Source organism: Trachurus japonicus, chromosome 3 (assembly GCF_045865225.1).
Source record: "Trachurus japonicus isolate A0001 chromosome 3, Traja_1.0".
NCBI classification, from domain to species: domain Eukaryota; kingdom Metazoa; phylum Chordata; class Actinopteri; order Carangiformes; family Carangidae; genus Trachurus; species Trachurus japonicus.
The window spans coordinates 22,723,229-22,846,622 of record NC_140909.1 but is presented as its reverse complement, the minus strand read 5'-3'; the positions used below and the strand labels follow the sequence as shown (position 1 = coordinate 22,846,622).

Here is a 123,394-nt window from a genome sequence, read left to right as displayed (position 1 = left end):
TCCTATTTCGGTGTATCAAAAGAGCAACTTCGGGTAGGTCTGATCGACCGCCCTCCTTGATCCAAATCAGTTGGACTTTAAGAGCAGCCACTCAACCGAAAAGGCTCTGCTGTCTGTGACAGAAGCCCTAAGGACAGCTCAAGGTGAAACTCAGCCCCTGGTTCTTATCCTTCAGGACCTATCAGCAGTTTTAAATACAGTGAACCACTGCATCCCACTGTATGTACACATGGGAAGGACAATAAATTTCTCAACCCACCCCCTCCTCACAGCAGTGCCCCATGGATTGGTACTGCACCCATTCTCTTTGCAATATATAGTTTATCACCTTCTTGGGTCTAATTATCCGCTTGCACAGATTTTTATATCATTGCTATGCCGGCAACAACAAACTCCACCCGACCCCTCCTTCTCACCAGATGACCACATGGTCTCTGCACAGATATCCACATGGTTCATCAACTAAACCTAAGACTGAACCCTCATGGCTCAGCATCACTATCGACAACTGTCATCTCTTACCCCAGACAAGATCATAATATGCCTGGGTATCATGTTTGAAAACCAGTTATCCTGCTCTGAACACATTGCATTGCACTTGCGCTGATTTTCACCAGACAACGTGTTAGAGCCATTTTGTATATTGTGGATAAGGTGATGAATAATATAGATTTTGTTGTATTTATGCTACCCAAAGCACCTAGATCTGATTGAAACTTTCTATGCACTTTTGGTAGACATTTACCTGATCTCCTTGCACTTCAATAAATGTACCGGTAATACTTTGTACTTACAGTACAGCACTGAGGCCTTGGTGTTGCCTCTATCAATTCAAAGAAAAGTGCCTTTCAAATGAAATCCAAATTTAAATGTGAACTGAATACACGAGATGAAGCCTTTTACTTCTGGTCTCCAGGCAGCACCACTGGAACAACCAGGACTGAGAGTAGAGTAACGTTGCATAACCTGCTCCAAAGCAGATCTTCTCAGCCTGTTAAGAAACCTGAACCTTTTGCTATACAGTCACAAGCTTTCTTCTCCTTCCTTCAGGCGAAGGCTAAATAAAACATCAATGGATCAATTATTATACAGGGCTGGTGTTTGGGTTGAAGGCGACTCACATGCTGTGCTTTGTTTGCCTGCTGAAAATTCTGGTATCAACGCTTTTTCATACAATGATACCCAATTTTTTAAATGATTTGATTAGGATTCACTGTTCTTGTGCACTATAAATTAGAACTCTCATTAATCCAGCTATTGTTTACATTTCATGTCTAATTGTTTATGAAATTACTGATCAATGAAGTTTAGGTTTGTTCTCAGATTTTATCCAACAGACAGACTTGTGACAGTCTGTCTGTTGGACGTCACATCAAATATTATTTTAGAAAGTTTGTCCAATAGTAGGCTACAATATAGGCAACTGCACAGGCTGGTTGCTTTACTATTGAGGCTACTGTATATGGAAATGCATTGCGTGTAGCCTATATGTGTTGGATTTTGCGTGTGAGACCTTTGACCAGTATATGCTGGGCTTGGCCTATGCCTGAACTTGTTGTCTGAGTCATCAGTTTATATAATCTATTTTTAAAAAACATTAAAGCATTCCCATCACACATAACACCATACTGACTCAAAGACCCACACATAATTACTTGCGCACCATAACACACAAAAACACGCATGCATGCTTACACATCTTACACACTCATTTCTAGGAGGAAACTTGACACACACACACACACACACACACACACACACACACTGGTGGGAGGAGCTAAAATCGCTGCTCCTATGAGTTTGTCAGTTTCCTAAACATAGCGGACGAGGCTCTGGCTGAGTGAGTCCAGCGGAGACACTTTGATAAACATATTTATCTAAATCCACATTTATCATCCGTATTGACAGAAGCTGGCGGAGGGCGGCGGGGTAAGTGGAGTAAACACGTGTGTGTGGTTATGTGAGGAAGTGTGTTTGCTGTCTGTCTTGTGCGCTGTAGAGGGAGGGGAGCCTCACTTCACATCACGTTAACACTGTTTTTTTTTCTTCGTTGGTTACTCGTCTATGTTTGTTTAACATCATAACATAATGACAGCAACCGCTCAGCTGAGTTTATGAATGTTGGCGATCTAGCAGTGTATGGGTAAGTTGTTGTTTTTGTGGTTTCATGACTGTAGGTGTCAGTGTGTGAGTACAGTAGGCTATGGTAGGCTACTGTAGCCTACATGTGATATACCGAAGTGCCCTGATGGAGGGCTTTATACAACTCTGCTTTAGCTACTCTGTAAATGTGCAGAAGCCTACAGCAGGCTACCCACTTCTACTTTACATAGCAGGTTTTTGAATGCAATGAAGGCTGTTGTGATAAATACAAACTCACTCTGTTAAGTAGTGAGGTCCCTGTACCCAAAGCTGACAGTGACTGAGGGAAAAGAGTGAATTAGTTACATTAACATCAATAGTCACTCAGCAGTCACTAAAAAGGTAACAAATGTTGATTTGAATTTTATTATAAACTCATCTCAAGTCTCAAAAATGCTACAATGTGAGACAGTGGAGGCAGTTTCTGGTGTTTGTTGAAAACACAGCCGTTGAAACCCACTAAATGAATGAGAACTAAAATGGAAAGTAACACTTAAAACATGAGACACTCTGTCACAAAACATTTTCCGTATCAAGAGCTAGGCTATGTTTTCAAGTGTAATGCAAATAAGGCAGAGACAAGAAACATCAAATGTTCTTTTTGGGGGAAAAAACCCCATAATAAACAAAACTTAAAAACAGATTGAAAGTGACAAGACTTTAAAAAAAATAAAACTAACACAGTTATGTCAGTTAAACAGAAACATTTTGCTTAACTTTAGCTAACAGCTAACATAAGGTAAATGGAATTAAAGTGTAGAGGTGCTAAACTAATGAAATAATTCTCGACTGCCCGTTTAATAAGGAAAGCAACACTAAAACCACAAATTTAACTCTCTATCATAAAATATTTTTCAATTTTTATAGGTAAGTCTTCAACAGACCAGTTTAATGCAAACAACCAAGTGGCTTACAGAAAATTACAAAAGTTTAGGCAGAGACAGGAAACATTGAACATTATCTTATAGTGGTATATTTATTATTTAATCTTACATAATACATAACAAGAAATGCATTTCTGCCATAGAAACAAAGAGTGAAGTAGAGACTTACTGCCTAGTTGACAAATAGCCTACCTGTTAGACAGAAATGCCTCGCTGTGAGGTAACCCTAGCTACTGGTCATATCAGATGGAGCTAGACTGTATGTTGAGTGTAAATATTCAGAAAGAGATGCTGACCACTGAAATAAGACTTTGCATTTAAATGAGGAGGTCAACATTTTAATGACTTGCCAATGCACTGAGAACAGCTAGCCTGCTGTTAACGTAAGGTGTGTCCAGAAGAAAATGTAGCAACCATATCAAAATAAATGGTTGAAAATTAGGATAATTCTGTGAAATTCATCAGCATTTTGAACAATTTCTACTTCAATTTTCAAGTTTTTTTTTTTTTTGTGTGTGTGTGTGTGTAGAATTTCGGCAAGGCGATTTTATGTGCATAGCCCATTTTTACAAACAGTTTGTCTCAAAGGCAAAATGGCATCATAACAACATCCTCTGCCCTTTGAAATTTCAATGACCTCAATGTCTTCACCGCAATTTCTCATTACTTTTCTAGTCATTTATATGAAACATTATCAATAGGGTATATCTTACATAACATACATGTATTTAGGTTATAGCAGCCTGTCTGATTTATTGGTCTAGCTCTTCCAAGATGGAGAAGAATGACAAAGTGTGGCTGACTGGGGAAAATATGTATTTTTTAGTTTTATTAACCGTCGCATAATATGTGTGTAGGCCTACAGGTGCAAACATGTCGTATCACTAACCACTGTGGTTAATTGTTTTAGACTGGCTGTGGTTGTTTTGTCAATACATGTTCTGACTTACACTAGTATGGCAATTGTTTGCTCATAAAGGAGATAGCTCATCCAGGCAACATTAAGATAAAGTGATAAACATTTAGGTGGGACCTTAACCAACTGATGATTGAGGGAGGAGAGGCTGCAATGCACTTTGTACCCCAAGGCAAATAGTGTTTTGTATTTCTGTACTGTATGTTGTCCTCCAGCACAACTCCATATCCCCGGGCTGCCACGGAAAATCTCCTTCTGTCAAAGAACTGCATTCAAAGGCAGCGGATGAGGATGGTCTGATGTTTTGAGATGTTTGTCTGGAGATTGTTTGCTATTTTGACTTAGCTAATAAGCCGAAATCCAGGTCCTGATAGAACATAACCTGATGGGAATATGGCCTGTCACTAAGTGAGTCCAAACTACAGATCATCAATTGGAGATCATAATTTTAAATGCTTGTTTGTATGAAAAAAGTTGCTGGTGAATAGACAGAAAATGTCCTGCTCTGTAGCTTCAGCATCTCTGATGCCCTGCTGTATTGTCCCTGCTCTTTGTTTTCATATTTCATTAGCTGGGTCAGCAGCATGTAACGTCACCTTCAATTATCCTCCCTGTCAGTGAACCGACAGTGCCTGTCTGCTGGCTTTAGTGATTACAGGCTTCAGGGGACAGGTAATCAGGTCATGGTTACACTGTCACCCTGTCAGACTGCTGAGACCACAGGGAGCATATGGGATGAAAGAACTCTCCCATCTCCAGTAAGTTATCTATTAGCAGGCCTACACATGCTGATATTGTCTAATGTGGAGTACAGCACTTTACATCACAGCACAGTGTAGTGTGTTGATATTTCTCTTCTGTTAGTGTCCAGTTGTGAGCAACACAGTCAACTTTATAGGCCAAAGGTAAATGTTAAATGATTTGGCTACAGTTGTTCATTCAATCATACAGTGCAAGATGTGCATTTCTCAGTCTGTGATGGTGGATGATATTGTTCATATACTGTAGACATTGAGCTCTAAGTATTACTGGGCTAGCCTTAATTAGCTGCAAGTGTGGCAAATTTACAATGGATCAAATGACTACTTGTATGTGAGAGATGTCCAATTAATAAAGCCACAAAGAATAATGTCCTAACTCTACAGTTCCCCTCAGCTGTCTGAGGCATTTTGTAACATTTCAGAGTTTCTGGACTGCAATTCTCTAAATTCTCTGCTAAATCCATACACCACACTGGTATCAAGCAACAGACACACTAAACGTAGAAGAGAGTTTAGTATCTAAACTGTCAGATGTTTCCCTCAAGAGATGTTAAAGACCTAAAACAGACACAGTGGAAGAGTGAATACTATACATTCATCGGATGGCCAGATATACAACTTCAAATATTGCTACAGTGGATTGTTTGGTCATGTCATTTTGAGAGGTTGATCATATTATTTTAATGTCGTGTTCATAGCTTTTCCCTCACAACATATTTTTCAGCTAAGGCCTTATAACTAGATTTTATTCCCCATGTGAAAACTTTTATTCAAGGTTGTGTCCTTTGGTGCAGGTTCCGCCAATTATCCAGATAACTTTATCGTCATCCAAGAGTAAAACCCAAAACCTCTTGTGTTGTAAAGTTTGAAAATGCATTTCATTTTAAATGTGGCCAAGTCGTGATCAAATTAGGAGTTTTTTTTTTTTGGAGGGACAGTGAATTCTTTATGGTACGTCACATACTGGATGATACTATGTCTTTCCAGTTGGTGCACGCACATCAGGTTCTGGTTAGTGTAAATCTGATTAAGATGTATGTTTCTTGTTTTTACATTGAACATGGAACATAACTTATACATTCATTGTTCGCTCAGCCTGTTCAAAGAAGCGGATGGGACTTTAAAGCACCCAACTGTCAGTCATCCTTGAACCAGTTAACAAATACAGGAATACATAGTGTTGGGTTTAAAAACAATTAACAGGATTTTAGCATGTACAGTGAGTGAAAATATTTCAAACCTGCAATATGTATTTCTGTCAGTATCTTGAGCTAAAACAGGACACTCCAAAAAGTGGTTATCGTACTCTTGGTTGGCTGGATGTCTGACATTGTTTTATGAGAATCAGAACTCCACTGTGTCCTAATGTAATCTGGCTAGAAACATTTCTGGGATCCTTTCCCATTTAATCAAATGCACTTAGTCTTTTAGCAAGCATTTGTTTCCGAGTGTTAGTGTGCGTGTGTCAGATTCGTTTTTTGACATTGTGGTTACTGATAGGGTTTAGTTTAACATATTACTGAGGTGATGGAGGTGATTATGTCAGTTGATGTCATGGTTGTCGGACAGTTTGGCTTTATTTGTTCCTGTCATTCAAAGTGAACAGAGTGAGGGAATTCAGAATCCAGCCTGTGCCTGTTATTTCAAAATAAAAGTCTCCTGCAAAGTTTAATTGTGAATCCATGACTTTTGCAGTTGTGGCAAAAAAAAACTACTGCAAGTAAACTAAAAATGGTAGAAAATTAATCAAATGTTGTTGAAAGGCAATAAGCAAGTCCAACCAAGTAACAGGTAACGGTGCCAGTCACTGACAAGACAAGTGTTCGAAAAAGTTAAACCAATGTCAAGACCATAATTTATTTTAGAAAAAACCCTTTGAAGAAAGAGTTAACTGCCTTCCATCAACTTCATCTTCAAGCTCTTTCATGTAGATTTTCAGCCATAGTTGCTCTGTTTGATTCAGCCATTAGTGTTTGCGCTTCAGTTTTACTTTTTTTTTTTTAAACTCTAATTCCAGGTATTTATAGCAGTAGTGCATCATATCAATTAAGGATGGAAAGTGGAAAGAGCAGAGATTTGGTTAATTATATCTCAGTGTGAAAGAATCACTTTTGTGATAGTTTAAAACACATGTATTGTGGAAATCAAAATTGTTCCCAGTAACATGACAGTCTACAACCACTTTAACCACAGCCCTGTCAGCTAGGTCCATTTGTGTGGCTGCACGGAGCCCGTGTGCTCCCCAGTGGTATTTCCTCTCCCTCCTAGTTTCCCTAATGATAGAATATTTGGTGCCTTGTGGTCAACAGAAATAGCAACACTTCTGAAGGACAGGCTTCTCTTTTTGCACCACACATTGCAGAAATAGAGGCTGCACTGTGTGTGTGTTTCATCGAGAGGCTATTTTAAGTCCTCCGTGACTGACTGACTGACTGACTTAGTTTTTTGTAGTCAATTACATGGCCTGCTCCAGCTAATGCAGGCTGTTTCTCCGTGGACTGATGCATTTCTTATCCTCTTTGATGAGCTGCAGCGATGAATGGCTAAACAAATCAGATGCTGTGTCACAGTGAGCAGAGAGGATGAGAGGTTTAGCTGACTTTTCCTGCTGTGTAGGCTTGTTACCTTACTGTGCTGATGATAACATCCAAACTGTGATATGATTATTGGACAGCCTTGACTCCTTTTAGTTCGGTCTGCTCCGCCTAAATCTTCAAGTTAAAGGTTTAATGACATGTGTATGATGTGATTCCATGTTGAATGTCTTTTGAAGAAAATATCTTGTTCTCTTGAGTATTTTCATCACAACTACTGCTATGACTCCAGTCATTTTGGAGGGTCCTTAACAGTGAACTTGTGTCAAATACGTGAGGGGAGAAGTGATTTGATTTAATCTTCAATTAATAAAATGCATCTTTTCCAACAAGAGTAAAACTGCTCTCCTCTCCTCTCCTCTCCTCTCCTCTCCTCTCCTCTCCTCTCCTCTTCTCTCCTCTCCTAATCTACTGGACCTGAGAACTCGTCCCCAGTAATCAAGCCTGAGCTGGTCCTTCCAAACCAGCCAAACCTCTGGCTGCCTGCCGTCTGACCGCTGGGCCACACACCCGCACGTTTGATGCTAAATTTGCCGCAGAGGAGCTCAGAAATTACACTCAATAAATACAGAAATCAAATATAACAATTTACAAATATTAGCCTTGCAATCTACTTCCCTGCAGTCACATAAAACTGCCTTTGTTGCTCCCAGTAAATAGGTTTCCTTTGGCTTTGCCAATTTAAACAGTAATGTTGGGTCAGTGCAGCGTGGCTTGGCTTAATTAAACTCAATGTTGATTTGCAGAGACAGTGTCCAGACCAGAAAGCGGTTTGGGTCTACTCAGAGTCCTGACACGGTTCTTAATGGTGCCAACACTTCGTTAATGCCAGCACATGAAGGCAGTCTCACTCTGAACTGAGGTGAGGACTCTGTTGTACCAGAAACTTCCACATACTCTAGTGTTGTGTGTTTAACCTAGAGGTCTTCTGACTATGAGCTAATAAAATGATAATTTATCACAAAGATATATGCCTCCTTTTTACCTTTAGAAACAAATATAATAGCTTAAAGTTATTTGTTGGATTATATTTCAACAAGTAAAAAATAAATGAAAGAAACAAGAAAGTTTCTGAATGGAAGCTTTAAATCCATCCTGGCTTATTTTGCTCAGCTTTGACATTAGGATAAGTTTGCACCGTTTTACATACCTCTAGTCTTGTGTTCTCCAGACTTTTTTTTTTTTTTTTGGGGGGGGGGGGGGGGGGGGTTGTGCATAATAATTCTGGCCTTATGTTTTCTTATCACCAATAGGGATTGTCCCTCATAAACTGTGGGTTGAGTTTTTGGTGATTGGTGATTTGGTGACCACAAACTGACGTCAGCTTGCCTTGCTCCAGCCAGCCCGTTCAGTCTGATCTTAATTTCCAATAGAAGCACCCTGTATGATCTCACACAGCACTTTGAGCAAATATACTCCCTAATCCCAGGTGACCCAGAGACTGGTCATGTGATTGCTGTAATTTCTTTCCCTCATCCCAGTAATTCAGTGAAAAAGACTTGAGGAAACCTATGGGTTCTCATTTTTAAACCTGTGGTCTGGATGAGCTGAAACAATGATGCAGACACCTCCACTATGGCCTCACCTGCTGACTGGGTCCTTTTAGGCATTTCTGCGTTATTTTATTGAGACAATAAAGACTCATCCTTGGCTCTCAAAATAAAGGAGACTGATAAGTGCCAAAGGGATTAGTGATGAATCATAATAGAGGTAAAAGTTTGAAATAAGTCTAAGTCATATCACCCAGCTGTGATTTGCCAAATGTACAAGCCCTTACAGTAGAAAGATGTCTTTACATATAATGAGAGAAAGGCTCCGTTCTGATTGAATTGTGTGTGTGCTGCATCTGATGCCTTTAGGACTGATCTCGTGAAAAAAGAACAGAGCCAGTGGTTATGTAAAAACATACAAACAAAAAAACGACTGATATGTATCTAGTCTTATATGAGTGTGCCAAGATTTAGGCTACACATTCAAAACAGCCCTGTATTTCTCTGTTGATCAAGAGAGATGGTTGTCACAAATTTAAAGCTGTAGTTTACGTCCCTAGATGCAGCTACCAGCCTCCATGAACAGTTTGAGTCCTTTCAAACAGGCCAAAGCTTTGAGCATGTATCACTCAAACTAAAATATACAGAAAACATCTGCTTAAAGAACTTTAGTGGCACATGTTCTTCGTGGGCTTCCTGTCTGAAGTGCCACTTAAGGAGGAGCAAGCTCCATGGCTTCTGTATTAGATTGATGCTGAATGAATGCATGTGGAAGCTCTTGTGTAATGGCTCCAACTGAACTCTACTTGTCCTGTACATACATACGTACACTTCCTTGAAAAAGAGCCCACTGTTTACCCAGTAATCTCAAAGAGAGAGCTGGTAGTGTTGGAAAACGTGTTTATGTGAGTGTGCGAGGGAGTCAGGGGTGGTGGTGGTGGTGGGGGGGGTAGGAGATTGCCTGGAGGACCTTCAGGAGAGAGGCCTCAGATCTACTTACCATCGCTTCACAACATTAAAAGGAAGATATTACTTTGCTGAAAGCACAGAATTTCAATGAGAGCAGGAACAAACAAAATGTTAAAGAATTCATTATAATATCATTTAGTAGATCAAAAGATTGGGCTGAGGCTAGAGATACTTCTCAGTGATGGAGTTATGTGGCTCTGCGCACTCATCAGCAGTGAATGTGGAGCAGGAAAGGGAGGAAAAGATTGGTTGTACAGTATTTACCATATGTGATGTTTTTAAGGTTGTGCTGTGTGATTGGTCTCTGTAGATAGTATATGACAGTCTTCAGCACCACCACCATGTCGCAGTTGACATCTACAGCAGAGAAGTGTTCCATAAATAATACAAAACTTTCCCACAATAAAATGTCTAAAGATGACTAGACCTATGTTTTATATTTTATTGTGCTGTATTCTTGCGTTATCCCAAATGTTTCCAGCAATTTTAAAACCTAGAGAGATCTGTGATTTTAATCACAGTAAGTGTGTTTCATTTGGGTTGCATGTCATGACATCATATCTCCTATGTGAAGGCGTCACTGTTGTGGTGGCCTGCCAGACGTGATCAAAATTGACTTTGTATCCTGTTTTAAGCCACATTTTATGTTACATTTTTACGTCTTGGTTGCTCTCAACTATATGTTTTAACCAGATGAAGGATTTTAATCATCGGATGTCTGGCTCCCAGCCCCTCCAAGATGTTCTCTGTCCTCTGGACAGTGCTGGTGATTCACCTTTTTTTTTCTTCTTTTTTTTCTCTTCTCTTTATGTGAAACTACATTATTCAGAGCTTCCACTGGATTTAATCAGATCAGCTGAAATTGCTTCTGGTCCATCTGTTATCAGGTGGAAGACACCTGCAGACAAATCTGCTTGAATATCTCTGGTGACAAGGAGCCTTGAGAGGCTCTTTCTTCCCTTGCTACAACCAGGATAGAGGGGTTGACAATACCCCTCAACAACCTGGCTGAGATCTGTCATCTCACCTGAATGCCTCAACAAATATCAAATGAGCCCTAATATTGAAATGGATCTGTTTTCACAGTGGCACAAAGGGAGCTATCTCGACCTCAGTGCTTCTAAAATCAAGGAGATGACTGTCAGAGCAAACCTGAAGCAGAGGTCAATAGTCAGAAGCCTGAAAGTTTGGAGGAATACAGTATAGCCACTGTGCATCACTGACCACAATCTCAAGATAAAACAGTGCAGTCATCTTTGTTAAATGTTAATGTTTCCTGAATAAAATGAAACATCAGTTCCAGGAAACATACAAGGCCACTGTGCGCATGACTTATATACAGTCTCCTCCCTCCAGGCCACAAATACAGGTGTCTGGTTCTCAAAAGCAGACAGCAACAGTGAGTTTCATCGTGGTTCATCGGGGAAATATCTACTGATTGGGACAATTCGCCATCCAAGGTGTAGAAGTTATCCACTGTCTATGAGAAAAATGTCTTTTACTGCCAGAGGCGCTTATGATTCAAAACTTGCAGCTTGGATTAAGTTTAATTTGCGTCATACTGTTATTTCTTTCTTTTTTTTGTGAACAACTGTTTTATTGGCATAATTTCACACAACAAGGTCAAATATTACCAACAGTACAAACATTGTCATACTGTTATTTCAAAGAAATAAGGTAACTTTTTGGTTGTTTTATGTTAATTTTCTCATTCACCTCTATTATTATTATTCTACTGACTTTTTAAAAGAAATGTTCTTTTATTCTTGGTATTCATAAGGTTGGTACTGTTTGCCACCAATGTCATTTCACTTCAGCCTTCAATCACCGCAACTCGGTGTCACTGCTTAGTTTTGGAACAAAATGTGACAAGAGCAGAAAGCATTGTGCCAGATTGAAAGTTAAGTTGAAGACCAACTTTTTTTTCTGAAAAGAGCAGAGTATGGAAGGGGAAGCATATTTTACAGGGCAGCTTGTGTTTCAATCTGTGTTGCAAGCATGACATCAGTGTCTCTGTGTTGAGACAGGAAAATCTTATCCCACTGTCATAAAAGCAACACAATAATGAAATGACATCACAGTGGGCCAGTAATTAAATGAGCAGACTGCAGTCTTGGAGTTTTTACTAGGCTGGGAGATTGTGAGTAACACTGCAGCATGCAGGAGAACAGGGTGTTGATGAATGTAAGCCTGAAGCTACGAGTTTGAGTGTGAAATTCACAAATTTATTATCACTGTGTTTTCTTAAGGAGCACTTATTATTTGCTTGTTAGTGTGCGCTGCATAAATGTATACACACACGCTCAAATGGGGTTTTTAATACTCTCATTTCCTTCTTATGGTGATCCATATGCCACAGTGTAGCTCAAGCTCTTATTTGACAACTGTTTGGGAGGGTCTCGTGGTATGGCAAATGACAGCTAATGCCATCTAATCTGCCTGGCCTTCAGCCTGGCATTAAATGGCTGGGCTGCTGGTGGGGCAAGATGACTTTAATTATTACATTTCAGGCAAAAACTCATTAGCTCAGTGACCTGCAAAGCAGCAGAGGCCAGTGTCGATACTCAGGCTGCATGATACTAGAGGCTAGCCTGTCTGACTGTGGGTGATGAATTAATCACAGAGCGTGCTCCTGCCGCGGCCGGCAGCTACAACATCAGCACTTGGTTTCCTTGCTCCTGTCTCACTATGAAAGACACTTTCCTGTCTCACTATGAAAGACACTTTCCTATCTCAATGATCCACAGAGACGGGTGAAATAGGACATTTCAGGTTTTGTCATTGGGCAGATTAACAAAGAGACTCATTTGCAGCTGTTGTTGCTGGTTGTGACGTGTGTATTAACTTCTGCTTATTCAAGGACTGTTCATTGTGCCAGAGCATCATTTGCATGAGAAAATGCTAATTCCATCGCTGGCGCTTTTAAGTTGCTGCAACTCTATTATGCCTTTACATAAATTGTCATTCGCCTTCGTTACATCAAAGAAAACTGGTATTCTCACAGCTGAGCATGTGGGGAGGGTCGTTCTGTAAACAGGGAAGTGTTAAACACTTCAGCCAGTAAACAAGCCTGATCTCACTCCATCTCCCTCAGGGAGCTGGTCCACCACATAGCCTGCCTGTTTACCATGAATAAGTTTCCCCAAGAACTTAAAAAAAAAAAAAAAAACTAAATTTATGAGAACTTCAAAGAATGTCCGGGCTTGCCGTGGGGGGTGGGGAGGGTAATCTTCTATCAGTCCGCCTTGTTATGCCTTGAGCATTTTCTTCCTGCTGATGGCTATGATGCAAATAAGCTTCTGGAGGGAGAGGGATGAGATGTAGCAAAAAAGGGAAGTATAGTACAGTATACCAAGGGGATGGTCCGAGCTGCTGGGAAGGTAAAGATAAGAACGAAGAATGTAATCTGTGTCATCAGTCCGTAACACTTTTGCAAACAGTGACGAAACAGAAACTTTCATCTTCCAACAAATGCATCTCACCATTGGCTGTCTGTGCATTGATAACCAGGACCAGCTTCATGATCTACTGAATCAAAATTGTGTTTACTCCTGCACAGATCGGAAAACAGTGGTTCCTTTATTCCACTCATGGTAGAAAATTGTGGGGGTTACCTAGTGGTGCATGCTGGGTACCATCAGCTTGAAGCCTCATTGATTCACTGTTGGAATGACTAGAGCAGAGGTCACGTTGGGGTCAGCACAATTAGAGATGAGCCCATGGTCTTTGATGAGGAGGAGGGATGAAAGGGTTGCCAATTACTCTGCGCTGTTTTTCACTGGAAACAGCCTGGTGCTGCTAAGACTCAGCATGATTAACCTTCACCGTTCTAATTTTGTTTTTTTCTTTAAATGAGGAAATGTTAAAAGGAAGGTTGTTAATTAGTGCTCATGATGTTAAAGCTGTCATTAGAACAAAGGTTTTTACACTTACAATGACCCCATTTATTGGGGTTTATTGAGGTCAACAGGCTGGTGTTAGAGGGGGCTTGGGGCCGGGTGATATGCACTTCACTGTGTGCGGAAGAGTTTATAAACCATTAGCTGAGGAATAATTGGTGAAATGATTGTCTGCATGTTATCAAGGTTAAAGGTAACATTTGGCTGTTTGTGAAGGTTGAAAAACTCTCAGCATGTGTTAAAGCATTGAAAAGCTAGGAGGCTTTAGTCACAGTGTCTGTGATGCTGTGAATGAAACCATGACAATTCCTAACCCAGTGATTTATGGTGGCCAATCCATCAGTTCTCCCTGTATCACATAGCCTAAGTGCACCAAGCTTTGTTGGGTTACTTGAAGGGAATGGTTTGATATTTTGTGAAAAATTACTTTTTCACTTTCATGCAGATTATATGTGTAACATGATCCTAGTCAGTGGTCAGCATGGTAAACATGAACCTACAACCCGTAGCTTAGCCAAAAACTTTAGGAGGTTGGGAATGGCTGGTTTGGCTTAAGTCCAACTATGAAGCTAAGTAGTTTTCGTTGTTTTGTTTTTTTGTTTTTGACATCTCCAAGCCCAACTAACTACAGTAGTTACTTACCTAAATAGTTGTTTGGCTTGCTTTTCCCACTTACTTCCCGTCTTCATGCTTTCATTTGGTTTGGCATTGATCCTTTGATCCACGGCAAACCGACTTGATGCCAGGCTGGTGAATTCATTTGTTTTGGCTTTAGTTTTTCATTCAAGGTGTGGATAAAACAGATCTACTAACCTAGTTAGTTAGTTAGGTAGTTAGTTAGTTAGTTAGTTAGTTAGTTAGTTAGTTAGTTAGTTAGTTAGTTAGTTAGTTAAAACCTAACTTAGCTGGCTGTTTGGCTTCCACTCTGTATGCCAAGCTTAGCAAAATGGTGTTAATTTAGCTTTAATGTGTGAGAATGGTATTGATCTTACTTTAGATAACAAAGTTAAGGTGTTAAACTAATCTATCAAATGCTGCAAAAACTGAAGCCACATACACAGAGGTAGAGGACAATGTTGTGGACAGTGCCTTAGTCTCCATTCCAGTCTCCACGTATACTATTTGTCTTTCCTCTTTCTTTCTTTTTGCAGTTAAACTAAAAAATTCTGTTTTGGTGGTGTTTTTTTCTTCTTTCATTAAGTTATTACTTCTAATAAAATGAGGGTCTATGGTTTGTTCAGGCTCAATTTGATTTTTGACTTCTTGTCTGGTTGCATGTTTATTATTCTACTGTTACACTGTCACTTGATTAAATTGTTGTTGATGGAGTAAGAAACTTGTTCTCAGCTGAATGAGAAATGCAGTGGTGGTGGTGGTGGTGGTGGTGGTGGTAGTGTGTGTGTGGGTGTTATCTGTGGTGGGAGGGTTATTTCCACTGCTCCCTGTTTGACAGATCATGTAGGTGGAGTAGTAGTCAGAGCTAACAGGAAGTTAGTGGAAGGGTTTTTCTGTGAGTTTTGCTGTGTCCAGTCCTGCTGTGACCACTCTCTGTTGTAATCGATACTATTGTCTTTCCTGTCGGAGCTATCGGAGAGCCTGAGACACACATTAGTTGATATCTGTGATAGCACTGTGATACTGGGTTTTTAAGTGATGTTGTCAGTTCTCTGAGGAGAAGACAGATGGTTTGACATTCAGTTATTCATGGACAGATGAACATCATGCAGCTCATCAGCAACACCCTGTTCTCTTTCAAACTCCCACTTTCTACACTTTCAGAACTGCCCAATACAGTCATAGGTCACGGTCCTCTGCTGTTACCACAGAGCATTTCTGGACTATTGCTTACTCATATGACAATCGATGATGGGTATAAGGTGACACTATCAGTCACAAGGCGCTGAACAAAACCTACAAGCACATCGGAATCTTAATTGTTTTTCATGTAAAGTCTGAAAACACAAGTTAGTGGTTTTACAGGAAGTTGTGTGCCAGGTTATTTGGCTGGGTGCAGCAATGGTGTTGAGTCTCAGCTCATTGCCTCTCAGTACCACAGTGATGACAAGATGGATTACTTTATGAACGCGCCAGACAAGATGTCCCCCCTGCTTCCAGATGTTATGCTAAGCTAAGACAGCTAAAAGAATGTGTATTTCCAAAAATGTGTTTATTTCATGTGAATAAACATGGGTAGACTTTTTCATAGGCTAGCTAGTATGGCAGTGAAACATATCAGCCATCACAGCAGACAGAGCAAGAACATGTATAATTTCCCCTCATGGTGCCATCATAAGGCATTCAGAAAAGTTCAATTTGCCTAAAACACAATAAGTGACATTCTCCTATTGTATAGGCATAAAAGCTATAAAATCCTGTGCAATCCAACCTTGGAAAAGTGTGTTTCACACCCTAACAAAGAATGGTCACGCTTCCAAAGATCCACAGGAATTGGATTTCATGGGTGAGATAAAGAGGAGTGCATTTGGCTGTGAGGTTCGCTCTGGGGGCTTAGCACTTCTTGTTAGGGATACATTCAGAGGCAGGGTGTATTTTGAAGTTAGAGACAGGCGTCGAGAAGGTCAGAGCAAGTATAGTAAGAAAACTGCAGAGCTGTTTCATTGTAGTTTGATTTTAATTTATTTAATTAATTCATTTAGTTCTTTTCAGGCCTTTAATATGATGCGATATAACTAAAAAAAGCACTATTCAATACTTGATCACAGAAATATCATACTGATTCATTTGTGACTCATTTTTAAGTTGTGTTGTTTTTCAGAGTTTATAATCAATGTTTTGATATACAATCTAAAGGCATTTAGCATATTACCGGAATTACTCAAAAACATTAAGAGACTCAACAGAATTTATTGTGTAAACAGACAATTTAGTAAGTAGCAAATGTCAGCCACTGAAAGGCCATACGTGGTTTTAAATCTATATACAATGCAACGGCATTATATTAGATTTAGAGTCACATTAGGTGTGACTTTTCTTTTGGCTGTAATGACATTATAATAAATGGTCCAGCCTTGCAGATGTCTGTGTGAGTGCTGGTTGCTGCAGACTGTTGGCTCGTCTCTCTGTGTTGTATTGATTTTCACACCAGCCAGATAGAGTTTCTGCCATAGTAACATATTACATCTTGGCTGATCAGGACAACTTGTCTGGGAAGCACATGCACAAGAAGATGTAGAACAGGCAGCGGTAATGCTCCACAGACTCTGCAGTCTGAGACATAGATTAATTGTCCAACATAGAGAGGGCTGTCTGCAAACAGCTGGTAAAGTTGTTCTATGTTGTATTCTGCATGTAAGCTTCCATTTCTCACTAACATCACAATAACAAAGCAGTCTCAGCCAGGGCAGCTTGATGTCAGTGTGCCAGTGAATCTTAACCTTTAACACACTGATCATCTGTTAGGTCAGCCCTGTCTCCTAGAAATGATATTAATTTTACTCATTTCATTTGTAAACATGTTTGGCACAAACTGTATTGCCTCTTGAGTTTCTTTGCAAAAACTAACCAGCCATGTACAGGGTATGAACCGTTTCTGGTGTCACTGTCGGATCCCTGATCACCAGCTGTAGACTCGAACATAATAATGATGATAAAAAAATTAAATAAAAACAAGCCATTATGTTTCTAATAATAGGAAACAAATTAGTAATATATGCAGGGTTGAAGTAGTTGATTAGGGGTCTGAATTTCTTCATAAGCAGCAGTTTGATGACTCTCAAGAGTCAAGAGTGATAATTGAGTTTACCTCTCAATTTAATTTTCGAAACCATTTTGAATTTTGGTAATGACTGAATGGAAGAAACTTTTGCAGTTGTGCTAAACTTTTTACTCTCTTGCAAACTGAAAATAGACATCAGAGTTATGTTTTCTGGTGTTTTAAAGTAAGGCACTGTATTGATGTTACAGTATTTATTACATAAAATAAATAAAACCACTCACTGAAGGCCCCAGACATCAAATCTGTCCTGAACAAAAACAAAGTAGCAGTAACAAATGTTAGATGTATGCAGCAGTAGCAGCAGTGTTAGTGTCAGTCCCTGTTTCAGCCTTTCGATCACAGCAGACAGGAGAGCAGTTCTGAGTCAGTTTGATTATTGTGATTAAGAGTGTTTGTTGCAAAAGCCGGAAGATTATGTCTGAAGTGCTAAAAAGTGGCTCCTGCTTTTCCAGGGCTTAACTCCTAACTAACCAGTGACTCTATCCCACTTCAAGGATTTAGCTCATTCAAAATAAGCAATATAACATAACTCATAACCAGACATGAAATGTCTCTCTTTTATTGTGGAAATGAAAACTCAGAAGAGTTGTGTTGTTCTTTCCTTTTCAAAATATTTGTGTCTTGCCATCAAATCATCCAGATTGTAAAACAGATAAATCCTTGTGACCTTTAAATCCCAAATATGCAAGGAGCCTTTGTTGCAGTGTGTATATCCTGAACTGACTTGGCAGGGTCAGCTGGGATCTGGGCTGGAGAACTGGAAGGGTTAGATGATAACGTGCAGCAAACCAATCACTATCACATACAACATCACATAAATGTTCAAGGATGAAAAAAATTAAATTAAATATGCGATAGAAGTACATTTTCAATAGGAAGCAATGAAACAATCAGTCAAATGGAACAACACCAGAGTACGCGAAGGATGACTTCAGGAAATTCGGCTTTAAATGTATTTTAAATCAACATGGCATTTTCTATTTAATTTTATTTGTTCTTCATTGATCTGCTGTATGGAGCATTTTGGTGACTGGCACTCAATTGTATGATCTTTTATCAAATAAAGAGGTCATTTAAATCAGTAAAAGTCACCAATAAATTTCCACTAGTGCATGACAAATGCATTTGTCCCATCTCCCAACCCTGAGAACTGGGTCTGCAGTGGGGGTTTTGGTGGCTCAGCTCTGGGCTCCACATGCTGCAGTAATCCAGAGAGGGTTAGGATAAAGCCTGGCTTCGCCTCACTCTCTGCCTCCTCCCAGATCAGATGAGATTAGGAAAGAGCTAAGGAGCTCTGGGGGAAGGCAAGGCTGAGAAACACTGAGGCTGAGGAGGGACACAGCAAGGCAGGTGGGCACTCCTGCAGGAGGAGGAAACTGGAGAGCAGAGGCGAGTTTACTCAAGACTGCAGGGTTGAATATGTTGATGCACATGAAGGAGTACTGCTGTGGAAGATAGTTTGGTGACAGACAAGACAAGGTGCGTAAAGAATTAGATGGTCTAGACTGAATTTAGAGTTTTTCTTGGTGTGTTTAGAAAAGATCCAATGTTTGCATGTGAAACTTAAAAACAAAAGACCAAAAGTACTTTGCGAGAGACTGCGTGGGATGAAGGGAAGACTTTACTATGGCATATATTTTTCAACAAAATACTGTTTGCATATGGGTGTGAATCCAGTGAGGGATCACTGTTGCTTGATTAGCAGCTCCTTGGTGTGACACTCATTGCTGTCAGGTGAAGATGCAGCTGTTCTGCTGAGGCATCTGTGTATGAGAATGTGCTGTAACAAACTGAGGAAAAAGGCAAATAAAGAATGGAAGCAAAAGCTGAAGACTCACTGCAATAATGATCCATCAGGAGCCTTCAGACTGACACAGATTATTGTCTGCAGCACTGTAATCTTTAGTTCATATTGTTGCCATTTGAAGATATGTGTAAAATCAAATTCCTGTGTTTAGCAAGCTGTGTAGGTTCAGTGCTGCTCCTATATGCACTATAAGATCTGTACAAATATTGACATTGTTAATGCTTCGGGTCTGAAAAACACTGGGATTAAACTAACTCCATCTCTGCCATGCTCTGTTTCAGCAAACCATGCCAAGCTGATACTGGAGTACCAGACTGACAGTGGGACTGGGACGTGCTGTATGTGAGGATCATTGGTGGAAGCCTTCACTACCTGGAGCCTACTGATATTCTTCTTCAGCTTTTATTGGAAGGTGTTTTGGCAATGGGGAGGAAGAAGATCCAGATCACCCGGATCGTAGATGAGAGGAACCGACAGGTCAGAGTCCCCTTCTTCTGTCTTCTGTTATAATAATACTGCACCAAAACCTCTGGGTAAAGACCTGCCGTGAACAACCGCTACTGCACTGACTGTACCAAACATCTCCTCTGTCTTCTTTGTCAGAACATGCAATGTGACAAAAACACACACTGTATTTCTGCCGGAAAAAAACAACATGTGGCTGCAGATTTTAATGTTTTGGTTGTTATATTTAGTTTTTCATGGTATCTGATGTGTTGATATGTGGCCTCTGAAGAGCCTCTAAAGTAAGAGGTTATTTTTGTATCCAAAAGGAATAACACAATAGCCCTTAGATGTTTTCATTAGAAAGATCAAACAATATCTGGATGTGATGTGTAAGTATTACAAGGTTTATATTAGAACCACTTTGTGACGGTATCCCTCAAGGAACCTTTTGTGGATCCCCTATAGTTTCAATGTAAAGACCTCCTAAAGACTCTTGTCAGCTGTTTTTACTTTTTTTGAGAGTGCAGTGGTCACAGCTGGTGGCGAGGGCAGTAATTTGGGGTTAGCTGGGTCCAAACGGCACCCTGTCATTAGCAGGGTGGGTCAGCGTTAGGGACACACAGTGGCCTTCTCTCCTCGCAGTCTCCTCGCTCAGCCACACTGCTGCCCACTGGAATCCCTCTCTGTCTGTCTCCTCTATATATATCACCTCCAGCAGCACAACAAATACCAGCCTGTCTGGAAGGAAGGCACAGGCTCTGGAAATAGGGATGTGGCTGGAAAGTAAATATCTGGGATGATGTTTATATTTGATGTTTGGTTGTCTTGGCCGGAGCATTTTTAGATAGACAGTGCAGTAGCTGTCGGGAGTGCACTATCACTGGAGCCTGCTGTATATTTAGGTTCCTGCACTCTATTTTAGGAAGTTCTTTTATCTGTCAAGTGCATCAAGTGTTTTCAGTAGTTTTTTCCTCTTTCCTCAAACTATCACACCATTACACACTGTGCAGATTATACGTTGGTGACATTACTTTAGCAGACAGACGCACCAGCGATACACCATCCACCAGCACACACACACATATTCTAAAAGAGGAACAAGGTAGTTCTTTGTTATCTCTTTTCGCAGACACATATTTGTAAGTCATGCTGAAGAAATAATGAATGTAATTACAAACTTTGTTAAAAAGGAAACTGATTTCTCCGCCAACAAATGCTAACCGCTCTTGGAACCACAGTGAGAACAGCAGCGTCCATTTTTACCACTATCATTACTGTAATGAGATGCAACATTAATTCAGTGAGAACTGCTGCTCCACAATGTTTCTGGCTTTAGTGCAGATGTTCAGCTTGGATGAACGTGAACTCGGTTCTTTGCTGTCTAACTGGAACATGTGATGTTAGACACTCCAACATCTTAGACCATTCAAAAACAAATTATACTGTCCTGGAGACACATGACATCATATCATCCCCATTGGGGAATGTTAAAATGTTTTAAGAAGACTATACTTTTATGACCGAAGAGGAGACTAAATCACTTGTTAACGATACTGTATGTCGTTCTCTCACAGCTTTCCTCTCTTAGAGAATATATAAAGCTATAGTGCTTCCTTAACGCTGCTCTCTATAGTTCCCTGGGTAAAAGCCTCCAAGTGGGAATGGAGAGTGGCTGTAAGATTTTGGGTCCCACACATTGAACCTAACAACTGACATGCTTTGGTTTTTAGTTAGACCGTGTCTATTTAGTCAGTTATCTGATAGTATTTTAACCTACATTGGCAAGGCAAATTTATTTGTTTAGCACATCATCTAGACGGAGATCATTCAGTGTGCTGAAGAAGCATCAAATAGAAGAAAAAAGCATAAGGGAAAGGGTAAGCATAAGAAAACAGTACATAAAGGTATTGAGGGAATTGCTCTCTTTTCTCCATGTTAGTTAAAGCCCCAGCTGCTGCAGCAGCATTGATAGAAGCATTTAATGTTCTTCGTTCATCTTCAAGGTCAATGCTCAGAAATTTTAGACTGAACTGAATTTTGTGTGTGACCAGTGAAAACCCAGTGATGGTGAGGAGGTGTCAGGAGAGCATATAAAATAGCTTGATTGTTCAATTCAGGAGCATATAGGAGCAAGAGGAGCAAAAAAACACTGGAGAGGAGTGGGTGTTCACTTCCAAGTTATGTTTATAGAATAATTCATTCTTCCCCTCAGTGAATTGCAACATTTGGCAAAGCAAAACCCCAAAACTCGGGTTGAAACGGAACCTGGAAAAAACTGCTTTTAGACAATCAAGTGTGGATGGATTATACCGTATATCGTGTTGCAAATCACTGAATCCTGCTTCCACATGTCCATGGTGTTGAAGAACTTGACAGTTTTTTTGGATGAAGTTATACTTCTCTGTTGGTATCAATATTTTCTCTTGTTAATGTTTTGAAGAATTAAGACTCCTAACCTTCCAACTGCTGTTAAGTTGCCTGAAAAAGACCTGAAAAAACTGCCCATGAGCTGCAGAGAACATGAAGTGGGCCGGCATGAAGCGCATGAAATACACCTGATACTGCTAGAACTCTTGGAGGTGTGAGACAATGTGAGAGTCAGAGGAAGTTTATAGATATGAGTCAGGATCCCAGAAGCTGTGATGGAGGGCAGATGCAAACAGCTGACTCACTGCAGGGAGTTAGCCACACACCAAAGAAGGAATGAAGGCATGACGGATGCGTGACCTGTGGGTTGTATGTGGACTTGATGTGGGCTGTAAGTTGTTCACTCTAAACAATGCAGTTTGGTCAAGGTGTGTGTCATGGCTAAGGGGAACATGGTTGATTGCTGCTTGTCACAGCACAATACAACACCATCTACATGGTTTTATGTCTTCAAGTAGGGTGTAGTGACATTATTTGGACTTTCTAGGAATATAATGACTATGAAGTAACACCTAAGGGTGGATGTCTTCATAGTAATCATTGAGGGAGGGGAAACATACGGAGTTGCTTTACCCACCCACATTTCCTTTCATTTCAATTCAGTGGGATTCCATTAGAGACAATTTTCCAGGTAATTGCCCCCCTCTTGGGGGAGGTCAGCCTCTTACACGAGGACCTCCCACCTTCACAGGTCGCCTCCTTATTCCTGTGCCTTCAAGTGTGACAGTGAAACATTCTCAATCTCTTTTCTGAGTCCTTATTATCAATTGTTCTGGATGAGAGCAATAAGAGCAGTAACAACAGCAACACACCCCTCAGATAAGAGGCTGCACTGGTACCTCCTCTATTGACATCAGCTATTTGAATTTCATCACCTAAAATATTATTATCATGATTATATATTTCCACACTCAATCATGGAAGATAAGAAATTGATGAGAATTACAATGTGATAGAACGTTTAATTCTGCTTCTCTTGATAATCATTGTGTAGCTTCTGGCAAGACATATTTTTAGTACAACTAATTGGGTGTCAGGAAATCAATCAAAAGATCATGCTTTGAGAGTAACGAAAAATAATTCAATCAATTATTTTCAGTTTTCCATGTGAACTCTTTGGACAGTTGAAGGGAACTTGACTGATCCTGAGCGTTTGTCTTTCCAGGTGACATTCATGAAGAGGAAGTTTGGTCTGATGAAGAAGGCCTACGAGCTGAGTGTTCTGTGTGACTGTGAAATCGCCCTCATCATCTTCAACAGCTCTAATAAGCTGTTTCAGTACGCCAGCACGGACATGGACAAAGTCCTGCTGAAATACACAGAGTACAACGAACCCCACGAGAGCAGGACCAACTCTGACATCGTCGAGGTGAGTGCTGGTCATGACCCCATGTCAGTGCTGGTGTTCTCAACGCAGAAGCTGACAAACATATTGCACAGAGCAGCAGGGTCCTGTATGTGTACCGTTTTGAGTTTGGTGAGAAAATGTGAGCGTTGTTTGTCCTCTTTGTGTGGGTGGCCTATTAAAGCCCACTGTATGCTTCAGACAGTAGAAGGATAAAAAGAAGCCTAAAAATACAAATAAAAACATTAATACAGAATAGACAACATTAAAAAATAATAAGAAAACAGACTGTAAAACATAATGTGTAATTAAAGTGCAACATTATTACATTACAGCAGTGGAGATGAGAGCAGTTTGTAGTGTTACTGTCATCACTCAAAGATCCCCATCTATGATTACACCAAGAGTCTTTGATGCTCCAGGCAGGCTATCCCAAATAGAACATTTTCAATCTTTATTTAGTTGGAGTGGAAGTTTCGCTGCATCTATCGCTTTTTTAAGGCACAGACACAAGGAGTCAGTGAGACTGAAACCATTAGGTGTAAATAGTGTTGTGAGTGTCAGTAATAGACAAGAGGTGAAGTGCAGTAAGTGAAGTAGAGGGGATGAAATAAAGAGCTAGAGAAACAAAATCACTGAGTCAAACATTATTGAGGCTTTACACTCAAACTCTTCACGATTGAAAATCCCTCAGTGTTTGTTTTTAAAGCTCCGATGCTGCTAGCATCCGTTTTGAGGATTAGGGAAGGAAATGACTGTAGTATGTGCTTTAGAAAGATGAATTTCCTAGAAAGCATAGTGACTCAGGATTCATCAGAACGGGTCCAGCTGTGTCTGCCTTCAGTGCTCGCTACATTAGGTGTTAACGCACTCCAGTTGTAGCTTACCCACTGTGAAGAACGTAGATGTTTCCAGTGATAAGATCCATCCATCCACCCGTTCTGCGTGCTCCTGCACAACCTCCGTCATCAGTGTGGTGACGCTGGCAGTGTTGCATCATGGTCCCTGAGCAGTGCTATCCTGTCCCTCACAGCACGTACTCATAGCAGCTGCCATTAAAAATGAATGGTCATCTTGACTCATGTTTTGGCTGTTTATGTAAGCTTCAAATGCGTGTCTTCCTTGCTGAGAGCCTGTATTTACTGCTCCCACCCATCCTCCTTTACACACACACACACACGGACACACACACAGCAGCAGCACTGTACCAAATGCAAACTGGGTGTAAAGGAAGCTTAACTTCCTAAATTAAGTGTTTGTTTTCAGAAATGCCTCTTCCCACTTCCTGGAAAGGAAAAAAAGCTTCAGTGTTTCAGGGGAACCAATAGCTTTCTTTCCTCACTGTGTAGATTCACACTTAAGTAAATCTATTATAGTCTGTATAGGACTGAAAGTGATGAACTGAAACTGAAAAGTTGATTTCATCCTCTAAAATAGTCATCCCCAACCTTTTTTTACAGATGATATCAAACTGATCTCCAAAACAGCTCAGATGAATGAGATAAGATTCAGTGAAGCACGAAAACACAGACATGATAACACCATCCATAAGATAAACATCCAAAAAAATCTGCTTTGGAATCAGAGGGGGAAAAAGAAGCTTCTTAGTAAGTAATTCAGGGATAGCAGTCACCACATCAAAAACAAACAGCCACTTGAAGTAGCTCACATTTTCCAAAATGCAAACAAACATGGGCTCAAGTAGCCTATATAGTATATGATGCAAACAAAGCTGGCAGTATAACTGAACTTACAGCTGACTAATAATTGTTTGGTGTTAGGAAGGGGTGGGTATGTTTGTGTATTTGCTTTACTGTATGTACATTTGGGATATATAAGTTTGGACTATTCATCTATAGTTTTTCTATAGACTATTCTCAGAACCAACCTACTCTAAAACAGGGTGAGCTACTGGTAGCCACCTGCTGGAAACCAATGTCGATATGCATCAATAATATTGCCTGTAAGGAATCCAAAGAAAATATTCCCATCTATTCTCCTGCTGTAAACCACACACAGACACCTGTGTCAGCCCTGTAGCCTCTAGCAGCATTTATTTGCCTACATCAGCTCTCATTTGTTTCTTCCCACAAATGTGACATAGAAACACAACCTGATCAAAACATACCCTGAAAAGTGGGATGTTGCTCTTTTACATATCGGTCAGTGCATCTGCAACATTAAAGCATGGAATTTGACTATGTGTAAAATAACACGCCGCTGGCTGCAGCAGGCAGCCTGCATGTCAGGAGGGGTCAGAAGCTTCTGTGGGTTCATTGTTGTTGTTGATGTAACATGATGTTTGCTGGTGATTATCTTTCCACAACACAAACACACACACACGCAGCTAACAGGTTCCTTTGTCTCACACACAGGCAGCCTCCGTGTGGTTGTTCAAGTATGTTTTACACAGTCAAATTGAAATTTGAGTTCCACTCACTTAATAATCCAGTAGCCATTGTTCTTTGTCATTTTCATAGAGGGGTGAATTCACTTTCAGCTGTTTTGATAACTCGGCTGTCAGGGTATTTTTCCTGTTTAATGCAAGACTTTGACAGTTAGAAAAATGTGTTAATTTGCCATCTTGCAAGTTGGATGAGAAGACTGAAACCACTGTTATGCCTGTAACAGCCAAGAAATAAATAAGTTGGTGAACTTTTGAGGTGCTGGTAGGTGGATTTTGTTACCTTTGAACAGAGCCAGTCCAGTGTTTCCAGTCTCAAGTTTACCATGCTAAGTTACAGATACAGTAAGGCTGGTATCAATTTTATCCATCTGACTCTTGGCATGAATGTGAATCTCAAACTATTCAAAGCTTTGACATCATTCAACCTTTGGAAAACCCCAGAATACCAAACTAAGCCATCTTGCTTACTCAGAGATAAAGGAAACTTTTTAGTCTATCTTGCCATTGTTGCATTGCATTGCATTTATTCCCATAGCCTATTTGTTACTTTATGTTTATGTTGTTTTAACACACCCTCTGCTCACAGTGTGTCAAACAAACATTATGGTGATGGCACATAGCCATACTGTCCAAACACAGCATTGAGTATTGATTTAAATCATTATTAGTATTATCATAATTACTTTGTTGAAATTCTTGAAACAAAACAGGTTTCCACAGATCTAGTTGGAATCAAGTCATGACCATAAGTGGTTTCTGAGCAAAAGTTCACTTTTTTCAGTTTGACTTTAAGCAGCAGGTTCTTTTGAAATGCGCTCCACAGATCAACCTCCATATGGTGGAGACAAACGTGTAACATCAACCTGACACAAAGACTGAAGCCAAGAATTACTGTGTGTGTGTGGTGTGTGTGCGTGTGTGTAATGATGATGATCTGCCAGCTATAACAACTACAAAGTCTCGACTGCTCAGCTAATGTCACAAAACAGATTACTTTTGTCATAATAATGAGACAGGTTTGTGTGCTGCAGAGTTAAGTTTCAACAATAACAGAGCAGCCGTCCAAGGTATGCAGTGCAGTCATCTCAACCTGCAGAGCACAGAGATGAATGAGAACCACTAGATCCACATTTCACTGAAACACAGACACTGTGGCATGCAGCATAGTGGTTGCTCTTGTTTAGGCCTATACGATAGCCTGCCTCAATCTGTGGAAACTGTGTGTGGACTGTATAAGTGTGCGAAAGTGTGCGAGCTGAGCTTATCTCAGCCATAGATGTGTCGAATCACATCTCAAACACTCCCTTGTCTGCCCTATTCTTAGCCTACGGGGCAGTCACCCGACTGGAAAAGACTCACTGCAGGGTAAGAGGGAGCCTTATTTTATCTTTGATGCAGTCCCAACAGCAACAAGGCATCGCCCTCATATGTTAAGATGCTTAATGTTGCAGCCCGTGCCTCATGGTGGCAATGATCCAGATGCCTTTAGTGATCCACTAAATCCGACTTTGACATTTGAGATGATAAGGAGACACACACTCAGATGCCCCAGCAGACACTTTAAGATAGTCTTAAGTTCCCAGACATGATGTAGTGGTTTAAACCAGCATCTGTGGAGCCACTTATAGCCCTTTGGGTCTCAAACCAAATCCCTTCAGACCTTTCGTTCTTGGGTCTACTCTGTGTCCCTTTCTGTCAACTGTCCACTGTCCTTTCTCTAAAGAAAACAAACAGCTTTTTTTTTTTTTTTACAGGGCTTGGAACTGTAAAGCTACCTGAGTATGTTGTGAAACATATAAGACACAGGAATGATCACATGATTGGTTACAGCTGTTCTCAAAAAACAACAAAACACTCCCTTTTCCCTTTTGCTTGTAAGGTCAAGATGAGTTCACACAGGAATCAGGGAACGGCTATACAGTAGATAGAACAACCAACCCCTGATGCTGAGTAATCGAAGACTTCCCAATATTGATAATAATTGCTGAGTCAGCTGCACCACTAGCACATACCTTCACCTGCAGGTCATGGTTTCAGATTGACAGTTTGATAGAAAATGTCCTGCATTTTTTTCTATTTATTTTCATGTTATTAATTTTCACATGACATGAATTTTAACTCTTGAAAGCAGAGTTAGGTATTTGGATGACACATAAGTGCCTCTTTGATACACATATTAGCAGATTATGATCCCAGGTTATATATCAGTACCTCCTTGAGATGAGATTGTAATTAAAATGTTACTTGATACTTTGGTGCTTTATTGTAGCAAGGGCAGTGCAGTGAAGAACTTGATGAATGGCAAATAGTACAATACTTTTTCCTGTGAACAAATGAATGAATTAACTTTATCATATAGCATCATTCATGCAGACAATGCAGCTCAAAGTGCTTCATGAAATCACCGATGGATAACTCATTCTCCACCTGTCATTTTGCCTGATAATTGCTAGCTCTGCGACACATAAGGTCACCCTCCTATAATTAGACCAAATGGCATAATTGTCAAACGTCAACTGCAAAAACAGGCAGGTTGACAGGTTTAGGGAAAGCTTGTCCTGTGCTGAACAAGCCAAACATTGCATTTTGCTATTGGAATTTTTAAAATGTCCGTTTACTGGAGCGCAGAAAACGAACAACCGTCCAACTGAACAGGAATTGAGCGTGTGACCTCTTAAGTGGTCACCAGTTGTTAAAGTAGAGTTTCAGGCCTTTGGTGAAAATAGACTTGCAAATGTGTGTTTAAAGCGTCTAATAACTACAAGTGTCTGGGAATGCAGAGGACATGTGGTGCACAGACAGTCAGCTGGCTGCCGTGTCGGCCTGTCAGTCCATCCTTTTCACGCCATCATCTGTGTAATCTAATGAGGAGCAGGGATGAGATGATGGATACCAGAGAAGTGATGTCATCATCCTGACATGACACTGGTATGATTTTTTTATTGTGAATCCTGGACCATACAAAGGTCCAGGGGGTGCTGCTGTGGACCAACATCCATCAGTTCAACCAGTCATGGTTGGACTGATGCGGGGCACATTTAAGTATTTAAAATCATAAAAGCTTCTTTTTCCGGCAATCCTTTGTTTTTGTAATTCATATTAATGTATTAACAATGGATCACACAAACCTTTATAATATGAAGCTTTGTCTCAGCTCTGTGGAGGTTTTCCTGTGTCCTTTAGCTCATTGTTCCAGTGTTACAGCCTATAACTGATCTGACTTTCATCAAGCTCATTTCCTGTCCTAGCAGGGAAAAAGAAACTCCAAAAACCCCACTGTGTAATAGGCAAAGTTTGTGACTAGCTGGTAAACAAAGTGGAGCATTTAGCAGCTCAAGAGGCATATATCTCCCCCAGCTAAGAGCAGAGTGAATATTGGATCAGTGGCCAAAGACATGACTCAATGATAGCTATTGTTGCCCCGTCTGCATGTCTGAGTGTTTGCTAAAAAGATCTCCTTATCAAATTAAGTTCATAGTGTGTTAAATGTTGTGTTTTTTGTTTGGGGTGGGGGGATGGAGGGGGGGGGGGGGGGGGCTCAAGATTTAGACACTGCATCAACTATATAATCTGTATCAGGGGAAATCTGTGACAAGAACAGCTCCTTGCCACATCTTGATAGACCATGGGTCCGAGTAATAAAATGATAGAAACCTTTTATCACCAGCCCATGAGCAGGATATTGATGTTAGGATGTGCAATGCTATGCTATGCTATGATATAAAGTGACAAGCTCCTTTATACAAAGAGGATGAGCAGCGTTTTACTAAAACGTAAACTCCTCATGTATTAAAAATGTTAATTATGTTAATGTTAATTAAAAATTCTAAACATCTACATGTCACAATTTTCAGTTTCATATTGTTTTCTTTCTGTGTATGGTTTGGCATTGCTGTTTATAACTGATTATATAGCACATACACACAATTATAAGTGACCTGATCTCAAGTTGTTCCCTCCTTAACGCAGCATTTTCTCTACCAATACTGCCTTTCTGTTGTGCTGTAGCTATTTGTGAAAGCAATAATAATATGATCCTCCATGGACAGGGGTGTTTGTGCTAATGAATCTCATTTGATGGCTATATCTCTGTGATTAACAGCCAACTCTTTGCCTTTTATTTCCCACCCTGCACCACTTTAAAGACCCAACCAAACCCAAAGTTGTTTCAGGGCCCCTATAAAAACTGTCTGCGTGCGCTGGTCTGCTGTGTTTAATAGGCTGATGTGAATGTAGATGAGTATGACTGGGATGTAGAGCTGCATCTTTCCAGAGGAAAACTCTAGATGTCTAATGTCTGGACCACTCTGCTTCAAAGCTCATAAAGTCAAACATACTGTCAGAGCAGAGTAGTATACAGTCTGTGTAGGCAGCTGTTACGCTACTGTACATGCAAACTCTGAATGGAAGAGGCAATTATTGTTGTGATTTATACAGTAGAGCACAGAAAATCACATTGCCCAGAGAATAATTAGAGGAGTGGTTCAGTGTCTCAGTTAAGAGCATATGACTGTTTGACCTTACTCAGACTCATACTAATTATATGTCACACCTCCTGTAGGTCGAACTATCCTTATTACTGTGTTGGCACAGTTAGATAGAAAGGGGGTTTGCTCTCAAAGCAAATTAGGTAAGAAGTATTAGTTTGTAGTGAAGAATAGGTTGTACTTAGATGTACATATACATTTAACTACCATTAACTGTCTTCATAGATAAAGGTCATTGCTAAAGTCAACATAACTAACATACAAATACTAATAATAATAACTTGGCACCAAATTTCATGGCAATCAATCCAATAGGTTGTGGAGACATTTTGCTCCAAATCGTAACATGTAAATGTTACCAGGTGGTGGTGAACAGTTTTAGCTGCTGGTGACACTGAATGAACAAAACAACAAAGGCCCTGAATGATGGTAACCAGCTCCACTGTAAAATAGGTAGGGGTGTTTCCACATGGACTACAGTATGATAGAAAGACTTGTGGTTGATAGAAAGACTTGTGGTTGAAAATTAAACAACTACAAGGGCACTCAGAGAGAACAGACTTATGCCATGTACTGTAGGTCAATGTCAAACACCATAAACCAGACCTCAGAGAAAACAAATCTGATTCTTCGTAAACAACACATATCTGCCCCAAAATGTTGGTCGATGCCCCATCTCTCCACCAAGTTCAGTGCAAATCAGTTCAGTTGTTTTTGTGTAATCCTGCTCACAAACAAAACAGACACCGGTTTTCACAGAGGTTATTACAGTGCTTTATTTTCTACATTACTGGCTCTATGTTTTCAGCCCATGAATGTTCTTAATGGATTCTCCAGAGATACACTCAGATAATTAAATGCTCGATAAACATGTGAAGTAAACCAGCAGTCGGTTGGTTCGCTTGCAAAGTTGCTGGAAACATTTTTTCAAATAAAACAGAAAATGTGTGATGAACCAAACAATGGCTATGCTTTTGTAAAGTTTTTTTTTTTTGTGCAAGTAAAGCCATTAAAGTTCTACGTTAAAGCCATTTAACTACAGAATAAAATCTTGTTTACACATCCACACTGATTTAAGAATGAACACACAAAGATTATCTGAACTGTATTTACACAGCTGCTGGAATGTAAATATGGCCTTGGCACCAGAGACGTATCCGTATTTCTGTAACCTCTTGAGAATCAGATCTGGTTTCTAGTCTCCTTAGTGGTTAGTTGTCCTTCCTGCTCTTTAACCACATATTGAATAGGGACCAACCAGAACCATACACATCCTGTCTGCAATACCTCAATTTTTGACAGGGACAAATGTTGTTATAGAGAAGTAATCAATTATTGCTGTATTACGTGTTCAAGCTGGTTTGTGTCAGCTGGGGTCATTTTACATTTGTAATAAAACAAATAAAAAAGTGAAAATAGACTACTCTGATATGAACTGCATGGTGGACAATGTCAGAATAAATGAGATTCCCATCAGAAGGAGTTTATTAAAAGATTCAAATATATTTGTAAATCATTTTAAACATAGAACGGCTGATGATTTATGAAGTGTGAAACTGCTTCTGATGGATCTCTGTTCTCAGTAGCCAGCTTACTGCTCTATGTGGCTTTATAATGAATACGGTTGTAATTCCCCCTTTTTCTTAAAAACATTTCTTCTCTAAACTCGCCTTCCCCCCTTGTGCTTATTTCACCCACAGGCCCTAAACAAGAAGGAACACCGAGGCTGTGACAGCCCAGATGGTGACGCCTCCTACATCCTCACCCCCAATACTGAAGAGAAATACAAGAAGATTAATGAGGAATTTGACAACATGATGAAGAGCCATAAAATTGTAAGCTGCATTTATGTTTCTTGTTCTTAACCTTTGTTTGCTCTTGCTGTTAAACTGACAGATCATATAGCCTTGCTCATTAATACCTTAAGGAATGTAACATTCAGTGATTGCACGCCCACACTTTCTCTGCAGGGACTTGAACTTTCCCATCCTATATATCCACTTAACTTTCTTTTTTTTTTGCATTTTACCCTGAGACTCTGATGTTTTTGGGGGATTTGTTAGAAGTTTCCTTCCATCTTTTTCTTTAACTAGGAATATGTTGGGCAAAAAGCCATTCGTGTCATTCAGTCATAAATCATGTATTTGACCCTTATGTTGTGAGCAGAGATGATGCACCCACCCACACAAACTAGTAGGATGAAGATAAAATGTCAAATGAACAAGATGTGTGTTCCTGATTAGCAGTTAAAGAATTAGTCGAGCTCATATTTACATGCCCTTCTCTGTCGCTGTCTCTCTAGAACACAAACCTTCCACAGCAGAACTTCATGCATGTGGTCCCAGGCAGCATGCCATACAGCCCTGTTGCAGGAGGAGGTGTGACTTCCCAGGCTCTCGCCTCAGCCACAGCAGCTCTGGCTGACAGCGGGATCCTCTCGTCACATCACTCACACCTCCACAGAAACTCTCCACAAAGACCTTCCAGCACTGGAAACACAGGTGTGTACATACAGTATGGTTGTGTGTCATGTTCCTAACAACAACCTATTTGCATTGCTGTTTGAAAACAAAACTCACCGTCAAACTGAGCTGATGACATTCAGGTATAGCACGTACAACATGTGTGTTCATTTAAAGGTTGCCTTTTTGTCTGGATGGAACTTGTAGTCATGGGAGCACCATCAAGCAGAGGAGGGGGAGAAAAACACATTCACACGTACAATGGACAGGAACAATATCCCCTATCAGGCCTAGAGCTACACTCAGAGTTCATTCCCATTTTCTAATTAGTGAGTGACACCAAATTGGACAAAAGTGTGCAGTTTGTCTGTATTTACTGAATATGAAAAGAATATAAAAATAATCATGATCAGGAAACAGAGGCTGGCAAAAAAAAAAAGTATGGGATACAAACTGAAGAAGAAATCAACGATCACTGACACTGTGTGTGTCTTAATCTCCAGGTGGTCTGCAGGGCAGTTCTGATCTGGCTCTGCAAAATGGATCTGGACCAGCTGGTATGTGTTGTACTTTTTGTGTGCTTCTCACAAACACACTCCAACATATAGAGGACACAAACACCAACAGATCGATGTTTGATTGTAACTGTGATAAGAGGATTTTGTCTGAGCTGACTCCACCAATATTACAATCACCAGTCACATCAGGTCCTCTCTCTTTAAAAGTTGAATGATATGGTGAATCAGAGGCCTCTCCTCTCCTCTCCTCTCCTCTCCTCTCCTCTCCTCTCCTCTCCTCTCCTCTCCTCTCCTCTCCTCTCCTCTCCTCTTCCTCAGGCTGATGCAGACAGTCAGGATGTAGGCTGACAGTCTCTTAAACATACTGTCAGCCTACATACATCACACCATTTCACTACAAACTCCACAATGCCCCAGTTCCCTGAACTACACACATGCTGCACCCAGCAGCTTCCCTGATAGGGCTTTACCTGCTGTAACCTCTCTCCCTCCCTGCCAGTCTGCAGTTATGCTCAGTGTCCAATAAATCAGTCCAGTTACTGTGAGGAAATCTGCTTTTCCATAACCATGTGTAACCAAGCACTGTGCCTGAGTACGGGTACATAAATGTTTCACATTCATATTATTATAGTCTTAGATTTCAAATTGCATTTTATTAAAATTGAGCTTTAAAGACATCCAGTGGTGGGATCTTTATGAACTCACTGAGAAGAAAATATTGTACCAAAACATTTATAAGCCTTTGATTGTACTCCAGCTACATCAAAAGAACTGGCACATTTATTACCACTACTACAAATAATGATGATATTAGAATTGTTCCCAAAGAAAATACATAGTACTTGTATGAGAGTGTTTTTTTATGAGAGAGTATACATCTCCTGAAAAAAATAAAAATAAACACAAATATTAGCGGAAAGTGGGAAAAAAAATGAACGTTTTTTTTTTGTTCCTGTTCCATCATTCATTTCATGACTGGGTTCTGTATTGACAATAGATATCTCATCTCAATGAGTCAAGGGCACTACTTTCCATCAGAGCATTTGAGCATGGTTCAGTTCAACGTCCAGTAAAGGCATCTGTGCTATTCACAGAATCTGGATGCACCTCGGTGTCATTTCTGCTGGTTTATCAACTGGTTTCTGTCTTTTGATGTTGGATCTTCAGCCCTCACTGCTGTCTGTCCTCCTTACAGAATATCCTCCCTGTCATCTCCGTCCCAAAACACTGTCTCATATGTGCACAGCCATTATGTAATGTCAAGAGCAAGAAAGATCAATTATTCATTGTTATCTTTTGTATAATATATAGCTGTACTTTCGTCATTCTCCACTCAGAGCCTGTTGGTGGACAATTATGTTTTTAAAACACTTTCCCAATCTTCATATATGTCTATACTTGGGGCATAAAAGAACAGACTAAAAGAGGGGCTGCAAATATCCCTTGCAAAAATATTTATTCACATGGAGCTACATTGCACAGATCAAACATATGACTCTTTCTCTGTCTGTGTAGATACTGTAAGAAATGAAATGGTCATCCTGTCGGTCAGTTCTCCTGTGATTTTCTTATCCTCAGTCTCAACATGTTGTTGTATGTTTCTATTTCTCTGCTTAGTGAATGGTTTTGTGGGCTCACCTGGTGGAAGCAGTTTGGGGAAGATCATACCACCCAAATCTCCTCCTCCTCCTCTTCCACCTTCTGGGAACAACCTGGTTCCAGCCGGCCGCAAGACGGACCTTCGAGTGGTGATTCCTCAGTCCAAAGGAATGATGCAAACACTTGTAAGTATGCATTTCCTTTGTATGTTTAGGGGCTCAACAAACATTCTCACAAATGCTTATAATGAAGAGAAATATTCTACAATTTTTTTTAAATACTTAAAGCTGCAGAAATGGATCTGTTGCCACTAATGACCAGAAAATTATCAAAACAAGCTGACATGTTCACAGCTTCTAAGTACAGTGGATTAAGTGTTGCACTTCTCAGCTGCTCATGGACACACACAGGCCTAAAGGCTTTTAGTGCCTGGGTCTGAGTTTTATTAAGAACCAGAACAGTACACAGTGTCCTCCAAGCCTGAGGGATCTTGGACGCAGACAAGAACAAGGTAAATAGATGATGCACACGATGACAGAGTTAGTCAGCAACTTTTCAGAACAATTGGTTTGACACCATCTGGACCAGATGGTTGCTGGATCTGAAAGTGAAATCATTGTTCTTTTAAAGAGAGAAGGATCTCTCTGTTCTGGACTGAAAAACAATCTGCAAAATGCCATAAACAGTAATCTTCTGCATGAGTTCTTGTTTATATTTAGAGTTTCTCATCCAAATGTACTGTGTGCATACTTAAAGGAGCTATCTGTAATGTTAATGCTACATGCTGCAACTCTTGTTAACATTAACAGAACATTATACAATAAACGTGGCCCTCACATCCCAGGTACGACCACTGAAGACCCTTTGCAGACCCTAGCAGACTGTTGTGTACTCACACTTGTAATGAATGCAACACTAGCTTAATGTAGCTATTTGCAAATTTTGAGCTCGGACTCTTGCAAGGATCTGTCTCCACTGGTGCAAAGGAACAATCTCCTTTTGCTTCACCTTTATTCTTCTATTGAAGTAAGCAAGCTAACAGACCAGCCAATATGGAAACTTCTCCTCACTTTTTAATCACAAACTGTTATTCTGTCAGGACCACTATGTCAAAATAATATTTATTTACTTGCACAGTTTAATTTGGCGGTATGGTACTGTTCTGGGACCCCCTGCTCTTCCACGCGCTTGCGTGGAAAGCCTGAGGCAGGAAGAGCACCTTCCTGCCCTTCACGAGCCATCATGAACGGCATAAGCAGGGAGCGCAGCAGCAAAGAAAACCCAGACAGAGCAGAGCAACCAACAAGATATAATGACAGGAGGAGCTGGGGCGGAGGTGGGTTGCAAAAAAGCCGGCAGAGGAAGCAGCAGCAGCAAGGGAGGTGACGTCGGGCTACAGCAGTTTAAACAGCGCGCCCTGAATGCAGTTCCCCAATAGGGGAGTCAGCTGAGCCATCAGCTGACCTGCACAGGTGAAGACAGTTACGCTGTGCTGATTAGAGCTTGACGTCATGGCCTGCCAGAACTAACGCTATACGCTTAATTTCTGTCAGGACCACTATGTCAAAATAATATTTATTTACTTGCACAGTTTAATTTGGCGGTATGGTACTGTTCTGGGACCCCCTGCTCTTCCACGCGCTTGCGTGGAAAGCCTGAGGCAGGAAGAGCACCTTCCTGCCCTTCACGAGCCATCATGAACGGCATAAGCAGGGAGCGCAGCAGCAAAGAAAACCCCCAAAACAACCACACCGCAAATCCTGGAACCTCTGCTAAGAGATGCCAGGAGGCTATCTAGAATGGAATTAATTTTTGCCTATAAAATTTAATAGGGAATAAGCCACACGCTACCTCTTAACAATAATAATTTTTACAATAATAATAACCATTATTAATAATAATAACAATAATAATATTAAATCAATTACTTACAATGAGAGGCTCATAGCTTTTTGTGCATCTAGAATGCTCTATTGACAGGCGCAGTAAGGCAAGGCAATTTTATTTGTATAGCCCGTTTTTACAAACAGTTTGTCTCAAAGGCTTACATGGCATCGTAACAACATCCTCTGTCCTTAGACCCTCACATCGACTGAGGAAAAACTCCATGGAAAACCCTTTTAACAGGGAAAAATCGGAGAAACCTCAGGGTGAGCAACAGAGGAGGGATCCCTCACCCAGGACGGACAGACGTGCAATAGATGTTGTTACAGACAAGAAAACAGGGAGCAAAGAAAACCCCCCACAACGACCACGCCGGCAAATCCCTGACCCTCTAGCAACAAGAGATGTCAGGAGGCTATTTAAGTTGGAAACAAATGTAGCCCATTTAAAAGGAAATAGACGAACCCCCCAAAACCCGCAAAAGGAGCTGCGTCAGTGAATAATTCAATGCCAAATATGATTCTGTATTATCGCTATGGAGGTTGAAACCCAGCGCAAATTAAGAATAAAGCAAACCGTTCCTTGTGTGACGCTCCGACCGCTTGGCAGCATCGCTGGCAAACAGAAACTCCACAGTCCCGGAATCAGCCGTCGCCGGTCAATGGAACAGCTGTGTGTGACGCCGCCCCCACCTGCCAGGTGAGAGCCCCGACGGAGAGAAGGAGCCCCCCTCCCCCGTCGTCGCAGACGGCGTCCTCCGTTCCAGAGCTTCGCTGAAGCCCCATGACACGACACCGCGCCAGCCGCCGCGGGTCCGCATCGTGGACGGGGGCGACGACATCGGGAGCAGCAGGGCGAGCACGAACACAACCAGCGATCCTTCCCTCATGCGGGAGCCCGTCTTGCAAAAAAGCCGGCAGAGGAAGCAGCAGCAGCAAGGGAGGTGACGTCGGGCTACAGCAGTTTAAACAGCGCGCCCTGAATGCAGTTCCCCAATAGGGGAGTCAGCTGAGCCATCAGCTGACCTGCACAGGTGAAGACAGTTACGCTGTGCTGATTAGAGCTTGACGTCATGGCCTGCCAGAACTAACGCTATACGCTTAATTTGTTATCTTGCAAAATCAGTGTTGGGTGGTGCTCTTGGCAAAACTGTTACCATAAACTAATAGCTGTGAATGCTATGTGGTGACAACAAACTCACAAACAGCTCATTCAGTGCTTAAGGTTTAGGCCTGCAGACAGCTCCTCTTTATAGCTAAGCCATTTTTTGCGTGTTATAAAATAACATTCACAGTTTTTTATCAAAACACATGAAATGTATAATTTCTTTTGTCCATCTATGATTCTATCCCTACTAAAAAGGCATTTTGTTCTATGTCTCTTGTGCCTTATAGGCACAAATTCAACATGAAACAGCATTTTTAATCATATAAATCAACATCATGATTGATGTGACTGACATTGGGCCTGACAGTCTCTAAAAATTAGAGTCTATCATAACACTGGCCGTGGCATGTAAATTGGGTGGATTATGAGACTAAAACAACAACGTGCCCAATAATAATACTATACAATACAATACATAATAATGTATATAGCACATTTAAAAATGCAACCCAAGTTGTCCAAAGTGTACAATAACACATAAGTAAAACAATAAAGCTTGGGATACAGGTAATGCACAGTAAAAACATGCAATAAAACAATAAAACAAAAGTGAAGACATACAGTATAAAACCTACTAAACAAAAATGCCAAGGAAAATAGAGGACTTTTTAATAGAGACAAGATCACAAGAGTGCTTTAAGTATTTCCACACAAACACCCCGAGTGATTTTTGCCTCTATCATGAAGAACATGATAGAGTAGAGTGATGCATCAGTGTTACAGAAATAGCCTGTCATTTCCTTAAAAAAAAAGTTTTGGAAGATAACATGCTGCAAACACAAGACTGATGATATTTCAAGTAGCCTGCCAGCTCATCCACTTTGTTGGAAGCAAAGCACATTCTCTGTGAAAGCCTAAGTCAGATTTAGACACAATGCCAATGGAACAGAAATGCAGAAATGATGCTGTTATTTTCTGCTTGCATCTCAAATTGTGGTAAAATACACCCTCAAAAGTGAGTACACAGTATCAGAAGTTGTGGTGATTAGCTGCATTCAAGTTCACGTTTTGGTGAACTGACTCTCTCTGCCTCTGAAAAGTGTAGACGGAGTCTTCAGATCTCCTTGATCCTGTTTCTTCAGATTGTACATTCAGCAGCTGTGCTGGCTTACTGAAGTTATTGATTTGCCCTTAACTCCCTTACTGTTGCCCTTCCCTCCCACACTGTGCTCAAACATGATGTAACGATTAGCAAACAATGGAAACAGAGACTTTTTTTTTCTTTTTTATGGTGACCAGGCGGCTCTGTTACTTTTCTGGCTGTGGAATCAAGGGGATTTTTACATTTAGCAGTGACCCATCAGTGAAAGAAGAGGAGAGGAGTTTGTCACAAGATTGGTGTAAAAGTTTGACCTTTTGGTACATAAAGTGCTTGAATAGAAAATGTTTACCCAGATATAAAAGATTTAAGAGGTTTCTGTGATTTAAAAAAAGGGGATTTGTGGCTTTGGATTTTTATTGAAAGCTTTTCATGTGTTACTACAGTATTATTGGTATTGTCTATATTGTCACTAAGATACTTGACTAAATTTAAGATGGAGAAACTATAGCTCAACAGCCTTTCAATTCTGGACAAATTAGTCCAGGTTCAGGAACATTTTTGTCACAGGTCATCATTTCTCAGGATTCTGTTATAGGTGATCGCTTGCATGAGAATGAAAAAATGCTGCTTCAGTCTGAATCATGTCGAAACTTGCAGAGGAGGATGGGACCTGCTATGTTCACAACGTATATTTGTTCTGCTTTTCATTCACGGCAGTAAAAGATGCTGAGTTGTGGTCAGACAGCCACTACTTGATGTGCTCATTTTGAAACTGCCCTTCACTTCCTCCTGAATGACAACTTCAGCATGCGAGTGTGAAAAATACGCAGAGCACATTGTATATGTTTTGCAAAAATGGGCAGGGTTCATTCTTTTGGATTACGTTTTTTTTTGTGGTAATCAATATCATTTAGTCATATCTATAACAGACTGAGCAGCTCCACCTACTTTCAAGGCTGCATTGTTGCCAGTTAGTTTGGGCTTGAATACTCTAGAGCAAGGTAACAAGGTTACCACACTTACACAAGGGAACATGGTGCAATGCTCCAGGGAATCACACAGGTTTAACTTTGATAATATGCTAGTTTGAGACATGTACAAGTTGATTAACCCAACATTTGTGTGCATGCATGTGTGGGTTGAGCAGTGAATGATCTCATTCTGAGTGATGTCATTACTGACATTATCAGGCTGGAACGCCAACAGCCCAGAGAGCAGCTACACAAAACTTACACTAACTGTACGTCCAGTCAAAGAAGCACCAGAAAGAGTAGCAAACTGCCCTGGTTTCTAGCTTCATTTGAGGTGGAGACTGATTAAGATTTAAATGGTGAGATGATTAATTGCTAAAGCATTCTAGCAGGAGGCCTAACTATGAGTCTGTAATGGGATGCCTAAAATTTCAAAATGGCACAAACCTGAATCACATACTTTGGACAAAGACATTTTGATGTTAAGAACTGTCTTACAAACTGGTGCTAATGTATATAAACAGGTATTTGTTCTCTAAAGGAATTTTAGGTTTTAGGAATTTAACTAAAGTCACAAAATTTCTCAAGCTCTCTCAAGAAAACTGAGATGCCGAACCTCAGCAAATTCAGGGTCGCTCTCTGAAAGCTGCAGGCATCCTGGGAAATTAGAACAAGAGAATTTCAAGTTAGATTTTCTTCCTTGAAAGGAAAAAGGATGTCGCTTGAACAGGAAGCTGGGAAAGTGAATTTATACTGACATCATGTGGTTGAACTGGGGTATCACAGTCTAAGAGCAGCTTTGGGTAAATGCACTGTACTGTACTGTATGTTTGTGGACAGTCCAAACACAGAGAAGCAATACACAGAGGGAATGCAGTATTTAAGGACAGAGAAGTTAAATGAATAATCATATTGTATAATCCTGTTTATCTTTTCTTTTACCAGAGCAACCAGAGACTCAACAGCAGTCAGTCCAGCCAGGCTCTGTCCACCCCAGTGGTCTCCATCACCACACCCAGTCTGCCTCACCAAAGTCTGGTCTACTCCAGCATGGGCTCTGCCTACAACAACGGTACCTGAGCATTAATACCCTTGTATTGCATTGCTGTTATTGGTAAAAGTGAAATTGTTTCAACTCATCACAGACGCAGGAATCTGCCATCATACCAACTTCATGTGCCATTGTTTTATGTGTCACCCTCTCTCTTTGTCAGATTACTCCCTGAACACTGCAGACCTGACAGGCTTCAGCTCCCCTGCAGGCCCCTCTCTGGGCTCCATGGCAGCGTGGCAGCAACACCAGCTGGGCCCTCTGGGGTTAGTACCTAACAACGATGACTCACTGTTGGCTGACATAATTTCAGTTTGTTGACTTGGTTTATTTACCCTAAGTTAAAATCATTGATCTGCAAAACAAGGAGGCAAAAGCCTCTGGGATTTTTGTTTGATTTGTTGTCTGAGAGGCGACTTAATGAAGAGAAAGGCTAAGTAACAAACTGAACATATCAAGGGACTAATATCTGATTGACCACTAATTGAATATCTACACTGACCTGTACATTAATTAAAATGATAAAATGATAAAATGATAAAATGATAAAATGATAAAAAGTAACATGGGTTGACTTGACATGACTATGTAACCTTGCTGAAGAGACACAACACAAAAGTTTAATGATAATGGTGAATGCAAAAACATAATGTCGTAGTAGACCAAAAAGAGAGGAGTTATAAAATCAGTACTCTGTTATTCCCATCTTATTTCTTGACCATGGGTTCAGCTTTTTATATGCAAGGTATGAAGATTGTGTCTGTAAATGTTACATGAAATGAGTGCATTACTAGCAGAGTGTTCTTTGAGTCTGAAAAGCAAATGCACTGAAAGCAAAACAACCCCTCTTTTTACTGTTCTAAAGGACATTAAATCAAATCATGTAGTTAATGCATTAATGTCGAATAAACATTTTATTGTTGTTGTAGTATGAGGTGGAGCTATTTTTTAAATAATTAAAGAACGGGATATTTAATTCATATTCTATGAGGTCAAACTTTATTTTGTACCAAAAATAATATAATATCCAAGTAAAATAAAACTAAAATGTGTCTTCAAATATAGTTTATGAGTAAATGTTCTAACTAACATTCCACCACAAGGTACATTTCGGTATTATTGGATACTCTCCACTAGGTGGCGTCTTCAGCCCACAGTCACTGTCTTACACAATCCTCTTCCTCTCTTCCCTCTGTCTGTAGACCTGGGAGCTCCAACCTCTCCATCAACACCAACCACAACATCAACATCAAAGCTGAGCCTATCTCCCCGCCCCGTGACCACCTCACCCAGTCAGGGTACATGACCCAGACTCACGTCCTCCCTCATCCTCACTCCTCTTCCACCAGAATCGAGATGGGGAGGTCTCCTGCAGACAGCGTCAGCTCTTCCTGCAGCTCCCATGAGGGCGGCAGCAGCGACCGGGAGGAGCAGCAGCGGCTGGACTTACACTCGCTCCCCCTGAGTCGGTCAGAGGGCAGAGAGAGTCCGACGGTCAAACGAATGCGAATGGACAGCTGGGTGACATAGAGCCTGCAGTCACATGACGCCACAGCACCAGGGCAAACACAGGAAGGACACTGTTATGCAAATGAAATGTGGATGGATTTTATAGATGTGTTCTGTTATTTTTCATTAAGTTATCTCTTTGTTTCTTTTCTTTTTTTTTAAACATCTCATCAGCTTTTCAAAAAGTGGCACTTCCAAAACGTACACATAAGATCTAGTGCTTTTAAAATATATATAATTTTAAGTATCACAGACTGAAAATGTGGGTCCAATTGCAGTACAGTCTGTCATTTTCTAATCCAGCGGGACACAGTACTAGACAGAAGAATGGAAAAAGGTGAGTTGAGCCGTGTCTGTTAGTCTTGATCTGGTTGGTAAAACATCGACGTGATTGCATGTATGTATGTCTCCCACTGGGTGTCACCCAATTCATTTCTGATATTCTCAGGGTTTGAAACATTGAGTCCAGCATGAAGGCAATACTCCCTCCACACCATCATCCCCGAAACTCCTCTTTACAGAAACATTTATTTATATCAGCCAAAGCAGTATGCTGTTTTTTTTATGTTGTTTGTGAGTGTTTTTATATTGTGCACAGAATAAGACAAAATTTCATTCAGATTTAAAACTGAAAGCCATGAACACTTGTTCTGTATGTACTATCTTTATTGATTTGTATATACTGTAGTATCTTTATCACTTTTTGGTGTAATTATTTACTGTATTGTTAATCAGACTGTTGTATCTGACTGGGTGAAAACACCTGCACCAGATTCTACGAAAGTATATTTTTGTGGATCATTGCCATATTTGCAAGGCATTGTCCTTTCTTCTCTCATCAATTGTTTGTTGGATAAATCTGTTTCGTGAAAATTGCCTTGCTGCACTCTCTTGAAACTACAGTACATCTCCAAAATATAGTTAAAAATGTACTCTAGTTCAGAGTACAAGAAATTTAGATTCCTAAGACATTTGTTTTACTAAAGGAGGATAAAATAAGACCATGGTGGTGAAAAGACAAGGAATAACCTCAGGAGTCTTACAGTAAATAAGCACTGATAAAGGTGGTGGACTGGAATATCTAAATGGACACACTATTAGTATGACAGCACAGTGAATTGAATCAAGAGGTTTCATAAATGACAGTATTGAAAGATAGACGTTCCTCTTTAGATTCTTATTAATTATGCAGCACCACAATTAAGATTTAACATGCGTGTGACTGAGTAGCAAATGGTTAAAGCTGAACAAATGAAACACGTGGGTTTATGTGCATGTGGTAGCACGTGGTGAAGTGTGCAGAAGCTGCAAGATCAACCACAGTAGTTCCACTGAACAATAGCGTGGAGGGGAAGCCTATCAGTCATGAGTGTGAATGGAAAGAGAGACAGAGTGGTTTTGTAACACATAGCCTACCTGGTGTAGCTTTTACAGCAGTGGTCCTCAACCTTTTCTGGGCACTGGACCCCTACATATTTTTAAGCAACCCTGAGGACCCCTCTTGGAAAGCTTGGGGGAGGGGGAGCTCATAATTTAAAAACAACACAGCGAGTGTTAAGTTTGTTGTAATGGTGTAATGCACTTAATTAAAAAAAAAAAAAAACAAACGAGAGTGAATCAAAATAAAATTCAAATGTGGCGTCTTATTAAAATATGACCAATTTTCCATTAAAACATAGGGGATGCCTTAGCTTAGCTTCTGCAGTTTAGGCCAGTATGATGGTCACTATTTTAGAAAAATGATAAATGTCTGTAAAGGTCACAAGATAAAATGATATTTTATTGTTTTAAGCACCCCTTGCAATTGCACCAAGTACCACTAGGGGTCCAAGTACCCCTGATTAAAAATGCTGTTTTACAGGATGCTGGAAACATGTTTGTTGGTTCAGAAACAATGGAGAAGATCATCATCAGAATACTCCAAATGCATTACGGCATGTTACTAAAAATCAGCCTTAAGGGGCGTCTTGTTTCTGCAGGTGCCAGGTGCAGAGGGGACTATAATTGGATGTGGTTGTACAGTGCAAATCACAACTGTAAAGGAAGTGGCAGTGCTTGGGCTGTGGGAAAGAAAGAGCACAACAAGGAAAGGACAAAATGCTCAACAGCAGTTTCAGTTTTATGTCAGAACATACCAAAAGTTGTTGGGCACCATTATGTACTGGACTGGAACCACACAAGCAGGAACCGTTTAATGAGGATGTACTGGTTTAGACAGATAACAAGAGCGTACAGTAGGCTATGCCCTACCTGACTGTGAGGTAGGCAGGTGAGAACTGGAACAAGAACTGAGTTACTATAATCCACCAGGCAGCTAATGTATTACTGAGATGGGGGAAGTTGAGTGTTCAGTACAGAGGGTTGTTTGTTGTGAAAGATGTTGTGTGCAACACCTGGTTGTTGGCATGAGCACTGACATTAACTGCTGTGTAAATGCTGATCTGGAAAGATGGCTGTGTGCAGTTTACGTGTGAGCGTAGGAGGAAAAAAGGCATATCAATTACTTTCACTGACAGCAGCGAAATAGAAAGAAACCTCATGATAAAATCATTAATATGAGCATTATTTTACTAATTATTACATTGGTCCTATTTTTTTCAAATGAGAAGTTCGTGATCAAGAACATGTCCATGAATTGAAACCTTGTACTTTTATGAACAGTGCCTGTTAGGAAAGAGAGGAGCAACAGAATTACACTTGTTCAGATAGATAGAAAAGCACATAGACCCAGACCTCGTACTCACTACTCTGTGGGAGAGAAATGGAGGGTGAATGGATTAAATGTACCAAGGTTAATGACAATGATGAGAGCAAACATCTGTTTGAGAACAAGATTAGTTTTATGTGAGCCACGAAAGACTGTTCTGGAGAAAGACCTATCAAATAAAGAGACCCTCCCTTTGGCTTTATCATGAACACATCCGTAGCTAGGAGTAATAAACTTACGTGGAAATATTGGGAACAGATTTGCATGATCACTCAACTGAGTCATTATAAAAGAAAAAGGTGTGGAGCACTATGCACTGTGTCTGTGATAGAAACAGGCCACTACTGTACCTGGGATAACACTGAATTTTTAGTCCACATTAAAAAAAAAATCTAATTTGAGAAAGGCTGAACTACAGTGTTCCCACCACATTAAAGTGAGGCAGGGTGGGAAAATATTTATCTGGATTATTTTTTAGGGCAAATTGAAGATGGCTATTGGTTAAACAGTTATTTTAAATATTTGCTAAAGTTGCAAGTATTAACCTGGATTAAATATACACTAAATTGTCATCATAATAGTTGTGTTGTGAATTTTCAGGCTATATTCCTTTTCCTTTCCAAGCCTGTTCTAAATGTTACAATATTCTCATACGCCTTGAGATCTTTTCAATGCAAAACAAATGTGAAAATTGTGAGAAAAAAAACAGCTTAGAAGATCATCGCCAGAAAATGTCAAAAGCATCACTACATTTTAATAATAGCAGCCTTCAAAGTAGGCTAGGGCATCTTGAATCTGCAGGTGCCAGGTGCAGAGGTGGTAAATCATAGGAGAGGAAGTGGTTGTGCTTGGGTTATTGTGGGAATGAAGTGGAAGGACAGATCAGATCATACTAAAGGTTGTTGAGCATAATTATGAACTAATTATGAGACTGACTGTGCTGGCTGAGACGGATAACGACAGCGTAGCCTAGGACAGTATGGCATGTCTGACCTATACGTGCGTAAAAAAGCGGAAAAGCTTTTATTTTGAAAATCTTAATCTGGAGGAGGCGCTGTTGTCTCCAGCTCGACGCTGGATGCCACGGAGAGAGGAGGAGGAAGCCGGTTCAGAGCCGCACAGCGCGGTCGATATGTTGAGGTGGTGCGGTTCTTCTTCATAACGACAATGTGAGGTGAACGAGAAACACTCGTCGGAGCTTCCTAACAGCGGAGAAAAGGTAAAACAACTACTAGTTAATTTGTTGCGTCTTTTTCTTCTGGTCGGGAAGCAGAAAGCTACTAAGTTAAGTTACCTGTTGGGGTGTCCGAGGTGGGGCCAGACAGGTGAGTCACCCTCCTCTTGGCTGGCCCTGGTAGGTTTCCTAATGGCGAACCTGTGAGCAGACACAACGTGGTCCAGGTTGAACACTGAACTTGTTATCAGACTTGTTGTTGCTTCTCCTCTGCTGAGGCTGAGCTCAAAGTGACACTGAGATCAAATCTGACAGGTTTACACTTAGTTTTTCACTCTTGGCCTAATTCACTAACTCATTTAAAACGTCGTCACGCTGGGAAAGAGTCGGTCGTCAATTCTGTATTGATAACAAACAAATACAAGCACATTTAGATAAAAAACAAACAAAACAAACCAGAGGTTGCTCGGTGGAGTAGTTTAATGCAGCTGTGTGGTGGTCAGTGTGTGTGCATGGCGAATCAAACAGCAGCTCCGTTTGACCCATCCAAGTTTTGATACAGTAGTGCTTAGACAAAATGATACACACATTAACAGCTAATGGAGCTCCGTGCAGCTGCATTGCTGTAGGATCTAGATAAGAGATAAGTTGCAATCTTTGACCATTTGTTGCAGCCTGAAAAGGGATTTCCCCGTAGAAATTACAGCGTTTAGGTATTTGCTAGAGGTCATGTTTAATATTGACACTACATACAGAAGATGGAGTGGCACTATGAAACTGGAAAAACAAACAAACAGAAGCTCTAACTTCCTGCAGATTGTTTATGTATTTTTGTCATTGCTTGAATGTTTCTGTGCGTGTTCCCCTGGCAGCAGTGTCTTGCAGCATATCAAAGAGGGACCGCAATGTGAAATAGTTTCAGGAAATAGCTCTGTGTCCTGTTCTGACAAGACAGCCCTCAGTCTTGCTCAACCCAGCCCACAGAACACAAGAAACTAAACATAAAAGACTCATTGCAACCCTCAACAGTATTATAGGTTAGCTGTCTAATAAAACATACAATCTTTTTTTATGAGAACAAAATATATAGGCTACATTAGAAATCTTGAATTAAAAGTATATTTTCTGAAGATTGACATGGTATCTACTTTCAGATTGAGAATCCACGCTGAGAGACTTTCAAACCTGGACCTGTCTGATTATGATGGATCAGTTTTGGGCAGAATAAGTCACTGCTCTCTCATCATCTGTACATTTTGTAGGATCCAGTCAGCAGGAGTGCTTTCATGTTTAACAACGGATTAACCCAGTATGATTTCAAAACGCTATCATCTGTTACTTGTGTACTTAGCAGGCATTTTGTAAAATCTGTGTCTTTTTTGTTTTTGTTCTTTGGTTATTGTTTTTTTTAATGGCGGTGACCTCATTTGGGAGTGAGACTAGAAACGCAGTGTGTACAGGAGTGCAAGGTTTTCTCACAGTAAATGGTAGGCTTACATGTATCATCTTGCTGCAGCACCTGTTATAACAATGACAGAGGCTCAGATTGAGTTTATGCTCAAGTTACTTAAAAATAACCTAAAACCTATTTGTTAACTCTATGTGGTGTGTACTTCAGACCATCCCATTCTTACCTGTAACACAACGTGGCCTCATTATGTTGCAAAGGCTCTTCTTTTGTAAATTTTATGCAAAGTTTAAATAAATAAATAAACCATGCATGGACAGAACATTCACTGGCCAGTTATAAAAACATTTATTTACATGAACTATACACATGTTCCCAGCAGTGATTAGAGCACAGTGGTGAATGTATACCATCAGTTCTGTTTGTGTTACACTGTGACCTTTGGCCTGTGCACTACTAGTTACTGTGCACTAATTGATTATCATGATGTAGTAGCCAACTCATGTTTTTTTTTGTTTACCATGTCACTTAAAGCAGAAGTAAGCGATATTTTTGTGTTAATATAAGTCTTAAATAGTTATATCTTCCGACAGCAATCACTTACATAGAGTGTTTGGACCGAAACACGGGTCTGTCAGTCACTCTGCTCTGCTCTGAGCCGAGGAGAAAACTTTTCTCGTATCCTACAATTTTTATCCAATGAGGAGAGAGAACGGCATGCAGGGCTGTGTGCAGCCAAGGGATGTGCGTGAATGCGGTGACGTAGGGACGAGGACTGTTATGGTGCGTTCAAGGCAGCCCGTAACTCGTGTTTTTCCGACCTGTGAAGTCGTACCAGTTCAATCTGGTACGAGTTCACGGGTCGGAAGTTACGAGTGGCCGTTATAGTGACTTTCACAGGTAAAACAGGTCGGAAAAACACGAGTGGGTTGCCTGGAACGCTACAAAGTCGTAAGTTGTGACTTGAAGCTGTAATTTACGGTTTCAAAAGCCTGCCTGGAACGCAGCATTAGCCAAAACGACCGGATCGCTTACTTCTGCTTTAATGTTGCTTTTTAGAGTTAGAGGTCAAACAAATGACCAAAATGTGTTGCCGCTAAGTGAGGTTGTTCATATGGTTTCTGGACAAGGTTGTCTGCAGTGAGGATGAATAATCAGCATCTCCTTGAACCATGCGTGCTACAGCCTTCACAGCTTCATTTCAAGGACTGGCCTTTCTACAACAAGGCAGCACAAACTCATGGAGGATAGTAGATTGTTTTTTGTGTTTTCTGAAAGTTTATGATCTTAAACCTTCACTAAGCTGTAAACATGACTCAGACACTCACCATCTTATAAATTTGATGAGCAAATTCAGCATTTACACCCCCACAGACACAGTGCAGTGTTAGTTTTCATTCTGTGTTTTGAGGGTGAATATCTGGCTTTTTAACCGTTCCACTGCTGTTTGGTGCTCAATCGAACACAGTTGGATTTTAGAGCTTATTTTCTGTCATCTGCTGCTGATAAATGAGACTGAATCCAGTCAAGTTGACGTATTTAAAACCAAATCAATGAGCTTAACAAGTACACTGAAACAGTCCACTGTGATGAGGGTCATTTATAGGGACAACTTTACACATTTGATCCATATAAAAATATCATGGCCCATAAACAAAACAACAAAATCATGTCATGATGTTATTATTTTTCTACATGGTGGCTTTGATTATTATTTCTGATAATTTTTAACCTCTGTCTGTTGTAGATTATAGCCGGTCATAAAAAATTAAGTATACTATTAAATATAATACAAATATACAACAATTACATTTACATTAGTCACTTGTCAGTTTAATAACAACTCTGCTGTCAGTCCACTGTGTGGCCTATTAGTGGCATCACTCTCTCTCTCACTCTCACTCTCACTCTCTCACTGTTTCAGTGATCCACCATCTAATCCTTATATTTGGGTCAGGCCAGAGAATTGTGAATCTAGGCTACAGATAGAGAGGCATTCGTTTGTCCGTTTTACCAAACTATAAATGTAAAAAATAAATGGAGGTCAACTAATTCCTGGAAAAGCTACACTTCAGCTCTACACTAATACAATAATAATAGAATGAAAAGACATGTCATAAAACTAAAATACCACTTGTTACTGATGGGTGTATGGGATTAGGTGTCCGGCTTTAGATGCTTGTGCTCTTATTTTCAAACCCAGTGTTGAGTTTCACTCCTCAACATCTGTCATTATCTTTGCCAGCTTTGTAAACACTGAAACCCTATCACATCCCTTCATCTGTTGGTTCTCTACTTCCCCTTACCACATGATAACAGGGCAGGTCAATGCAGTGAAGTAGGAAATGTGCAGCCGTGAAGGGGCTTCATGATTCAGGTTTTGTGAGTTTATAATTGCACAGAGAGAGGATAGTTTGAGGTATTAATGAGGCAATATGGTATGCACAACCGGGTTTGTCAGCCAATTCGCACCATTAGAAGAATTGCTTGAGTTGTTTCGCTTTTGCTGAGAGTGACTTTGTAATTAGTGAACTGAGAACAAATGATACAGTAGATGACTCAGCCAATTACTCTACACACATTCACAAAGGCTTCCAGAGTAAGTCATTAAGAAAACTGTGACAGCTAAAATGAGATTAGACCTCAAGTCATGCTACTGTATGCTGTGCTGATGATGACATTAGGAATAAACAAGCTTCACCATATTGTACCACTTTGGATCTACTACTATCTGTAAATTCCTCATATCATGGTCTTCTTTGACCACTCTCCCCAAAGGCCACTGGGTGTAGGTGAAAGCCCCCAAAAAACATGCAAGTGGACTAATGATTTTGTAGTTCATATTGTTTGTGTAGCACCTTTAGTCCTAACTTTAAGGGATACTCTCATCGCTCTAGGTCCGGTAGGAGTTGCACCAGGAGGTAACTCACAAAAAGGAGTGGGTGTTGGTATTTGAACAGGTGATATTTTAATATCAATGCAAAACAAATAATAAACATCAACAGCTTGACTGTGCACTTGTTTCCAAAATGAAAAAAATAAGGTGCCATAAAATGAATAAAACAAAACAAAACATTTGCAAATTTCCCATTTGAAAAAGAGCATTCACCAATGTCACCTGATCGCACACCTTCCCTTTCATAGTGCCCTGCATTATAAGACATGCAATGATTGTAGTGGCAACAATATCATTGTTGTCTGCTGCAAAACATGTGAGTGCGTGTACATTGTATGTCTCTATAAGTCGACCCTGTGATAGACGGGCGACTGGTCCAGGGTGTACACCACCCTCCTCCAATGTCAGCTGGGATGTTTTATCCTTCTTTTTACAGTCTATGGTTTTATCCTACTCTTTTTAAGCATCTGCCTCTTGTACTGTGATATACATTTTCTGTAGTTCACTGATATTGAATGTTAGCTAAACTGATTGTGATAACACTGGTCGATGAGTGTATGTCTCAGAATGATTTAAGGAGCTTTTTTTCTTGACAAGAGTCCTATCAGAAGATTAAAACCACCCTCATGTCACATGTCATAGCTGGGTAGACACAGGATATGCAATCTGCCGAGCAACACGCTCTTATTAACATGTTATCTTGTGTTTGTTTAGTACTTACTGGCACAGAGGTGCTGTTAAATGCATTTCCCTTAAAGAGAAGCTCTACAGTATGCTGAGCCAAGCTACCTAGCTGCAGCATTACATTTAACAGACATAATTCAATCGTCCTGAAATAGTTGTAGGTCAGCACTAGTCAAAATCAAAATTTTTATTCTATTTTCAGCAGAGTTTTTGTTGTTTTCTTGTTTTTGTATAGTATATAACCCTGCTCCTGTTCTGTACTGTAGCTCCCAGTGATGTCCAGATATTAGACACAGACTGAACCTCCCTCCCATCATGGACTCCAAGAAGACGGGTGTGCTGCACCATCTCCGCCAAAAGATGCTGCCACACCTGCGGCGGGGCAAGACGAGCCTGAGCAAGCCCGTCTCCCACTTTGAACACATGATGGACAATCGGATGAGCTCCTCCGTTCCCGACATGAGAGACATGAGGCAGGAGTACGCCCGTATCTCCGCCAGTAGGCCGCTCCAACAGCACAACACTCCCAGCTACAGCAACCCGTCCACGCCGCATGTCAAGTCGTCTAGAGGCAGGGAAGGAGGTGGGAGTGGCCTGAATTTGGGAGTGGTCGATGGAGGAGCTGGGAGGAGTGAACACAGAATGAGCGTGCCTACAGACGCCACAGACTGGGCTTCCTCCCAGGAGTCGTTCAGCAGTCTCTGTGACGTGGAGAGGAGCGCTCTGGAGACAAACTACAGACCTGCCAGGGGCATGGAGGCGGAGGAGCTGGGCCTGCCGGAGATGATGACTGTCTACAGCCCCGATTCTCCCCCTGTGGAGGGCTCACAGTCCAGCTCACAGGTACAGACACTTCACCTGAAAAGTTACATCAAAATCAATATAGAAAACTGACAAATTACTATATAAACAATGGTCTTCAGGCAATGAATATTTCTATTTCATGGGTACTAGTGGCACATTTGTAGAAGCGTTAACAGCAAGTATGGCAATAGAGAAAGCTTGTAGAGACGTGCATTGTTTTCCTTCCCTGTGAGGCACAGGTAAGAAGATAAAGTACTTGTGACGATGTGGCAGGTATGCTGTACATTGGTGGGTGTGAAGTGTCAGGTGTGTTTGCATAGGACATGTGAAGTTTAACTTGGAGGAGCTGGATACAGTTTGAAGCTCAGTGTTTTCATAGTGCCACGGGACGAGAGTCATCGTGACAAGGATGTGGATTTGCACACGAGTGAAAACCTGGCACAGTCTGAAAATACTAGTTACATGTTCGATTATTTTTTAGAGCATTTCTAAATATATCAAGGTCGGGTTAAATGTGGATGAATGGGAATATTTTAACTTTACTTAAAATCTCTGAAATTCTCGTTTTTTCTTTAAATATTAATCCCTCTCCTGGCACTGTAATGTTTTTTTATTTTAGCAGCAGTGGCACAGTACACCAAGAGATCCTGTTCAACAATATTTAGAGCAAATATTTGATTAGTGATGTATCACTGGACCATAACCTTGTCTGTCATGAGGTATAACATAATTTGCAATCTACTCATTTATATCAAATTATATCAAGCTACTTTTTCAGGTTTCAAGGATTTGTTTATTGATCCATGATCTCCGAAAACAAAAATGATTAAATTAGTGATTTGCATTTTCAGTTTCAGCTTTTTTATTTCTAAAGTAGTAAGAGATGTTTTGATGCTAAATATTTCTACTCATCTCACATACTCTGTGGGTGAGTGGTGCAGCATGTGACCAATGAGCATGCAGTATGTACGTAGGACTACTGTAATGCAGTTTACTGTACAGGTGAAGAATGAAATCCAGGTTAATTTCCGTGGTTACCTGTTGATAGATCATCCTACTCACCAGTGTTCCCTAAACGCTTAACATGCTGATGATTAGTTCATTAGAAAATACTGAAGGTCATGCATTGAATTTCACTTCTTCATATCTATCATCTTTCATATTGGCTGATTTACAATGGCAGGTTTTTGCTGTCTCAGACAGTGATGATGCAATGTCACTAGTCTGCGGTGTTTTCATGTCACCCTAGCCTCAGCTCACTTGCTTGGAATCAAGGTGGAGGTAAAGAAACCAAAAAACACTAAGTCCCAGGTTTTATGGCAGTCTGTCATATGCAAATCAAAAAAAGGCAACTAACAGTTGAGTTGAGGTGACCCAGTACCATGCAGTAGCTGTAGTTGTTATGATAAATGCCACACAATCTTGTCTGGGGCCCAGTCTAACTGTATGACACTTGTCAAAGCTTATAATGCAGTAAATGCCTTGTTCAGTAGATGACGCTATGAACAAAGGACATTTGTTCTGAGTTATCTTCACCTACATTGTTTTGCAGCCAGAGCAATTTTTTTTTTTTTTTTGCTTTAAATGAAACCTGCTGAAGATGAGTTGTCATGTGTCTTCACTGTTACGATCTGTGCAGAATTTGTCTGACTTTGGAAATGAATTATTTATTCACAGTCATAAATGTAAGAATAAATTGTATTTTTGGATTGTTTTGTCTATACAGTGGATTTGGAGGTTGTGTGGCTAGAATGCAGTCAGACAGGTTAAATGCAGCCAGTCACACTGGTTATGCATAAATGTGATTTAATGACTCATATCCCTGATGTCCTCACACTGAAACAGAACACACTGAAAATCTAAAAACCCCTTTTAAAACAGTTAACATTGAATGGACCAATCACTCATTCAGGGGAACAGTTCAACATCTGCTCAACGGGTTGAGTTTCAGGGAAATATCGATCAGGGAACTAGCATTTGGAGCTTGCAGTATTGGCCTTTTACCCTAGTTAATGTGAACATGAATGTGTTGGTGCACAAGTTCTGCACAAATCTTAACATTGTGGCAGCATCTCGTTCAAATGGGATGGGGATTCTTGAGGCCAGAAAAACAAGGGCACCATCTGAAATTCACCCTGGCAACCTCACAGCAGGCACTGTCTTTTTGCCAAAGGTTATCATTTACATATTCAGGTCAATCTGGCATCCTGTTTAATCTGGCAGCGCTGGCAATAATATTTCAGTGGCAACAAATACTAAGATAGGCACATAGCCTTTCATTTTTGCCCTGAGGCCACAGAGCAGGTAAATATGGCCATGCTCTTAACCCAAGGCCTTGAAAATGATTTTAAACCACATCTGGCCCTTGAAGCAGTCTGTGTCTGAATTTCAAAAACACAGATGACAACAAGAAAATCAACATTCTTGTCTTCATTCCTACAATACTGACGTTCCCAAAACAAAGGTTTTGGAGGCTTTCAGTAAAAGTAGAAGCAATTGTAGTGCAATGTAGAAAAAATAATCCATTACAAGTATGCAAGAATGATTAAAATAAAAATGTTAAAAATTGAAGTTGTTTGCAAAGGGCTGTGGGTGACGCCACATAACAAGACAAACAAAACAAAATCTACCTCCAGTCTAACCCAACAAATCCTCACTGAGTCACTGACTAAAACAAATGCAACACACTGCCAGGCTGCACTAATCTAACGTGTCAAAAAGAGCGCACCCATCTAAGCCACCACCCACTACTACTGTTGAGTATACAAATAAAGCCGCCACTGTGCGGTGCCAAGACGGATGTAAGAAAATAAAAAATAATCTGAACCTAATTAGTACATCCCACAAACTATGAACTAGTGCTCAGTTGAGTTAACACCGATGCTTATCACACATACCACACAAGCTAACATAGTAACAGAGGGGCACAGACTGAGGTCAACTGTTGACATGAAATCACAGCCGTGACCAGCTTTTTCACAAAATAGCCTTTCATGGATATCTAAACAAGCTTGTGTGTCTAGCTCACAAAAACGTTTCAATCTCAGTTTTATCAGAACAGAACATCTTGTTGCTCACAGTCTGAGAATCCTTTGAGGCATTTTTGTAACCTTTCATTTAGGAGGAGTCCACTCCTGCCATAAAGCCCAGATCAGTGGAGTGCTGCGCTCATGGTTGTCCTTCGGGAGCTCAGCCGCAGTGACCATTAGGTTCTTGGTCATGTCTCTCACCAAGGCTCCTCTGGTGTGTTCGCTCGGTGTGGGTGGGCGACCAGCCGCAGGCTGGGTTCTGGTTGATTTATGGAGGCCACTGTGCCGACAGGAACCTTCAGTTTCTTTCTGTGACATGTTTTTAGTTGCCCTCCTCAGATTTGAGCCTTGACAAAATCTCCTCCTGCTTTCCCTTTTAAATAAAAGGATAGTGTTGGTCTAGATGTACATTCATAAAAAGATTGTTTATTTTGTACTAGCATAAATACTGGGTCTGAATAATTTTCCAAATTTGTTGGTGATTTTTTGTGTGACACTGACCGTGACGTACAGTAAACACCTGTATTCACAAAACTGCCTCTGGCATTGATCCTGTGGCAGCTCTTTATAAATAAGTACTATAAACTGTGATGGATCTTGCTGACACAACTATGATGGAAATTTTATTTTTTGAAAATAATGGTCTATAAACAAGCTAAACAATTTGCCTTATAATGCTCAGTTCCTCATAGCTTGAAAGTAAAGTGTAAGATTCGTTGTTCATCTGAACTGAACATTAGGGCAGAGGAAAAGCAAATTACCTCTTTTCATTACTTCGGTATGTTCTTTGGTTTAAATCTGTTCAGTCCCCAGGATACAGGAATTTTTAATAAATGCTCAGAGGATTTGTCCCTGTGGCAGTAATGCCCCAGAGAGATCCGGTCTTGAACCTTCAGCTGGCCAGCAGACTGAAACTTCTTCTTTCACCATATGGGACTTCACATCCTTCTCTCATATCACATCATAGATATTTGACATGTTTTTACCTTTGTCTCCACAGTATGAAAGTCAGGATTTCAATGGTCATGTGTTAAAGGACGAGGACACCCATAATGTAAGTGTTGTTATCCAGTTCTACAGTGATTTCTGATACTGAATTTATACAATTTTAGTATTATTTATGGTTTCTACTGTCGATTCATCTCAAAGATGGCATCATACTGAAAAGGTGACTGTAGGACAGTGTAGTATAGGTGTTTCTCCTGAGCTGCATGTCCATGGTTAAAATGACTCTGCAGTAGACTGTGTGTGTCAAGGGACTGTGAAAGTGTTTTTACTACAGTATGCATCATGCAAACAGCAGGACTGTGCTTGGGTTGACACACACTCATGCCAAAGTTTAATGCCAGATTATCTTGCTGTGTTCGATTGGACAGTTGTAGGCTGCTGTGTGTGCCTGAGTATTCAGTGTGTGCCACCCTGGCTTTTGTAGTCAGTCAGAGCCGGGCGATTCTAGGCAACCGGGTTTTATTCACTGAAAGATGCTCGATTTGGTGGAGAGGCTTAATAGTGATTAGATAATCCACTACAGTACATGGGCAGGAAACTCAGCATACAACTGCAGGAACTGCCCATGGCTGAGTGCTTTTAATGGTGTCACAACAGTAAAGTTGTAACAAAAAAATACACATTAAGTGCCATAGATATAATGCAACATGTTAGAAATAACATGTGGTGTTGAAATGAATTAGTGAGACAGCTGCATGTCAAAACTGTGATAAACCCCAAAACAGCTGACATTTATAGAATGGGATTGTAGTGGAGAGCACAACTAATTTAGCATCATTATTGCTATTGTAAAAAGAGAAATAAACTAGCACAAACACAAATGAGTCCCTGCATGCTTAAACCATAAAGGACATCATTCAAGACTTTTGGGACTAATGATTAACAGAATATTATATAATACATAAAGAAAGACAAAGGAAAATATTGTATCACTTAAAGGGACTACGAGGAGTTTTGCAAAGCAAAGTGTTTCCACACTACATTTCCCATGAGCCGTGGTGGCGCAAGATGGACGAAAGCGAAAACATTTGCCAAGAATGTTTTCATCAATCAAGAATGAAAGTCGGAGGTTCGAAGGCGATCAAATACCGTCACAGTTCTGACCAAAAACGGTGATCGGCGTCTGGGAAACCAAAACTATAAATGCAGGGCGAGTCGACCACTAAATAATAATATTAAAATGATATATTTATCGAAAATGGATCCATTAACAAGTGTGGGTAATGTAGATTCATCCACATTAATATGAGACTCTTTTATAACCAAAAGCAAACTCCTCTAGGTCTCTTTAATGATGAATTATTTTAAATTCTAATATATCATAAATCAAAAATTGTATTTAACAACACACTATGGTCACTTACTGTGTATAAGCTATTTTGTGTTGTTACACAGACAAAGCTGTAGACATGATCAGAAGGTCAAATGTGATCAGATGTACTGTTGCTTTGCTTCTGTTGTTAGTGGTAAAGTAAATGATAACAATGTGTTTTGTTGTCTGTAACCAGAGCGAGATGGGCAACGAGACTCTGAGCCCGCAGGGGAGCATCAGGGATCATTCCAGGTCTTTCCTGCTCAACATCAACCTGAAGGAAGGACGCAACCTGGTCATCAGGGACCGCTGTGGTGAGAGTCTCACCTGTTACTACAGCTGTAGTAACAACAACACTGTCACTGAGGCTGCCTGTTTATAGTAGCACTATTATATCAGTTTCATCATGCTGACGTGACACATGATATTACAAGACAAAGTCAAAAAAGGGACACGGATAATTGTATGCAGGGTAAATAATGTTACAATATACAGCAGAACTTTGTGCCACCATAAGCAATTGAACACAGATGTTGGCCACTTCATGCAGGTAGATGTTTTTAAGACCTGGAAAACACTGAGGCGAAGCTGTGCAAGCAACATCTAGACTCTATACTGTACCTGCTGGGAACAAGTGCCATGTGTGAAGTTTTTAAAACTACTTTCAGAGCTTATGAAACCTCCAAAGGTTTGTCAGGAAGTTTAAAAAGATTTTTACCATTCCCAAAGAGGAGAAGGTAAAGTAAGGTGCACATGGTATTTGTTCCTTGTTATAACCCAGTTTCCTTGTTCTGACTATTAAGAAATAATTGTGGGGGATCTTCAGCCTCCATTAGGTAAATTATTTCTTAATTGTCGGAACAAGGAAACTGGGTTATAACAAGGAACAAATACCATGTGTTAATACCTTACTTTACCTTCTCCTCTCAGGGACTGGTAAAAATCTTTTAAAACTTCCTGACAAACCTTTGGAGGTTTCAGAAGTTCTGAAAGTAGTTTTAAAAACTTCACACATGGCACTTGTTCCCAGCAGGTACAATATACAGTAGAGTCTATACTATGCTGGGAACAAATGCCGAATCAAGTTTTCAAAACTACTGCCAGAGCTTATGAAACCTCCAAAGGTTTGTCAATAGACTGTGACACGTCTTTCTCACATTGGCTTGATTCTCATTCTCTTATTCCTGTTACTTCTGACATGTGGTTTGACAGTTCGATACTCGCCTCATTGTGCATCACATACGTCATCTGTGTGGTCGTCCCAATGAGCAAGTGCCGACCCTATTAGGCAGTTACTTTTGTCGTAATTTCTTTTTTTCATCCTTAAATTCATTTCTTAGAACAGTTGTGCATCACACACATCATCTGTGTGGTCGTCCCAATGAGCAAGTGCCGACCCTATTAGGCAGTTACTTTTGTCGTAATTTCTTTTTTTCATCCTTAAATTAATTTCTTAGAACAGTTTCTGTAACACAAGAAAGTTTTATTTGGAACCCAGAGCAAAGCTTGCACACTGTGTCCTGCTGCCTGCTAGTGTGTGTGTGTGTGTGTGTGTGTTTTCTGCTTGCATTAGCCTCAGTTTGTGTGTCTAGCCTTGACTTGTTAATGACAGCCAGGAATGTCTGTTTAAATACTCTTTGTGTTATTGACTACAGGGACACTAAAGACAGCTGTGTGTCAGGTTGGCTGTGACGCTCTTATAACAGCCAGGGCAGGATTCCACAAAGCATATTGCAACCTGTTTGAGCCCCACCCAGCATAGTGTGCCAGGCCTTTCACTCTTGGCTTGTATTCCAATTACAGTTTCTCCTCCTGTATGGGTTTATATTTACACAACCAGGCTCTGGTTAACCATAACAGAGAGCTTAGAGGGAGCACGAAGAGGCTGGAAGATTCGGTTTCACTGCATTATTGTTAAACTATATGGGCTTTTTAGAAGCGCTGCATGAACGACCTTTTGTCCTTCTGTTTGATCAGGTTATGTTCACTGTACCGGCACAGCATATACTGTACTGGCAGCTGCTGATGCTTTGTTGTGTAAGGATTTATAATGCAATGCCTTTATTGTAACATCAAGATGCCCAGAGCCAGGCACAATCTTACAGGTCACTGACGCAGCAGTGACAGCTGCTGCCCTCGTCTGGTTGAAAGATGAGCTAAACGTTTGACATCTGAGGTTAAAATGATTAATCACAGCAGCATCAGATATGAGGTGTGTAAACACAACGCACAAAGCTAGATACATATGTAGTAATAATAATGAAGGAAAAATAGGCATTCTCAATATCTGTCATCTTTTTTGAAAATGAGATTCATAATATCTTGAACACATGCAACCTCACAAAAAAAAAAAAAAAACTTGTCGAAACCTGATTGGCTAACGATTCAGGAAGTTGTGGTCAGCTCGGTCGGGAGGGGAAAAAAACCCCACATCCTCCGCGATGACACTTCTTAAAGTTTACTGGTCCTCCCTTTTACTGGAAACTGTTAAAGTTAAGAAACAAGAGTTCAAGACTTTTTAGTAACCCAGTTTAGAAATTAGATGATTTCATTTGTGTTGATAATAATCAGTCATGATGACGAGTGACCTGAATCAAACCAGTAGCCAACTTTAATTAAGGAGAAATCTTTTTGTAAAACAAAACGTGGTTGATTTTAACTTTTAATTTAGGTCTGATCAGTCAGTGCATTGTATAAAATCCTTTGGCCTCGTTTCCAGGCTAAATCAACAGCTGCAGTGTGTTCTGTTTGTTCATGTTTAATCCCCAGTCACTGCAACTCTCTCCATCAGCATCCATGTGTCCTAGTGAGGTGCCGGTGCTAACAAGTATCGGTTAAATAATCTAAAATGCACCGTTTCATGTTTATGTATCATTTTTCAGGTACCAGTGACCCATATGTGAAATTCAAATTGGACGGCAAAACATTCTACAAAAGCAAAGTGGTTTATAAAAACCTGAATCCCACATGGAACGAGACCTTCTCTCTGCCTGTGAAGGATCTGAATCAGAAACTGTACATCAAGGTATTGTCATCACAAGTCATTATTCTGTTAGAGAAATGTATTATTTATTTGATAATAAATGAGCCTGTTAATGTAGTGTCAGCGTAGTAAGACATGTTGAATTTGTTGATTGGAATTTATCAGACGTTTCACAGTGCTCAGGGGACTTTCTGTGTTTGCACCTGAGCTGGAACAATGGAAGTTTAAATTGCCAAACAAGAACGAGCCTACTGTAACTGGAAGCTGGTGTTTTAAACACACAGCAGAATTTGTTTAGTGTCTACACATGAACTAAATGTTTTATTCAGCTCTTCTCCTCCCAAAAGATTTTCCACTACAGTACTTCACCTCTGGTCAGCTGTACTTACACATGCCCAACCTTCAAACATGTGTTAGTGCATGTTTCAGCTGTGCAGGATTTCATTTACAATGGTGGTCTGTGTTGTAGAGTTGTAAAAATTGACGCCTGGTCGGGCTCTGCCTTCACTGACAGTAATAAACCGCACAGACAGTGGTTGTCCTTTCAGCCACTCACTGTTACAGTAATTGTCTCCATGTTGCTCTCTTGTTTTTTGACATGACACAGGTATACGACCGTGACCTGACGACAGATGACTTTATGGGCTCTGCTGTTGTCAACCTCAGTGATCTGAACATTGACAAGTGAGTAGCTCAGTGAGCATGATGGCTTAACATGAACTGTGCACTGAAAGTGTATGAGCTTATAAGCCTATATTTCAGAGTTTAAAAGTAGATATTGGAAAAAAAAAAATTTTTTCTCATAACATAAGTTTTTGTAGGACCTATTAAATGTTTTGTTTTGTGGCCATTATATGTATTAAAGGTAATGGGGTAATGCTGCTGTTCAAATAATCCTGTCTAAATTTACTGCAGTTTCTTGTTCATGCACTGACTCATATTTATGCGTGTAATGATATAGTAATTAACCATAACCAGCTACAAACTACAATAATAACTGGAGTATCAGCAGTCAAGGTGAAAGGTGAAAAGAATCACTAGAAGGAATGTTTCTCCCTCAACTATGAACTGTGAAGTTGAATTTCACAGTTTAATCAACATGTACCCAACCAGGGCCTCCCAGCTCCTTTGGTTCGTTACCCCTTAAAACACCCACATTGTGTACTGTACCTGCTGACACCTTTCTACAGACGGTCGATATTTAAAGTGAAGGTTAGAATTGTTACTTGAACCTAAAGATGTAAAATCCACACACAAAAATTAAGAATTAGGAAAAAACAGCAATGGATTAATTTAGTGGAAATGTGTTTTTCTGCTTTGGCACTCAGGTTCATTTTATCTTATCTTTATCTGTTGTGAACTAAAATATCAGTTGTCTTTACTGCTGATGAGTGTTTTGTCTACTTTTAGCGTACACTATGTAGAAAGTGCTTATTGTGGTACTTGATGTTGCAACATACCATATTTAGATTTACAATCCATGTTTTACTTATTTTGTGGATTGTGTTGACACTGACACGTAAATGTTGTTTCAACTCTGCAATAAACCTGGACACAAAACAAGAACATGACTGACTACAGCCACCTCTCTGTTGCTGTCAACAAAACTGGAAATGTACTGCTGTTGTATTGCATTAAACTGTAGAGGTGCACCTCCATAATAAATTGGTAACTTGGTGCTTGTTTTTCAAAATTACTTGCATGCCTCCACAACCCACATCAACCAGATAACCCACTTGTGCACCAGTTCAGCTGCATAGCACTCTCTCTTTTCCACCCCCATGTCTAATGTATAGATCTATTTGAATTGAACTGAAGCTCAAATTGTGTTGTGTTTTTCCTCCAGAGTCAATGAGCTGTCTTTGCCCTTGGATGACCCAAACAGCCTGGAGGAGGACATGGGCATTGTGTTGGTGGACATGAGTCTGTCACTCAGGGGTGACAGCAAAAAAGGCCAAGTATGGCAAGCTTCCATATATTAACTGCATGTTTGCTTGCAGCAGCAAGGGTTCATATGCATTATGTTCATTGCATGCTTGTCTTTCCTTTTAGGTTCCTGTGTATGTCTTACTAACCAAAGTGTTTTTGTTTTGCACCTAACATGCATGCTCCTGTCGGCAGTGGTGGGCCCAAAAACGAAAACGAAGTATTAGGGTAAGAAACCATGGAGGGAAAACATTGGACAGACATTAAGTAACATTTACTATGGTCAGCTTTGTGCTAAATGTTAACGAGAGACTTCACTGCATCAAGAGTAAAAAACAAACACTACAGTGTATACAGTATAGTCGAAAGACTAACACAGAGTGTCCACTTCCACTATCGTGCTCAGTGTTTGGATTCTGATACAGCTCAGACTGATTAGATAATCCCACAACGTGCACAGCAGCTGATCTGATGTCTTATGCCTGAGTAACATTTTATTCAGACAATCCCTGTTGCTGTTTTCTGTTTATTTTGGCAGTAGCCTGTGTCTTTGCACAAGAGGGCAGCAAATCACCACATTTTTAAAAACAAAGACACCATTGTTTCATCTGTGGCAAATTGACTCTGATGAATGTAAATGCCCTAATAGATTCTTGAACATTAAACATTAGGACTCAACAACATTTTACGTGCCTATTGCTGGACAGCAAGTTTACACATCTCATTGTGTTTGGTGTTTGGAGTCTCTCTTTTACACAACCATTGCAGAACTCAGCTGTTTATGTACTTGTGAACTTCCTGTTGAGTCATATCGATATGTTTGTTATTGTGATCAAATCCTATGAAAAGACAAAAAAACAACAGTTTATTCATCCATTTAGCTGTGCATCAAATGATTGGTGTATCAGTCTCCACAGTGCCTCTGGCTACATTATTTTTCAAAATCTACAAACACATGATCACTGTCTCTCCTACACCCTCCACCCTAGATACTGTGTGTATGTATAATTAAAGTGGGATGGCAGTGAAAGCAAAAACGTAATGTAAGAGAAGCATGAACACACAAAGTCAGCAAACATACTTTCCAATATGAGCCAAATGAACTTACTGTCTCAAGTTTGTCATCACCAAGCCACCTTTTATATTAAATGTATTGAATATAGTAAGTGATGAGTTCAAGTATTTATTGTGGATGAGTTCAAGTATTTATTGTGGATGAGTTCAAGTATTTATTTATAAGATGGAGAAGAATATATTATTTATGCACAAAGGTTCCATAGTGTTGCTTTTAAAAATATATTTGTGAATTATTTTTAAAGATTTAAGACTTGGGATGGAGAGACAAACACAGACAGGGTGGGGACACTAGTAAGGATTCAGTGATGGACTAATGTATTGTTGCTTGTGGGATTTTGACAATAACAAAAATCTATATGAGAGAGAGAGAGAGAATATTGAAGGCCCTTTAGTGTAGATGATTGTGATGATTGTGCTCCGACTTGATGAGACAGTATGTCCCACAGAGCAGCTGCTTGCTTTTTTGCTCATCACATCATTCTCTGTCATGCAGCAGTCCAGCACATCGCCCTTGTCCATTTACAGATTCTGCTGCAGCCTTGTGATTCTGTATTTGCATTGCTAAACAGGTGTACCTAATAAAGTGTTCACTGCATGCATGTTTCCTCTGTTACAACAGATACTTACTGTACTCTGTCCAGTTTAGAGCTGCATTTTTATGGTAACATGATTTTCTGCTTATGCATAAGGCAGAACAGAGACAGACAAGACAGCAGTGTCAGCTTGATCTGTGTTAATTAAATCTGGGTTAAATTTATCTCCCTACAGCACTGTGTCTTCATTTAGGCTCAGCTAATTATCTCAGTATATGGCTTGAGTCCCTACTATATGGTGTAAATGAGAAAGAGAGAGAGATGAGATGCTGCTCTACACTGCTAGCTTTAACTAATCTCTCAGTGAAATGAAGGATCAGTTAATTTTCCACCGGAGAAAAGAGATAATGCCGTCTCATTCGGCTTTGCATTGATAAGTGGCCATCTTGGAAGGGTGCTGATTGTGATGTCCAGAGTCCAGATCTTGAGGAAGAAACCATCTAATTTAAGACTTATAATAGCGTAGGTGGTTGTGTTTTTGTTTGGTTCCCTTCTGTCCCTGCCTCATGCATGTGTGCAGTGTTAAATAGAAACAACATAACCAGGCAGAATGTGAAAGTGAATTAGATTCATTATGTCTGCTTTTTTGAATCCCTTTCCACTCGTATTGTGCAGGCAGGATCGTCCCCTCAGAGCTTCCGTCTGTCAGAAACACTGAGGAAGAGTCAGCTGTGGACTTCTGTTGTGTCAGTGACTCTGGTTGAGGGTCGGGAGCTGCCGCTGGACACTCAGGGTGGTCAGCTCTTTGTTCGCTTCAGACTGGGCGAGCAGAGATACAAAAGCAAGGTACTGGAGGAATAATGCTTTTCGTCTCCTCCAGCCCTCCTCCCCTTCCTCTTGAATTGTCCTTGTTATTCCTAAGCCCTCTCAACGTTTCCTTGTTTCTACCATTTTCTTTGTCTCACACTCCCCTCCCTTTTCTCCGTCCTCCTTCTCCCCTGGTTCTGAACTCATCACTACTTGAATCCATCTTCCTTTTCCTGTTTCCTCTAAATCTACAGTTTTCTCAAGCTTTCTTCAATATTGGCTGTAATTTACTTAGTAATTTGCATGTAATTATTAGTTTTCTGGCATTGAATGCTCATATTTGATGATCCAACTCATTCTGGGTAATTGAGAGCCTCATCTGCAATAACAAACAAGAAAGATTATAAAGATTAAAGATTATAACCATGTAGATGATAATATAATATAACTGCCATTCACTGAAAGGTGGCTCATGCAGTGCATTCATATACTCTATTGTATTTTTGTTTTCTCATCAGCTCATGCCAGAGTGTTAAGTAATTATGTCAACAGTCCATCTGTTTCAAAAGTGCAAATGTGACGGCCTTGTGACCTTTATAATCTTTCTGTGAACGCACATTACGTAAACGCCACGTCCTGGGAAAAAGAACAGCAACAGGGCCAAGGAGAGATATAAAGCAGACTTTAAATGTGTAGCATAAAAGGCCCAGGCTCTCGCTGCTGCTCATCCAGGCAGCTGGGATGTTGTCTGGCAGGGATGCTCACTTTCTTGTGCTGCAGGCTCTGTGACAACTGTCATTGATGATTATCCTGCTGTTCAGTTATCTTGCAATATCATCCATTACACATTCAAGCTGCATGCTAATGAGCAGCATTGCTCCTTTTCTTTCTCCGTGTTCAGTTTCAAAGTAACAGCAATTATTTATTTTACTTTGAAGTGCAGTGGGACTTTAATGCTGCTAGATAACAAAACATTCACACACACACTACAGTACTCTGTTGAAAAATGTGGATGTATGGCCACCCACCCATATTGTATAAATAGTAGCTGTGGCTGTAAATCTAGACAACTACACTCTCTTAGCTGAATTGGAATGGTTACTATCATTGATCAATGTGGACATAGAAGAATGGGAAGTATTTGTAACGGTTCATGTTCTTCCTCATTCAGAATCACTGCAAAGTGGCCAACCCTCAGTGGAGAGAGAGGTTCACTTTTAACCAGTTCATCGACACTCCAGAAATCCTTGAGGCGGAGCTCTGGTCCAAGGAAGGACGAAGGAGTGAGGAGTGTTTGGGATCGTGAGTCTCTTCAGCCCTCGGATGTGTTAGTTTGTGTAGTATAAAGTAAACGGTGTACTGTATGGAGTCTGACAGATGTATGTCAATGTCAACACCAACTATGTGACCATTCACCATGCCAACAGTTTCACACAGCCAAGTGCACACAAGACATCTGTGCATTTCCTTTGTACTGAATGTTGTATGTTGTATACGTCTGTGTGTCCAAATGAAATTCTGCTGTTTGTGTGTGCAGGTGTGAAGTGGACCTATCTCAAGTCCCTTTCAACGAGAGGCAGCTCTTCACAAAATCCTTGGATCACGGGCGAGGATGCTTAGTTTTCCTCCTCACACTGAACGCGTGCAGCGGCGTCTCCATCTCCGACCTGTGTGCTGCGCCTCTGGACGAACCTCACGAACGACAGAACCAGCTGGACAACTACGTCAGTGTTTCCGTGCTGTGTGTCTGTCATCTGTCTGTAACTGCACTGTAGCTGCATCACTCCGCTCCTCACATGTCCCAGTAGAAGTGTCAATTGACAATTGACACTTCTGTCAGTTGATCGACATCAGCCCCATGATACTGAGTGAAATACAGATGCATCCTCTTTTTTCCCCCGACCCCCATACATGTATATTAACACAAGGCAACAACAAAACATCCATCCATCTGTTACTTTCAAGTTAAATGTTTAACTCAGTTTCAGGATATAAATTCAAGAAGTGACACCAAGACAGTCTGGTGTCGTCCCAGATTTTCTGGGTCAAGTCGAGCACAAGGCCATTATGCTTTTCATCCTTCATGTTTGATGGTTTAAATCTCTCTATATGGAGTGGATATTGGCAAAAAGGGGCTCACATTGTGAATCGGTGTGAAGAGGGCACTTTCTGTGTTCTTTGTTGAAGGGCCAAGAGATGGCAGTATCTGTCTGAGAGCCTGTAATTTTTCTGCTCTGTTCATGAAGAGCTACAGGCTTTTTTTTTTCTTTTTTTTTTTCATCATGGTTTGAACTTCAGTGAGGTGGTACTGTAAGTTCAAAAAATTATTTTGTAAGTGTAACAGGGAGTGTTGCAGCTTGGCGTCAAGGGAAAAGAGAGGCTCCGAGACTGAATACATGAATATGTCTTGTTGTCATTATGCATCCTAATTCCCTCTGGTAAAATATAATTTAATACTGTAGTATAGTTGGGAAAACCCCGCCAATGAACCCTTGCTATCAGATGTTATCAGTTTTTACGCAATATATTAAAAATGCAACATACCTTACATTACAACAACAACCCTAACCCTAACCCAAATTGTAGAATGCCTTATAATTTTTAGCTGTTATATTCCATTGTACCCCGATTTCTGTTGATACCAGGAAGGTTTGAAAATGATCCCTCAGCAGCTTGAAACTGCCAAAAGTTACATTTTGATGTATCAGTACAATTACAGGCTCTGACAGTCTTAAGAACATATTGTTCAAATTCACCCTTGATGCCATTAGATAGTATTTTCTCGAAGGACCATCAAGCAGCATGCTCTAACTTGCAAAAGCATGGCCCTATAGTGATGATATCCTCAAACCTGGATCACAAATACTTATTGATCACCGCCACAAATTTATTAGGGAAATTCTACATACACAGCCTATATCCGTCTAAACTGTAGATATATTAGTCTCCTAGTGTGCAGTGTTTTCTGAAAGTAATGGTGGAGCTTAGGTCTGAATCCAGTTTTGGTTTTCGATTATGTTTTAAAATTTGGACACAGAGCATATTTATGCACTTGAATGAAAAGAAAATCTGACACATATTACATGATAGTCTCTCCCTCTCTTTGTTGTGTTTCAAATCTAGATTTGAAGATGATTCTGTTTAAAATTATTATTAAAATATTTATGTAATTTCGTTGAGCTCTCATGCAGCTTCTCACCTGCTCACTATCCCCACAGTGCTGGAAAAGATCCCTGAAAAACCTCCGGGATGTTGGTTTTCTTCAAGTTAAGGTTGTCAAAGCTACAGATCTTTTGGCTGCTGATTTAAACGGTACGTCACACATCCGGATTCAAGGTCTCTCTTCATTCTGATGTTACAGTAAAATGAATGGCAGACATCCAGAGTGAAAGTGTTGTGTGCTGTGTTGTGTAGGCAAGAGTGACCCTTTCTGTGTGCTGGAACTGGGGAACGACAGACTTCAGACCCACACCATCTATAAGACCCTCTACCCAGACTGGAATAAAGTCTTCACATTGTCAGTCCCACTTTCTCTCTCCAACCACCTTTTACCGTTAATGCCACATGATGCATGCAGTCTGAACCACATGTGTACTTCATGTTGTATCAGTGGTGCAACCTGACCCTCCTTGTTTGTCTCCACAGCCCTGTCAAAGACATTCATGATGTTCTGGTGGTGACCATCTTTGATGAGGATGGAGACAAGGCGCCAGACTTCCTGGGAAAGGTTGCCATTCCCCTGCTCTCGGTAAACACAGAGTCCGTCATGCACACAATAGACTAATCTATTTACACTCTGCGTCTAAATTAAAGTGAAGAGGGCGATAACACTCCAGTGGGTTGAAGACTTGCTAAGATGTAATCTGGCATGACTGATAGTCAGGCTCATGGCTGAGTTCAGCACCTGATGCCCTTTCTGTCCTGCAGATCCGCAGGGGACAACAGATCGCCTTTCCGCTGAAGAAAGAGGACTTAGGTGGACTGTCAAAGGGGAGCATCACTCTGGAGCTGGAGGTTATTTTTAACCCTGTGAGTAAAAGTTCATCCTGCAATGAGGACATGAGGCTGTGATGGATATGGAATATGGGCCTGATTCTGTCGGCTTGTCATTGCGTCTTGACTTTTTTATCAGGTCAGAGCAAGTATGAGAACCTTCCAGCCCAAAGAGAGAGGATTCATCGAGGATAATCCCAAATTTTCCAAAAAGGTTTGTCACAGTTCTGATATTAAAATTCTAATCCAGGGTTGAGGAATTAGTTTGCAGTCTCTGTAACAAATACAACATTCATTTAGCCTTTAAAAATATATATTTAGTTTGCTTATCCAGAGCAGTGCACACTTGGTTAAATGCTAAATGTCACTTCATTAGATCAGACTGACAGAAAACTAAACAGCAACTATTTCCATATTTTGATTACTGTTGTCATTAGTTTTCAAGGATAAATGCACCTGCGTCACCAGCGTCTGAACATTTCTGCATGTAATGTGACTGATTTGTAATGGAAAATCTTTTTGTTATTTAATCCATTGTAGATTTTATTAAATTTGTGAAACCAATTTTTTTTTACCATCTTAGAAACCAAACAGCTGACTGAAAAAGTAAAGCGCATATTATTCACTGAAGAAAACAATGGGTAATTGCAGATGCAGACTCCATGGGATTAAACATCAGAGGGAACTAACTGTATGGAGGGTAGGGGTCAGAGGTCACTGCACATGTAATGCTTGAATAATACATTTATCTTTTCTTTTTTCTAAGAGTTTCGGCAGAGTGAGAGTTAGAACTGATATTCCTATCAATTATTTCTAACAAAAAACCTTTTACCTTGATTTTTCTCTTTAAAAAACACCTGATCCTAAAGCAAAACTGCCCTTTGCCTGAATTAGGTGAATTGAGCTTTTAATTCTTTTAATTGACCCCAACTGTGACTCAGTTCTCGTCCGCTGTTCTACAACATTAGTTTGATATACAGTCTGCAAGACAGGGTGTGACACAAGGTGCCTGACTGTCTGTACTCTGCACAAAGACTCATTGTTGTGAGACAATGGATTGTTCACCAAAGCCAAAATTGGCTTACACTTGGAGGACTGGGGCTGTGCCGTGCAGGTTTTCAGTTTGTTTAAATGTTGAAAATCTTGGTTGACAAAATCAGGTCAGATTTTTCTTGCCCCCCTCTCCACACTGGCTCATGCCAAAACATACCAGCTACTCTCACTGTTCGACTGACTGGCTGGAAGTTTTATGTTTGGCATGGACAGAATGTAAACATTATTAAGTGAATTATTATTATTATTATTCATATTTCAAACATGGCTGGTGTAATGTTATCAATTGTTCACATCTATAATTCTATCTTTCAGGCTCTGGCCAGGAACGTGATGCGTGTTCAGACGCTGTACAGGGCTATCATGTCGACTCTGCAGTACATCAAAAGCTGCTTCCAGTGGGAGAGTGTTCAGAGGAGCCTGCTAGCCTTCCTGGTGAAGTGCTTTAACTGCTTATCAACACACTATCTGCATTTCCCTCTGTTTTCCCTCTAAGGCTGCGGAAGACAACTGCAGTCTCGCCAACCCCTACTTGAACTCTCCCAGCGAGAATCTTAATCAATGCGGTGTTGGGCTCAGCAGAATTGCTGGCTTGGCCACGGCTGTGTGCTGGAGTGGACGCTTTCAGCGTTGCATGTGTCGCGGATGCACAGTTAAACCTCAGCTGGAGAGAGTAGAGTCCCAGCGGAGTCAAGATAGAGTCTATTTTTGTTCTACTTCCCTGACAACTCATTAACCCTCTGTCCAATCTGTGCTCGGTTTGATTTAGACCCCATTATGCCGACAGAAGTCCAATTAAAAGGCTCTTCAGAGATAAGACTGATTCTCCATCCTGCCATTGTTCAATACAAGTGTTAAGCAACTGTTAAGACAGAAACACAGCAGAGGCCTTTCGCCTTCGTCTTTTGAAAGTGCAAAGTGAAGATGGTTTTGATCTTGTTGACATTATTATCTTCCAAATCTGACTCCAGTGATACAGCATGCGCCAAGTTGTGCATTAATGATGTAGGCAATCAAGGTCATGGGGAGTTCTTTTTGTTTTTAAAGCCAACATCCTGTAGATGGCACTAAAGCTTTTCTTAGCATCTAAATACTTCCTTCAGAGGTTGGTGAAAAGATACTGTACGCCAGCCAATAGAACAGTTTGTTCAATTTGCTGTGAAAAATGGGAGCTGCACAACAGACCTGTTATCTGAACACAAGCCACAGTCTGGGTTTTAGCTTTTACTCATGCATTTAGCTTTGTCATTTAGGATTTAGGATTTAGAGTGGGGGCATTGAGGTCAGCGTGCTCTAACCAGAAACTGCGTATATAGAAACTGCTTACATTAAATATTTAAAGCCCAGTTAATGTACAGGCACTCACAATAGATTCTTATGCCAGGTTATTCTGAAGAATATCCAATCCTCTCTCTCTCTCTTTATAACTAGTGTTAATTATTGGGGATGATATTGTGGTTTTTCCTAACAGCTCAGATACACACACACTAAGGTAGAATCATACAAGCATGAACAAGCACACGATGTACACACACATTCGCCCACTGCAGCTCAGTGTTTGAAAGACAGTACCATCTGTACTCGTGTTTTCACACTAATGCTCCCTGTCTTTTCAAGCCTCAGTGAGAAGAAATAAATGCCTGGTTTAATGCCGCCACATAAGAGTAATGAATCAAAGCTTCAGTTTACATGACGGGAAACGGCAACCAGCTACCTGCAACACCTGCCGATGATGGGACACCTTCGTGCAAAGAGATTCAGTCAATATCTCATAGTGTATCTTAGTAGGTACGGGTTATCGTGGCAAGAAGCATGAGTCATGGCAGTATAATTATATAACTGATCACGCAGTTTAGTAAAGAAAGGTGGTGGGTTTTGCTGTTTTTATTTTTGAAATATCAATTTCTTTATAGCATGACCCCAGTTTTCCAGTCTGACTTACACCAAACACAGCGGTCATCCAAAATACAAAGTAAAGGCCAAAGCGTAACGCCCACATGGAAGCCAGTGTCACCAGTGTGCTCCCACCTCATCCTTTCACTTCATAAAAGAAAAGTGTATGCCCCACTTCAGCAACATACCATGAGGTACATCTTCTAAGACAAGGTTTGGTAACACTTTATAATAAGTACACACTATTAAGCACTAGTTAAGCATTAATAAATACTGAATTCTTCATATATAACGCATGAATACTCATTACTATGTAGTTTATAAAGTTAGTGCTAATCAATGATGAGTAAAACATTTTTAACTCTGTTTATAAACTACACACTAATGAGTATTCATGTGGTATGAATTATAAATTCAGTATTTAAATCTTAACTAATGTTTAATAGTGTGTACTTATTATAAAGTGTTCCCAAGGTTTCATATGCAGCAACTTTTCTGTCCCCTGCTAGTCCTGCAAAGGAGGCTCCTGGTATGTTTTTCACTATCTGTGATTGCAAAAAAAAAAAAGCAGACAACACCTCCTGAAATATCAAGTTTTGGACAGAACACAAACTACTCACTGGTCACATTTGCAGCATAACAGCAATTTTCATCCAAAATTGATAAGCACGTTAATCTTTGCAGACTGTTACTAGATAGCACTTTTCACTGACTGTATCCTCTCCCTTTGTTCTACTGCTACAATATATTTTAGCATTTAGAAATTGTGCTATAATTTTCACCTGAGGTTTTTCAGGAAAGGTTAGTTGTTGTGGCTTTACACCAGTGAGTGGTCTTAGTGATGATTCTGTGTTCTTGGATTACCCCTGTGCAATGCAAACCCTTCCCCCTAAGCATTAGTGTGGAAAGCCTGCTGCGTTCTGGAAATGTACTACTCTCCAGTTCGGTAGCTCTCCCAACATTAGGTAGCCTTTCATATTTTTTATTTCCTCTAATCTGGATTGTACGTCCAGATCCCTTTTTGCTGTCGAAGACGGTGTAATGCCTCTCAAGCTGAAATGGGCTGCAGTTATCACAATCTTTATGGGCTTGAGTATACATTTCCACCAAAGCGTGACTTGGCTTTCCCCTTGTCCCGGCTCTCCCACTCATTACAAAGTCCTCACTAATAAAACATAACCCTTTCAGTGAGGAACTGGTTTCATCTCCTCTCCCAGGCCCTGTTTTGGCTTGTGATAACAGAGACAAGAGCGTGCTTGGCTTTTTGCACATTAAAGCTGATGGTGGTAGTGGTGGTGGAGGCGGAGGCGGAGAGGAGGGAGGAGGGAGGAGGGAGGGAGGGAGGAGGGGGGTGGGGGGCTCATCTTTTATGCCAGTTGGTGCCTCAGAGGAGAGTGATGTCTTTACCAGATGTTCACTTCTATTTTTATTAGCATTTAAAAACCTGTAAACCGTTCCCCACGCCTTTTGGCTGGCTGCCAGTTTGGCCGGTGCGGCCGCTCTTACAGGATTATTTTATAGTTCCATTTTGCTGTGTGATCCAGACATCACAAGCCATATTTCTTTATCCTCTCATCCATTTTACCTGAGCCGCAGACACACAGGTGGAATGTGCATCACAAGTGCCATTATGGCCATTATTTAAAAGACATATTCACACACTGGCCCCCAGCCCCCCCCGTGTGCGGTCAGCTTTAATGTACACAAGATGAGAGAGGCAGAGCAATTAGACTTATGTGGTTAATGTCAGGGTATATCCAGGAAGTGGAGGGAGAGACCGTCCTGCTGAGCAGAGTGGCCACACTGCACAGCGTATGCAGGATAACTATACGTAGGACGCCAGGCTTTTATAGTGGCCCCAAAGCACTCATCAGCTTGATCTGTGCTTATGTGATCAATAGCAGATTGGAACGACCTTTAGCTAGCAGGGATTCAGGATCTATTGAAAATGTCTTTGAATGTGTCTTAATGAAGAGCAGTTTGTTTTGTACTCCTGTCGTCCTGGTGCTTGATATCTGACTCGTGTGGCCTCCTGCCTGCAGGTGTTCGTGGTGACGGTGTGGTTCTGGGAGTTTTACATGCTGCCCGTTCTGCTGGTTCTGCTCATCTTGAGGAACTACCTTTGGATCTGCTCTGGTCGGGTCAGCCAAGACGTGGTGAGTCAAGTCCGTCAAGCTCTTCCATCTTGTTCTCCTTCAGCCCAGGGACACTGCAGGCTCCTGTTTGTACTCCTTTATGGAAAAATAACTATCTCAGCCGTGTTTTGTTCTCCTAATTAAAAGCTGACTATACGGTATAAGTCTAGTTCATTTTCCATTCACAATTTCCATAGCAACCAGCTGCACTTTTCTACATAGCCTATTATAATGAAATAACACATAAACCATAAGCATAGAAAACGCGCTGAAAAGACTAATGCAGTATATCATTATAGCCTAAGCTAATTTGCAGAGCTTGTCCTTTATTAACACTGCTTCCTTCTTTGTAGTCTAGTTACCTGACCCTGCCTCTTCACCGTAATAGGTCCATTGCCTGGTTCTTGTTGCGACCAGTCAATAAGAAAACATTTTAGTGCTCTGCTCTGAAAAAGTCAGAATTTATCACTTTTTCCTTACTGTTGGATGTTGAATCCCGTCTGTAGCCCATGTAGACCAGCAGCTGTATTTACTGTACACAGTAATAGTAGCTCAGCACACACTATAGGTTATAGCAAATTATATACACAGAGCAATGTTCAAGTGTTATCATGATGTGAAATCAGTGAAATATGCACTGATTTATAATTAGGCAGGGCTTTTACTAATTATTATTTAAGCATCATTAAATCTGTTGACAATTGATTAGTTCATACTGTGAAATGTCAGAAAATAAGAGTGAAAAATAGTCACACACACTGCACATGTTCCATTTACATAAAACAATTATGAATGTTATATTATATTACATTACATTATATTATATTATATTATATTATACTATCACTTATGTGCTCAACACTAGTTCGCAGACTGTGTGGGTTAACAAGCAAACAATGTCACAGGTGTTAGATTTGAATTCACTCCCACCCACTTTAAACCAGACAAAACAAAAGTGACAGAAAATCTCTGAGTGTCTCAAAATGAAGCATGTAATAGATGTTAAAAATCACTCACCTCTCCATCACCTATCTTTTTCAGGACAGTATGGATCTGGGGGATGAGGAGGATGAAGATGAGAAGGTGTGTACGTGTGCTGGCTGTTTACTTTCCCACTTCTTTGTTGACTTTGTATTTCTGAATGCTGCTGAAAAGGAGAGAATTTAGCTTTATTTATTTAGTTTCATGTTGACAAAGGTATCTGCCGATGATCTTTGGTTGCATGTTGTTAAGCTCTTTATTCGGCGCCAAATCTTCTGATGTATTTTGATTCCTGCCAAACAACTAGCTGTATTTCTTTGTAAACTTGTGATTACCAAAAGACATTTTGGCTTAATGAAGACATTTCCACATGTCACAACACATTCATATGCAAATAGAGGGGCGGGGAAAAAGGTTCTGCTGCATTTGGGAAAGTCCCTGCGCTTAACACACCATATAATACCATCAATATGGGACTAATGACAGTTCTTAGACATGCTCTTTCAACGCTCATTTTAAAAGTTTGTGTTGAAAGTGTTACAATGCTTTTAAGCCATGAAATATTCCTTGAGAATGACAGCAGTTTATTGTAGACGTTTTGAATGGCCTGCATCGGCCCCATGTAAAGTGGTTCTCATACTGGTTCCAGTGGGAACATGACCCTTAAATGGCTCAAGTGTTTCAGTGCAGTGATGGATATTTGACTGAGGTGAAGCTAAATTGTCTTACATGTGTTTTTTTTAGCCTGATAGCCACTGTGCACGCGGGACATCCCAGGTTTGATCCCCTCTGCAGCTCTTTTCCCAGGCTCATCCCCAAAGTCTTAATGGCAGTGAGCCAGCAATCACTCAGTGCTTCCTTGCAGAAGCAAACATATATCACAGAGATCACATGATGACAAAGAGCATAGCCTTGGCCAGTAAACACTCCTTCAATAACCACCACTGCCAGCCCACCAACCCCTCTTCTTTAGTCCTGTAACCCTCCTCTGTGTTTGATGTGGACATGTGGCCGTGTCTCTGTCTGAAGTCTGGCTCTCACGGCAGAGATCTCCAGAGAATCTGCTCCTCTCTGTTTACTTTAAAGCTGTCCTTCCCTCCTGGGATCTGGTCTAGCCTGAGAACGGTACCTCTTCTCTTTCATAATGTGAAGTCCAGTCCTGTTCTGTTCTGAAGAGCCTTCACTTCAAAAAGACATGTTTCAAACTTGCTTTCAAAGTATCTGCCTTTACATTCACATTTTGCAGACACTCTTATCCCGAGCGGCACTGACTGGGTCTGTTTTGTTTTTGTGGTCTCTCTCTCTCAGAGCAACTTGGATGGCTTTTATTATGAAGTGTCCAGGGGACCCAACCTTTGGACTTGAATGTCTCAACAGTCAGTTTTGATGTGACAGAGATGCACAGTCTCAGCTAGTTTATTATGACGCTGACAAAGTATCTCATTAAAAAAAAATGCCCCTCTCTGTTTGTCCTTTTTGGCTACAAACCAACTAAATCAAGATGTTTAAGAAATGAAATTGCATTGTCCTAAGACTGATTAAAAAGAAAAGAGAAAAGAAATAATTAAATGTTACATTTATTATCTAAAACTTCTCAAGCCTATTAAGGAATCAAGGAATCTTCTATCAGCATTACTCAGTTTTACCTCAGTTTTTATTACAACATCATTAAATTTATATTGGATCTAATAAAATATAGTTTTTTGTTTGTTTGAATGACTGTGTGACAGTACAGTGTAAAAACAATATTTTCATTTTTATTCCACCGGGGAGATGAAGAGTAAGAGTTAACAGGCTGCATGTCAGTTACTGACGAGATGAATTCTGGCTGCAGTCATTTTTATTTATAAAGATATTTAAATTTGAAATTTCCTGAAAAATGTATACATGACAGTTTATACTGCTACCATTCATTACTTTTTATAAAACGCATGAGTTTATGTGTTAGTTTAGTTTTCTCTCTCAGTCTCAAACTGTTGTACCCCTACCCCTGAATAACTTTTCCTGCCTGTACCTAGCAGACAGAACAGAAAACATGAACTGTGAAGAAACCCGTGGAAGTCACAGACAGTGTGTGAACTTCTTCTAAGCAGCTACTCTGTCTGTCTGTGTTGTTTGCTGTTGCAGGAGTCTGAGAGGAGAGGGCTGATGGAGAAAATCCACATGGTTCAAGAAACTGTCGTCATGGTTCAAAACCTGCTGGATGAGATTGCTTCTTTTGGGGAGAGGATTAAAAAGTAAGAATTAAAGATTCATCAAAGATTTATGCTCTGAAACGTTTTAATATTTAGTTTTATTTCAGCTTTAGGGATCATTAATGTTCGTGGCCACATTATAAAAGGGATTGTGTGAATACATACTGAATATTTTATCATATTAATTGTCCTGTACTGTAATTATCCTTTTAAAAAAAGAAAAAGTGACTATATTATTGTGGTTACATTTAATTATTTAATCTGCTCGTCCTGTGCTGACACATGCTCATGTGTCTGATCTTAATTTGTCAGCACGTTCAACTGGTCTGTGCCGTTCCTGTCAGGCCTGGCTCTGCTGGTCTTTGTCATCGCAGCGATCCTCACATACTACATCCCTGTGCGCTACATAGTTTTAATATGGGGTGAGTGTTGAGCGCTGTTCTGTCGTCTGTCTGCACCCCATCATACCCCTAACCCCCACCCCCACTCCACAAACTGTACTTTGCTGCCTCCCATCTCTCTCCTTATTTTTTTGTGATTTCTCACTTGTTTTTTGATACATTGGATTTAAAAGGTCACAGGATTATTTGCCCTCTGTTTTCTGGTGTCTGTCACTTTATCTCCTTTATCTCTGTGCTATTGGCTGCTTATGATAATGAAAAAATGGCTTTCTGAAAAATTTGGCCGAGGTGCAGAGCGTGTTATGTTGTTAAAAAAAAAAGAGTAAAAAAAGTAGACAACACACACTGTGTTGTACTCGTAGTAATATTTCTTGGACAGTGTGAGCCTCCTCTGCAGGTTTTTGTTTGTGTGGAAACAAAGAGCGCAGTTACAAGAGACTACTGTTAATGATATGTTGGTGTGAATTTCTGTTTTAGGTATCAATAAATTCACCAAGAAATTACGGAACCCGTACAGCATCGACAACAATGAGGTGCTTGATTTCCTGGCGAGGGTGCCTTCAGATGTGCAGAAGGTAAGCCCCACTGGATCAGCCGGCCAGGAAGCCCAAAATCCCAGAGCCCGCTAGCTTTGCATTTCACTAGAACAACTCCCAGGCATTCTTCGCTCTTTTCTGTATAATTAGCTTCATCTGTATAATTACGTAGCCCTTTATAATTTTTGTTGTGTTTTGGTCACGATGTGGTGGAGGTCTGCCGCTGTTCCCAGGATGAGACGGGAGACGCAGCTCCTGGTGTCTCCTGTTTGAACTGAGCACGAGCAAACTGTCAGCCCCGTACTGCTGCTGCGTCTCCTCCACCGCACATCAAAAAGAGCTCAATTAACTTCATAAAGTTAATTGGTAATTTACATTATTTTAAATAGTTAAGGTTTCCAAACACAAAAGTCATCATCAAGGTGACAGGAACTTACACACAGACCTCATTTTAAAATATGAACCATTCAAAGGAAATCTCTCCTTCCCCGCGTTCTGCTTTGCTGACCTCTTATTTTTTCCTTAAATCTCACTCTCCACTGTGTTCCCTCTGTTTTTACACACCATCCTCTCCCTCTCTCTCTCTGTTTCTGTCCCTCTCTCTCTCTTTTTCTCTCTAAGCGGTTTGACCCCTTTTTGTGTCCTCTTTCCTTCCCCGATGCCCTTGGGTCTCTGTGTGACTCTCTGCGGTCTCTCCACTGATGGTTCTGTTTATAACAGAGTGTTGTCGTTGTGTTCACTCCACATCATCATCCTACACTGCCCGAGTGAAGATAGTTTTGTTTAACAGTACTATTTAAAACAAATGAACAGAAATGTTCATGTTCAAATGACTGTCTCTCTGGTCTCCTGCAGGTTCAGTACAGTGAGCTGAGAGGGAGCAAGAAGAAGAAAATCTCTTGAATAGGAGCCAGTGCTGCTCTTTGCGGGCTTCCTACCTAAAAACTGTTTTCCAGTGGATCCGATGGCGGTCGGCACAATCTCACTTTACGTTGGTTTCGGGGTGTGTGGTAGGTCTGAATCTTAATCTGCTGTGGCGAGACACAGCTCTGCACCGCTCATATCGACCTGCACCTAAAGACCTTTCAACCAAAGACGTCCACACTGAGGACCCTGCAGAGATTACTTTACCACATTTTCTGGATGGATTTGTAATTTTATGTCCACAGACCGTAGTTGGTTTATTGTATTGTATTGTATTGTACAGATTATTCTTTCAGATACTCAATCAGAAGCTGCTTTGTTTTATTTGATCTTCCTGGTCCCAGGTTATGTTGTCCTGAAACCAACTGAAATATCAGTTTGTATCACACTGAATGTATATGTGTATTTTTACATAATTTACTTTGACGGATATGAAGACTTTAATTTTAGAATGGATGATTCATCTTTTGAAAAAAATGTTGCCGGGGTAAAAGTACATTTCTTCAAGGGCTACTTAAAAAGTAAAAGTCTTGAAAAGGCTGTAAATATTCTTTTAGAAAAAACATACATTTCTGAGTTGGGGTTTTAAATATTAATTTGGGTTGTAATCACTTTTCCAACCTTTCATGCTGTATGTCCATACAGCAACATATGAGAAGTGAGACTCCTGTGTTTCTTCTGCTAACGTTTAGAGCTGTGTGACCGGTTTTCCAAAAGCACAGTCACAATACTGTATGGTTTTGTTTTTACATACACAGGCGAGTGCCTGCCTTTAGTTTCCCATCCCACAGAGGATGCTGTATACACTTCATTTTATTTATTCATGACAATCATTAATGAAGACCGAGTGTCTCTCATTTCTAACGGCAATAAATGCACAAAATCACCCAGCGTAGCATCTTCTCTGAATTCCCCTGCACAACCGTGTTCATCCTCTGAGTGCTCCTGTGCTGCAGGATTGTGGGCGTCTTTAACAGCACAGTTTCCGAGCCCCCCTCTCTTCATTAGGCTTTCATGAAGCGACGCAAGGCTGTTCGAGACCTCACCGGCACCCGGGCTCCCCTGCTGTGTTGATGGCCCTTGGGCGTCGCCATGAGCAGGAGGACCTCTGCGACCTCCCCTCAGCTGCTGTGACGAGATGCCCGCAGCCAGCGTCCTATCAAGCACAGCAGCCAGACAAACCTACGGTACCGGGCTGCTCACCACTCAGTGGCAGAAGCAGCAGCAGAGGGAGGATGAGATGGAGGAGGAGGGTTTTAAAAGCAGCCACAAGCAACAACAGCCACACCAATTTAGGGATTGGAGAATTCAAATAGTTAAGATGCCGGCGTTCAGAGTAATACCCTGGGATTTATAGCTTTTAAGTCAGCGCACGTGGGCTCTCAGTCTGCAGCCTGTTAAATGAGAAATGAGTGAAATTAGAGGGAAATTTGTCTCAATAAGAATCACCTAGTTTCTGTATCAAACGCTTTACAGATGTCCTGCATCAGAAAGTACTTGATTTACCTCATTAAATCTGTAAAGGTGTAATTGATGTATTTTGACACAGGACCATTTGATAAATCCATAAAACGAGAAATAAGCTAAGCATCCTTCAACCACTTAATGTAAAATACATATAATATCCCACACGGTGCTACACATACACACACATGAAATAATTTGATCATTTGTTCAATAGTCTTGAGGACAGAGGGTGTGGAGAACATGGCAGACGATGACCTGTGTATCTCTTCATCTAGTTATAATGTTGACTTAGGTATTCAATATTAATAACCCGCTGTCAAGGACACTGGAAGGACATCTCAATTTGACACTTATAGGCTCGGCATGAATATGTATGGGCAGCGAGGCACTTCAGAATTACCAAGTAAAATCATGGTTCACACGTGGGGACTAATGTGATGTGGCACATGCATTCTGATGAGCCACAAATACGGCAGCTGATAGGTCTCAAAAGACTTGTTACAACTCAATATCGGACCTGAGAATATTCAGCTGTGTGTGAGTGTGTGTCTGTGTGAGAGTGTGCAGAGAGGAAAGCTGCATATAAAGCTGTGTAGAGGGTGTGAAAGGCCATTATTATCTATTAAGTCTATATTAGTTATTTAACAAATACATCCAGCGTGGACCATTTGGTCTAATGGGCAACACAGTGTTTAACTGGGTCCGGACATATGAGATCACCAGTGAGCAAACTGCAGAGCAGCAGGGAGCTGTGTCCACACTGACAGCCCAGGTGGCTAGATTATGGCTCTCAGTGTATTTCTGTGACAGTTCACCCTCACACTCTGGTGCTGGATTCAAACCACATGGACACTCTCAAAGAAAATGAGATGAAACATGCTTTAGAAGCAGAAATATGGTGTAACTTCAAACTGGAAGCTGGTGAGAGTGAAAAGCTGCTCCGTTGAAATGTCAGGTATTCAGCTCTTTGAATTAATTCATCTTTTAAAACGTCGGCTCTCGTCATGAGAGATGTATGATGATCCTGAAGCAGTTCTGATAATGACAGTCATGACCAACGCTGCTGTTGAGCTCTCGCTAACTAGGCTACTGTAATGTGTTTTCACGAAGGAGAGCTTTTCACACTGCACGGCTTGAGTGAGCAGTTTGACCTCTGCATCCACTTTCTGAATGAACTTGTAGCTTTCAATGAGAAAATAAGTAGAGCAAAGCATATGGGTTAATGAATTTAATATACAAAGATTGTTATTGTATATGAAGTCAGAGGGAGTGGCAAATTACATTCCCACTGTTGCTAGGCAATATACCCCAGGAAGTAATCTGTGTCCAGCCAAGGAATAGACCAGCACATAATCTTTGTAAAATCGCAACATGTAATTCTTTGAGTTGAGATTTGTGCGAATTAACAAATTACATCTCACGTGTTAATTAGTGAGCTTTACAGGTGCTGGTGGACGGAGCCAAACAACCTGGTTTACAGGGTTTAGGGCGGGGAGACTGTGGGTCAGATGTAACACTTGATATCACTTGATTAACTGCTCAGTTTAGTCTTCATCCGCCCATGAGGAAGCAGCACCAATTTTAGAGGAAAAGCTTCACTTGCTACTTTGTAATTTCACTCTTCAAATTTAAATTGATAAAAATAAAAATGTTGTACATCTGAGTACATATCTTTTGTGTAAATTGTCAATGCTAATGTTTTAGCTATTAGTTGAGGCATCATACAACTACCAGAGTTGTAACAATACACGCATACAAATGTTCAGTTGTTTAAGCTTGTTTAAATGTCTTATTCGTTTTATGACAGGCAGTCACTAATACACTTTGCTTCCACTTTTACACTGGTTATGTAATAATTAAGAGTTGAAAGCTTTCAATATGGAGTTGTGATCTTTAGGCTATATCATATTACCCTGGGAAACACAATTAATGCAGACTAATTGCTGCATTTCACTTCTTGTTTGTCTGAGACTAAACCTGTAAACCACATTTGTTCTGTTCATGTTGCAGAGATACCAACTACACAATTTACTGAAGGAAGATGTAACTAGGGTCTAGTTTATCAATGAGTTAAATCAGCTCCAAGATACTGACAGAAATGTGAAAAGTGTTATACTGTAACTGTTCCAGTGCCCCCATTCTAAAAATGTCTCTTTTTTAGTGAACGTACATGAGTGATCCTCTCTTCCAGCTCTAAGAAGGAGAATAAGCATGTTGCCAAAAATAGCAAACTCTTCCTTTTAAAGATCAGTCTCTAGATTTTTCATTTTGTCAACTAAAGATTTATTTATTTTAATTGTATGTTTTTTTTTACAGTCTTACATCAACAGGGAATATTTCAACTTCTCCTTGATTTTCAAAACATTTGGTTAGTCTATAATCATTACCTCTATGTCGTCTCTGTAATGAGCCTGATTTTGACCTTTTGGACTTTCCACAGACCACCCCACCGCTCCCCACAGTGTTGACAATCCTTCAGGGAGTCTGGGTCCAGGTAAATCACAGACACAGTGGGTAGTGCCCGTGCAGCTGCTCAGAGGCTGTGGGATGACTGTGCTGTCCCCGGAGCAGGCCGACATCAAAGCCTTAGATCCAGAGGAGCCCGAGGCTACGAGCAGCCAGGAGCTCGGATCGACAGAGGAGATGCAAAATGATATGGTGCGAGACCACTGCACTGATGTTAGGTCAGCCTTTTGTCTGTTACATTTCAGACATCTGAATATTACGAATGAATAGTCTTGTTTCTAAAAGTTTGTTAGAATCACATAATTTAATAATGCTTAATGTATTAAGGTGTGTTTTTAATGCACATCAAACCGCCCTCTGGCAAACTGCAACAATCACAGTTACACATTTCTGTTTGCCACCACATTTAAATACATTTTAAGATGTTTATTCTAATCTGCAGCTCATATCCATAACAGGTAAGATCCAGGATGTGAATGATTCACTCATTCCATTTAAATTATTACAAAATGACGCACTGTAAGCACTGAATGTTGTGGTCATAATAGAGCAAATAGAGCAAAACATTGTCCTGCCCTAACTCCATGGAAACCGTCTCACAGCAGTTTTGCACCAACCCCCTCTTGCCTGTGGCCTCAATGCATCAGCTCCCACTGAAGATGGACGTTTTTAAAACTGGTCTCAAATAGTTTGTTTCAACAAAGTTCCTGTGGGTTCACACATGCATTTAGCTTAAGATCCCCTGCAATCAGACAGAAGACGACAGGCATTAATGAGAGCATACCACAACTTTTTTTCTTTTGCCATACGAGCGGGAAGTGGACAATAATAAATTCACAATCACAAACATGTAAAAATAAAATAGTTGGTTCATCATAACAGCAGCTCTTGTTCACAGAATCCATGCATCCCCTTGAGTGAATGGATGAAATGATGCCTAGTTATTGGTGCGGATTGGGTTCACACCAGAAGTAAGCCACTCTAGAGTTCACTTGATAGCGGACCGAGACACCCCCACCACAACCCTGTCAGATGAACTCAAGGTCCCCAACTTTGACTCTGTCATATACAGTACCAAACATATTCATTTGAATGTAGGCTAATGAACCTGATAATAATGAAATATTGATCAAATAAAAGTTGATATTTTTGTTCTTCGTAATGCATCTGTAGGCTACAACTTAGAGCTGGATGTTTCATCCATTTGTTGGTCCACTTTTAGATAAAAAATTTGAGTCATATAGCCAATACTTGAATCTACGTATGTGCTTATGTGTTTACTAGACACCTATTGTAACCAATAGGTTTTCTTGGGTTGAATTCAATATCACAATGTAACAAAACGGTTTCAAACTCGTTATGAAGGTACATTTTGCCCAGTGCATCCGTGTTTTAGTGGTTTTTGGAAAATTGGAGTTTGGATCCACACATTATTCCTGTTGGTTGAATAAGTTCTTTGTCTGTTTGACAGTACGGAAAATGCAGCTCATTTCCACAATCCTTAAAAGAAAATGAGATCAGAAATTTTCAGGTCTTCTTGTCTGCAAAGCCAGAAACCGAATGTATCATTTTCTTGAATTTATTTCAATTGTGAGTCAAAACTACAGATCAGAGCTTTTGCACACAAATACTACTGTATACACAAATAATATCATCTTCCCTGATTGTGAAAGAAAAAAACACAAAGTTGCACTTGTCATAGAGCTATTTATTCTTTTACTACATCATAACTCAGATCAGAAGCATCACAGTTAGCAGCCGTAGAGCATGTTGATCCTCATGATGTCCCAGTAGGACATGCCCTGCCTCTGGCCGATCTGGACGTTGGGGTCGGGGATGGGGGTGATGGAGTCATACCCGTTGATGGAGAAGGCTGTTCTCCCATAGTGCATGATGGAGGAGTAGTCGTAGGGAGTGTTGAGGTTGTTGGTGTTCTCCTTGTAGAAGTTGTAGGACATCTGTTGGTTGATGTTCTGCCAGTTGATCCTGACGTATTGGTCGCGGTCGCTCCTGGTCTGCTCGTGCTGGAAGCCCAGAGCGTGGTTGATCTCGTGCTGGATGATGCCGTGGTACAGGCAGCCCTGCCTGTTGAGAGAGAGTATCTGTCTGCCTCCCTCTTTGCCCAGAGCAGAGAAACATCCAGCTTTGCTCTCGATGCTGATGTAGTCGTACTCGTTCTGACGGGGGACGAAGCGGATGCAGGTCCTGCTGTGGTAGGACTTCATGGCAGAGTCGATCTTCTGCTTCTCCCAGCCGGTGAACTCCCTGCTGATGGTGAAGGGGATTGTCACATAGCCGCTGGAGGCCTTCCTCCACAGGCAGCTCTGGGACCAGCACACCATGGCGTTTCTGGTTCTGGGAGCTAGCAGGTCTCCTTCCAGCAGGATCTCATCGGTGCCATTGTTGGAAGTGAGGATCCTGGTGGTGATGTCGATGGTGTCATCTTCCTCACTTCCTTCCTCCTGGAGAGGAAGAGCCTGAGAGAGGCCGAGCAGGAGCAGCAGCAGCAGGCTGGCAGAGGGAGTCATCTTCAGGGTCAGTCTGGCTGTGGAGCTTCTGAGGAGAGACTGTTTGAAGCTTGATGTTTGACTCAGTGCAGTCCAGGGTTTTATACTCTCCTCTGCAGGTGTGTCTGCAGGAGGATTATGGGCTGGGGTCCACACTGCTAGGCCTAAATAAACCTGTGAAGGGAGGACTCCACAGACAAACCTACTGTTTCAACATCTAATCCCCCAAAGTTTTTCTTTGTCCTCCTCTTGTGTCAAATGACTCCTCTTTCCTTCTCTCTAAGTCTTTCCTTTACAAGCGGCTTGCTCACAACCTTTACCAAAGCATATAAGTTAAAATTAAACCAGTTAAATTCCTGTGACCCAAATACTATGATGACCTGCGTAATTGAAATCCCCTGTGTGCCTTTTATGACAAGCTGTTAAAGTTAGAAGCAAAAGCCGCGTGTCCCTCTGTGAGGATGATAGACGGCCTATTGAAACTCTTGCATATGTAGAAGATGGTAATAGGTTCCTGTGGGACGTGTTGCTGTGGCCTTGCCTGAGATGGCTCCCTCATCAGAAAAAAATGAATACTAAATTGTATGAAACAGGGCAGAACTGATGGTTTCACACAATGGCCTGGTACCCATTGTATAAAACCGTCATGGCTGCCCCTCCATCAGGGACAGTGAGTGTGCAGCATTTACATTTGTTTATTGATGCATTCATGCAAATTTATCAGGTATTCTCTGTGAATTTGTTTGCCATTAGTTTGATGTCTGCGGGTTTAAACTCTGAGTGTCTCTAATATTCTTCATCTAATTTTCTCATTACGAAGTGAAAGATGAAAAATCCTCAGCCCTTCAAAACATCTTCTTCAGTCTGTGATAGATTGTAAAACTTTATGACATATTTATTTTACTGGCATTTAGCAATGCGCCCTGGATCTTCTCTTATCTCGTGAAAATATGAAACTTGTTTGTTCAATTTAATTATCACATAAACGTACTACACCTCCCTTGAAGCCTGGCCTCATAAAGTGTAAAGATGAATTGTGAAAAGAATGTGTTTTCTCTCAAATGCCCCCCCCCTCCCCATCACCCTCTCCCCTCAATCTCATCAGCCACTGTGATTAAGGTTTGGCATTGGGGATTGTGCTGTCTTTTTGGAGAGATATTTCAGCTGCATTTCTGACACTCTGAAAGGAGAGGGAGATAAAGGAGGCGTCGGGGAAAAAACTCCTTCCCGTTGTGTGAGTCCTAGAGAGGGCCTTGAACCCTGCCATTCACGCCTTTCTCTCCATCAGCTGAGTCTAATTGCCAGAGAGGACAGGAGACCCCAGGCCCGATCGTTCCTTATCCTCTTTAGCGCTTTCAGGCGAGTGAAAGGCGAGCTTCTGCTTTTGATCTTTTCTCTGATTCGCTTTTTCTTCTCTGTCATCCCTACCATCCTCTCCTCAGGAGTGACACCAGCTCCTTTCACTGGCTGCCCCCGTCTCCATCTGCCCAAAATAATGACCAAGGCCCAGGCATTATTAAACAGAGGTGGAGAAGGGAGGTCAGCACTGGGAGAGGGAGAGGGAGGTCTGGATGGGGACTCCAAACCCGTCTAAGGAGGGGTGCCCCTATTCCAAATCTACTCCGTAGCCTCTCTGTGTCCCCCTAGATTCATCCCTTACAGTTTTCATGGCCTTAGCCTGGAGAAAGCCCATTCTTTAGCGGACCACAGACGTGAAGGCTCGTCCTTTCCCAGAGGCGCTGCTACAATAAGACCCCAGGCTGTTTGAGACAATGGGGCCTGTGTGATCTCTCAGCCAGACTCAGGATGAGACGATGCCTTGCTTGCCAGTCCCATGGGAGGGTAGACCCAGTGGTCATTGTTGACAGCTAATGGACAGCATCTTTCCACTGGCAGACCCCCCCAGCAGACTGTGTCATTTTAGGTTGCTTAATAACAACACTCAGGCTGGACGGAGGAATTCTATCAAGAACAGCAGTTTGTTTGCAGATGAAAATCATTCCCCTCACAAATCTGAAAAGCTAACACTGGGGGGTGATTGGATGAATGAGGCCAGCAAGCAAAGATGGCATTCAGCGGGGGAAATTCAATATAACTTATCAAAAGAGAAACTGGTCATATGTGTGAAAGGAGCAGAATTAGCATCACTTCATTCAGCAGGAACAATGAAATTACAGCCGTTTGTTTTTCTTAAAGCAGAGCAGAGACATACTGACAGCTAATTATAGAGCCATACATGCTGACACACAATACACAAGACAATGCCAGACATCAGCAATTACACTCTTAGCACATACAGCAATGGTACATGCAAGACGCAGAGTTTAGAATGAGTCAGATCAGCTTGAGAGATGATGTAACAGGCGTCATCTGTCGGTAAAAACCAGGGATGATTTATAGATGCACGCACGTACGCACGCACGCACACACACACACACACACACACATATGATGTATATGTAATGTAATTGGAGCACGGATACAAGCAGTGGTATGGACTGTTTGCTTTTCAGATTTAGACTCTTCTCCACTAACACTGAAGCCCATGAGTTGAAAAACACACAGAGCAACTCTGAAGGGCAAATAAGTGACATCACTCCTATTATATTTGGCCAAAGTCCCAACAAACAAACACATATGAGCCATGTGTACCCCTCCCCAACCCCCAAAGCTCTGCTTTGTCGCCAACTTCATCTTCCTAATATCATTTGTTTGTCTTGCAGATGAAGGCAAAATGAAAACTCTGAAAGACTTAAATAGAAACTTGTTTTCTGCTGCTGTGGAGGAAAAATTTGTTAATTCGCACTACTCCCAATATACTCTTGTACAGTGAAGTATCAAACATCCTGCTTGATTACCACTAGAAAAATGTAAAGTAGTTGATCTTGTTGGTGCTTTTTATCCTACAAAGTTTGCGAATTTGAAAATTAAATCCTTGAAAGCTTTTGAAAACAGACATTATGGAGCTTGGCTTTTTATATTCTGTACAAAAATAGACAGTTACATTTTTCTTTATTTCTTTACATTCAGTAAATAAGCTGCATGCCACAGTCTGCATGTGTGTGAAAGAGACCACAGTCTGCCATCACTGTAGTGTTCACACATTCAAACCCCACTCTCTTTTTAATTGTTGTCTGTGAGCTACTGTGCTTCTAAAGTGCTCATTATACAAATTCTTAGTGTGGTAACAGTGATTATAACTTTGATCTGTGTCTCAAAATCTGCTGCACCAGGTCCTTGAATTTAAGGGAAGTCCTTGAAAAGTCCAACAACTTGATGTTAAAGTACATGAAAAAGTGTTAAATGCAGAAAAATCTGCCTGTGAATGTTGAATTATGTTATAGTACTCTGGATTATTACTGGCACAATTATGTAAAGATCGTTTTTCTGTTTTAGCTTGAGCTCATTAAGACTCTATCGTCTGTTGGTTTTCCCTTTAACAGCACATCACATGTTCTTAACTCATAGGTTTTCCATTTAAGATCTTGAGCCATGTGCAACAACTTTTCAAGCGCTGGTGAGATAAAAGGAGGCATTTTCCACCATTACTCTTCTTAATGACTTCTCTGTGAATGTTGTTAAAGTCATGTTACATTGTGAAGAAGCAATGACTAGTCAGAGATGCATATTTTATTTGAATGTACAACTCTCTCTTATGTTCATATTACTGCACAGCTAATACCGATTAATAGGTGAGTGAGAGTCTGACATAACTAAAAGGTTGCTGCTCAGCAAACTAAACCAAAGTCCTAAGTTCATGAGCTGACTGGTACAGTGGGAAAACTTTGTTGTATTTTTCAGAGTTTTTGTTTACACCTTTTTTTTCCTTTTTTTTTTTTTTTAACTTGTAGCGGTAGTGAGCGGCTCAGGCCAGAGTGTGATGGATCCTGGAGTGCAGGGGGAGGAGGGAGGAGATGGTGGGTGGGAGGAAAAGGGCAGAGTGTTAGGTCAGGCTGATAGAGATGTCAGCACCGCTTCAGTAATCTTGTGACGCCTAAGAGAGCGGCAAAAAAAAAAAAAAAAAAAAAAAAGCAGGGAGGGAGCAGGCAGCTGAAAGACCAGCGGCTTGGTGACAGCAGAAGCAGAGACCACCGCAACAACAGCAGCAGGGGATGCTGGGAGGGGAGGGAGGGCTGTGACTGGGGAAGAGGGTGCGTGTGTGAGGGGGGGATTTGTGTGTGTGTGTGTGTGTGTGTGTGTGTGTGTGTGTGTGTGTGTGTGTGTGTGTGTGTATGTGTGTAAGAGAGAGAGAGAGAGAAAGGAGTGAAGCCGCAGGGGAAAGCTGATCTTCAGTTACACATTATAACTGATAGTTAACCCTCCTCCTTTCAGCAGTGTGTTAGAAATAGAGAGAGTGGTGAGCCAGTTATCAACGCAGTGGAGGATTTAAGCCTTGTCTACCTCATTTAACATCTCCACCAGGCTGTGGCTCTTTTTTTGTAGTGGATGCAATGTATCTAATGAAAAACATTAGTGCACACAGCAGTATAAGGCCTCACTGCTGGAGATGAAGAATGAGTGCAAATGGTTTTCACTTCAACAATGGACCTTTCAAAGATACAGTACGACATCTGATTTGCATATCTGCATCTGAATTTTGAATATGTTTTATTAGGTAAACAGTTTTTACACAGCATGTCTCCACAGAAGCTCAGTTTACACACATGCACACACACACACACAGACACTGTGGCTATGTCGTCATGCACACTCATAAACATGAAATCGACCAACAGAGACTATGCCACGTCGTGTACTTGGCTGTGAAAGTGGAGCCTCTGGAGTTCAGTGTCGTATTTAACTGGTGACCCGGTAATGAAATGTGATTCAGGTGGTAGATGAATATCTGTGGTGAAATATCTGCCCGTTCACTGGCTGCAGCCCAGACATGGCCTTCTGCTGGCTCCCGCTGTAAAGTGTGATTTGCGGTGTTTGGCCTTTTGTCTGGGACAATTATGTTCACCATTAACAAGCTTTCTTCTGTTATTGTTCATATCAATTAGAGGTGGACGGTAATTTGAGCTGATGGTGGAGACGGAGCTGATGGGTTTGGTGGTGGTGTGGGCGTATGGGGGGCAGTTAATGTCACAGTAAACTCCAGCTTTTGTTCGGCTTATCAGTGGCAGCATGTGGAGTGAAATAACATTTCTCCATGTTTGCCGCCATCTTTATTGGAAAAGCATCAATGAATTAGCACAGCAATGCATTCTATTTTGTATTCATTCTTTTTTTTTGTTTTTTTTTTAAGTATATTTTTTGGCTTTTCATGCCTTTATTCGATAGGACAGTTGAGAGTGTGACAGGAAATGGGAGGCAGAGATGGGGGGAATGACATGCAGGATAGGGCCGTCCGACGCGGGACTCGAACCGGGGCCGCCTGCAGCGAGGACTACAGCCTCAACACATGGGGCGGGTGCTCTACCAACTGAGCTAAACACCGCCCCTATTTTGTATTCATTCTGCAGGACATCAGGATCGACTCATATAAAATGAATTAATTGCACAAACCTTTCTTGTTATATGTATTTTGTCGATACCTACCTGGCACGCAGGGAGGTAATAGGCGTAGATTTTGCTACACGCCACCTGTTCTCTAGAGTAGCAGTGTGCAAAACGTTCAGGTGACAGCTTCTCAATTTTAGGCAGCGCTGAGCGTCACTTAAGCCGCTTAAAACGACATCGTTGGCAGTGGGTCATATCAGCTCTCACTAATTAATGGTAATTCTGAGGACAACACGATGACAGTCATGTTGGAATTATACTCATAGCTTTGTGCGCTCTGTACAGCTGTTGTCAATACTCAGCCAAAGATCATTTGTGAGGGAGGAAGCACCACTCTGCAGAACTGGACACAACTCCATGACTTGACTACAGATCCTTTAAGTACTAGAGTGTTGAATTTAAAAATAGTTGTTTATCCAATTTAATATCAACACGTGTTGTATTGTTCCATATTTACAGAACCTAACGGCTCTGAGAATGACTGCAGACCTGGAAAAAAGAAAATGTAGGATACAAAGAGAAAGTCCGTGGGAAAATGGCCGTCAATCATTTGACCAACCAACAGAATAAAACAGCAACTATACTTCAAGCTTAAAATTTTGTGTGGAATTAAACATTATGTTAAACATTTTCATGTTGAAGAATGTTTTATTGTTTTTTTTTTTAGATGAAAGAAAAGCAGCCAGCGACAAGGTCTATTGAGTAGTTGCTTCAGTTCTTCACTTTAAATGAAGTGGAGTCAAAAGAACGATATTTATCCGTTAAGTGTCGTTAAGTAAGAGTTATAATTTACAAAAAAACAAAAACAAACATAGACTAATACTGCTGCAGTAAAATACCTCAAATATGTACTTAGTCGCTGTCCACCTCACCTGTTGCCACTCTATAACAGCACTGCAAAACTTTATTGTCCATAAAACGGTAATTTAAGCTGCTAGACTTCATAGTAAGTACCGGGATACTGAGTATTTCAATCAACAAGCTTATAAAAAATTAAATGTGTGAAATTCATCAGATTGAAGCTGGGCGATTTTTCAACACTGAATATCCTCTGCCGCAACGTCAACGGTGTCAAGGTAAGTTCCCAGAGATGTAAACTCTTGACCCCTGATATTATAAAATGCTGTGTAGACTTATGGCATCTTATAAAGCTTCAGACTTATAGATGTACTAGAAAAAACTGCATAAATTGCATGTTTAAACAACCAAAAGATTCATTCATACAGTGAAATACAATTTTTCTGTGTTTACATGCATTTTAAAAAATCTGGCACATTTAAAAAAAATTGTAATTAGGCTACTTGTCACATTTTCCATTTATGCTGCATGATTGGTGGTACAGTATTCGTCTACAATATGTTATAATTAACCTCATAATTAGATTTAGTTTTGGAGGCTGTATATATTACAATCAGTAATGTTGTAATCCAGCTTTACAACACACTGATTTGTGCTTCACTGTAATATTAGTGGCATCCAATACAATTCAGAGAAAGATTTTGGATTTAAAAATTATATAAACTATAGTTGTTCAGTGAACATGCAGTGGGAGTGGACCATCACTGTGTTTGGCCTCAGCAACATTGATCAAGAAGAATTAAATCTGTTACCAGAGGCAAGATTTGGGGCCAAAAGTACAGTAACTACTTTCTACTGCTCATAAGCCGTGAACACACATTTCTGTGAGATCAGAGCTTCATTCATCTTGATTATAGCGACAGTGTTCGTAGAGATCTGCAACTGAAACTTCAAAAGTGGGGTGGTGAAACAAAAGTAGGATTTTGAAAATAAGAAGGGAGGCCCCTCGATTTCTTTTTGGAATTACAGCCATGTCTCGGATCATATTTCATTCCCAGACCAGGACCTGCAAGAACATGCCTGCACCCATGCAGACCACTTGTTAAATGTGGTGCTAATCTCTGTCTGAATCTGTTGTATGGTGGCTGTTGTGGTCCTGCTGCTCTGTGGCATGGATAACTCCTCATACACAGGCAGCAGTCCAATGCTGAAGCCTCCTCCTCCTCCGCCCCCTCCATCCTCTTTGTCTGAGCTGCAGGATGCCCATCAGTGGCACGGCTCAGATAATGACTTATTGACTGGAGAGGATGCTGGGTACCTCGTGTATACTAGCATGGTGCCAGCTAGTCACAGTACAGCTACATTTGCTGATGAAATTACCTGTGGATGGCCCCAGAGAGAGGTTGCTCATTTTAGATTGAGTGTTAGGCCTACACGTCTTCATCTTGTCATATTTGTTTTGTTTTTTAAAGAGTCATCGATTACTGATACTCCAAGACAAAAGAAAAGTGCATCACATCTTAATTGACACCAAAATCTCAAGACATGGCTTATACTCAAAAACGTATAGTTCACAATCCACCTTGAAGCTTAAAGGGACAACGAGGAGTTTTGGAAAAGCGAAGCGTTTTCACACTACATTTATGAGCCTCCGCGCGCACCGTAAAATTCTTTGACCGGCGCAAGACGGACTCATGTTTTCATTCATCAATAATTAAAGTCAGAGGTTCAAAGAGGTTCACATACTGTCGTAGTTCTGACCATAAACGGTGATTTGGCTGCGTTATTCTCATGACTCGCCACAAAGGAAACGCTGGTCGGCTCGACCAGCATTTCCGCCACCACTAATAATAACAAAATAACGATAGAGACAGAACTATATATTTATCGAAAATGGGCCCATTAACAAGTGTGGGTAGTGTAGATTCATCCACATTAACGTGAGACTTTTTTATAACCGAATAGAAACTCCTCGTTGTCCCTTTAAAGCTCACACTGTGCTGTTCATGTTTAGGCCTATGTCTTTTTGTGACTTCTTGGCCTGAGCTCCTCAGTGTGCAGCCAAACAAAATTTAAAACACCAACACATCTCAGCCTCCATTGGTGCACAGACTGTTGACTGACATACTACAACTATACAACTATACCAACAGCCCCAACAGCCACATCAGTTGTTTTTTTTGTTTGTTTGTTTTGTGTGTGTGTGTGTGTGTGTGTGTGTGTGTGTGTGTGTGTGTGTGTGTGTGTGTGTACGTCCCATTACAGTGTCTCCTGAAACAATGCCCCTATGGCAGTGGGGCATGCTGGACTTTGGTTGTTACGGTTACAACAATAAACATACTGAATAGTGCCAGGATACCACTTAACCACGGTTATTATAATAATGGTCATGGTTAAGTAAAGTTTAGGCACTGAAATTATTTTTGCCAAGTAATGATTTGGATTAATATAAGTTGTAGTCATAGTTACATGGTAACTTTCTCAATGGTCATTGATAATAACCTGCTGCAAAAATATATGACTCAAGAGTCTCAAAATTGCTGTTATTGCTTTTTACTTTTCAGTCAAGTCTCACAAAACACATCAACTCAGGGGACATATTGATGAGTCTAGGAATTTATATTGGCTTAATTATATTTTGATGTGGTTCATGATGCATCTCTGTTTCATGTGTTGTCTCTCTCATTGTGATAAAGACAACAAAAGCATAGACGGATAACGGGAAGAAGCGAAGGATTCCCGTGTGTTACCCAGTCAACATCGGCGTACAACGGGATGAAAAACATTTCCAACTGAGCCAAAGAAATGATGGCCCAGTTGGAGCTTGAGAGAGGGGAGGTGGCTTTTAGATTTCCAGCAAGTCCACATGTGACAGTCCTTCGCCCAGGGCAGCCTGACACGGTGACATTGTGTGCCTGTCATAGCTGCCCTTCAACAGCAGATGAAGCTGTCAGCAGGACGATGACTTTATTCTGACAGCTGCTCCACCCTCTCTCTTCAGAGCATTGCAAATAAATATGTTGGATTTCAAAGCTGCCAAGCCAGACGTTGGACAGTGGGTCAGGGGGCCAAACGCAGAGCAAAAGCATTCCCTTCCCCTCGTAACCTGTTCTCAATGAGCCTGGTCACCTCGCCAGGGCACCCATTCAGCGTGAGCCATCCAAAGGGCCCCAGGGCCCCAGATCTCACACACTGCCCGCCGGGGGGAATTCTGTGAGCCTCTCTCCCTCCCTCTCTCTCTCTCTCTCTCTCTCTCTCCGTGTGACAGCCATCACTCTCTCTCCCCTCCTCTCTGTGCATCTCTCTGCTCCTCCACATCACACAGCCAAAAATATCCTCTGAACTAAACAGTTCAAACCATTTGTGACAGAAAGTGATTCAATCTGATGAAGATGAAATGACTGTTCCGCACTGACTCACTGTGACAAGAAATATTTATTCATAAAGTTTGCTTTGATGGTGAAGTCAGGTCACATAAGGCAGGTAACAGAGAGGCTCTGCGTTGGATTTAGCTGTGTGAATGGAGCCAACAATCGTCTTGTGTGATGATGAGCATAATCAGGATTTTCTTCTCAATCCAAGTGAGAAACATCTGATTGGTTCAGTTGTTTAATAAGAGGTTTCACAGGAATTCAATTTATGATCTGCAACATTAACATACAAATCATAACTGTGAATGCTAACACTAGCTTTCACTATCTGGTGTTATCTTCAGCTGAACTCCACAGTGTGTTTCTACACAGAGTGACGACTGTGGACTTTGTTCCCCATCTCCCACACTGGAGTTGCAGCTGGGCAGGACCTCTCAATGGTCGATGTGGAGAGAAGGAACAATCACTACAGTCGCCAAAAATTGTTTCAGTGAAAGGGCATACGCACATGTGAGCATTGTTAAATCTTTATTCTTAAATTGCAGCCAGATATCAAAGTGAATTCAGTGATAATTCGTCCCTAAAATCCAAAAACTGACACACAGATAAACCACTTAATTTGTGTTTGACCATGATCACTGTGCTCCAAAAGTAATTAAGGTGTTATAGCCACAAACACTGGACTCCAACAACCCATGTATCCTGTTTGTGTGTGTGTGTGTGTGTGTGTGTGTGTGTGTGTGTGTGTGTGTGTGTGTGTGTGTGTGTGTGTGTGTGTGTGTGTGTGTGTCACTGTGTTAGCATGCTAAATTAGCTCTAGAAGCTGAAGAGCAAAGTACAGAGTCCCTGATGGAAGAGCGAAAGGTTATTTTAACTTTATCCTGGTGGAAATGTTTGTCAGGGATTTTCTCACACAGCTGCTTTATTCTGAAATCAATGTGTTCAACCCAGATTATATTCTGTGACTGCAGTGAGCCAACCACATCAGATCCACTTTTCTTTTTTGACAGAAAATTCCTTCACACACGATCACTGAGAGAATAATAACGGACTATGTGAAGCCCTAACGCTCACAACACTGCATGCAGAAAAGAACAATTTCAGGTCAAAAGCAAAAACATCTGAGGCCAAATTCGGTTTGACCGTGTCTTTGAAATCTTCCTCTACCCATTTATTGTGCAGCAACACTGTGAGAATTATGTGAAAACATCGGATTATCATGTCCAGAATAAAAACAGTTCAACATTTTTTTCCCCCAATTCTTTGTAAATTACAGATGTTAAGGAGAAAGATCAAATCCTGTGACCCACTAATTTTAGAACATTTCACTAATTATTATATAATTACAGCCTCCTATTATACAACACATCCACACAAGGGAAGAGACGCATGCAAAGACACTGACGTCATGGACATGGAAGTGGGTCATTTGGACGAGTATTGTGAATATTTACACTATTAAATGAAACATTGGAGAGCATGATGTTATATAATTTAGGGACAGAGAGGGGGACACGTCCAGATGTACAACTTAAAACACAACATACTGAGAAAAACTTTGCCGAGACAGACAGACAATAATTTTGACCTATGCAGTAGTTTTGTTTTCATGCGCAATTTGGTTTATGTAAAATATTGCTTTTATTTTGTTAAATAAGATCCACAAGCTACTGTGATCTATGTAAACTAATGTAATGTAATAACAGTTCAGCTCAGTGAACTACTGCCTCCATCTGAAGTAATTTGGGGACACAATGTTTGACAGAGGCCACTGAAATTGTTTCTTCTCAGAAGTAAACAAAACAAGAATTTTATTTACTAAACCCAAAATCTCAGCCTCATCTCCAATTTATTTCTAGTAAGAACCTGAGGGTTTTTCCTTTCTTTTTTTTATTATGTTACTTCACGATCTATTCAAAGCCCTCTGTCAGAATTGGTAAATTAGTCTGATACTATATAATATAGAAACAATTTAGAAACAAGATGAAAATAAATAATAGAATAATAAATATATCATAAATAGTTAATCCAGTTCAAGTTCAAGTAACTAAACAAAACAAAAAAGAGCTGGGGGGTTTACCTGCCCAAATGCCTTTATAAAAATGGGAAGAAGAAAAAACACAAATGAAGGACATGTTGCATCTTGATGTAAAAAAGTAATTGTGTCATTTCCATTCTAGAGGTTTTATAAGTAATGTCAAACCAATCATCCACAGTAGGGGTCTCTGCTTTTAAACACTTTCTAGTAATAGCTCAGTTTGAGTTTTAACTAATTTACTACCTCCTATGAGTGATATTTAAAAAAAAAAAAAAAAAAAACAGCAACATTATTTTGTAGATATTCTGAATGCAATGAGTCATTCAGTTGCAATGTCATTTTATCACACTTAATATTCACAGAATATGAGAGAGAGAGAGAGAGAGAGAGAGATGAAGATGTGATTTTTTAGGTGTTCTAAATACAGTACCAGAGATGCAGGATTGAAAGACAAGGGGCAACTCCCTCTCCCTCACATCACAGTGCTTTTTTAAAAACAATTTACCGTATCTGCTTTTATAAATGAAAATTACACAGTGTATGAATGGCAACACATGATACATGAAAAGACCAACAGTTTGGAATTTACAGAAATATCTCATCCAGTAAGTCTAGAGCAAGAGTTAGACACTAAAAACGAACACAAACAGTAAATGAATGCTGTCTGTGACTGTGCAGGAAAGAAGGATTCAAACCACTGACTCAAACTAAACCAGGACAGTTTGAATCAATAACATCAAAATGCGTGAGCTTAGAATTATAAGGTTCTATCTCCATTTTTTTCAAAATTGAGTTTTTTGCATAATATCATGCATTAGTGGTCTGTTAATGCCTGTGTGGTGTTATTTTTAAATTTTCAACATTTTTTAATTAGTTATTCATAAAATAAAAAGGTTCTATCAACCAAAACACAAGCCGAGTTGGAACTTTGATGCTCAATATCTCGGAACTACCCAAAACGGAGATAGAACCCTATAATTCTAAGCTCACGCTCTGTCAAGAGTCAACTGAAAATGTTGGTATTATCTTCTCTTTTTATAGTTCTGTCCTTAGGAATAATTGGGCCATAAGAAATTCCTTCAAAGCCTTCAGTTTGAACAGACACTGCTACATGTAAAACCATGAGCCTTTAATCAATAGTATAGTCAAGAGAAAGACAGGAAATGGGAGGCAGAGCGAAGTGGAATAACATGCAGCAAAGAGCCACTTGAGTCGGGATTCGATATAGGGCCAGTTGTAGCAAGGAATATAGCCTCTGCATATAAGGCGCCGGCTCTACCAACTGAGCTAAACAACACCCCCAAAAAGTCATAAAAGTTGTGCAACATTTAAGCTGTTTTTTTTTTTTTTTTACACTTTATGTTCAGGTGTCATTATGCAAAACTACACACTGTACAACAGTTTCTATCGCTCTATAAACCAATGACCTGAAACCCCCGAGTCCGACCCCACCCTACATCTCTCCGTCCTTCAAATAGAGGAAGAATAAGAAAAACAAAATGCACTTAAACTTTTAAAAAATTAAAACAAGTAAGTTCACTTCAAGTAAACAGAATTTATTTGTGTCTACTGTCAACCAAACTCCTACACAGCACAATTACAAACAATCAGCAGCCAGGAGATCAAGAGGTCAAAGGTCACAGCACACAGACAATTATTCCTGTGACCCATGAGTGAACATAGTTGATTAACAAGTGCTGAAGAGGAAATCAGACTCTTTGCCTTTGTTCAGAACAATGCTTTAAGCGATAGGCAACAGCAAACACGGGAGGAAAAACATACACCAGGGCTCCCCAATGTCACCGGAGCATGGACACGTCTGTTGGCGCCACACGAGCCACTGCCCACTGACACTGAGACAGTTGTCAAAGTTCCCCCACTCGTCACTGGTCACCGAGACAAGAACAGAAAAACTTTAACCTGGTTTATGTTCTTTTGAAAAAAGACTATATAAGTCATTATAAATCTGGAAAAAGGCATTTGTTAACTGTTAATTACTATAATCATATTTAGATGTGTTATTTATCCACTGAAGGACTTCACAGAAAATAGTCATGCTGTTGTGTGACATTAGAGCCAAAACCAGAAAGGTTGAAGCAGCAGGGTAGCAACGTGTGTTTTTTTTTTCCTAATATGACTTTATGAGCTTGCACAGGTATTTGTGTCAGACCGACAACCTGTGACACACTTTATTCATATAAAAACAGTGAATCTTGTAAACTGCAAATATTTAACAGACTTTTTTGCATCTTTAGCATGTTCGCCAAGTTAGACTCAATACTCTGGTAGAAAACATGTGTTTAATTCATAATAATAATGTTGATCCAGTGAGAAAATAGTGTTGGTAAAGCACTAAACTTGAAGCATGTGTATTTTTCTCCCTGATTTCCACTGGACACAGCAGATGGAGGCAGTCAGAGCAGAGAGACAAGCTGCAGACCAGACACCTGTTCAGATGGAGCTGCTGCTGTCTGCTGGATCATCACCATGAGCCACCGATTTCACAGTGCTGTAGGGTCTTCCCATCACCATGTTTATTATTATAATAAGCACTTTGATTATTGCTGCTTTGAGAAAATTCCATTCACAACAGAAATTGAGTTATCCTTATATTCCAGGAACTTTTCTTTGTTAGATCATTTTCTACAGACTCTATAGTGGCTGTTTTTACAGACAGGTGACAGTTCTAGTTTATTTGTGGAGCTTCAGAAAGCAGCAGATTTTTATTGTTACTATCAATAAGTCAGCAGGCCTGCATTAGTCTCTGCACTGATTTGAAAGTTGGCATGTTTTTCATCATCCCAGTATGATTTTTCCTTTTGCCCCAGTTGCTTTTCAAAGAAAAACAAAAACAAAAAGAAAGATTTGCATGTTAATGGATCTTAGCAATAGCAGAGGCCCTCTCAGCACTTGTGCCTTTCAGTGTGGAAGGCACTGCTGCAACAGTATGAATTAAAAACAAATAAATAAGAAAGAAAAAAACTCTTTTGCATGTGCTAAAAAATCTGGTGAGTCCTGGGTTAGATTAATGCCCATTCCAGGAAGCTTGTTTGGATCGTGTTGTAAAAACAGATCACTGATAGCAATGTATTAGTGGGGGATTAAGACGACTTTCGGCCTGCTTTTTGTGCACAATAAAGCCTTAATCTAGGCTCTGACTGGAAGACCCGGGCTGCGTTGCTGTGTCTGTAGCGTATCCCCGCCCATGCATGGGTGTCTCCTGCAGTGGTGCCGCTGCTGAGACCGGGGCCTGGCAGCAGACTGCAGTGACAGACGCGCCCCTGGGATTCCACCTGTCAGCCACACACGCACTAATCGACAGGCCTCGTATAAAGTGAACTCTCCGTCACCTCTCTGTCAGATCTTCATCTTCTCATTCGTCTGACAGATTCCCTCTGCCCACCCCCACCCTCAGCTTATCCAGCCCCAAACTCCTCCCATCCACCAGCCTGCACCAAGCTCCATGCTGCTAAACCGGATTCATACTCTCATGCCGGAGAAAAAAAAGGGAAAACTGGTAGGTTTTTTGCTGCAAGGAAATAATCTGAAATCTTCTTCTGTGCAGCTTCTCCTTAAGACAAACCCCACCTCCCTCCCTCTCCCTCCCTCTGTCTCAGCTTTAATGTGACAGAGGTGGGCTTTAATGTTCAGTCGTAATTGGGTAGGAGAGGGAGAGACTGTTTGGGAGGAGGAGGAGGAGGAGGAAGGGTCATGGTCAGGTTTCTCATGGAGGTTATTCTGCATCTGTCTCTTAGCAACGACAGACCGCTCTTTGTACAGTCCTTGAGTTGATTGGTGCGTACATTTGTGTATGTGTGTGTGTGTGTGTGTGTGTGTGTGTGTGTGTGTGTGTGTCTCACCCTCCTCCCAGTTGCTGAAATATTTTGTGAGGGGGCTCCTCAGCAGACGAGGCTTCCTCCTCATATTCACTGCTTTTAAGACTTTGTTTCCTTGAGCGTCAGATGGGCTCGCTGAGGCGTGGCACACTCGTTGGAGCTTCGCCTCCCTCACTGTAAATTTACATTATTCAAAGAGCGAGGGGGGGAGAAAAAATGACAGAAAAAAGACCCAATTTAAAACAAAGGAGAGAGTGGATTTTGTCAGGGGGGAACGTTTGACATCAATGTTCCCTTTAAAGATTATTCATAACGACCTTTATCAGTCAGGAGAAGTTTGAAGTTTTTTTTGTAAACAACACAATGTGAAGTGACTTGGACATAGATTCTGGTGGCATCGACTCCCCCACCCACCGCCCATCTTCACTTTAGCCAGTGTCAGGGAAAGGGCAGCCTGGGGGTCAAAGGTCACTTGAGGGATCCAGGGGAACCTCTTGATTCACACTGTCAGCTTGAAGAGCAGGGAGCCAGAGTGGCGTGATGTCAGTCTGACACACAGAACAGGATTAGAGGGGCAATTTGGGGACAAGGAAGAGAAATAAAGGAAGAAGGAAAGACTCTGTTCTCTCTTCCCAGCAGTTTAGACTTTCCCATAGATAGATAGATAGATAGATAGATAGATAGATAGATAGATAGATAGATAGATAGATAGATAGATAGATAGATAGATAGATAGATAGATAGATAGATAGATAGATAGAACCAGGGAAATACTGTAGTAATGATGGATGAAGTCTGGGAAAATGCTCACATTACTCCAAATATGTAATTAAATGACAGAAATACATCTATTGATCACCTGTGAGGGATGAAAGAAGGTTTTTCTTTGATCTGATGAGGTTTCTGTGTTAAATGTGTCCCACTGATTTTGGTTGGAAACGTGAAATTAATTCTCGGATGTTTGAGCCTCCACGCACGCACAGACAGATGGAGCTTCAGCTTTCAGCAAACAGATTCACAGCGATCTGAGTTGTCCTGAACGAGCACAGCACCTGACCACCGTGACACGTTCAAGTGCATGGAGTCATCGGGGGACATCGAGCCACTGCACACGTTAACTCTAAAGACTTATAGCCACTCCGTAGCTATGATTTGGTTCAGTTAAAAACAATATAAATGAGATAGAATAAACTATTGGAGAGAAGAGGACTCGAGGCGAGTGATTAAAGACATGAAGTTATTAACAGATTGTAGCCTACCTACGCAAACTGTTCCTGAACCGGACGAAGTTCACAGTTGCGACGCTTTAAAACTTTCACTTTCTTCAAAATAAAAGCACAATGAATTGGAAAAAATACAATGTAATAAAGTGCAGTACAGGAAAGATTCGCTGTTCCGTAAATGTCAATGGAGCCGTGTGAATAAATGTCATAAAGTAAGACGAGGCTTTTACTTCAGGCTGAAAGCGCTCACACACCCTCTGGGTCTTTACAGAAATAACCTATTTATTGTCATTTTTATTGCGTTGTCGTCAAAAGCTCTATATTGTATAGGCTTATCATTAACAACTGTATCATTTGTTGATAATAAAGAATATGATTATTTTTCGTTCAGACTTGTTTTTTCACAATAGAAACTTGAGGGGGAAATAACAACAATAATAGGCCTAATACATAGAAAATAAATTAAAAACAAACAATGAAAGAAAAAGAAACAAAATAATAACCATATATTTGAACATAAATAGGCTAAATGAAAATGCAAGCAGTCGAAAGATGCTGGATTTTTGCAGCAGATCTAACAAAGCCCTCAAAAGCAGAATGAAACTGTTTGCTGTGATGTATGTAAACCTTAAAGAACAGTATAATAAAAATGCCATTAGTTTAAAACTGTCAGCGCTGTCACATTTACAACACGTTTTGAGTATTAAATATTTCTTTTTCAACTTCACTCAACCCATCAGCGGGGTTCTCCCTCTAATAAAGATCACCGCCTATTATGTCAGTTCCGTTTCCCGTTTGACATAATCCCACGATAAAGTCATTCAACTAAACCAAATCAGCGACACAATCCTCAAAATAAGAAATAAAAGTAACAACAATAATAATAATAATAATAATATAGAAGAGATAGATTCAGTAGCCAAAAATGGACAAGGGGGGATCTCCTCATTGCTTTCAGGAAATTGAGGATGTTTTAATATTATTATTATTTTTCTTTCCACTACTGTAAAGGTCATTTCCCTTTAGAGCAGCTAACGATTAGAAACGGCTTCATAAAAAATATCTTCCTGTCTGTCTGCTCTTTATTTGAGAGCACAAAAGCAATTGTCCTTTTCTTTTTCAGCGTGACCTCAAACTTAGGCTATTTCTTTGAAAAACTCTTGTAAATACACAGTCATATAGGTGTAATTCATATCATTTAATTACCTATATTAAACTATTTTTTTTAAGTGTAGTGGATATACGCGGGCTGAAATCAGGACAATTAATTGGAGAGTGATAATTATTGGTTTTTGAAGCAAGTCAATGAAACCGTTTCCGCAGCTTTAGGCAACTACATAACCTACTGTTTCATTTACTAACATTTGACTGGAATTTTCACAATTAGGCTGCTGAGTGACTTCATTCTTACTTAAACAAAAATAGCATAAAGGTAAAGTGTAAAAAAAAATAAAAAATAAAACGTAATGTGGCTTTTTTTTTTTTTTTTGAAGGGGAACAGGCGGTGGGAGATCAATGCAATATGGTATAATTCTAACATACTTTTACCACATATCATTTTTTGTTCCCTCCTGAAATATAGCCTACTAAATGAATTAGTGTAAAAAACCTGAAGAGGAACATTTTAATATTATTCCAACTGTAGGCCTAAGGAAAATAAGAGAAGATGAAAACATATTTTTAAAAATTAAATTGAAAACTGATACATTTTCCAGTGACCCTAAACTTAACAGTTGGTCTTCACTTAACATGATGAATGTTAATATTTTAAACAGGAAAAAAAGAATCGTCAGAGTGATCTGATTGGCTGCCGATCCAGCTTCAGCTGCGTCCCAACTGCGTAGCCGCCGGTGGACGTAAAAACGGAAACAACTGAGAGGGTGGATTGAAACAAATGAGAAATCCACTTGAGCAGCAGCTGCGGTGTTTCTCCTGCTCACACACACATCGGCGTGGACTGTTCTCCTCCACACAGCAGACCACTGCTCCTTAGTTTCCCCCCTCCCGTCTTCTTCTTCTCGGACCTGGACGTGTGTGGGAAAATGCTCCATTGTTCTAACGTTGGCCCTTCGGCTGAGGACACACAGGGGCCGTGGAGCGCCCAGCTTCATCCTCCTCAGGCTAAACTAGTAGTGACAGAGCTCTCAGGGGCCCCTCATTAGCTCTCTGTCCGCTAAGAAGCAAAGAAGCTGCTTTAATCCCCCCTGTCCCTCAATCTGGCAACACAGACACGATTATAATTCTATTTTCATTCTGCTCTCCTCCCTTATGCCGAGTTTAACAACCTCTATGGATGAATAGAATCCTTAATAACAAAAATCTTGTTTGGTAAGGGGCGTTAAATCAGTGTAAGTGGTAAAAAGCGGGTTAACTTAGGCGAAAATAGACTTTTATGTAGGGAAAGTATCATTTTATGCTTTATTTTGGCATTGGTTATAGCTCAAGGTTTTATTGCGGGCTAAAGAGTCATATTTGGTGTTTTAAATGTTGTTTTGCAAAAAAAATAAAAAATTACATTTGGTCCAATAATTCTTTTAAAAATGAAATACATCTCTTACATGCAGAGTTGACAGTCTGTGGTGGTTTTGTGTGTTTTTGTAAAGTTTTGAATATGTTTTAGTCTGATTGAGTCCAATGTGGCCTTACAGTTGAGGACAAAAAGTTATATGTTTTCCTGCAGGAGGTCTTCAAATAAGGCAAATTCAAATAAAATCTGACACACACATAAAGCCTGTCAATGGAGAGCAATTAGTTTGATTAAAATGTCTGATTGAATATTACAGTCAGCAACCGGCTCCAGAGCAGTGGACAGCTCTGCTTGACTTTCGTTTTCTCAGTTTCAATACACACATACACACACACACACACGAGTCATATTGAAATGGCAAAATAAACCAAATACACTTTATTTATAAATCTTGAGTTATAATTTAATACGGTACCAATATGTTAACCAAATATGCTTTCACAGTACATCAGAGTGGTTGTCAAAAAAGAAGTAAACACAAATACACACTCGTACACACACGCACACAGATGCATGCTCGCACACACGCACACACATATACACACTTTCAGTTCAGCAATACCCTGCAGTGGTCTATTGTGCCATTAAAGAGGCCTGGGCTCATAAATGCATGAATTAAGATGAAACAGATTTGTTACTTGACCTGGGAAGTTGTGTACAGTTCATTTATACCATTAAGAAACTGCAGTCACACATCAGGCCACGTGCTCTGAACATCTCTCTCACACAGTCAGTGTAAAAGACCTGGAGACCTAAATGAATTAGAAGTGTGTGGTAATGCATCAGTAATTAATCAGGGGAGTAATATCATTACCTTTCACTCTAACAAGTTACCAGTGAAAAGAAAACATTTTTTTTCTTTAACTATTCTAAATATAAAACAAAATATCAGATAAAAGCAGGGCTGTCGAACATTTACCCTCTTTTTTTTCTGAGCGATATTTACCACATTTAACCTTGTCATCAACTCTGTTTGGATAAGATAACAAGAAAATCCACTAATTTGATGAAAAGCATGAATTCTGATAGTTTTAGATGGTAAAAAAAGTAGAGAATGACAATTGTGGCAAGAATTAATTACATCTGCCAATTTTTTTGAACACAATTATTTAAGGGCATGCTGTATTATTGTTAAAAAAAAAGAGAGAAAAAAAAGTAATGAGACTACCTATTCAGTGATTAAGAAGTAATGCATTACTTGGTGTAACCTTGCATCGCCCATGAGAGGTACAGTTTCGAAACATGTTGTGCTCTTTTTCTCCTCATCCTTTCATTGACAATGCAAATCGAGCAGGAACCCAAAGTAGCTAAACCGGGCTTTAATCTCACTGTTCTGTTGTACACAACTGAGCAAATAGGTTGAAGTCAGAAGATGCTGGGTTTTTTAACGCTTGTGTGAAATCTTTATATGAAACGTTCCTTTAGTCCAAAGTGCCATGTCCGGAAGGTATGAAACAACAAACAAAAGAAAAAAAAAACAGATTAACACGAGACGATCCCTGCAGTTTTCTCACTAGCTGGGGCAAAAATACATAAAACGCTAAAAAAAAAACATAAAAGGAGCAAAAACATAATTTACAAGCACGATAAATATACACACAGGGTCCAATAAATATTGTTTGTTATCCCAAAAACCATAAAGTGTGAGTGGTCGCCACTCTGTAAAAATGTCCATCACGACCAGTCATTTCATCTCATCAGATATCATCTCTCTTTGAACAAGTGAAAAAAAAATCTGCCAGTGGGGTCAAATTGGTCCTCATTGGATCATTTATTGGATTCACTGCAGAGAGATCACCGCAATGGCGTCATGAAAATAGCAAAAACCAACAACACTTTTAACTGAAAAAATTTGATATTTGTCTCAGTCCACTGGGAGTTTTTTTCTCCCCCTTTGTTCGAAGAAACACAGATTTTAAGCTGCAGCAGCTGAAATGATCGATTTGAGGTGTGAGAGCTTTCCTGACCTTAAGCAGCACCACTGCAGCTTTCTCCTCTTACTGGATGGGCATGTAAGGCCAGTTGAAGCTGCTCCCTGACAGCAGCATGTCCCGTATCAGAGTTTCTATTGGGGTTTTCCCCACCAGACGGACGAAGAAAAGCTGCTCTATGACAGAGGAAGAGACGGTGCGGAGGGAAGGTAAGCGGAGCAACAGCTTCCCAAACCTGTTAGGCTGGTTGGGGTACTGGCTCCTCACATACTCCTCTAAAGCACACTGGGATTTCTCCTGCAGACCCTCCACATGGGCGATATCCGACAGACCACAAGCATCTACAGACAGAGAGAGAGCAACAGAGAGACAAACAACAGACAGGAGAAGAAGTGGTCAAGGATCTAATGGAGCCGCCAGAAAAAGTTTAAACAGTTCAATTTCACATCACCACCCACAGCGTGTTAGCACAGAGGGACCGCAGAGCACAGCAGCGTATAGGACAGACAGACCGAGATCAGTGGGTGACGTAGCAGCTCATGAAATTTTGATTGTGACTAAAGGTATACAGCCACCAAGAAAAAAAATCTTTTTATGTTCAAAAAAATCACAGTATAGATTTGCTCCTGTAGTTTTTCACTTGATACTTATTTAACACATCTTCCACAGTAAAGTGGGTACATAAACTATAATAACCCTGCCTCCCAGGGAATAGATCAGTCACTGAGACATAGTCAGGTAATAATTTACAAGTGCAAGAGTGTCAAAATGTAAGAAATAAATCAGATCTCTAAACTATGTGGTGGGGGGAAAAAAAACAACGCAACGAAAAACATCAGTATGCAGTTGTCCTGTCAAAGTGACATCCCATCAATCTATTGCCATCAGGGATCAATCAAGGCTCTACAACCACCATCAGTTAAAAAAACAACAGCACAACACCTAGTATGTATGAATGCAGTACAGCCAGAGCACTAAAGGTACGAGGTCATTTAAGACCTCCATTTAGTGTATGTGTGGTATTACTACACACAGCAGGCTGCTGTGTTGTCAGTGTAATGCTGCAGGCCGGATGGCAACAGGGGTTAAAGAACGGTTATTGTGTCCCAGTTTAAAGACACGTGTTCAGATGTGCTCGTGGGGACTGAAATAGACCTACATAGGAAACCTTTTTTTATTTTCTACTCTGCTGCTGCTCGTCCTTTGGATCCAGCCATCAAACGCTGACTATATGAAAAGGCTGCGTAATAAGTGACATACATAGTCAGTAATGACAAGGTCATGCAGGAAAAAATTGTCAAAAGCCAAATTTAACTCAGTTTGTGCTCTGATCAATGGACTAATAAATAAATGCATTATAATAAATAAATAAATAAATAAATAAATAATCCTTTAAAAGCTAAATCTAACAAACTGCATGTTTATTTAGTTTGAGTCAATTACAATTAAATGAAATAAATAATAAATGTGTCAATTGGATAAAAACCCTGCATTTGATAAAGAGCTGTCTTGCGTCGCATTAAAGATGCAGCAGCGATAAAATAAAATATTAGATGTGGTAAAATTACCAGCTTTATTTTCATTTGCATACTGGATGAATCATGCAAATTGTTTTCATATTTCAGGGGCTGCAGGGATTTCATGTATTCTGTAAACCCACCTAACCTCTGTCACAGCCTCTTAAATGTTTTCATAAAAATTCACTTTATAACAATAACAAATTTAGCACATCCCTGTGAGGGCTGACAAGCTGCATGAGGTCATTTAAGTTCACTGTATATCTTATTCAGTAGAAATTATACGAAGGCACAACTTTTATTCTTACAAATACCTATTTTTTACTTCTCATTTATTTGCATTTTTCTATTAAATCACCTGGAGATCGGATTATATTTATACTTGTAAGGAAATAAATGGTTTATTCAAAAAAATATATATATATATTTATTCATTTATATATTGAATATTGGGAAAACCCAAACTCTTACCTATTACCCTATATCAATTCTTTTCTTTCAGCATTTTAACAAAAAGTAGGTAGTGTAAGTTTTTTTTCCCCTTTTGTCTGAAACATAGGCCTACACATTTTTAAAGGCATATTTAAGTATTTTCCACCTTAATATGTCCCACTGCACCATTATTTTAGGCTCAGTACCACCATCTTCAATAAATATTTTTAGAATATAATAATGATTATATTGGTATTTTTAAAAAAAAATACATAAAATGTTACTAATAGTCTTTTTGGCCACAATAGGAGAACAAGTAACGTTTTTTCCTAACGGTCACTTCGGCCATAGGTCAGTTAGGCGACAATGTATTTTTTTTTTCCTCTGCAGAATGTTTAATTCTCTTTCTTTCTTTCTGTTTTTGGTGTTTTTTATTGATTGTGTAGTGGTTGTTTGGCTGTTTGTCATTGAACGCAACCACATCACACTGGTTAAAGCTCCATGTTGGGGTGTGGTGACAGGGGGGGGGGTTACCTGTGGTGAACAGCACGATGGCCTTGATGCAGCTGTACTCTGCTGAATCCACGTGCAGCACCTTGAGCTTCTCCACCTGCTCCTGGAAGACCCGGATGTGGTCCATGAAGGCCACCACCCGGTCCGCGGACATCGGGGATGCGTGGAGGCCGGCGGCGGCCAGCAGCGGGGCGACGTGCACGGGCATGGAGCACTGCGCCGCGTTCAGGACGAAGAGTTCGCTCCAGGTGAGGCGGAGCAGCGCCACCTGGTCCGGGACCTGCAGGTCCGGGAAGAAAGGGATGTTCCGGGCCCACTCCACGGCGCTGAAGAGCATGCGCGCCGCCAGCTCACAGATATTCTCTATGCCCATGATGTTGTTGCTCTGCAGGCACTGGGAGCCGAACCGGGAGGTCGGGTAGGGCTCTGCCCGGAGCAGCAGGGAGATGTAGCCCGACAGGTAGGAGTGGCACTGTAGAGGGTCTCCGTTTGTCAGAGCGAACTGGCCGTGATAGGACTGGGTCGGAACTCTGCCTCTTTGGACAGCTGCAAAGAAAAACAACACACGTCAGACAACTAAGAAACACACGTGCCATGTTCAATTAAAACAGTAGGTAGGCTACAACATGGAGCAGTTGCAGTTGCCCTTTTCGGCCATTAGACCGAGGCTATCTAAACCGACTTTAGTCAGAAAATGTCGCACCCTGCGCGGAAACTTGCTTGTAGGCCACGACCTTCACACTATGATGGCGCAGATGATTTACAGCGTGGTTGTGGACCAGAGGCAGACCACCGGGCTGAGGTCCACTGAGACGGGCCCCTGAGACTAGCCATAACATCTAGCCTATATTTATGCCTGTCACTGTGGGTCTCACCGGCCATTTATTTCCCCAAGTTCGAACCCCCTTAAACCCGGGTCAGGGTTATTTATTTATTTTTTATTTTGTTTTATTTTATTACATTAGCCTACATGTGTTTATAGTGGAATCTGCATAAAAGTTGGGTGTAATTTGCAACACAATATTCTCATTCAGAAATATCACTGAGCTTCATTAGGTGCTGTAGGCTAACAGCAGGCTGCGGTAGGCCTGTACGACCAGTAGCCTATGCATAATAAATACACACACGCACAGACGCACACAAACATGCGCGCGCTCACACACATTATGCTACAATTAGAAGGAATAACTCGTGGAAATGAAACTAAGATGTCGCAGCAGAGTTGTCCAATCTGAGCATGTGGCATTTAGAGCAGCTTTGGGCTGTTTGAGCCACACAATGGCCGTGGTGACGGACATCAACAATAATTCAGCAAACATGCTACAGGATGGCTGCTAGCTGAACACTGTCTCTGATATCATATCACAGTAGGATGGAAACAAGCATCCGGGTTAAATGTGATGAAAATAATAATAATAATATTAATAATAGCCTAATAATAGTAATAATAATAAACTGGGCATTATAGCTTTGTACCAGAAATGTTAATGGCGGGGTAAATAACATAAGACAAAGGAAACACTTGTCTACATGACTGTCCAGAAAGAAATTACACACTATTGCTAGGCTGTTACATATTTGTATAAAGGAGTTTGTATGTTTGAGGAAAATAATGTAAATGAATAGAAAGCATTGTGTGAAAGTGAACAGTGTCCTGGGGCGTGTGGTGCTGGATAATATGATGTGATAATACCGATAGCGACAACAGGAGGATGCCAGCGCGTACCTTCCCTCCTCATGCCGACTTTGAGGCATTTCTTGAGGCGACAGTACTGGCACTGGTTGCGGTGGTGCTGGTCTACGGGACAGTTCCTGTTGGCCCTGCAGGTGTAGGTCAGGTTCCTCCTGACGCTGCGTTTAAAGAAGCTCTTACATCCCTCACATGTGAACTGTCCGTAGTGCTTCCCGCTGGATTTATCCCCGCACACTATGCACTCGATCTGCTGGCTCTGCTGTTTGTCCATGGACGAGGAGGAGGAGGAGGAAGAGGATGTGTTGTTAATGTTGGAGGTGGTGGTCGCGGTGGTGGTGCTGGACGGGTTGGGCGGCGGTGCGCCCTGAGGAGGCGCCGCTGCTGCCGCCGGGGGTATTTCCATAGACGCCGGATTCATGTGTCCCGTCAGCTCCCCCGGTAGCGACAGCGCCTGGGACACCGGGGAGGAGAGAGTCCCCTGAGTGTCCCCGACGCCCTCGGTGCTTCTCCACGCCACCATAGCCATATCGACCGTCACCAAAACTTTGCGCGCCCAACTTTGCTCTTTTTATGCGATGATTAACGCACGCTATCTGTCGACATGAACAACTCAAACACATTCAAGGTGGGGAAAATAAATACAAGCTACGCCTGGAAAATACGAATAGACCGCATAGGATTACGGCAATAAAATTATAACGCGCGACTTCACAAGTACAGAATGGACAGTCACCCAGAAACAGCTTGGCGCGGGGGAAATCCTAAAAGAAAGCTTCATTCAGGCCGAGATGTGCGCTATAACATCCACACAGGGAGACATACAGGCGGATAATTCTCAGCCAAAATCCACAAGGAGAAGCAACGTTATCCCAAAAGATGTGTAATCTGATCCTCTCTGTCCGGTGTGTCCAGATTTAAAGAGAATACCGTGCAAGCAGATCCCTCATCAGTGATGGAGTCGCCGGACCAGGCTTTCCAGACGCTCCCTGCTTTCCCGATCAGTCAGAAGTTACATTAAAAGACAACGGAGGGAGAGAGAGAGAGGAAGAGAGAGAGAGAGAGAGGGTGATGGATGATGATTTTGACGATGCTTCGCTCGGGACGGAGGAGGAGAGTGGTGCGTCTCGACGTCATGGCAGTGACTCGGTGACGTCTGTGTTTGGGGCGGAGTTGACTCCAGGAGAAGCTCGTATGGGAGTAGCAGTGCTGGATTTCTGTTGATATACACCTCAGAGTGTGAATCCTTATCCTCCCCTCTCTCTCTCTCTCTCTCTCTCTCTCTCTCTCTCTCTCATAGTGTGTGTGTGTTTGTGTGTGTTGTTAATAGCAGGTCTAGAGGAGGAGCAGCCTCAGGAGCAGCAGGAGGGAGGAGTGGCTGGATTAATGAGAGATTATATAAAGGACAGACTTCAGGTGCAAGCCCCTTAACACTTACCTGCAGCAGAGCCCGGGCCACAGTAGTTCCTGTGTGCAGTCTAGTCGTAGTTAAGCACATGTAGCCTATTCGTTGACGAAGTTGACAGAATTTGTTTAGACGTAAACGGCTTCGACTGTGGTCCATCTACCTGTACACAACACTGAAATATTACAAGAAATCCCAACTGAACAGGCTCCAGCCCCTTCTTCTCCTGGTGTCTCAATGATCCTGGCTGCACACACCCACAACATGCACAGCTGGAAACCAACATGCATTCAGTATCAAGTCTCATTTACCATGCGTGTTGATATCGCTCATTTGCAGCCTACACTGGAAATACATATAAGGGGGTGATATATTAGTATATTAGTGTTGCAGACACAGCAGCATCCTAACTGCAGTAATTTGATGCCACCTAGTGACATCAGTAAATTACACAGAAAATGACCTGTATGTGTATGTATACTTGGCTCACATGGCTTGATGAGAGACACATTTTGCATGTAAAAGATTATTTGAAGTGTTTATCATGCACGGTTGCCCTTGTAATTCATGTCTCTCCTTCCCATCTCTGCTCAATCTGGACTGTAATTTTATGTGTAATTTGACTGTCATTGTGTTTTCAAATTATCTTTTTAACATGATTTAAAGGGGTTGACACGATATTTCTTTAAGAAACGGAAGCATCATAAACTGAACTAGTGTGACACAACTCAGACATGAGTTAGAACAGGAAAATAATATAAAATTGTCATTGTTTTTCTTTTACGCCTTTCTTTATGTGGATGTAGTGTGAACGGACAACCTTTTTCATCTCTCATCACTTTGCATTACGTAAAGTGCAGGTGTAAAATTGATTTAGATTAAAATAGTTACTTGATAATTTCACAGTGACACTGTTTTTCTACACATGTCCTAACAGTTTATTCATTAATTTTTTTAAGGATTTTGACAATTACTAAATACATTAGATTAAAACTGAGATAGCAAAATAAAAAACTTGCATCCCTGCAGGTTTTTGTGTCCTGATGGTGATAAGATTTAATGTGTGTGTGTGTGTGTGTGTGTGTGTGTGTGTGTGTGTGTGTGTGTGTGTGTGTGTGTGTGTGTGTGTGTGTGTGTGTGTGTGTGTGTGTGTGTGTGTGCGTGCGTGCGTGCGTGCGTGCGTGTGTGTGTGTGTGTGTGCCAACAGCTGCATATCACAATGTATGTGAGATGATGCATACAGCATCATGGAGGCCTGTGATATCAACTCAGTGCCACGTGAACATGCCTGCGTGGCCATTTCACTGTTGACTCATGCTTCTTGAACCCTGACGCTGAGTGTGCTGTCACATTCTTAGAGCTGGCCAGCACTGCAGTCATCCAGCAACTGCTAACACACAAAACAGGCTTTGCTTTGCCTGCTAACAAACACAAGACTGACTTCCAAGTCCAATCAGCAGTGGAGGGTCAAGGCTAAAGTATTCATCTCAGTGGATGGGGGTGATTGAACCCGTATCTCCCTGTCCCTCGTATCACCGTGTGAAAAGTCCAGTTAACATGAATCACGGAGTCGGGAGTTTAAAGATGATAAATCCCCTCCTGTTTTTGGTAATCTGGTGCCCTTTAAGCCTTATTACCCATAGGGAGCTGAAAGCGAGCTAAATGGAGACAAAGTGCAAGAGAGTTTGGCCAGGAGAGACCTGCTGTGTGTGCAAAACCACCAGGATGTGACTGTTTACAGCTCAGTGGGAGGCATCGCCGGCTCGCTGTTCGAGGATCTGCAGCATTTTTTACTCTTTGAATGCATTTTCTTACTAAGCTTTCCACCCGATCTAACCATCCGGTGGTACCACATGGTTATCTGTTAAAAAAAAGTATTTAATATGGGACAGATACAGTAGAGGTATGGCACTGTCCTTGCAATCTAGCTAAATTAAATTACCTCTAACTGGTATTAAGGCGAGAAATACTTTAGATTTGTGTATATTATGGCCTTCTAGGAAAATGCACTCCTATTCTTGCCATTCAGAGTAAATGAGTTTGGTGTAAACTCATTACCTTAATGTGATTAATGGTTGTGATCTAAAAGTAGGCCTACACTGCAGCCTGTTGGACGTCTCCTTCTAAGGTCCAGTGTGCGTGCAGACCTCGGAATGTCACAGGTCCTAAGCAATTGGAAGGAAGATGAGGAAAGATATAATTAAAAAAATAAATGCATTATTCATGTTCATTATCATAAAATATCATATTGAAATCTTATTAGCCATGTTCATCTTTCTGTTGCCAAAACGTCATTCATGTCATTAGTCAAGCTGCTCTGCATGTAGCTAACATGGCACAAAAATGGACAAGCTTTTGACAAGGAAAATGCCTGCAATTATAATTTTCATGTAGTCTTGTAGCTATTAATAAGAACAAGAAAATACAGAAAGGAGCTTTTTTGTTGTTTATGTTGTTGTTGTGTTGTTGTTGTTTTTTTGCTGAGGTATTGTCAGGGGTTTTGCAAAGGGGTCCCCTGCCAGACGGATGCTTTGCTGTTCAGTGGGGGCACACGTATGCATGATGTAGGTAAGCATGGTCTGCTGTTGTGGAATCAATGTGTCTATTCCTCTGCTGCAAATGAAACTCAAATTTAGTCAAAGTTAAGGGACTAATATGTACAGCACGTTGCATCATAGTTATGTTAGATAGAAATTAAGATGCAAAATAGACTAATTTATACTGAGTGAACATCATTTTTCAAATATGGGCGGTGAAGAGTAAACAGAGCACCTTGCTGTTAACCTTGGCAGCCACTGAAACAAAGCTGGGATCTCTTAGGCTCCTATAAGCAGGGTGAAAGCCTGGGCAGAGAGCAACAATAGTTTAGTCAGTGAGATTAACACACCTCAGTCAGGGCCTCACCTGTGACCGCTCAGCTGTCTCTCACCTTTCATCAACCCCAGACCACTGACCTCTGACTCCTTCCGGGCTGCTGCAGCATTCTTCATGAGGGGAATTTCACGCTTGAAAGACACATTGTGCTACAGGTCAGTGTGCAATGGTAACACACCACCACTGGGCTTCCCATTTGTGTACAGAGCCATCTTGGCAAAATGTTGAGATCCTCATTAGGACTTGTACAAAGTCCTACTTAACCTTTGACCTTACTCAGGCTTCTCATTATCTTGCACAAGATTAACCTACTTAACCAAGCACATGATCAAAATAATCAAAATAACAATCATCCATTTCCTGTGCAGTCAAGAATTTATATTAAACAATGATCATGCATAAAAACACACTCTAATTAAATTTTTTTAATCATTCATTATTTAATTTCATGTCTAGTACATTGGAAGGAGGGACATGATGTCACAGTGTCCCAGTGTGTGGAGACTGCATATTATTTTGTAAGGGTTTTTCATTTCCTTGCGTCATTCCCTTGTGCTACTGAATTCATGTATAACTGAAATTACTTACTGTATGTAAATGTAAGATCATGTGCTTCAACTTTCAATATTTTCTGTTTTAAAGGGACAATATGTAGCTTATTTGGCTTTTTATTAGCAAAAATCAAATATTGCTTTCATAAATACATATTTACTGAAGTCTAATCACAACCGCATACAAATAAAAGCTGTCTCATAACTTAGAATAAATTGTTTACAAATACATAGGTGGCCTGTGGGTCATTGCATGGCCATCTTTGAATACATACTCGAAAGCGGACAAACTTGGCTCAAGCGCTCGTTTGAGTGTCTGTGACTAGGCTCATGCCCGGAGGATGATCGACGTAGTTGTTTTTATTTTTTTCTTCCGTTATAAAATACTCACGGTTCTACAGCTAAGCAGCATTAGCAGCTAGATCTTACAATGTTGAACTGTTCTCATACGAAGTGCAGCAAAACACCAGGCTGAAGAGAGCTTGATATAGCTACCATAAAAAAAGGACAGTAGGGGGTAGTGTTTAGCTCAGTTGGTAGAGCACCAGCCCCATGTGTTGAGGCTATAGTCCTCACTGCAGGCGGCCCCGGTTCGAATCCCGCGTCGAGCGGCCCTGTCCTGCATGTCATTCCCCCTCTCTCTGCCTCCTCATTTCCTGTCTCTCTCAACTGTCCTATCAAATAAAGGAATGAAAAGCCAAAAAATATACTTTTAAAAAAAAGGACAGTAGTCAAATTTGCAAGTTTGATCATTTAACCTTGGTGTGATCGAACAATTATCATCAGAAAAATTATGTTAACAAAATTGAATCTTTTATTGAATCATTTTTGATCCTCTTACGGAAAAATGTACATTTCCACGATCTATAAGTTTAAACAGTTCTTCAGAAAGTGCTATAAATCCTGAGTGGTTTTTCCCTCCCTGGTTGATGAGCAGTGTCGTGACTCTCACAGAGTGTCTGTCAGCTGGTTGGATTTGGTCAATCAGGGACAAGTTGTTCTCCTGTCCTTGATCTGTTGATCTGTAACCACTGCAGGGAGGTGGTGCTGTGATGTGCTGCATGTTACATTGGTTAAGATGACTGTGTGGAGGCCGGAGGCGACACAGGCAGCGTGAGGTTTGTATGAATGACATGGAAACTCAGAAAACATGAGTCCGTCCTGGTGGTTTTCAAGGTCAGGTGGCATAAATGACTGTAATTCGGAGAGACTGTTACTGCGGATATGTCTGCATTTGTGAGACAGTTATGGCTTTCCAAGATGGTGGGAGACAGGTGTCCCCCTTTAAAACAGACATCATGTGAGGGGAAATTGGAGACAGTGTAATGGTTTTAATTTGGCATCTAAATGATGAAATGGTGAAATTTTGCAGCCACTTTTGTGTGCACCGACTTGGTTCTGCACAATATGAAACCTCTCTCACTTTTCCATCAGAGTGCCAAATGTCATGTCAAGGCAGAGACACTTCTTTTGTCCTTCACAATGGCACATTTGCTCAGACTGAGAACACTGTCCGCTATTTTGATTGATCATGTATTTGTATCTATTCATAGAGGCCAGATTCATCATTCCAATTTGTCAAGTTGCTGGAGTGCTGAATTAATTTTGTGCAGAAGCCCCAGGAAAAAGAGGACAGCCTCCTGTTTAGACTCATGTGAGGTTTCCCTGCCTCGTCTCTGCTCCAAACGAGCAGCCAGAGCTTCACCGGGCTACAGGAGCTGCTTGGCACCATGGGTAATTAGTGTGATGAATGCCTTAGTGGAACAAATACTGGCAGTCGGCTGTGTCGCTCATCGTGTGGCTGTGTTGTCATAGCTCAGGGGCTGCAGGCTCATCAGGGTAATGGATGATTCGGCAACAGGACCATCCCTCAACCAACAGTGCCACTACCGAGCAGGAAACACAGACTTTTACTGGTTTTCCTGACAAAAAAAAAAAAGCTGTGAAGATGTCAAGGGTGCGTTTGGAAGTTTAGTAAAAGACTGGAAAGATGTAATACATAAACACTTTTCAAAAGGTGTTATCACAGGAAATGCAAAGGAATGAGGTTGCATATAATTATTGCATATTATTATGTTTTTTTTCTCTCCATGCAGCCTCTTTGCATATGTGTTTAATACATAATATGAATCCTCTATGGGATTCTTCTCAATGCCTGGGGTGTAGAGCCGTCACTACTGAAATGATGGATCACATTATTAGATTAGAGAAGAACAAGGATAGCCCGCAACTGGATTTGCAATTCACAATCTCTTTTGTACATGGACCTTTTCTGCATGAAAGGGATAATTGGGCCACTGTCAGTGAGTCAGAGATTGTGTTTTTTAACAATACAGGGAGCCTTGCAATAAATCAGGTCAGCTGTCGCAGTCACGTCACGAGACAAGGCATTAGTCAAATATGCAGAGTGATCCTTTTGCATACAATGTAAAGAGGAATACATCATAATTTATTTGCAGTGTGGCAAGTCCAGATAATTTCTACAACAAATGAAGGGCATATTGTGATTTTTGTTTCCTAGATGGACCTCAGGGCAGAGGCAGCCATGAAGCTCTGGCTCTTTGTGCTGTCATTTCAGTACCAGCTAATGGCCTGTGCTTACTCTGCGCCTTGACTTTTAACCCGCTGTGACAGTGAATAATATGCTACACATAAGGCTGAATTCACAACCATGTCATCCATGTAGCGAAAGCCGAATAGGTTGACTGCCACAGACAGGTAATCCATAGCTATATTAGGAAAAAAAACACAAGTTCACTGAATTGTTTCGATGGCAGTCAGATCCACAGCTAACAGAGCGTGAGAGACAGGCGAGGTCGTGGAAAGGTTAGTTCTGGGTTCAGGAGGTGAGATTTTGGGGATGTGGACACGTCAGTCCAACAGAGTCCTTGGGTCAATGTGAAGACAAGTGGAAGACACATTTCTCTGTCAGCACGCAGAAAGCCTGCACGGGTTCAGGCTTTTGTCGTGAAGTCCCAAGTCATTGAGTCAATAGCCAAAGAACATGACACAACCTCTCACAGTCACTTGGCATCAAGCAGAACAGGGAATGGCATGCTTTCCATTTCACTGCACCATGGCCCTGGCAAGACCCCATCTGCACTCGAGAAACAGGAGAGCTCTCGGCCCTGGCTCTCGCATAAAGGCAACGCTGCAACCTGGCCACGAACACGTACAAAGCAGCGGTACAAGGTGATTCACTGGTCAATCCATAACCCCGGCTATTATCTCCACTGGCTGTTGTGGCGCCAAGGGGAGGCCTGTGGATAACCACGGGGCTTTGGGTGACAGGGAATTAGATCATGGCAAAGGACAAGCACATTTTGATTAAAGAGATGTCAGGATTTATTTTCATCTATTGGTGCATTTAAGAGGAAAAAGAAAATGGGACCTTTCACCTTATCTGACCTGATAACTTGTGAATGTAGACCAAACCCCAGGGTGGGTCCTGCGGTTCCAAAACCAAAAGCAGCTCTTTAGACCCTCTCTAGCCATTGTCTGCTTTTATTTGTTTTCATTCTGCTATCATTGTTGTTAGCCAAAAGTCATCCATGCCCAACTGTAAAAAATGTTACCATGAATGTTTTAACACGTTGTCAATTAAAATGTGCATCATCATCACAGCTTGACTGACTGTGGTTTTCATTTGCTTTATGAGCCAAATATTAACAATGTGTTCTATTAATCCTTCCATCAAAACAATGTACCCTTTACAGTTGGTCCCAAATGATGTGTTGTTGCCAAGCACAACCGCTGGGGCTAAAAAAAAAGAATGAATGCAGTTCCTTTAATGGCCACTGGGAGCTGGATCAGATCAAAACCAAGCCATTCCTTGTAGACTCTCCAGCAATACATTGCATACTGTATACAGTATATAGGCTACTGTATTCTCTCTCCATTCCTGTGTTACCTTAAAGCAGAAGTAAGTGATATATTTGTGTTAATATAAGTCTTAAATAGTTATATCTTCCGACAGCAATCACTTACATAGAGTGTTTGGACCGAAACACGGGTCTGTCAGTCACTCTGCTCTGCTCTGAGCCGAGGAGAAAACATTTATCGTATCCTACAGTTTTTATCCAATGAGGAGAGAGAACGGCATGCAGGGCTGTGTGTGCAGCCAAGGGACGCCGTGAATGTGGTGACGTAGGGACGAGGACTGTTATGGTGCGTTCAAGGAAACTCGTAGACTCCTGTTTTTCCGTCCTGTGAAGTCGTACCAGTTTGATCTGGTACGAGTTCACGGGTCGGAAGTTACGAGTGGCCGTTACAGTGACTTTCACTGGTAAAACAGGTCGGAAAAACACGAGTGGGTTGCCTGGAACACTACAAAGTCGTAAGTTGTGACTCGAAGCTGTAATTTACGATTTCAAAAGCCTGCCTGGAACGCAGCATTAGCGAAAACGACCGGATCGCTTACTTCTGCTTTAACCTAATTAGCTAAATTGTGGGGTCCCATAGTAATAATTGCACAATTGAACATTAGCATGCTAGCGTGATAACATCACCCTATAGCTCACACAGCCCAACAGAGCTTCAAGTAGCCTGTGCAGGCTTGTTCTACACAATTAACCATAAATGTAATAATGTTGAAATGTTGGGGTGGTGCGTGGCGCAGTGGTTAAGGCTGCTGTGTCATAGACGAGTAAAGAGGACGATGGGTAAGTCACCCATCTTAAATAGACCGCCAAATTGAGAGGGTGTGTATGATGTCATGAGAGTGACGCAGCGCAGCTTGAGTTGGCTGCCTGAACTAGCTCGCAGGCTTCGCTCCATTAACGTTTCATATGACTGATGCTTAAAGCAGGTTTGTAGATAATAATCAGGCAGAAAGATTCATATTAAAAACAAAAATAGTATATTTAATGTATTTACAATAAACATACAATCATGTAATCTTTTCCAAGAAATATACAGAACATAAAGCTTTTAAATATAAATTCATGTAATTTAAGGAAAAAAGAAAAACAAAAACAAAGAAGCAATAGAGCATATCTAAAATCTTCTGTGATGCTTTGAAAATATGTGATATTTTCTTATTTCAATGCCCTTTTCCTTTCCAAAGGTCCCCTGCAAAGAGTCATGAAATTCACATATTGAATACCGCCCACAAAATAACCAAACACATCACTCCAAAACCGTCACTAACATGGTTAGCAAGTGGTTTCACTTGAATAAAAGGCAACATGCTGCCTAAAGGCTCAAACCAAAGGATTATCTATCTGCATATGAAGAGTTTCCTTCCAAAATAGCATCCCTCATCTACAAAAGGTGACTATCTGTAAGAAATGAGTAATGGCAACCAAAGGTCAAACTAATTATGGACCTATTTACAGGTTAACTGTCCATTTTGGCTGCGTCACTTCAGATAAGAATCGCTTTGCCTAAAAATGTCATATTTTGGCAGTAAACTCTTCATATGTCACTTCTCCTGTCGCTAAAGATCCGCTATAAAAGTCAACCTGCTGTTACCAAAAGGCAAGGTCATCAGAAGAGAATAATGGGAACAATAGGATGTAAAAAAATGTTAATGCTCCGAAGTTATTTTCTCATTGCAAGGCAAAACATCTCAAGCACATTTAGGTGCCAAAATAAACAGTCCTGTCGCCGCAGGTGAATACAAGGTCAGGTGAGCGCTGTCACAACTGCCAGCGCATTAAACAGACCTAGAATATGTTGGCTTCTTCTTCGTGAGTGTTGAATGTTACAGTGCACAGGTTGATATGGCACAACTTCGGCTCCCGTCACAAAGTCTCAGAGTAGAGCTTAATATCCAGGCACAGGTGCAGGGCTGCTATCAGTGAAGTTTGGCTGATTTTCTACAGTCAATCTTATTTACTGTACAATGTCAGGCTAAAGCTCAACATTGGTGCCACTTATTTCAACAAAGTAATGTTTTCTTTTTTTTGTTTTTCTTGGACCAAAGCAACAAACAGTTATCAGCTTTGCCACTGATGGAAAGACAGATTAATCTAAATTAGACAATACCTTCACTAGTAGAAAAGTCCTACATATTAACAGTTATTACATCCTAAATAATACTGTTTTCTAGACCAATATACAATATTTTATAGGCAATATGTTTTGGGACACTTTTGTATGATATGGTGAAAGTAAGTGGAGGATATCACAGAAAGGCTACATACAGCTGGAGGATCTGCTCTGAGCTCCAGCATGTTGAGACAAAGTTCTCTGCAGGACGTTACAGAACACTTCTATGGTGTCACTTTGGCACTTGTATGGCACTACTATGTACAGAGGAGTCAGCACTATGACACACTGGACAGTACAGATATCAAAGACAGCGCCACCTGTTGGGGGTTGCTAAAGAGGAGATAGTAACCAGCTGGTGACATAAGTTATCACCCTCCTCCCTGTTAAGAAATGCAGAAGCTTTCTATTTTTTTTTTTAAATTGTTTGTACATCTCTGCATTATGTCCAGCTTTGTCCTGCTAGGAGACAAACTTCCCATCGGGCGCAATCACAATTTGAACTTGGAAACTGTTACAGGCACCAGTACCCAAAGATTCCTCCATTTTAAGGATTCAAGTCTTTACTCTCTTAGTTCACATCAAACCGAACAGCCATTAGTCTGGTCTGGTTTAGCATGGCTCTCTGTTGAATGTAGGTCCTTTGAGAGTTGATCTCAAGTAATCTCTAACTGCTGTCTGTTTTCCCCATTTCATAAATATTATTTTATATCTGTATTATTTAAGATTTAACAGCATCAATGTGTAGTTTAAATCTTATATTGTTGGTTCAATGAGGTGCTTTAGTTAATACATCACATGAGTTGTGTGGTTTCAAAATAATCTCCATCATGAGCAAACAAATGGCTCATGAAACTTGAGTAACCAAACTGTGGGACTTTTCGGAGTATAATAGGTTGTTTAAAACAACGTAAAGGAACAGTTTCACAAATCTGGAAATACACTTATTTGCTTTCTTGCCAAGAGATGAGAAGACGGCACTTATCTAATGTCTGTACAGTAAATCTGAAGCTACAACCAGTGGCTGGTTGAAAAAAAAAAAGGGGGGGAAACTCTTGAAAAATCCACCCATGAGCACTTTTAAAGCTCATTGTAACAAGTTTATTTTTACAGGGTGGATATTGTGAATGATTATTTCTTGGTTAGATGCAATAAAGAAAGAAAATAGGTGTATTTCCCTCGCAAAATGTTGAAATACTCCTTTAACGCCCAATCTCAAACCCCAAAGTTTGAAACATTTTGAAAATAAAATCTGCTGCAATGGTGAGTAGCTGGACAAACATCCATATTTTTGATGCAAAACATATTAAATACTTACAAAGTAAGCCAGGAAAAACAATATACTCTATAAACTTGGATATGTCAGAAATCAGAATCCCATAGAATTCCTTAACAAAAAAAATTATATATATCATTTGAAAAAAACAAACAAACAAAGAAAAACAGTATTTAAACAATCACTGCAGTGTGAGTGATTATGAGTCAGCTGAGGTTTTTTTGTTAAATGTCAACAACACAATGCAGTATGCATTATAAAGCTTTTCCATGGTCAAAAATAGAATTTGCAGGCCATTAGAGTTAAATGTGTATTTAACCATTTTACCATGTCCATCGAACCACAGTGTGTGTGCAACTTAGTAACATACTGAATATTTATTAATTTTTTTTTTATCATGACATGCATTACCAGCATGCTTTTTTAAAAGAACTAATTCTGGCTTGACACTGTGCGTCATGCTATGCTGTGTCTGCTGACAGCTAGCCCACCAGAATCATCACGTC

General features: G+C 40.7%; 5 protein-coding genes across 7 annotated transcripts in view; 2 read left to right on the top strand and 3 right to left on the bottom strand.

Annotated features, from left to right (window-relative positions):
• Positions 1-1,817: 1,817 nt before the first annotated feature.
• LOC146989984 (myocyte-specific enhancer factor 2A-like) lies at positions 1,818-43,390 on the top strand. Its single transcript, XM_085767196.1, has 10 exons — positions 1,818-1,929; positions 19,480-19,675; positions 23,238-23,441; positions 32,012-32,146; positions 32,614-32,812; positions 33,277-33,330; positions 34,909-35,075; positions 40,900-41,026; positions 41,169-41,271; positions 42,208-43,390. Exons 2-10 carry the CDS (start codon positions 19,622-19,624, stop codon positions 42,533-42,535), a joined length of 1,371 nt encoding a protein of 456 aa, XP_085623322.1. The 5' UTR covers positions 1,818-1,929; positions 19,480-19,621; the 3' UTR covers positions 42,536-43,390.
• A 2,924-nt stretch (positions 43,391-46,314) lies between these two features.
• mctp2b (multiple C2 domains, transmembrane 2b) lies at positions 46,315-79,877 on the top strand. 2 transcript variants are annotated; one of them, XM_085767177.1, is made up of 23 exons: positions 46,315-46,440; positions 51,650-52,226; positions 56,217-56,270; positions 57,733-57,850; positions 60,419-60,561; positions 61,127-61,203; positions 62,366-62,477; positions 62,641-62,673; positions 64,731-64,901; positions 66,034-66,164; positions 66,400-66,586; positions 68,081-68,174; positions 68,277-68,379; positions 68,508-68,610; positions 68,790-68,891; positions 68,995-69,069; positions 70,224-70,343; positions 73,844-73,957; positions 74,978-75,019; positions 77,045-77,154; positions 77,425-77,534; positions 77,991-78,088; positions 78,905-79,877. In XM_085767177.1, the coding sequence occupies exons 2-23, from the start codon at positions 51,699-51,701 to the stop codon at positions 78,950-78,952; spliced, it is 2,673 nt and encodes an 890-aa protein (XP_085623303.1). In that variant the 5' UTR covers positions 46,315-46,440; positions 51,650-51,698; the 3' UTR covers positions 78,953-79,877. The 2 variants fall into 2 exon arrangements, with proteins under 2 accessions (XP_085623303.1, XP_085623311.1); XM_085767185.1 differs by lacking the exon at positions 62,641-62,673 and having other exon boundaries at positions 78,905-79,860.
• A 4,779-nt stretch (positions 79,878-84,656) lies between these two features.
• Positions 84,657-85,625, bottom strand: LOC146989982 (high choriolytic enzyme 1-like). The gene has a single exon (XM_085767165.1). It carries the CDS (start codon positions 85,432-85,434, stop codon positions 84,658-84,660), a length of 777 nt encoding a protein of 258 aa, XP_085623291.1. The 5' UTR covers positions 85,435-85,625; the 3' UTR covers position 84,657.
• A 19,446-nt stretch (positions 85,626-105,071) lies between these two features.
• LOC146989981 (nuclear receptor subfamily 2 group F member 1-B-like) lies at positions 105,072-111,899 on the bottom strand. 2 transcript variants are annotated; one of them, XM_085767152.1, is made up of 3 exons: positions 110,828-111,893; positions 109,123-109,647; positions 105,072-106,980 (listed from the first exon to the last, which is right to left on the bottom strand). In XM_085767152.1, exons 1-3 carry the CDS (start codon positions 111,318-111,320, stop codon positions 106,706-106,708), a joined length of 1,293 nt encoding a protein of 430 aa, XP_085623278.1. In that variant the 5' UTR covers positions 111,321-111,893; the 3' UTR covers positions 105,072-106,705. The 2 variants fall into 2 exon arrangements, with proteins under 2 accessions (XP_085623278.1, XP_085623271.1); XM_085767145.1 differs by having other exon boundaries at positions 106,258-106,980; positions 110,795-111,899.
• A 10,961-nt stretch (positions 111,900-122,860) lies between these two features.
• LOC146989980 (solute carrier organic anion transporter family member 3A1-like) overlaps positions 122,861-123,394 on the bottom strand; it is a 28,614-nt gene continuing 28,080 nt past the window's right edge. Inside the window, exon 10 of the mRNA XM_085767134.1 lies at positions 122,861-123,394. This exon is cut by the window's right edge and continues 2,264 nt beyond it. The gene's annotated coding sequence lies outside the window, so the exon portion shown is untranslated.

Coding starts and splice junctions, on each gene's coding strand:
- LOC146989984 (XM_085767196.1), top strand. CDS start 19,622: ATGGGGAGGAAGAAGATCCAGATCACCCGGATCGTAGATGAGAGGAAC. Junction 19,676..23,237: donor TAGATGAGAGGAACCGACAG/GTCAGAGTCCCC, acceptor TTGTCTTTCCAG/GTGACATTCATGAAGAGGAA. Junction 23,442..32,011: donor CCAACTCTGACATCGTCGAG/GTGAGTGCTGGT, acceptor TTTCACCCACAG/GCCCTAAACAAGAAGGAACA.
- mctp2b (XM_085767177.1), top strand. CDS start 51,699: ATGGACTCCAAGAAGACGGGTGTGCTGCACCATCTCCGCCAAAAGATG. Junction 69,070..70,223: donor ATCCCAAATTTTCCAAAAAG/GTTTGTCACAGT, acceptor TCTATCTTTCAG/GCTCTGGCCAGGAACGTGAT. Junction 77,535..77,990: donor CTACATAGTTTTAATATGGG/GTGAGTGTTGAG, acceptor TTTCTGTTTTAG/GTATCAATAAATTCACCAAG.
- LOC146989982 (XM_085767165.1), bottom strand. CDS start 85,434: ATGACTCCCTCTGCCAGCCTGCTGCTGCTGCTCCTGCTCGGCCTCTCT.
- LOC146989981 (XM_085767145.1), bottom strand. CDS start 111,320: ATGGCTATGGTGGCGTGGAGAAGCACCGAGGGCGTCGGGGACACTCAG. Junction 109,648..110,794: donor TCCTCCTGTTGTCGCTATCG/GTATTATCACAT, acceptor TTTTCTTTGCAG/CTGTCCAAAGAGGCAGAGTT. Junction 106,981..109,122: donor CATCGTGCTGTTCACCACAG/GTAACCCCCCCC, acceptor CTCTGTCTGTAG/ATGCTTGTGGTCTGTCGGAT.